The following is a 144,179-nucleotide window of genomic DNA, read 5'->3' on the forward strand; positions in this document are numbered from 1 at the left end:
AAAACCCATCACTGAAAGTGTATGTTGACAAGTGTATAAATGTTTTAGAAAACCGCACGTCAAAGATATACTTATAAGAGTCAGAATTACTGCAAGCACCGTTGTATTTTGTTTGTAAGCACACCTGACATAGTACACACTGATCCGATTAATGAAATTATTAGAAGGCAGGAGAGCCGCTGGTCGCCCACTCTTACGTTATACGGATGTATGCAAACGCGACATGAAGCTCTTCAAAATCGACACTAGCAGCTGGGAAAAAGTAGTAGGCCTACTGGATATATCTATATCTTAATATCTGTATATCTACTTTATGTCTAGAAATGAGTGAGTTTGAATTTATGATATGTCGAGAGCAGAATATTAAAAAAAGGCAGCTTCGGTTTATGGAGCCATTAAGGAGTACAAGGAAATTTGAAGAACCAACAGAAAAGCTTTTTTATAGATGTGTATAACATTCACTTAATCAATGTGGTCAACACTCTTTTTAAGAAATGCTTCTTGCGGCATTCTTGCCTAAAATGTTTGGTACAATGGAAATATTTTTTCGTTCTAAATTTATAGCCTTTCATCATCATCATCATCATCATCAAACTCCATTTGAGACGGAGGTCAGCATTAAGTCTGGGGCAGTCAAAAAGAATATGAGACACTGTTTCCTATTTCCGTGAGAAATATGAGCCAACAGGACAGTGGCCTGTTCTGCACTATGCAATAATAGCTTGCTCAGGCTTGGACAACCTCCACCACGGGGAAGTGCGGTCAGGGCGCCTCATGCGCTCCCAGACTCCAAGAGCTTTTTGGGACTTGAATTATAGTATTTAGAGGCGCAGCTTAAGATCTGTTGCCAGATGTCTTTTATTTTACCTATCATTGCTTTATTTTAATTTTTTAGGAGAAGATTTACTAGAAGGCCAAAGATACATTAAAGTAGGCTTACCTTTAAACTACTGAAAAAGTGGTGGCTAATCCAACTTTTTCTTTACCAAAAGCATAACACGTTCGACAATGAAACAGACGACACTTTCACATTAAAGAAAAGAAAAAAAAACATTGTAATAATTTACTTAAGGTTGCGTTGTTGCAAAATTGAACTACAGATAAATTGTAACAACTGAATTTTTAAATTTAATTGACACTCATTTTCTAGTTGTTTAACAATCAATGAATGTAGTTCAAAGTCTGTGTAGTATGGCTCAACAAACAAACAAAAAAAAAACACGAAACTTTTCGGATGGAGGGAGCGTGGGAGGGGGGTGTGTGACACCCTAAGTTGACTGCACCGGATGACACCCACCCTAGTGACGCCACTGCTACTAGACTTGATTACTAGATCTAGATCTAGATGATAGATCTATACTTATAATTATAGCATTAATTAATTAACGGTTAAATGTTGAAACAAAATTAGATTTATAAAGAATTCTGGATCTATGTAAAGTTCCTGGCGGTGGTTGCCCATTGTAGATGACTGATTTCTCGTAATATCATCTAGAATAATTTACATCAATATATTAACCATATTTAAAAATACAAAAACAAAACCTAATAAAATACTCAGAAAGACACAATATAATATACTAAAGGCACATTTCTGCTTTTTCTTTTTATTCATGCTATTAGAGCTAAAACTGAATAGCGCAAATTCTGAGGTTTCCTTTTAAAACTTGTGCTGATAAAGTCATTGGCAAAAAAACAAACCCCATTTAGGCAGCTGTTTGGGATAAACACCCTTTGTGTCATGATTCCATGATGGTAGATACAAGAACCAATATTACTCTTTTGAACCCCTAGTAACCATATCATTAAATAGAAACTATCGGATATAAACCTTTCACATGTACATTATGAATAAGACTGGTGACGGTTGTGCGAATGTACATTAGGGTTTTCTATAGTTATAGTGTTGTTGTTGTTTTTTTTTTTTGGTGCAATGCACAAATTGTAAACCAAATTTCCTTACGGATAATAAAGATTATTATTATTATTAAAAAAAAAAAAAAAAAAACTGTGTGCCGCGGCATACTAGTGTGCCGCCGAAGATTTGCAGATGTGCCGCGTGAGTTTTCAGAACGCCACACACGCAGCGTTACCCAGGTCTGCCTACTATTAAATGTTTTTTTTTTACGTTGCGATGACATCCCAACTTGCAATAGTTATGGATCGCTCCATATTGACAGAAAGGGGGTGTTAGCTATTGTGGAATTTTCCACTATAACAGTACTATAGTTCTTGAATTGGCAACAATAATAATAAGAGATGTGTTTCATGTAAATTGTTTAGGTGTATGCTAATTTTAACAAATTATTACTAAGCATTATTCATTGTTATCCATGGAGAAATACGTTAGCAAGAATGAAACTGCGAAAGCGTTAAATAAAAAGCAAGGAACCAGACGAAGATACAAATAAGATTACATCGGATATGGTTTCATATCTTCGGGACCTCAAGATGCTCCATTGCCATTCTGTCTGATCTGCAATGCAATTCTGTCGAATGAGGCGCTTGTTCCAAGCAAATTAAAGAGATACTTTAATACAAAACATACAGCTGTAAAAGCGCAACCGAAGGAATACTTTGAAAACATCAGGGCTCAATAAAATAGACAAGCTAAGAAACTTACGAAGTACCTAAAGCTGTCAGAAGAGGGATTGATTGCAAGTTATAAGGTTGCTCAGTTATTAGCAAAACGCAAGAAAGCACACCCAGAGGCTGAATCAGTCATTGCACCAGCTTTAGCAATAGTTGTTGAAACGATCCTTGGACCATATGCCGCCGAAAAAGTTAAAAAAAGTTCCTTTGTCAAATGATACTATCTCGCACATAATTGAAGACTTATCGTCAGATTTACAAGATCAAATACGCGAACACTTCGACGTGACTGACCATGAAGTGTCTCTGCTGTGGTCTCTTGAATCCACTGATGTTAGCGGCAAAGCTCAGCTTCTAGCTTTTATTCGGTTCATAAAGGATGAAAAATATGTCAACGAATTCTTATTTTGCAAAGACTTGCCCAACTACGACCAAAGGCGAAGATATTTTCAATGTGGTGAACGAAAACATTTTGCTCTTCAAACTTCAGTGGAAAAACTGTGTCAGCATTTGCACCGATGGCTGTCCTTCCATGCAGGGAAATAGAAAAGGATTCGTCACTCCTGTGCGTCAAGAAAATCCAAATAAATTAGTTGTTCACTGCATGATCCACAGTGAAGCTCTTGCCTTCAAATCTTTGCCGAAAGATTTGATGACTGTTCTGGATCAAGTGATTGAAGTTGTAAACTTCATCAAATCTCGACCGCTTGCATCCCGACTTTTCTCTCAGCTCTGTGAAGCAATGGATTCCGACTACAAATGCCTCCTGTATCACACCAACGTTCGTTGGCTCTCCAGGTGAAAAGTGTTAAAGCCTGTCGTCCAACTCAAGGCAGAGCTGATTTCATTCTTGGATGCTGAAAAAAAAAAAAGAATTTGATTTTCTTTTCATGACGAGATCTGGTGGGTTAAGGTGACATTTCTCTTTGATTTATTTGACAAATTAAATTAAGTGAATTTAAATCTTCAAGGATCTTCGGAAACAATCATCACTGCATCCTCAAAACTGAAGTCATTTAGTGAAAAAATGTCTTTGTGGCAAAGTAAGATCTCGAAAGGAGTCTTCAGCTGCTTTCTTACTTACAATGCTTCAAATAAAGAAATCACCCCCGAAAATCTGGACACTTTGACACACCAGCAGTCAGCATTGCAGCATTACTTTTCAACAGCTGGAAGAAATGAGTACGGATGGATCGGCTCTCCATTTGGAAACAATGAAGCTACAAATCTGACAACTGAAGAAGAAAAGCAGCTCGTTGATTTAAAAAAACGATGCAGTTCTTAAGTCAAGTTTTGCCGAGAAAAGCCTGGATGTGTTTTGGATTTCAATCAACAAGTTATACCCTGCAATCAGTTTGAAAGCAATCAAAATAATTCTTCCATTTGCATCTTCATGGTTTTGTGAGTTTGGATTTTCAACACCGACTGAAATCAAGTCTAAGAAAAGAAAGGGACTTCTCACAATAGATGATGAAATCCGAGTTTGTTTGTCGACTTTGGAGCCTCGATTAGATCGCATTTGCTCTCAAAAACAGGCACATCCTTCACAATGCAATACTTAGAAACAGGTCAAATCTTTTTTTGTTTTTATTATAAAAACAGCTGTTACTCTTCGTGGTGTGCCGCGAAATTTTTGTAGTTTTTTTTTTTACTGTGCCGGCAGACAAAAAAGTTTGAGAAACACTGCAATGTATTAGAGCATAAGATAATTCCATTGGTCCAAACAAATGGAAACTCAGTTTGACTACAATCTACTTCGGTCAGCATAAATACTATAGTCTATAGGCCTACTATAGAGATAGCAAGATTCTATGAGCGTAGCCAAAAGGGGTCTTGAGTTAAAAAAACAACAACAAACATCTAAAGGGCTTTATGCTAAGTTAAAACCCCCTCCAGAGTGTTTTGAGTTTAACTCCCCCCCCCCCTTTCAGCCGGGTCTGAAGCTAAAAGCCACATCTTTAATATAAAATGTAAGCGAACTACAGTCACAGAATTCTATGAGCGTAGCCACAAAAAAAAAAAGGGAGGGGGTGAGGGCTTTATATATGTATGTAATATGTATCATATATTTAAACGTTACAGAAAAAATGTGTAGACCTAGATATCTATATGTAAAATTAAATGCCTCATTTGCCACGCATTTTCACATTTCCATGTGAACCCAATTTGTATAAATCTATAAATAAATACTCAAAAACGGCAAGTGTAAAAAAAAAAATAAAAAAAATTAGTGTTAATAGAGCTTCTTAGACTTTGTATAAGTATTTTCGTGCGAATAGAAAATGTTAAAAATGAAAGTAGGCTACATGTAGTATAATCAACTCTTTTGTGTTTCTAGTGATTCTGTGATCTGGATAATCTGTAGCAAACTTTCACTTATCTCTAAAATCTAGATTATCATTATGGCGCTTCCAGCATACTGCGATTTTAACATTAAATGCCAAACACCAGAAAAACTGTTTGATTTAATCGAAGTTGCAACAGAATGTAAGTTTCAAATTCAATACTTTAAAAGTCGACTGTCACTTTTATTTTCTCATTCATTTTTGAAAATTTTTCTCATTACTCATTGATTTATTACTACTGTTACACTTTACTGACTTTAGTATTTATATATATTTAAATTAATATTTACAGTAACAGAGTTAGTGAGTAACACTACAGTTTAGTCACTTAGTATCTATCTAGTAGTATAATCATTATGATTATAATATTATTATAATATTATTATATTTATAGTGGTATACTAGTTAACTATCACAGTAAAACTTTCCATCGAAGGCCCCTAGTTTTTCAGGTCAATTATTTGGCAGCTGTCTATCCGCACGTATGATGGCGTACTGACGCCCGGTCACTGTCCCTCTCTCTCTCTCTCTCCCTCTCTCCTCTTTTAGTAAATCTTAGATCTATGTTACGTAATATAGATTTTAATTTTTTAAATATATTATTAATTAATTATACTTCTCTTTGCTAAAAGAGACAGATAGACAGCGCTGTGCTGCCACTTGCGTAACATTCTTCAAAAGGGTCCTTAGATGGAAAGTTTTACCGTATACATCTAGAATCTAGTATTATATATATTTCAATAATATTCTAGAGACTAGAATTTTAGTAGAATCTTTGAACTTTTATTAATTCTTCTTTTTCTTAGTAATCTTACTCAGATTCATTTTATTTGAACTCAAATTTGAGTTATTGACATATATCATATTTAAATTCTGCAGTTATAATAGTAAACATTTTAATGTTTTTTTTATTTAAATGCTTTGAAATATATATTTAATATATTTATATATTTAATAAATTAGTAAATTCTTGGCATTTAAAAAAAAATGGGGTTCTTTGAGATTTTGTTTTTATCCTGCTGCCTTCATGAGAGACCTCCATCTGTCTCGTTCTGAGGCTGCATGCATCCAGGTGCTCTCTTCTATGTCAGCTAAGGAAAGTTGACGCCTAAGCTGGTCTTTGAAGCTTTTCCATGGGGCGCCTCTGTTACATCAACCACCTTTCAGCTCACCAAAAAAGACTGCCTTTGGCATACATTCATCTCCCATATGGGATACGTGCCCTGCCCAGCGTAACTGTCCATACGGCGTTCGCAAGGACATCGCTGTTTGTAGTGCGGTCTTGCCACCATATGTCCATGATGGAGCGCAAACATCTTAGGTGAAAGCGCTCAAGTCTTAGTTGTTTTCTGTATAGTGTCCATGTCTCAGAGCCATATAGAAGGGTTGAGAGAACCAGCACCTGGTAGACATTGGTTTTTGTAGGCAGGCGGAGCGATTTGTTCTATATATAACAATATATATTGTTCGATATATATATATAATCTAGAATCTAGTTTCTAGAGTCTTGCAGTAATACTAGACTAGATTTACTGACTAGAAATAAGTAACTTACAAGACAAATCACAGTCACTCTCAATGCAACAACTACAATGAGTTTAATGTTTTTTGTCAAAAAAGGTTGAGCCAACTATGGGGATTATCATATCATATAAGTTCACTCAGTGGGAGCTGGGGCTTAGCTTAACTTAAAGCATTCTAAATTATGAGGTACAGAGATGAATTGTAAATGTATTTGAAAATGTTTAGTTTATCTGAGATATGTTTAGTTTTGTTCAATTTCAGTCCAAGGACCAGGATTCAATTTCAGGTCCATGCAACTGTAAAGCTCAGTGTCATCTCTTTTTGTTTGGTTTTATAAAGTAAATTTCATGCATCTTCTATTTTCACAGTGGGCTATGAGTCAGTCATAGTAAACAATAATCTGCAAAGCTTACAAGGAAGTAAAGAAAAAAAGAAAGATCAAAAGGTGTCATTGGAAAATGTGGATATTTGTCTTACTTCTTTAGCTGATACTACAAAGTTTAATTACCTTAGTGACATTCTAGTTACTATATTTTGAATGCATAATAATTTTAGAAATTTCTATATTTGCTAGATTAAAATCACACCGCCTTCAGAAATACTTCTGAATGAAAAAAGTATTGCATCACTTCAGGTAAAAGAAGTTGGTTGTATTGTTGTTGTTTTTTTATAACCATTATAGAAATTCTATGTAACTATGTAAAGATAAAACGCTGTACTGGTATATGCTTAATGATTAAATTTTAATAATTAATCTTCCTTTTTGGAATTTAATATTATTGTTATTTATATAACCATCTGAACCCTTTCATGTCTTACAATTGTTTCAAGAGCAGCATGCTCTACATAATCTATATAGCATTGCAATCTGTAGAATCGGTCATGATTTTATTTCCTTGCAGATTTTATGTGCAGGTTAAAAAAAAAATAAAGTATTAAGTAGATCTCGTTATATATATATTCTCAATGATTCTCTTAATTTCTTAACAGTCAAAAGGTAAAAAAATTCAACAGTTATCAAGAATCACAGCTGTGTTGCAAGATGATTCAAATACTCACAAATTGGTATTTTTAAAGCTATTTAATTTACATATTTCCAGACTATTTTTATTTTAAGAAAATCATTAAACTATTATTGAATAGATGATAATTATGAATAATCTGGAACTGTATAATGACAAATCTTGGACAAGAAAAATCGCTTGTAGTTGAAATACTAATAAATATATCTAAATCAATTAAAATTATCAAAAAATTTTTTTAAGTTGGCACTAAATGCTATAGTTTTATATATATATATATATATATATATATATATATATATATATACTAGACAGATATTACCCGCAGGTCTTAACTTGCATATTGCAGATATAGTCACTGATATAGTGCATTAGAAAAAAATAAAGAAAATAATAATGTTATTATTAAAGTAAAGCGAATGCATGAATTCATGAATAAAAAATATTACGCGATATCAAGAATAGAGTTGCACTAATGGCAAATGAATGTATGTAAAATGCTTTAGAAAAAATTTGAATGTTGATTTGATTAAAATATGAAATGAATGGACTATAATTAGTATGTTCATGTGTTTAATTATAAAACTATCTTTGAGAAGAGAAGTTCTATCATCTTAGAGTTGAATTAGAGTTTTAGACTTGGAAATAGAGAGATGTGTAACCTTTCGGGTAATGTCTAATGAAAGAATGTACGTCAGGAATTCTAAATCCAATTTGTTAAATAAATGGGATTATAAAGTATGTCAGGACTTCTAGATTTGCAGATATAAGGATCAAATTTATGTAAAATGCTTTTGAAACACAAATTTGAAGCTTAATTTTATTAAATAATGAAATCAATAGACTATATTTTGTAATTTTCATGTGTCAAAGTAAAAAACTATCTGTTCAAAGTGTAGTTCTTAAAATTAGATCTAGATCTAAATCCTTTTGATCTTTTCTAATGTCAACATGGTAAACATGACCTAGATTTATAAGATACTATACTTTCATAGAGTTGGGCAAATTTTTTTTTTTTTGAGTGTCTTAAGTTTGTTTTAGGGCTACAATACATAAACTACGGTCTACGTTAGTACCCAAGGAACATTTCTGCCAAGTTTTATCAAGATTGGTCAAACGGTGTTAGTACCCAAGGAACATTTCTGCCAAGTTTTATCAAGATTGGTCAAACGGTTTTGATTTCTGTTCAGGACATACATACATCCATACATCCATATATATATATATATATTATTTATATATATTATTTATATTTACGAAAACTAATCTGATTTTCTTTTAAATGTATATTTAATGTTATCTAGGGCAATGCAGATTTACAAATGTATGATATATTGGCTGTTCAACCAACAAGCAGTAAAACATTTCAGGTAATGTTTGAAAATATACTGGCTTGTTGAAATACTTATTTAAAAACTTTTATTAAAAAAGTTTAATTTTAAAATTAGTTATGAGGGTGCTCTATTGTTCAATCTTCTTTCAAAGCATGTAAGGAAATTGTTAAATGATTTTGAATCATCAATAAGGTTAGAAACTTTAAATGTAATCCCTAGAAAAAACTTTAACCACATGATTCATAAAAAAGAAATAATAGTAAAGTTCCCTTTTCAGACCTTGTGATCTGTAGGGCAGACGATGTTAAGGTCATCCATTTCTTTGGCCAATGGTTAACAAGGAGGGTGTTGTGTGGCCAGCACAATGACCCACTGCCTTTTCTTCCCTAACTAAAATCAGGTCCCCATTAGAGTTGGGTGGACTCATGGTCACCCTAAAAATTCTAAAATTCAAATACCAGTCTTCGTAGAGATTTGAACCCAGGACCCCAGGTTCGGAAATCATGTGCTTAACCACTCAGCCACCACACCCCCATTTAAAGAAAATAGGAATATTAAATTTTTCAATAACAGTTAACAGTGAAAAATAAGGTTTTGATTTAAAAATGGCATTGAAATAGTAAAAAATATATATATATATATAAATATTTTGTATTTTGCATAGTTTTCTTTATTTGTCTAATGATCATGCTGTTTTCTATCAAGTTGTTGCAACATCTCATTTTATTGTTCATTAAAATTAAGATATTAAAAAATTTTTAATGTCTTACAAATTGTTTTTTTCATAAATATTTTTATGTTATGTTATGTATTTATTTTCAATTATTCTCCAGAAAAAAAAATGTTTTAAAGGAACGTGTATTTAAGTATCAATAAACTTGCAATTGAATTGGGTTGACTAACAGTTTACTAAATAATAATTAGCTTTGACTCTATTTTAATTGTTTGTTGTGGTTGTTTCTGTACTGCAGTTGGCTTGTGAAACGTTAGAAGTTGATATAATATGCCTGGACCTGACAGAAACTATAGGATTTGTACTCAAAAGACAACTCCTTAGTCTAGTAAGTTGAATATTCTGATTCATGGACTGGTATTACACATTTGTTTGCCAATTTTGAAAAAAGAAGATCAAGGGTCATGATGGCTCGCATCAAACCAGAGTCTGGTCCAGTTAAGGTCTAGGCTAAGGATGGTATATTGAGTGTAAGGTTTTTTAGGATGCTGTATTGGAGATAGACTTTTGTTGGTAAAAGTCATGTTATTTTAATGTTGTTTTATGGTGGCCCTATATTATAAGAAATTATGTTAGATTTTCATCAACTTCCTTACAATAACACGAATCTTTCATCACTTTAAGACAGCATTTTTTTTAAGCTGACTTTGTTTAACTCTTTTCTTCAATTCAATACATTAAGTTACATGCATAAAAGGAACATTTCTAATTTATGTTACATTAACCAATTCAGATTTAACTATCTTTTATGTGTGTTATCAGGCAGCATCAAGAGGCATCCATTTTGAAATTCAATACGGTCCTGCTTTAACTAATAGCACTGTCAAAAGACAAGTTATATCAAATGCTTTGAATCTAGTTGCAGCAACATGTCAAAAGGTAAGATATGAGTATTTTTAGTATGCTAATTTAAATTAAATAACATAAATTAACCACACATACAAAACGCAAGTGCATCAATGTCATATCTTGTGTAGATTTCATTTGTTTATTGCTCATCATTTATATTGTAATTAAAGGCCTGTATTATATTATTGACATATGAATACTAAGAACAAAATTCTGTTTGCACTTTTGTGTAGTTTGTTTTATTGTAAGCTTGAACTTTATTTCAGAATATTCTAATCAGTAGTGGTGCTGAGAACGTAAGTAGTTTCATGTTCTGTATCTGTTGCTGTCATAGTTTAGTTTTAGTGTTGTTGTTTTTTTTAAATGAGATTTTTTGTATTTGAACTTTTTTTTTAAATAAAATATTTCAGCCTATTGATCTGAGAAGTCCATATGATGTCATCAATTTGTATCCTTTTGATAAAGTTATGACATTTTATTTTCTTATATGTTTTGTTAACTTGTTAAAGTCATACTAATTTTTTATTTTTTTTGATGAGCTGTTATAGTCATTGTCAATAATACATCATTATATTCAGTCATTTCATTCTTAATTCTGGATAGAGGAAGATTGTTTGGTTTAAATCACTCTCAAGCCAAAGACGCTGTGTGTAAAAACTGTAGAGCAGTTTTGATGCATGCCAGTAAGTATACTGATGAGTTTGTTTATAAGTTCTTGAGGTTGTCCATTTCATTGAAACACTTTCCTTAACTTTATAACTTATAAACTTGGTGCTCCATTTTCTTATATTACTATTCAAGTCATTTTCCTTTCTAAGAGATTTGCTTTTTTGTTTCCCAACATGTAGTCTAGTTTGTAAGTAAACACATTTATTTCTTCCTCTGACACAGAGTCTAGAAAGACCTGCAAATCTGTTGTTTTAGTCAAGAATATCTCAACATTAGAAAGTAAGAAAAGATGGCTGCTCAAAGCTTATTCTGATGAACTCTCTAACAGTGATGAAGACAGTCTGAAGGAAGGGGAGGAAGAGGATGAACCTGAAGCCAAAAAAATTAAGTTGGCCTCAAAAGACAATAAATAATGTTTCTGAACCACTAGGTTGTTGGTTTTTTTTTTTTTTTTTTGTTTTTTTTTAATATTGATAAATAGCTGTAAGAAAATTCTGTACGGCACTAAGCAACAAATGACAAAAGTAAAACAAGTGATGATAAGATAGTTTATTTTCAGAACCATTTATTTATTATAAGTTTGACACATGACATATGTGTATTGGATACACTCGAACTCTGCACAATTAGGGCACAGCTTTGTGTCTTGCACAAAGTGAAATAAAATTTGAATAGAAATCAAAGTTGGCAACAACAAACAAAATCCAATGAGAACCAGACGAAACCGTAAATGACTAAGTCGTCTGCCAAAAGTTATATACGGAACTATAGTCAAACAGCCCATCATCCCAACAAAAACGCCTCCAATAAAAGCAAATAAACTGATTAAATGTACAGTTCCAAGAAATAAAAACAAAGCTACCAAACATACAAGTTTGATGGCCTCCCACGACGGATGTTGCATAAATCTCCAAGCCTGAAACAGTTCTAACACAGCTACTCCGACGATTCCGCCAGCGCCACTGGTGGACCCAACTTGGGGTAGGTCAGGCTCAATGTTGCTTCCAATCTGTACAAATACAAATTATTATGCTTTGATTTAAAATAATGTACAGGGAGCCGTATACAGATCTATGCTCTACCGGTACTACTTTAAACGTAAAGTAAGGTCGAGTCTAGTTTGCACTGTAAGAATACGACAATGTCTTTGAAATAGGCCGCACGGGGGCATCAAACTTTCTCAGTAAAAACAACACATTTACATACATGAACAAACTACTGAATTTGAAATGTTAATTAGAAATCTATTAATTTTGCTACTTTGGTAATCCTCTATGTTCTTTCTTAAATTAAATGTAACCTGTAGACGAGCTTGAATCAAATGTACGGTAGGCCTACTGGGTACTAGATTTGTTTATATATCTGAAGGCAACGCACTTTTAAACGCCCACTTTTTTCTGAGGCACATGGTAAATGTTACTTCATTGCTCAGTACACTGGTTAAATCTAGATTTAGAACTTATAAATATACTTCTATATCTAGGTTATTGTCGCTTTTTTTTTTTCTCAATGAATTTTAGCTTCGGTCATTTTGAAAGAATTCACTGCTTCTTGAAAGTACATTTTAATGTACACTTTTTGTATTCAAATTATTTTTTTTTTAAATCACTTACTACTTCATTGTAATACTGTAATGTAAACAATATTATGGGCGTTACCAGTGGCGGTGTTGTTACCGGTCGTTGACTTATAGCACCAAATTGCTGGTAGATAACTAAACCGTTGTAGGCGTAATATATTTTAACTAATAAAACTTCAAATAACTTGAATAACTTTCTTTTGTGAAAAAAAAAACAACTAAATAACGTTTTATTTATAATATAAACAAAATCAACTTCTGATCAAATGAAATAAATGTAGTAGACTTTAGCAAATACCCGGTGGGCCGGTGCCTGAATGGACCACATCAAATGTCAGTGATAGGCTTTGTTTTACCTTTACTTAGTATGTCGAAATGGATTCGCTTATATCCCTATACCGTGCTTCTGTGATTTTAATCGTCTATAAACACTAAGATATTAACAAACAATATAAGATATATTTTTATAGTACTATAGCAAGGGTCGGCAACCTTTTGAGTCGGAACAGTCAAAAATTACAATTTACAAAATTTCAAAGTTTTTAAAGAGCCACAAAATTTTTACTTGCTAACAATAAATAGTAATTGCATAAATAAAGTTTTTTTTAAATTAAAAAAAAAAGCATCTATTTAGGCCTATTCATAAGAAAAAAATATCTATTTGTTTATAGCCTATACAAAAAGTAGTGTTTTTCACAACAAATTAGATAATAGGCCTATATCTATGGCATTATTAGATAACTACTTATTAGGCCTATATAAGTAAAGCATTATAAAAATTAAACATTTACATACAACACTCACTTGCATTTCAATAACATACATTTGAGTAGACAAATTCAATGGGAGCGATGGCTTTGCATGGTTTTAAAAAGTTTGGATACATTTGGCTCATAACTTGTTTTTAGCTTCCAACATGACACTAAATGTTCAATTGTTAGTTGGCTTCTTACTTTACTATAATTTATATCATGCAAGAGAACGCTTGCGCGCACAAATCTGTCGATCCGAAGATAGCACTCCAAATGCCAACTTCAGCGATCTGGAAGACTATTCCATGCGTAGAATATAAGTGCCTCAATTCGCGGCATTTCTTTTAAAGCTGTTCACTTTTGTTGCGTTACGCACATACATTTCTGGAGCTCCAACTTTTTCAACTTGATTTCCAACTCTGTAAATTTCCCACTCCACAAAGTTTTACTTTTTAAATCAATCAATTGCATGTCTAGAGATCCAGTATCAATTTCTAGTGGATCAATGGGGATATCGTTACTATTTGTGTTGAGATGGTTTACTATGAATGTTAGAATGGTTTTGTTGGTTTTGAATTGCTCAAATCTGTCAGAAAATTCATCTAGTTTTTTTTTATTTTATAACTGTGCTGAAGTAATGTCAACAGTTGCACTGGCTTTATTGCGATATTGCTTTTAAAATTGAAAACGAAGTAATTTACTGCTCGGAATATCTGCTGCAAATAGAATTAATTTTTCTTCAAAACAAACGAATTCTTCTACCAAAACACAAGCTGGGTTTCCCTTTCCTTGTAGTTTAGATTTAGCTCATTTCATTTCGCTGTTATATCCACCATAATGTAACAATTTATTTTATTGCAACCATTGGTCGTTCTCTAATTCAGGGCGATTAATGCCTTTTTCATTGAGGAATGTATTTATTTCTTTCAAGCACACAGCGAAACGTTTCCACCTTTGCAAAGCAATCGCACTTTATTGGGAAGAAGGAGCTCTATTTCCTTTAAGAATTCTTTAAACTGACGATGGTAGAGTGCTTTTAACAAGATGCTGTTAACAATCGTTGATTACCAAATTCATGTTCTCAACTATTTAGGTTTGGACACAAAGCGCTTTTTGGTGCAATGTAACATAAGAGTTTCGCGGTTTATTTTGCTTCAAAGAGTTGTTGCCCTTTTTATTTTTGCAGTCATACTTCTGGCTCCATCTGTTGCTATTAAAACAATTTTATTGAAATCGATCTTATTGCCTTCAATTTAATTTTGCACGGCATTCGCTCTATCTTCTCCTCTAGTTTGTCACGAGAGCGGTAACAATCATAGAAGTTGTTCTTTTAGACCTTAGAAAGACATATAGGACCTACCTGACAAAATGGGCAACTTGTGCCGTGTCTATAAAGCAAGTGATAAGAGATAGGAAATTTGAATATCTTCCACCTGCAAATATGTTAGGCTACATTTCAAGACATGGGGGAGGGCCGAGGGGTGCGCTGAAAAGCGAGTAGGCCTACAAGTGGCTAGACCTAGTTAGTTCTGAGTTCTAATGTTGAAATATTGCTAAGCATCATATGACACAAGAACACTAGCAGAGTTTCATGTTGAAGGCTGGTGATAAGGACGCTCAAAAGAAATAGTTTTGCATACAATCATAAACTTAAGCGAGTAATTTGTTGATAAGTAATTTGTTTTGTTTTACATGTTATGATTGTTAGGCCATACTTCAAAATAGCCCAAACACCCCACATTACGGCTGGGGGGTGGAAGGTGGGCGGTGGCAGAGTTCGAACCCAGGTCCACCGAGACGACACTGCAGAGCACATAATCACGAATAGGCAGCCATCATGTGTTATGATTTACTCTTTTAATTATATAAAAATTATGTAGCAGAGTATATGGACTAATTAAGATTGCGATTGAACTGTAGATTTTATTTTTACAAATTGAGATTTCCTATAACCCCTAGTCTGTTTACATGTAGAAATAGTAGAAATACCATACGTTATTAAAACCCACGTTTGTATACATTATAAAGTAATTATAAATTATAAAGTGTAAAACTTTATTTTTTTCTAATTCGATAGGCCTGGATCGAGTCAGATCTTTATCATCCGTTAATGTACAACTTTATAAAAAATGACAACAACAAAAACTTATAGCATAGAGTAAATATATATATATACACACACACACACGCAAAGGCAAACCATTAAGACAGACAACTTGGAGCCAAGCCTAAAGGCTACACTGTTGATAGGACGTGACCATCTCGTGACTTACTACTTCTCCTGCCACTGAACTGCAGCAGTAAAGAATCATAACTCGGTGCCAGCCAGCAGACGTCTCCAATGGTACCATCAGAAGCACCTCTACCAACAAGATGGCGGCGAAGTGCACAAAACCAAACGTGAGTGGGATGGCAGTAAGAAAGCGCCACCATTGCCATCGTGTGTCGGGACCAGGTAGCCAAGGGGCGCCTGCCTGTGGCACTACGTCACTGATGGATGGCATTAGCTTACAAATATCAATCAGGCAGTTTACCTGTTAATGTAAGAAATTGTGTTAATTTTTATTCAATAAGGTGACTAGATAGGACATCGCTTTCTTTTCTAGATCTATTTGAACAGCTTCCACTTTTGGAACAAATACGTTATTTTTCGACAGTGGGCATTGATAGACTTCTAATTTTAAATGTACTAGGTACATCTTAAACATCTGATTGAGTGAAGCGCAAAGAACTACTTTTTAAAAGCCTTACAGTTGCGCTTAATGTGTCTATGTTTCCTTGCAATTAAGTGATTACCAACAGGCTTCACCGACCTGTCACATTCTTAATTTGTCAAGTCTGAGACAGGCATACAGAACACAAGACGCTCTTCCCTCCGAGTCAAAGGTTGGCCTGCACCGTGCCAAATTAAAACCTAAACGTGTCAAATAAGACCAACTTCCCGATGGCTTGTCTCGATAGTTTGTTCCCTATTTTAATTTGATTAGCACGGGGGTAGGGGGCACACCGCCTCATTGTTGTATTTCGGTCGTTGGTTTGTCACTTTAGGCTAAAACGACGAAGGCGTATTATACTTTGAATGTATAATTTGAAAATAAACTTGAACAAACTTTTTTTAAAAAATAAAAACTCAACATTTAAAATTTTTTTTTTTATTATGCCAATTATTTAGTCATATGCTTTTTGTAAAATCTCGAGCAATTGCTGTGAGTCAGTTAAAAAAAAAGTTTCTTTCTGTAGAATTGTTTTGATCCTTTTGTGCGCCCCTTTTCAAAAGAAAAAGTCAAGTAACCCTTTTGAATTTCCTCAAGATTATACAACTGCAAACATTGCCAGCAGTTCTCCCCCCTAATGTTTAGATTCGGTTTTATGTTTACCTGAACACAGTGGTCGCAGTCGACGTGGAAGATCCCATTTAGAAAGAGACAGTGCTCATTGGATACCATCTGACACTCTCCATGGTAGCCAACACAGCAAGGCTTGATGATGTGTGCCACGCTGTTCAAAGAGGGGTTCCTATGACTACAGATAACACCCCTCGTCCATTGGCCAAGCTCTGTGCAGAGATGTCATTCCCATAAAACAGACAGTGAACACACAGTCTAGAAGAGCTACAGTGTTAACTTATTAGACGTAATGTGCAGACAAATTTAGAAGAGGTACAATGTACATAAAGGTGAATTAGAAAGATACAATGTACATAAAGGTGAATTAGAAATACACAATGTACATAAAGGTGAATTAGAAAGATACAATATACATAAAGGTGAATTAGAAATACACAATGTACATAAAGGTGAATTAGAAAGATACAATATACATAAAGGTGAATTAGAAAGATACAATGTACATAACTGGTGAATTAGAAAGATACAATGTATATAAAGGTGAATTAGAAAGATACATTGAATGTAAAGGTGAATTAGAAAGATACAATGAACAAAACTAATCAAACGAAGAGATTCAAAGAAAAAGAAAAAGACAGAAGGAGGTTAGAGAGAAAGAGAGAGAGAGAGACGGGTAAAGAAATAAAAGGATATTTAATTTTAACCCCCATGAGATCTGACAATTAAGAAAACAATTCTGATTGGCTAATTTAATTAGTGCTCACTTACTTGCCTAAATTTTAGAGTTGATGGGCGGGGAAGGGGAAAGTGCTTGTAAATCAGTAAAACCTTGCTATCTATGGAGCAGATGATGTAAAAGTCATCTGTTTTTGTGGCCCACAGTTGATGAGAGTCTCTCATCTCTGCCTGTGGTCCCTTCTGGGGCATAGAACACCAACCAACTTCCTCTAAGCGTCTCGGTTCTTGGAGAATTAACTATTGGTCATAAATTATTTTATTTGGTATATCGAACAATAGTAAGAAATTGTATTTGAATGATGTGGTGTTATAAGTTGAATTGAGTCTCCTTTATAATTTGTAGAGACATTAGACATTAGAGTTGGACATTAACAATAGATAACCATAAAACCTATTTTCATAAGCACTTCCCTGGTCCAGCGGTTAGTGTGTTGACTTGTGGAGGCTTTCGCCCTCGAGTTCGAATTTAGATCGTTCAACTATTTCTTTAGATATTTTTTTTTATTTGACAAAAGCATTTAAAATGCGATCACGGTGTAGTATTCACCCAAATACCTCTTTCTTTCACCCCCCCCCCACTCCTTTCCCCACGGCTCAGACAAGTGATAGGATCATAGCGTAGTAAAATAGCTGAAAGTAAGAAATTGCGCTAAACAAAAACAATTGGTAAAAATATTTATTATTATTAATCTAGATCAAATTACAAATTTAATCACCTGACTGATCCAAAGTAATTGACAGAACTAAGCTTAATAAAAACTTTTTTAAAAAGTATTTATTCAGTATTCTTCTTGTTAAATCAATACATTTTTTAAAATTTACTTTATACCAAAGAAAGTCTAAGAGAATATTTTATTACATCATAAATAGACCTTTCTTTACATATACCTACATGATATAGACTACATGTCATGATATAGACTACATGTCATGATATAGACTACATGTCATGATATAGACTACATGTCATGATATAGGCCTAGACTACAATTTAATTCGTTGAAGTTAAGCCAACTTTTTATAAATAAACAATTTCACCCTGTAAATGCCGGACTATCAAGGGTCAACTGTAGTTTAAAAAAAAAAAAAAAAGGAAATACATTGTACATTTAGGCCTACCATTTGTCATACTTATACATTCTGTAAGAGTTGTGGTTCCTGCAACATTCACCATGTGTGTTTTTCTTTCACAGCAGCCGAAATAATTGGAATTATTTATGGTCATAGGTTTGTAGCCTTTGAGATCTGTACTTTGATACAGGCGATAATCCTCTCTCATGCAGGAAGCTAGCACCGCCCCTGCAGCTGGACATGGTCATGACAGAGTTACACTTTAATTTTTTACATCTATAGGTTAATACTAGATCTAATAATAATAACGATGGTAAATATAGTGTACGTCATGGGCGTAGCCAGGATTTTGTTGGGGAGGGATTTTTGTTCTCCCCCCCCACCCGGCCAAATATTTATATATTTAAAATATGTGTTTGGGTGTGTGTGTATAATAGTGTAAATATATATATATAATTAATCTTCATAACATTCTGACTCTTCATTCTTTCGGAAGATGTTTCTTACTGGAGTTAGTGGAAAATTGTAGACTCCCCGCCCTTGCCAGCAAGGGGGTCTGGGGGAGCGCTGTGAGCTCCCCAAGCGGGGTTCCCCGCCGCCAAGCACTATTTCCGTTATTGAAAGCCAACAAAATGCATATTCTACAGTGCATTGTCCTGCTATTAAAAGTTTTTTTTCAAAAACCTAATGTGCTAAACTGACTGACTTAGATCCTCCCGCGCCTTTCGGCGCATTGGGCGGCAAGCTGTTTCCACAAACATCTGTCACTGGCAATGTCTGAAGCCTCTTCCCACCTGCTCTGAGGACCTCCATGAAAGTGTGGCGCCAAGTTGTACTAGGATGTCCCTGTTTGCGCTTTCCTCGTAATGGCCTCCATGTCAACGCAACTCTTATTATGCGTAATTCATTTTCTCGGAGAACATGTCCCGCAAACCTCATGCGACGCTCTGTCACAACCTTACTAAGGGGTCGACTCCCAGTTCGGCATAGGATTTCCTTGATTGAGACCCGATCTCTATAACTGACTCCTAAAATCCGTCTTAGCCATCTTTGTTGAGCCACATTTAGTGTTTTTCAATTTCGGCAGATGACCATTCACTGCACTTTATTAATGGAGCCCAGCCACTGGTAGAAATTTGTAATCTCTCTTCGCTACGCTCTTGGAATTAGGTGACTGTAGTTTGCTTAGATTTTATATCGAAAAGAGAAGTTTTATCGTCAAAATCATCTGTTTGGGGCTTTTAAACTAAAAAAATCTCTGGAGTTTTTTTTAAAACAAATTCAAAACCCCATTTAGCTACGCTCATAGAATTTGGTGACTATAGTTTGATTTAGACTAATATTGAAGAGGGGGTTTTCAACCTCAAAACTCTCTGTAGGGGGATTTTAAACTCAAAACCATCTGGAGGGGTTTTAAACTTTTTAAAAAAGCCATCAGGAAGAGGGGTTTTTTTTAGCTTCAAATCCCACTGGAGACACTGGCGGATCCAGGGGGGGGGGCGGTAGGGGCGATCGCTGACGAATTTTAGTATAGAATTCACACAATTTGTATACGAATTTATTACTTATGTTAATAATATATACTAATTATTTATATTTCAACCTATTTTTAGGTTATTTCGCCCCCGCCCCCCTTCTAGTATTTTGGCCGTTTTGGTAGGGTCGGGAGGGGGCGATGGCATCAATCCGCCCCCCCCCCCACCATAAACTTTCTAGTGAGGAGGGGGCGGTCCTATTCATTTGTAGAAATCACAGCTTGCTAACAGAATCAATTAAATATCTATATGATTAAAACGTTATTGGTATTTTAACTGGTCTTGATATTATGTCGTTCACCTGTTGGCCGATTGGAAGGGGAGGAGCAAATACCTCTACTGCCCTTCCCACCTTAACCCTTTGAGTGGGGGGGGGGCGGTCCTACTTTTATGGAGAAATCATAGTTTGTGAACAAAATTAGTCGAATATCTATATAATATAAACAGGTGGAAGTGCGATACATGCAATCACCTTCCCCCATCGGACAAATCAATAATTTTTTTTTTGTATTATAATTAAGAAATTACAAAATTAAAAAAATCTGTCACTAATATAATTTATACAGCTTTTCGATGTGTGAAGTTTTCCACAGATTTATCATACTGCCTTTTCCTTTGACTTTTGGCTGGAAAGATGCAACAACATCCATGTTTCCAGCCAACTTCTTTTCGCTGTCACAAGAAGAAACAACAGGAAGAAACTTAAAACGTTCATACACAACCACAAGCTCTTTCACATTAACCCTTATCTGAGAGATACCGATAACATCTGCTCGTTGTGACTTATGTCTGGAGTACAATCCAATATCAATGCATTCTTGATGTCTCGAAGGATAGAATTCACAACAGCATCAGCTACTACAGTAATAAGTTCGTTTTGAATCTTCTTTCCCAGGTAACGATCATGAATTTCTGCATTGGTAACACGTCGAAGTTGTTCCCCCATTACTGGATCAAACTTTGCAAGTAATTCTACTAGACCAGGAAATTCCCATTACTTGGCTCTTTAAGTCTTTCAATGGTCCCTCTGAAAGCTAAATTGCGCTTCGCTAGAAATCGTACAATTGCAACTAGTCCAACGTTTAGTTTCAGAATAAAGCATCTTCTGGTGAACTTTGTCAATGCCTGTTGTTTTTTTTACTAAGTCTTGCTTCAGCTTCACGTAACTGGTCATGGCGTCTAAATGCCTTTGCGATTTTTCATGCTCTGCTAGCCTTATGGTAAAGCTTTGCCACTGGTCAAATCCTCCATTTAAAAAGGAACTTTTTTGTTTTTCCAGTAGACGACAGTAGAAACAATAGATCTTGTCTGCTGACACAGAATATATCACCCAAGGACGCAAAACACTTTCACCATTACTCAGGTTTGGTTTGCAATGCACTTAAGTGAAATGTCTAAACTCCATATTTTTCGGAAAATTCTCCAAAGTAATCTCAGGTGGACCTTTTTGTAATAAATAGTCAATACAAGATTTTTCCATTTTTTTCTAGACACATGGAAGGATAATCCAGATTTCTCAATGAATCGACCACATTTAGCTCATTATCTATAACTACATGTTGATCAGTTATTACATTATTGCCTTCATTTCTTACAACAGTTGTTAGTGTTACATCATTTTCTTCTTCTCTTACGACATTCACCACTCCAGTTTTTGCATTCTTCATAGAATCTGTTTCAGCTGTCTCACTACAAGTGATTATGTTCTCATTTTCGGGTTTTTATCGTTTTAAAAACGTATTCTAGTTCTATTGGAACTTTCGTTTCGGTTAAAATTCGCACTATTATTAAATTTTTATTAAATATGAAAGCTGACAATGCTTTTTTTATTCGCGTAAGATTTGTGTTTTCCATATAGCAATTTTGTCTAATTTTCAGGAGATTTTAAAAATAATTTCCACGACTTTTTCGTATATTTTGCATCATTACGCAATTACAGATATACTTAGCGCGGGGCCTATGAAAGCGCGGGGCCCACTGCGGCCGCATAGGTTGCAGTGGCTTAAGACCGGCCCTGGTGGGGACCCACCATGATATTCTGGAACCCGGGCCCACGGGTAAGCTACCTTTCTACGCAACAGCGTAGCTCCTATATTCAAATTTGTGTTCAAATTTTACAAGAAAAAACTAAATGGAAACGCAGACTTATGGGTGGAAGACCTCTCCGAATCTCAAAGAACAGCCTGTGTTATGTAGACTGTGGAATAAAATGGAATGAAAGTTGACCAATGCCATACATTTACCATAGAACGCATGCGTTGGTGGTCCAAGCCAAGGGTTGGGTTCCTCAAGTCTCGAGTAGGTTTCTGTGCCGAGATAGGTGGGGACGTTTACACGGATGTACTTCAGTGTGCCAACACCCCTGAGACCGACACCATGTTTGAAGCACAACACCAACAAACAGCTGAACTGGAGCTGAGGAAAGGAAACATCACGTGACACTTTGTCTCAGCAGTGGCGGGTAGGTGTGTGTGTGTGGGGGGGGGAAGATGGGCAAGTACCCTCCTACAAACATACCTCAGTGGTCTGAAAACTTTTCTACTTAAGAATGGAATGTGTCTTTTTTTTTTTAACTTGATGTTTATTTTTTTATTTGATCTTCTTACAGATCAATGCATTTCTCCCAGCGATGCTCTCACCTTTCCAACCGCCTACAACCGGTCCAAACAGTTGGCCAATATAGCGTCGTTCTTCAACTAAATGTTGCGCTTGGAGGACGGAGATTTGCATAAGGATGCCATTACTGTAAACACTTATGTTATTGATTATAGTTTTTGAATACTATTTACTAAATAGTATTAAGCTTTTTTCTCAATAAATAGTCGTTTACAAAGGTGGTGGCATCATCATTACACTATGTTACTACATGTAAGGATTGTTTTTGTTGACACAGCTACGCCTATATGCTAACAGTTGAAGTGAAAGTAATAAGAAAATGATTGATGTGAAATCTTTTTAGACTCTAGTGAAGTCTAGTTCTATCTATAAGTTGGCCCAAGAAAGATCTGGGAGGAATCCCAGAAGTGTTAAAAACATTTAACTAAAATTTAAAAAATTTAATCGTAATTTCTTTTTCCCCTAGCTTCACCATTGGCCCATCTTATCATCGAGATTGTAAATAAAATATAAATAGGGTCTATAACACAATTTTGAAAATATTCGAATGAATATTTTTTTAATTGCAACTAAATTTATTGTTATCAATATTAATTGTACCCATACAAAAAAAAAAATAGCGCTATGTCGCTAATTCCGTTGTATTGCAATGAACAAAGAATGAGCATATCAAGTGATTCGAGTTAAGACTTCATTTCACTCAACCAATAAAATGACATCTTAGATGATCACTACGATAAGTTATTGAAAACTACAAACACGTCATGACTTTACCAATATGATCATGAAGCTAAAAAATGGCCAGTAGTCTGGTGTGGAAGACACGTGCATTCTGACGTCGGTATAGCTTTCATGTTTGGTCTCAGAGGAGAGTTCTTTCTTTAAAGTTTTCCACCGATGTAGATTGATCTCTGTTGGATCACTGTAGTAATCTAATCAGAGCAGAACGGTATTTAAAATTTAACAATCATCTAGTGACGTAGCTAAGGTAGCTGTTCTCGACAGAGTCACCCTAACCCTTTTTAGGGAAGACACAGATAGACTGATAGACTAATATGGACAAGAAACATTTCCTCCAATGTGTTCCCAAGGCTCATTATAGCGAAAAAAAGCATTGCAGGTGGAGAGGATGTAGGAAAGGCTCCACTAAATGTGCCGTTTCTCAAGGGGTCGTACGCGTGGTGGAGGCCCTTTCACGGCTGGTGGTGGTACGCTGAAGAAATACGGAGACCACAATCGTTGTTAATTTTATAATCAATCAATTCGGATACGCCAGAATTAACCAATTATTTTTCGGATCAGTACTTTATTATTTGAAATCAAAACATACAAGAAACATGCCGAATGATTGAATATAAACGTTGTAAAAAGATCATTGGTTGCCTCTAACTTGCCCATGTTTCTTAAGATGCAAAATTTTAACTTGATCCAAGAATGGGAAGTGGGAAAACAAAAAAAAACGTGCCAAAACGTAATAAGGGGGTTAAATCCATATATACATCTACATCTCTTATTAAGTAGTAGGCTATTTACTCCCCTTATTTCGATATTAAACAAAATAATTAATCATCAATATTCAATTAACTAATTATATATATTTTTTTAATTGATTAGTGTCTTGCCAAGTACAATGAATAAGTGTGCAAAGTTTCAACTTGATCCGAGAGTGGGAAAAACATGTTCAAACTTTTTACCAGATAGACAGACAGAAAAGTGAGTTTATATAAGCTTTGTAAAAAAGACAATGCCTCTTTTATAAAACTTGTAGGGCGATTATTTTGCTCTTAATAACTTACAAATGTTAGGTTGAACATTGGAACATTATTTATAGGGCCGGCCGTTTTAACCCATTGCTCCAAATTTTGGCCCCGCGCTTGGCAGGGGCCCTACAATTTCCATTTAACATGTCACTATCAGTCATGGCTATTGTCGCGGCTTTTTAAGAGGTAAGACTTAAAGGGTTAACATATTTAGTGTTTCGTACGATTGACGCCACTTAATTAAGGCACTGGCGAATATTGCGATTGAGTTGCTTCCTTTGCATGATATATAATAAATGTTGATATAATATAATTAATAGTAATAGTTGTTATTGTAAACAAAACAAAATAGAAGAGGAGCCTCGCAAGCATTTATCAAATTGGGCCCCGCAATTTGTAAGGTCGGTCCTGATTATTTACCACCCCTCCCCGGGAAAAAATCCTGGTTAAGCGAATGTAGAAATCTATAACACTTTATAATATTCTAATGATAGGAATTTAGATTCAGACATAGAAGAAGAGATGCACAAAATGTTCCTGAACATACTGTGACGTATTTCTGTATATTCTGGCTAAATGTACTAGTAGACACAAATAAAAACACTGCAAAGAACTAGACAACTCAACTTTCAGCTTCATATGACTTTATTTATTGACTATTAACTCTAGCAATTCATCACTGTAACATGTAGCGTAGAAGACTGTACAATATCTGGTAGTTTACAGTTAACTATACTTCGTTACATTTCATCTCTTCTCAACTTGCATCGAGCCGATTCCGTTCTACTTAGCTGTTCCGAGTCGTACTCAACTCTATCGAATCGGAGCCGTACACGTCTTACATCGACTGTAACTGCTCAAGTCTACTGTAGTTCTCTGTATAGACCAGTGATTCCCAAAGTGGTCTATATAGACCCCCAGGGGTCTACGACGACTTCCAAGGGGTCTACGAAAGTGAAAAAATAAATTGGGGGTCTATGAGATGTCCACGGGGGTCTACGATAATGGATTACATTTAAGCAGGTCGTGTCTTTAATTTTCACATTCCATTAATGTAATTATTTCATGATGCACTAATATATGATTTGTAGCTTTGTTTATCCTTTAAATTAGTATCATGCTAATCAAACGAAAAAATCATTGTATTTAAATTCAATACTTATTTGAATAGATTAATTCTGTCTACATGTAACTTATGTTTAACAAACAGAAATGTAGATTGTACAGCGTTGATTATTTAAAATTGGAATTCATTCCTTCCTTTTCAAACAAGCGTTTGCTTAAAACTTTCATTCAAACACTCAAAGATAAAGTTCAGAATAGACCCACAAAATTTCGACATCATGTAGAGAAGATGATGGGTTGTGAGCGTCTTACAGGATCTCTTTATTTATAGCAAAATACGGAAAATAGCATGGGTCAAACATTGATTTTACCAGCCGTTGTAGTTTAAAACTGTTTTACATAAACCTCCATCTGATATTATTACAATAGTTTTTTTAAGCAACAATACAGTTCAAGGCCAGAGCGGTGGCATGAGTGAGGCCTATAGAATGAAAAGCTTATAATGCTATTCTTTGCAAACGACATATATACAGTTTGGAATCAGAGGCGTCACAGGTCTGACAAAGTGTAGCACTGTGTGCTACAAACTGCCTAATGGTCGCTGTCTCCTGATTTTTCCTCAGGGTTGACCCTAGAATTCTTTTCCGTGTTTAGGTCTAGTTGCAAGGCAGCAGAGTTTTGAATTCAGTTTTCCTTCTGCTAGGTGGGTAGCCAAGGACTTCCTGCTCGAAGCTTATGGTTTAGGCTTTAGTTACTCGCCTTCGCCCCTTCTCCTGATAATGAATATAGTTCCTCAGATTCAATATTTGAGTCACACGTGAAAGATAAAGAAATAAACGAGAAACTGCCCTTTGCGAAAAACCTTTTACAATGATTTTTAAGGCAAATTAATTAATTAATTAATTAATATTTAATGTTGGAAGGACTACTTCATAGAACAACAAATTCCTATATGAAACATAATATCCATAGCAACGTAGGGTAAACCTGCAAAAAAAAAAACATTTCCAGTGTGTTTGTTGTTGATTCCAGTAATACACATTCATTGTTATTTTAATTGGTTTAAATTTAAATGTTATCAATAAAGAGAGAGATCTCTATAACGTACCAAGTAGTTTTAATTGACTTTTTCACTCTTAAACTCACTACAGTAAGAAATTTGTTTTAAAAAATGTTGATGAATTTGCCAAAATTTCCAAGTTAAGCAGGGGTCTACCAAACACCAGAAAACATGGCAAGGGGTCTACGAGACAAAAAAGTTTGGGAACCACTGGTATAGACTTTAACGACTGTACTCACTCCAGTTAATTCAACCCTAGTTAACTTGCATCGAGTTGTACACATCTCTCTTCTACTGTCTCGCACAGCAGACAACAGTACCGACGACTGTAATGACGACTGACTTTGCACATGAACTCTCAGGTTTATATAGAGTCCCTGATCGCTTCTCCAATGTTGCACAAACACTGCTTGTACCTTCTGGAACATCACGTGAGGACACGTCACATCCTGTCTTTGTTTATACGCTTAGATTCCAGAGAACACTCGCTGCTGGGTCATCTCGCCGGGGTCACACGTTGACCTCTACCAGTCACTGTACATTTGTTACAATACAATTATTAAACTCTTGAATGAAATAATGCACACGCTGCACATGCGGAAATACCTTAAGGCGTATAGTCCGTTCAAGGTAAATATTTTGTTCTCGAGCCAAATTTAAATTGAGTTCTTTTTACTTTCAGCAAGTATTACGGTCAAACTAGAATGTTCCAAGTGTTGCCAACGTGCTAGGAATTCTTTTCTCAGCGATTTACATCAACTCAGGGGCAGAAATCGGTGTCAAAATCGGTCCTGGCATTACCATACCTTCCTGTCCACAAATTGATTGCCATACCACCTACATATATTGTTACCTGCTCTCAAAATAATTTAGATTTGATAAAGCATCAAAAGAGGCGCGGTGTCTGGGCGGTAAAGCGCTTGGCTTCTGATCCAAGGGGGTCCCAGGTTCGAATTCTGGTGAAGACTGGGATTTTTTAATTTCGGGATCTTTGGGCGCCTCTGAGTTCACCTGACATTAGTTGGGGAAAAGTAAAGGCGCTTGGTCGTTGCGCTGGCTACATGACACCCTCGTTAACCGTAGGCCACAGAAACAGATGAACTTTACCTCATATGCCCTATAGACCACAAGGTCTGAAAGGTGAACTTTACATTACTTTTAAAGCCTCGAAAACTTAACGCAAGGATGCAAAAAATGGGTTTAGATTGGCCCCCTTTAACGTGCTGTATGTCTAAAACCAGATACCAGCTGGACTTTCAGGTTATAGAGCTATCTCATTGTGCACACTCTGTACAATTGCAACATTGATTAGTTTGAATAGAATAGTTGGAATAAATTACTTTAATAAATGATTTTGAGACGATTTGATATACTTAAAAGCGTGTAATACTTGAAAAATGGAGCAAGAAAAAGTTCTTGTTGCAATACATTAATTTGTTAAGGATAAAAAGGTCCCTCATCAACAAACATTTTCAAAAGCCTTAAAGATAAAACCTTGCAAGTGTTCTTGTGTCAAGTCAGCCTATTCTTGAAACATTTTAACGTGCCGAAACTTCTTTCACAAGTTACCTGCGTAAGCCCTAATTCAAAAGTCAAGCTAATGAGTACAACACATTCCCGTGTCAATCAATTGTACTTGATTCAAATTCAATAACAACCATTTGAACAGTTCTTACAAGACAACTGTCTTTGCTCTCACCTCCGTAGCTCACAATAGTCATTGACCTGTTCATATTTGTATCTTACGAACATTTCTATATCCCTAACGGAATAAAATTCGCGGCAGGGAAATGCCGGGATCTTGCCACGAACCACGACTGGACACGCTTTATAACACTTTATTTGAGTCCTTTGTAACAGGGAATGTGTAGATTACACTATACATTATCCCTTTTATAACCGGAAATTCGTTACTAATTTATAAGCTCAGCGTCTCGTTCTAGATTTCACCCGAATATGTTTAGACTTATGCCACTTCTACAGGACTATACAAAATATAAATCTTATCTTGTTTGTTAAAATCACTTAGTGTATATAGAGGATTGTACTTTAAATCACCAGTAGCATGGTATATGTTTATAGATCTAAGAGACGCCTATGATCTTAGTATTACACTGTACAGTTTGTAAAGTTCTTTTATGAAATGTAAAAGAATGCCAATCACAGTTACTGTACTTATTATCATTCATAGTGGTCCATTTGGCCCATGCCCACCCTGTTGCCAGTCCGCCCCTGCATCAACTGTTAAATTTCTAAGAAAATTTTCGAGATCCGTGCCCAGGTTCCACCCACGAAAAAACGAGTTGAATAGAATTCTTGTAAAAAATAAGATTAAGTCTACTATAAAACTGTTAAGTCGCAAACCTCTTGCTATTTTAACGATATCCATTAATGTTCTTTGTTTCCACTCGTACTTCTTCATTAGACTTTCCTTTTCCAGTTTAAGTCGGCTGATTTTCATCTTAGTCTCGGTCTGTTCAAGAAAATAGTAAAATATTTAAGGGCTGTTAATAAGTACATTATGACTTCTATGATCGTCAACGCTCAGTGACTAAACCGCACGAGCAGAACATGAGCTGGACTTGGTTCTTAGAGCTCATTTGAGACGCTTATCATTTAGGAGCATTTATACATCTTGAAGAGAAGCCATTCTAAACCTGAAAGCATCTTGTAGAAGAAACGTTTCAACTTAGTCAGATAAATGTGACAAAATATGTTGGTCGCAACTGGGTCTGCGCGAGACCAATCGTTATAAAAGGCCTGAACACGTTCTCAAGCTTTCTATAACGATTGGTCTCGGTCTGGCGTGGAATACTTCGGACTTGAAGACAATGTCTTAAACTTATTGAACTCCCATTTCAAAATCCTTCAGTCAACTATAAGTAAAACAAGGAGTGGATCTGTTTAGGTTTGGACTACTAAATGTGGCATCTCTTTCAAAAACGTATGCAACTAAGTAAATACCCAGTACCAAGTGTAATGTGCAGCGGTACTTTGTATAATGAAGCATGGACAACCAATAATCTTTTATTTCAATAAGCATGGACAACCAATGATCTTTTTTTTTTTAAGAAACACGGACAGCCAATGATCTTTTATTTTAAGAAACATGGACAAGCAATGGTCTTTTATTTTAAGAAACATGGAAACCAATGATCTTTTTCTTTTATCTTAAAAACATTGGCAACCAATGATTTTTTTACAAAGTTTATATTAAAACATTCAGCATGTTTCTTGTATGTTTAGATTTAAAATGATAAAGTAGGCCTACTCATCCACCACAGACTATTTAGCTGCCCAATACTTGTTTCTGGCGTATCCGAATTGATTGAGTATAAAATTACCAACGATTGAGTGGATACTTCAGGAACAAGTTGTATCCTTGAGAATTATTCTCTTCACCAAGTGTGACAGGTGGGGTAATGTGACGTGTGTTTGGCGCGTTAAATGTCTAGGGGATGATTATTTTTAAAGCTATCACACCCCAACCTATCAGCATATGAATCGGGAGCAGACACGCAACGAGACAAGCAATGAAAGATAGATACAAAAGTTAAAAATGAATAATATTTATTTACATAAATATACATATAAGAATAAAAAGGGGGAGGTTTGCATCTATCTCTAAATAATAATAGATTTAATCATCACTCTTGCACCTAATAAGAGTATGTCACTTTGTCCTCTGACTTAGCTGGTTGTCCTATTGATGTCGCAGCTGGCTGTGTCCTGGCTTGAGGTTCTCCAGCTGGAGGTGGCGCTCTAGCGGGTAGAGGGACGCCGATGATATAGTCCTTGTGGAGTCTCAATCCAAAGTTCTGATATCTGTAGTGGGCACAGTAGGGTGGGTGGCCCGGCTACCGTGGACACAAGGTTACTGCGGGCAGAGCTGATCTGCCGTGGGCAGCGTAGTTGTCAGGATATGTCCAGTGAGTTGCAGAGGGTTGGCGTAGCTATGACGTCTCACACAGATCTGAATCTATAGGGACGTCGCACCTAATAGCTTGACAGGTGGGCTGTCGAATAGGCGGGCAATGCCGATAGCGCCAAGTGGTAGAGTTGAGTAGATCTCAGTAGGCAAGTGCAGTGCTGAATAGCACTAAGCACAAACATAGGCAGGTCAGTGAGCCAGTGCAGTGCTGAATAGCACTAAGCACAAAGGTAGGTGATTCTTGATATCAAACAAATAGGCAAACACCTGAGGGAGGCACCAGGTATTCCTCGATGAAAAAGAATATATGAAGCAGTCCCGACTGCTCAGCTCGAATGAGAAAGAAGAGAGTCTGACTTGATTTAATTTACCTTATATACAAAGGCCTGGAAAATGTGGGCGGACACAGGAAATGTCCTAGGCTTAGAATTATCTTACACGTGGGTGAAGTCCGACAAGAGATGGGATTCGCACATTGGGAGGTCAATGGGTGGGTTTGTCCTGGTGGTCTCCTAGATCAAAGAGAGACATAGGAGAAAGGAGGGGGGGGAGGAGTGACTTGCATTCCACACAAGGTGGTGTCCACTGCGGCTGTCAGACATCCTGTCGGTAAGATCACAGAGAATGTGTGTTTACCTTTCCCCGATCAAGGGCAGATAAATGACAGGACGCGCCTTAGCTATCTCCAAGGAGGTCAACCAAGTCTAGCCTGGAGCGGAAAAGGTGGGGCGGGTGAATAATTTAGGGGTAGGATGGGGAAATAATTAAAATAAAATAAATAAATAATGAAAAATAATATTTAATGCTGTGATAAATTTTAGTGACTCTGACAGCGAGTTTTTGACTTGTCACACCAAGTTAGGCCTACAACTTATTTTATAACAGCAGCAAAGATTTCCATTGACTGCAAGCCACAATTGTTTGACGAAAAATAAATTATTTGCATCATTTTATTTGTATCTCTTTTTCTGTCTAGCCATGTTTTAGTTCTACCTCTCTCTTGATCTCACTCACCACTTTTTCATCTCCTCTATCGCTTCCTGTCCTCCCCCTCTTTTTAGATACATCGTTTCAGTCTTTTCCTCTCTCTCTCTCTCTCTCACACACACACACACACACTTTCTGCACGTGTTCTACCCACTCTCGGGTTACTTCTCTCTTTTATTTTACGTGCGCAATATTTAGAGGAATGTGGAGACGAACAGCGTCCACTTTGTAAACACTAACTTACCAAAGTTAAAAGTATGTAGTAACGGTACGCTGCCTTCCCGGTTAAGTAAAACATTTTCTCTTTCCGCTTCTGTAAGGAAAGTAAACGAGACAAAATTAAAATTGTTCTTTAAAATGTCTGTCAGTGAAGCGTAGAAAGTAATGTCCTCAACAAAAAAACAACAACTAACTTTCCCAAGAACTCTAAAAGCTTTATTCAGGAGTGAACTAGCCCTATAGACATTCGGGTAAGGGGCCGGTACGGTCGCCCCGGAAAACTCTGATTGAGCTTAAGGCGCTCCCCCAAACATCTTATCGGACCAGTTGAGTGGCGAACTTTTTTTTTGTACAGTGTTGAGAAACACATAGACTTAAGCCCCTCACGCGCCATTCGAAGCATAGGGCTGCAAGATCTCTCCACAGAAATCAGTCTTAGGCGACTTTCACAGCCACTTTCCTTCTCAAAAGTTGTGACGCCATGAAAAAAAGTGGACGGCTTTTTTTTTTTGCGTTCCTCTTTTCGGCTGATTTTGGTAAACGTGTTTCGTCTTGTCTAATGATAAGACGCACAAATGTCAATGCACCTCATTCACCAATCGTAAACAAACAACATTTAGTCACGTGATCTTATTGATAAAACAACGTAATAAACTGTCACGTGACAACCATCATGAATTAAACATGAGATCGTAAATTATATAGAAGAGATAAAGCACCACATGGCTAAATGTTGTTTGTTTACGATTGGTGAATGAGGTCCATTGACTTTCAGTCGCCTCTTCCCTTAGACGGCGAATGTCTGTGCGGGAGATGATTTCTCTATGGGTTACATTATCTCGGTATGTTATTCGTAGGATCCTTCTCAGCCATCACTTCTCAGCCATCACTGCTCAGCCTCTTTTCAACCTTCCACGTCTCGAAGTTAGGTGGCCATTGGAACAATGATTGTATTGTGTAGGTGGATTTTAATCTCCAGGCAGGGGCGGACTGACTATATGGGCATTCGGGCAAATGCCTGGTGGGCCGGTACCCTATTGGGCCGGTAGGGCCACCGATAGGGCCGCATGAGTGCCAGTAAATTGTTTTAAGATTTTATATTATTGTATTTAAAAGCAACACTTTGTGCGTCGTGATTTGAAAAAAAAACAACATCTTTTACACTTTAAAGTAAATTCCTTATACATACTAAACGAAAAACAAGAAACTTAAGGCCTTTATTTGTTTTAGACATCGACGTAAGTATAAATTTATTCGGATGAATCTATAAAGGGACCAACAACGACGTCCTTTAGATGACATGTCCAGTCACATACAAATTCTTTATTGGTACGGGGGAGTTGTCACTTGATCTCGAGTTGGCCCCGCTACGAAAACCTTCACAAATCAGAATAATTATCTTGAACAGTGTAGAAATGTATTGATTGGAATTGGAATGTAGCCTTTTAAATGAATTTCAATGACATCGTCCCTGGCTGCAAGAAAGAGAAGCGGGGATGAGATAAAGCCTAATCTAATATTCGTCTCGATGTTCCATCGTCTGTTGTGACACAACAGCTTGATTTGCTTTAGACATGTCGCTGAATCTGGACACATTGGGTTAGGGTTGCTATTTTCTAGAGTGATTCCGATGGACGTTATCACACTTTTTGTTTTCAAAATCTACAAAACTGCTCCACATCCTTTGTTGCTATTTTCTAGAGTGATTCCGATGGACGTTATCACACTTTTTGTTTTCAAAATCTACAAAACTGCTCCACATCCTTTGTTGCTATTTTCTAGAGTGATTCCGATGGACGTTATCACACTTTTTGTTTTCAAAATCTACAAAACTGCTCCACATCCTTTGTTGCTATTTTCTAGAGTGATTCCGATGGACGTTATCACACTTTTTGTTTTCAAAATCTACAAAACTGCTCCACATCCTTTGTTGCTATTTTCTAGAGTGATTCCGATGGACGTTATCACACTTTTTGTTTTCAAAATCTACAAAACTGCTCCACATCCTTTGTTGCTATTTTCTAGAGTGATTCCGATGGACGTTATCACACTTTTTGTTTTCAAAATCTACAAAACTGCTCCACATCCTTTGTTGCTATTTTCTAGAGTGATTCCGATGGACGTTATCACACTTTTTGTTTTCAAAATCTACAAAACTGCTCCACATCCTTTGTTGCTATTTTCTAGAGTGATTCCGATGGACGTTATCACACTTTTTGTTTTCAAAATCTACAAAACTGCTCCACATCCTTTGTTGCTATTTTCTAGAGTGATTCCGATGGACGTTATCACACTTTTTGTTTTCAAAATCTACAAAACTGCTCCACATCCTTTGTTGCTATTTTCTAGAGTGATTCCGATGGACGTTATCACACTTTTTGTTTTCAAAATCTACAAAACTGCTCCACATCCTTTGTTGCTATTTTCTAGAGTGATTCCGATGGACGTTATCACACTTTTTGTTTTCAAAATCTACAAAACTGCTCCACATCCTTTGTTGCTATTTTCTAGAGTGATTCCGATGGACGTTATCACACTTTTTGTTTTCAAAATCTACAAAACTGCTCCACATCCTTTGTTGCTATTTTCTAGAGTGATTCCGATGGACGTTATCACACTTTTTGTTTTCAAAATCTACAAAACTGCTCCACATCCTTTGTTGCTATTTTCTAGAGTGATTCCGATGGACGTTATCACACTTTTTGTTTTCAAAATCTACAAAACTGCTCCACATCCTTTGTTGCTATTTTCTAGAGTGATTCCGATGGACGTTATCACACTTTTTGTTTTCAAAATCTACAAAACTGCTCCACATCCTTTGTTGCTATTTTCTAGAGTGATTCCGATGGACGTTATCACACTTTTTGTTTTCAAAATCTACAAAACTGCTCCACATCCTTTGTTGCTATTTTCTAGAGTGATTCCGATGGACGTTATCACACTTTTTGTTTTCAAAATCTACAAAACTGCTCCACATCCTTTGTTGCTATTTTCTAGAGTGATTCCGATGGACGTTATCACACTTTTTGTTTTCAAAATCTACAAAACTGATCCACATCCTTTGTTGCTATTTTCTAGAGTGATTCCGATGGACGTTATCATACTTTTTGTTTTCAAAATCTACAAAACTGCTCCACATCCTTTGTTGCTATTTTCTAGAGTGATTCCGATGGACGTTATCACACTTTTTGTTTTCAAAATCTACAAAACTGATCCACATCCTTTGTTGCTAGTCCAGGCTCACATGTCTCACATAACGTAAACCTGTTCAGTGCTTGACGTTTTGGAAGCAGCTGAGAAACACTAGTATCATTTAAAACTTTTTCTTTTAAAAATCTGTAATAAACATGTTCAACTCAATGTTTCTCAAATCAATAATTGTACATTTTAAATTTATGTAATCACTTTTGATGAAATGTCAAAAACAACGACATTTTAAAATAGACTCAAAAATTGTTTTCGAATGTAACCAATCAATTAATTAGCTTACAGTTTTATTTTTCAACATAAAGGAAAGGAAATAAACAATATTTGTTGTTGTTTTTTTTTAAGGGAGAGATTTTTTTTACCTTGGGAGGGGGTGATACCCTGAGCTTACCGCACCGGGTAACACCGACCCCAGTGACGCCCTACTGCTTCGGAAGGTTTTGTTTGTTCAGTATTAATTTAGAAAAGTAGTCTAGAACAATTACTTAGATTGGACATCTCGATATTATACTAGTGAGTGTGCAGCTCACCTTTTTTTGTTGTATCAGATAATTGTGACTTGGGTTTCTCACGGCAGTAATCTTTTCAATCCCATTAGCGTCTTTGTAGGATGACTTTAACCAGTCTTTGGCTGCAATAAGATGATCTCTTCCTGACTCCAAACGAGCGCCTGAGAGAAGGGTTAAAAATGAGCAGTGCTGTTCATATGTTGCCCTCTTTTATTAAATTTATTTTTAAAAAAATTTCTACCTTGCGATCCATAGGGCAGATGATGTAGCTGTGGCGTAGCTAGGGGATATGATGATCTAAAGGCAGAAGTTGTAGCTGTGGCGTAGCTAGGGGATATGATGATCTAAAGGCAGAAGTTGTAGCTGTGGCGTAGCTAGGGGATATGATGATCTATAAGGCAGAAGTTGTAGCTGTGGCGTAGCTAGGGGATATGATGATCTATAAGGCAGAAGTTGTAGCTGTGGCGTAGCTAGGGGATATGATGATCTATAAGGCAGAAGTTGTAGCTGTGGCGTAGCTAGGGGATATGATGATCTATAAGGCAGAAGTTGTAGCTGTGGCGTAGCTAGGGGATAGGATGATCTATAAGGCAGAAGTTGTAGCTGTGGCGTAGCTAGGGGATATGATGATCTATAAGGCAGAAGTTGTAGCTGTGGCGTAGCTAGGGGATATGATGATCTATAAGGCAGAAGTTGTAGCTGTGGCGTAGCTAGAGGATAGGATGATCTAAAGGCAGAAGTTGTAGCTGTGGCGTAGCTAGGGGATAGGATGATCTATAAGGCAGAAGTTGTAGCTGTGGCGTAGCTAGGGGATAGGATGATCTATAAGGCAGATGATGTAGCTGTGGCGTAGCTAGGGGATAGGATGATCTATAAGGCAGAAGTTGTAGCTGTGGCGTAGCTAGGGTAGGTTGTTTTTTCAAAGTATTCATTGTTAAAGTATATTACTAATTCGCAAAAAATCAAGTTTACGAAATGATAGTTACTAGGCTACAAATGCATCATGTGCTTTCTTGCTGATAAAACTATCAATTATTTTTTATACAAATCATTTTTCCCCAGCTCTTGTTAATTGGACCAAGTTTCAAAATTAAGAAGTGGTAAATCTGTCATCGTTGATCGCAATTATTTCACAAAAACTAGAAAAGATAATTTTTAAAAAGCCACCATCTTGGTATTTTAGATCTTTCAAATTTATGATGCAACGGCTTTTTTTTTTCTGAAAGCGATATATTAAATTTAAAAAAATAAATATGCAAGCAGTTTTCATAAAAATACACCATTTTTACAACTATTCACTATTAATTCACTATTAATAGTAAAAAAACAAACAAGGGAGACTATAATAGTGCGTAACAAAATAGCCATGCATATTTTTTTAGATATTTCTGTCAACGGAGATGCTGTGGCTGAGTGGTAAATCGTTTGGCTTCCGAACCGGGAGGTTTCGAAGATAGGGATTCTTAATTTCGTGATCCTTAGGGGGGCTTATGAGTACCTGACATTAGTTGGGGAAATAAAAGGCTGTTGGTCGTTGTACAGGTCACATTATACCCTCGTTAACCGTGGACAACATAATCAAATTACCTTTACATCATCTGCCCTATACATCACAAGGTTTGAAAGAGGAACATGCCGTCAATGACTCACTTCATTTTTAACACTCGGTTAGCTCGTTGAGATGTCCAAAAAGGTTCGAGATAAATCCCTTTAAGAACCTTTGACAAGGGAAAGGATTTTATCCTGTGGCCGGGTTGAAGGTTGGCTCACCACCGACTCTTCTGTCTGAAGGCCCCCACCGACTAGATGATCATTTAATCACATCTTTATGTGCATGTATCACTATCCCTTGAGCCAACGCAATGGGTTCCCCCATCCAATGCGAGGCAGGAGACGAGCCCACGTGGGGACACTTCATATTCCGATAATGTACCATTGCGATCCATGGGGGTGGGGAGGGGCATATATGGACCCCGCTGGGGAATGGTGCAGTGGATTGGTTCGGCGCCTTCGATATGGGTCACGGATTGGTTAGCAAGCCTTTCTTCCACCCTCACCACGTGAAAGTACACTCGCTTGAGCATAACTGACGATAACTGAGGTAGCCCACTGCGGCGGCACCTTTGATACAGGTCACGGAGATCACGATTGGGGCCATGTTTGCTCTCGTTCTTGGCCTTTCCGCTTTCCCGGGCGGACGTGTCCACAGAGGCGCCACGCTAAGGCGAAAGGAGCTGGTATCCTCCGCTTGGTTAGCTCAGTCGATACAGCATCGGACTTTAGATCTAAAGGTCAGTTGTTGAACTGTCTAATCGCACGATAGGAAATTGGTGGACTCTGTGGCGCAACGGTAGCGCGTCTGACTCCAGATCAGAAGGTTGCGTGTTCAAATCACGTCAGGGTCATCTAGTTTTTTTTAAAGTCTAATTATATGAAAACATTTTGTTTTGTTTTTTAAATCTGTATATTTACGTCTACGGTTATCTTCAAAAAAAATGTTTTGAAATTTTAGACTTTAATACTACTAAATTAAGTGATTTCTGTTATACAATCTAATTGTATTTAAAATATTTTTTTTTTTTGCTTTAAAGTACTTACATAGTACATACCACTACTTACAGACATTGTTCCTATATTTACATACATTGTCACTATGCTTAGATAAATTACCTAGACTCATTACTTGCTTACACACATCCAATGTTTACATATCTTGGCCTTCTACTTACATGCACCCACTACTTACATACATACATACATCTACTAGTTGCATACATCGATTTTTTATATAATAAACATATATCCACTATATACATACTCTTCTACTTACATACATACATCCACTACTTACATAAATACATCTACTACTTACATAAATACATCTACTACTTATATACATACATACATACATACATCAATTACATACATACATACATACATACATACATACATACATACATACATACATACATACATACATACATACATACATACATACATACATACATACATACATGCATACCTGATACATACATACATACATACATACATACATACATACATACATACATACATACATACATACATACATACATACATACATACAAATAGTAACTAATTACATTTACACACATCCATTATTGACATGTATTGTCAAAGACTTACTGTCATATTCATTGAACATAACATCATAGTGTGGCTCAGGGGGCAGGTTGATCCTCTCCAGACCCAGCCTACGTTGTATAGTTTCAATTGGATTTGGAGGGCCGCTCCTAGGGGTAAAGGCGATGTTAAACTTGAGCGTTTCCAAATAGTCCAACATGTCCGTCATTCTAGAAGTCTCCCCTCGCTTCAGTCTCGTTCTCTGGGCTATATCTGTGCTCACCATTTTGGTTTTAGCCACAGGTTTCTCGATAGACACAGGCGTATCGTCGATAATGATGGCCTTCCTCAACTTGTCACTCACTTTGTTAACAAATTTCGTAACGGATGGCCGCCTGACTGCGTTCGCTCTTCTGGTTAGCAGCGCCATATGCCTGTTGTTCAGCAGACAGTCTGGGACGTTGCAGTTTTCAACCGGGCATCGGCGCATGACTTGGGGCAGGTCCACACTGTCCACTGAGCTTCCTTCATACTGAAACGAGTTGTGATGACTGTTTACATCCAGTAGATTGCCGCTTACTTTTGGAAGATGTAAGTGTTTCTTGTCTAAGCCCTGATAGTCGCTAGAGACACTAACATCTCTAGAGGGGAAGTGCCAAATGTCCTCGTCACTCGTTAAATCCCTATGGATCGAGGGTTTGAATTCAAAAGTTTTGGACAAAGTCACATTCTCGTTTATAGCATCAAGATCATCATTCAGAGAACTTTCCTGAAGAAACATATCCTCCTGAGACGGTTCGCCTTTTTGATCGAGAGATTCAGGCCAACTTGAGCTACGCTTTTTTAAAACTGGGACTTTATCGTCGATGGACATTTCACTGAGGCTTGCTTTAGGTTTGTATTCAGTGACATTCACATGTCTGCTGGCCACAGATTCAAGGGGAGAATAGTATGTGTCTAGCATCCGAGGGAGAGCATCATCCAGAGGATAACCAAACTCATCGGTTACCGGCCCCTTGTTCTCGTTCAGGTTCCCATCGTTCTTCGAGACATACACTTTGACAGAGTTGTGTCTTGGCGACGGTCGACCACGTGACTTGTCAGATTGACAGATGTTGTTCATTGATACATCATCTCGTACAATCTCTACTTGCTGCTCTAGTGAGGTCTTAGAGTTTAAGTCTTGTTTCGAGAAGTGGTCAATAAAAGACTCTAGTTCCCATAATATATTTGACGTCGTGTTTCTCCACCATCTTAGCCTAACTCCAACCCGGCCTTCCTGTAGAGAGATTTACACATATTACATACAGTTCATAAAGATCAAAAAAATAAGTAGGCCTAACAGGCTATTTTTTAAATCAAGAAACAATTATAAACAATCATAGAATTATGTAATTCCTCACACAGAAATTATTTTGTTTATAATGTTAACATGTACTTTTAGAATGCTTTAGCATTTCCATTTTTATTACAAAGCTTCTATTAACTCACTCTGTCTGCCTGTCTGTCCGTCTGGTAAATCGTTGTACACGTTATTTCTCCCATACCAATTCGCGGATCAAGTTGAAATTTCGCACAATAGACAAGACAGAATAAATTTAAAAAATTACCAATTAGTCAATTATTTAGTGGTAATTAATTATTTGTTTGATACTAACAATGGAAATTAATACTTCAATATTCACAGGTACGGCTAAATATGTAGAGTTTTGTCCCCTTAGATAATTGAACTCCTTATTTCTCCCATACTCATTTTCGGATCAAGTTGAGACTATAAACAATTATTTATTGTACCTAAGAAAGCAAGAATCAATTGAAAATTAACCAAATAGTCAATAAATTATTGGTAATAAATTGTTTGATATCGAATAAGGGAATTAACGTCTACATTATTGAAATATAGAGTTGAAAGTGTCTTTTTTTTTAAATATATATTTTTAAAAATATTTGGCTTGTTTTCCCTTTTATTTCTGAGAATTGCAATCTCAACGCAGGTATAGTCATTACAAATAAAACCTAGAGTCGATGCTTTCAACTTTCAAAGTAAAAACACCGCCAATTCGGTAATTCAAGATACATTAATTACTCATGTGATGAAGTTCTCGACAGAAAATCTATTACGGATTACATATAACGATATCATATTGCATATAGTGGAAAGAAGTAATCAGCACATAATCGGTCATCTCCAAATCATGTTCCCACTGTCCGTCAGTACAATGTTCACACTGCCCGTCAGTACAATGTTCACACTGCCCGTCAGTACAGTCCTCCCACTGTACTCTTCAAATTACTTTATTTGTAAAGCAATTTTTATTTTTTTTAAATCTCATGACATGAAACGGCGATTTAAATATTAAGTAAGAAAACGATGAATAAACAATAAAATAAAACAAGGTTACACAGACAGTTTGTGAGGAAACACAAACTCAAAATCGGCCCCCGAAGTGGTCCACCCAGGCAGGTAAAAAGGCAGGTTTTAGTATTTTCAGAAAGGACATCAGAATGAAATTCTATCAAAGACAAATGACATAGAAAAATGGAGAAAAAGGGTTGACATCTTGTGTGGTGCCGCATCGGTTCAGCAGACCAAACGATAGGTGAAAGTGAATGTGAAGTTAGATGTGAACTTGGCCTAACTGATGTCTTATAATAAATATCTAATTGATCTAATTGTTTTGTAAAGAGTCAATCTCTTATTCAAATCCTCAAGAAAAAAAACATTTCCATAAAAAAAAAATCCCCTTGGTTGAGTGTTCTATATCTATATTGAACCAGTGCAGTTCACGCGATAATGTGAAAAACTACTTATCAATTGTTGTTTTAAATTCTATCCAACTCAGGGGGGGAAGGGGTTTGGGGGTTCAAACCTCCCCTCCCCCCGAAATAAAATCCCCCCCCCCCGGAGGGGGAAGTCGGAATTTAGTGACTGATTTTTTGCTTTGTTTTTGTTTATTTTAGTTGAGATTTTAATACCAAACCATCACTTGCCCCAGCACAACCAAAGGGGTTTTGAGTTTAAAACCCCCTACCAGGGAGTTTCGAGTTAAAAAAAAACCTACCAGGGGGGGGGGGGGGGGGGGGTTCGAGTTTAAAACCCCTACCAGAGGGGTTCGAGTTTGAGGACAAAAAATACATCTTCAGTGTAAGAAAAAAAAAAGCAAATTATGCACTCAAAATGTTATGAGCGTTGCCAAAAGGGGTTTTGAGTTTAAACCCCCATTCAGAGGGGTTTGATGCAAATTACACACTAAAATTATTTGAACGTAGCCAATCCAATCGGGGTTTTGAGTTTAAACCCCTCTTCTACAGATGGCTTTTTTTTAAAGTTTAAACCCCCTCCAGATGGTTATGAGTTTAAGATCCCCCTAAAGAGCATTTTGAGGTGGAAAACCCACAACAGATGATTTTGACGATAAAACTTCTCTTTTCGATATAAAATCTAAAGCAAACTACAGTCACTTAATTCCAAGAGCGTATTCAAGAGAGGTTACACATTTTTACCAGTGGCTGGGCTCCATTAATAAACTGCAGTCAATAGTCATCTGCCGAAATTGAAAAACACTAAATGTGGCTCAACAAAGATGGCTAAGACAGATTTTAGGAGTCAGTTATAGAGATCAGGTCTAAATCAAGGAAATCATATGCCGAACTGGGAGTCGACCCCTTAATAAGATTGTGCGAGAGCGACGCATGAGGTTTGCTGGACATGTTCTCCGACAAAATGAATTGTGCATAAGAAGAGTTGCAATGATATCCTAGTACAATTTAGCGCCACACTTTCATGGAGGTCTTCAGAGCAGGTGGGAAGAGGCTTCAGACATTGCCAGTGACAGATTTTTGTGGAAACATCTTGCCGCCAAATCCGCCGAACGGCGCGGGAGGGTCTAAGTCAGTAAGAATAGCAGATTAGGTTTTTGAAATAGCTGGATAATACACTGTAGATACCTCAGAATATGCATTTTGTCAGCTTTCAATACAGGAAATAGTGCTTGGCGGCGGGGCTATGCCCCGCGCTCGGGGAGCTCCCTGCGCTCCCCAGACCCTCTTGCTAGCAAGCACGGGGAGTTTACAATTTTTTCACTAACTCCAGAAAGTACCTATTTTAGAGTAGAAAGAATGAAGTGTATGACGCCACTCATTCATGGAGGTCCCCATGGCGGGTGGGATGAGGCCTCAGACATTACCAGTGACAAATTTTTATGGAAACAGCTTGACATCAAATGCTCCGAACGGCGCGGGAGGATCTAAGTCAGTAAGAATAGCACATTAGGTTTTTGAAATAAAACATTTTAATAGCAGGAAAATGCAGTGTAGATACCTCAGAATATGCATTTTGTTGGCTTTCAATACCAGAAATAGTGCTCGGCGGCGGGGCTTCGCCTCGCGTTGGGGGAGCTCCTAGCGCTCTCCCAGACCCCTTGCTAGTAATGGCGGGGAATCTACAATTTTATGGAAACAGCTTAACAGCAAATGCGCCGAACGGCGCGGGAGGGTGTAAATCAGTAAGAATAGCACATTAGGTTTTTGAAATATAACTTTTTAATAGCAGGAAAATGCACTGTAGATACCTCAGAATATGCATTTTGTTGGTTTTCAATATCAGAAATAGTGCTTGGCGGCGGGGCTTCGCCCCGCGCTGGGGGAGCTCCTAGCGCTCCCCCAGACCGCATGGGCGTAGCCAGGGGGCGGATTTGGGGGTTCAACCCCCCCCCCCCCGAAATGAAATCCCCCCTAGAGGGGGGGGAGACGGACTAGTGACTGATTTTTTGCTTTAATTTTCTTTATTTTAGGTGAGATTTTAATACTAAACCATCACTTGCCCCAGCGCAGCCAAAGGGGTTTTGAGTTTAAAACCCCCCTGACAGGGGGTTTTGAGTTTGAAACCCCCTACCACGGGGGGGGGGGGGAAACGCACTTTAGTGACATGTTTTTTTGCTTTGATTTTGTTAATTTTAGGTGAGATTATAATACTAAACCATCACTTGACCCATCTCAGCCAAAGGGGTTTTGAGTTTAAAACCCCTACCATGTGGTTTTGAGTTTGAAACCCCCTACCACGGGGGGGGGGGGTGGGGGGGGGAAGACGTACTAAACCATCACTTGCCCCAGCACAGCTAAAGGGGTTTTGAGTTTAAAACTCCTACCAGGGGATTTTGAGTTTAAAATTCCTAACATGGGGGTTTTGAGTTTAAAGCCCCCTACCAGGGGTTTTTGTAGTTAAATCCCCCTTTTCTATAAAACAAAACACACAAAAAATGCAAACGATAATCCCCAAATTCCAAGTGCACAGTTAAGGAAGATTTTGATTTAAAAAACCCTTCCAAAATTTACGATAGACCCCCTCTTCGATATGAAAAAAAAGCAAATTATGCACTCAAAATGTTATATCTTACCTTATCTTATATAATACAGACGTTACTTCAAAAAAGAAGATGATTACGTCCTACGAGGGTTACGTCCTATGAGCGTAGCTAAATGGGTTTTGACTCAGTTTTAAGTTTAAACTCCCCTCCAGTGGAGTTTGAAGCAAAAAATACATCTTCAATAAAAAAAAAAAAAGCAAATTACACACTCTTAAATCTAAGAGCGTAGCCATATGGGTTTTGAGTGTAAACCCCCGCCAGCGGGGTTTGAAGTTAAAAAATACATCTTCAATGTAAAAAAAAAAAAAGCAATTACGCACTAAGATGCTATGAGCGTTGCCAAAAGGGGTTTTTAGTTTATATCCCCCTTCACAAGGGTTTGATGCTAAAAAAATAGCTCTTCAATATAAAAGAAAACGCAAATTACACACTAAAATTATTTGAGCGTAGCCAAGCGAATAGGGGGTTTTGAGTTTAAACTCCTTTCCTCCAGATGGTTTTAAGTTTTAAAATCCCCCTACAGAGCGTTTTGAGGTGGAAAACCTCTATCTTCAATATTACTCTAAAGCAAACTACAGTTACCAAATTCTATGATCGTAGCTAAATGCGGTTTTGAATTTAAAAAACAACAACAAAGTCCTGAGATTTTTAGTTTAAAACCTCTAACAGATGATTTTGACGATAAAACTTCACTTTTCGATATAATATCTAAAGCAAACTACAGTCACCCAATTCCAAGAGCGTATCCAAGAGAGGTTACACATTTCTACCAGTGGCGGGGCTCCATTAATAATGTGCAGTGAATAGTCATCTGCCGAAATTGAAAAACACTAAATGTGGCTCAACAAAGATGACTAAGAGAGGTTTTAGGAGTTAGTTATTGAGATCGGGTCTAAATCAAGGAAATCCTATGACAAACTGGAGTCGAACCCTTAGTAAAATTGTGACAGAGCGTTGCATGAGGTTTGCGGGACATGTTCTCCGACTAAATAAATTACGCATAATAAGAGTTTCGATGACATCCTAGTACAACTTGGCGCCACACATTCATGGAGGTCCTCGGAGTAGGTGGGAAGAGGCTTCAGACATTACCAGTGACAGATTTTTGTGGAAACAGCTTGACGACTAATGCGCCGAACGGCGCTGCAGGGTCTTAGTCAGTAAAAATAGCACATATATTTTTGAAATAAGACTTTTTAATAGCTGGAAAATGCACTGTAGATACCTCAGAATATGCATTTTGTTGGCATTCTATGCCAGAAATAGTGCTTGGCGGCGGGGCTCCGCCCCGCGCTAGGGTGAGCTCCTAGAGCTCCCCCAGAGCCCCTTGCTGGCAATGGCGGGGAGTCAACAATTTTTTCACTAACTACAGGAAGAACCTATTCTAGGGCACAATAAACGTGTTCCAAAAGAATGAAGGGTCAGAATGTAATAAAGATTATGAACACACACACACACATACATATATACAAATTTTTTTTTTCGCGAGGGGGGGGGGGCGGTGGTTATCACCCCCCTAAACCCCCCCGAAAAAAAATCCTGGCTACGCCCATGCCTGACCCCCTTGCTAGTAATGGCGGGGAATCTACAATTTTATGGAAACAGCTTAACAGCAAATGCGCCGAACGGCGCGGGAGGGTGTAAATCAGTAAGAATAGCACATTAGGGGAATCTACAATTTTTCCACTAACTCATGTAAGAATCTATTCTGGGGCACAATAAACGTCTTCCGAAAGAATGAAGGGTCAGACACACATATAAATACACATAATTTTTTTTCCGCGGGGGGGGGGGGGGGGGTCGAGGTGGGGGGGGGGGGGAGAGAAAAAAAATCCCCCCCCAACCCCCCCCCCCCTCGAAAAAAAATCCTGGCTACGCCCATGAAACTTATATGCATACTAAATAGATTAACATTTTTTTGTGTAAATGTAGTAATAGTATGACAGAACTTATCCAACTTAGCAATACAAATGTAAAAAAAATATTTATTGACAAAAAATCTAAAACCGTTTGCATAAATGTGTTAAAAATATGGTACATGGGAATCTCCCGTACTAAAGAGACATCCGTGTTTGTTACTATTAATAGTGAATAGTTGTAAAAGTGGTGTATTTTTATGAAAAATCTCATTGCATAGATAATTTTTAAAATAAGATGGTTCACTTTCAGAAAAGAAAAAAAAATAGCCGTTGCATCAGAACTTTGAATGATCTAAAATATCATGATGTTCGATTTTAATTTTCTCTTCTAGTTTCTAATATCTAAACGGGACGGACGGACAGAAAAGGCCACAAAAAACAAATAGCGTCTTTTCCCATTTCGGGGGCCGCTAAAAAAAGCATATCTTGATAATCCATGTCCAAAGTTTCCTGCAAACTAAGTGACAGATACACCCCATCTCATCATTAAATTTTTACATGAATGCTATTTTTAATATCTAGTTCCTTTATGTATCATAACTAATAAAACTGTATTATAACTAATAAAACTGATCTATTTTATTAAATTATTGGCGTCTACCCATTGTCCTCCTTACACCTCTACATCATGCACACACACACACATTTTGTTTTAAATAAGTGGCAAAACGCTAAATAAACGCTGCTAAATTTGCAGTGGCGTAGAGTAGTATAAACTCACGAGGATTCTCCTTTCAAACACTGACTTCCACCAGTGGCTTGCATCTTCTGTTGCGCCCACGTACTCTAAAAAGACGTACCAAACAGTATGGAGAAACTGTAGAGTGTCAACACTAAGATTTGGTAGATACAATCTGGACTTCTCTTTCATTCCCTGAAACACGTGTGCAAAGAGGAATAACTATCAAAATCTTAACTTACAGTTTACAAACGTTTCTTAAGAACAAGGTTACAAAGATAGTTTGTGTTTAAACACAAACTCAAAATCGGCCACAGAAATAATAAAGTCAGGTAAAAAGGCAGGTTTTACGAGTAAGTTTCGAAAGTCTTTCCGATACTATTGTTTTGTTAGTCCGACATGATACCACAGGATACGAAGATTCATTAATGTTATCATTTTTACATTGTTAATATTCATATTTATTCAATACACTTATAGTTATGAAGATATGAATCAACGTGAACCTGACCAAACTGATGTTATTAAATGATTATTTAATTGATGTTAATTGTTTTGTAAAGGGCCAATCTCTCAGTCAAGACGTCAAGGAAGAACCTTTTTCCTTTTGGTTAAATGTCTAAGTGTATTCCATGCATTATGGTCTACATTGTACTGAACTTAAATTACGAAACACTGCTTATTAATTTTTTCGACATACTAAAAGCATTCTTTCTCTTTTAAAACAAAAGTAAAAACTTTAATTAAAATGTTGGCCTTAGTTGCTTGTAAGATTCTTATCCATTTGTCAATCTATTTGTGATGATAAAAGTAGATAAAAAAAGGTTATCCTGACAAATCCAAGAAACTTGATTCATACTTGAAAAGAATAAGAAAATGTAGAATAAAGAAATTGAACTATTTGTTTATATTGTAGCTGAATACTACAATTAATGTGTAGAGCCATATTTCATTATTTGTAAGTCATTTGCAGAAAGAGAGCCTAATGCTTTGGCGGTTAACTAACTGAATAATGACAGCTTTGCAGTAATGTTAGAGGAGCGGATGGATCATTTGTCATTTTTAGCGGCCCCCGAAAGGGGAAAAGACGCTATTAATTTTGTGTGAAATGTCTGTCCGTCTGTCCGTCCGTCCCGTTTAGATCTCGTAAACTAGAAAAGATATTGAAAATCCGACATCACAATATTTTAGACCATTCAAAGTTCTGATGCAACGGCTACTTTTTTTTTCCCTGAAAGCGAAAATTCTACTTTTTTAAAATCAGTTATGCAAGCAGTTTTTTTTTAAAAAGCTAATTAGTATGCATTATAAGTTAGACCTAATTTAAAATGAATAGTAATCTTGTAAACTCCATTTTCGTAAACATTTATCATAATATAGTAGAAATTTTTTTTTTTTTTTTTTTTTTTTTTTTTAGGATTCTATTATAAGATTGAGCCTGTTCGTAACAATTACATTATTTATTCCGAACCAAGGGTCCCGGGTTCGAATCCTGGTGAAGACTAGGATTTTCAACTTGTGAGTCTACCCAGCTCTAATGGGTACCTGTCATTAGTTGGGGAAAAGTAAAGGCGGTTGGTCGTTGTGCTGGCTACATGACACCCTCGTTGGGGCAATACACAAGATCTGTTAGCCTTTTTTCTCCATTCTTATCTCTCATTTGTCTTTGATATAATTTCATTCGGATGTTCTTTCTGAAAATATTGAAGCCTGCCTGGATGGACCACTGGTCGTGCGGTTTGCGCACTGGACTGTCGTTCGGATTTATCGACGGTCGAAGGTTCAAACCCTGACTGCTCCCATCCCCCGTCGTCCTGCGGGATGTTTGGACTAGGAAGTAAACTATCTTCAACTCTGAAGGAACATCCGAATTATGTAAAACATTTTACTTCGGGGGCCGATTTTGAGTTTGTATTTCCACACAAACTGTCTTTTGTAACCTTGTTCATTTTGTAATTATCTATCTATCTATCTAGAATTGATAATAATAGATAGGCTTTTAATGCCGATACAAACCTTGTGATTTTCCATTACACCTAGATTTACTAGAATCTAGCATCTAGTACCCAATACTTATCTTGTAGACAACCAATGCAACGATTTTTTAAAAAAAACTTGGTTTTAAACTAACCAATGATTAAAAGTAGTGTAATTAGAATTCTCTAAATTATGAAATAAAAACAAATTCAATTTATTTTCTTTAAAACGGTGTCTTACCAAAAAACAAAAGAAATTCCCAATTATGTGTGCATTTTTTATTGCCCTGATAGTTCCATGGTTAGTAGACATCGGGAATATTTATCCAGCCATGTTATTTAGAAGTATCTTAAAAGTAGGGCGTACGTAGTCCAACTCTTTTAAAAAGTATTTTAAAAAAAAAAGAGAATTGTCTTAGTAGGCCTAACATTGACTATTTAGTTCTCGTCTGTTCCAAACATTGTTCGGCAGTCTGACAAAGGATGCACTGGCCTTAGCGATACGCAAGTCACCACAAAAACAAAGCTAGGGGTCTATCGAGCTTTCTTCTTCCCCACATTGCTTTATGCCTCAGAAACGTGGACAGTATACAGAAAACATGCACACAAAAAAGAGCCACTTCCACATGATCTGTCTCAGAAAAATACTGATTGTTAAATGGCAAGAAAAAATACCAGATACTGAAGTCCTTCGAAGAGTGGACCTGCAAAGCATCCACACAATCCTGATGCAGTCCGTCCCAGCTGCGATGGGCAGGCCATATCTGCAGATGGAAGACTCCAACATCCCTAAACGGCTTCTGTATGGCCAATTAAGGGAAGGGAAGCACTCACGAGGTTGAAAAAGAAAATGCTTCATAGACACCCTTACAGTTTCTCGGAAAGCTTTCAGCATTGGCCCTGCGCTGTGAAAACTGCAGAGGACAAGAGGACACCGCTGGCAGAAGAAAAGCGTCAAAGAAAAAAAAAGCAAGGCCAATGACACTAGCTCCAGCTGGAATAACCATCCCAGTGTGCAGCCGAACATTCCGGACTCACATACGTCTCCCCAACCACACGAGGAGGCACAAAACCCCAGTGCAAAGCCCTCAGACCCACCCCCCTTTGATGACAAAAGTGGTAATCATTGAACCACGATGGACGAACTATATATAAATATATATATATATATATAAATATAAGATAAACTCTCCAATCCAAAACAGTCCTAACTGACCAAATTTCGAATGCGTTTGACCTAAAATTCTAAATCAACGTCATTCTTTTTAAGAGTATCGTGGTGAGAAGGACATAAATTATAAATTGATTTTTTTTTTGTTCCACGGCAGTTTCAAAACTTCACATTTTAATTAGGAACTAATGTTGCACTGTCTTTCAAAAACAAAGATCAGGTCAAAGTGCATCTGAGCAATACACCACGAAGACCTACTAACGCAGATGAAGCCGTTGCCTGCCAAAAAGGAGGTGAATTCGTATTCGATGACATTAGGTTCAGTGAGAAAAAAATATCAAATTTTTGAATCATGTGTATTTGATGTTACTGTACAGTGAGGGTATTGAAAAATGTTCTAAGTTTTAGACGTCTTAAATTTGCTTTCAATTTCCACATCAAAGTATTAAAATAAGTATTGTACGTTTCAACCACTTCACAAGAAATAGCTTCACCTTTCAGCAAAGGAAAATGATAAAGCCTGTTTTCACTTTCTTGCCTGGAGAAATGGGATCGCTTTGTTTGAAAAGATGCACATACACGTGCAAACAACAAATAGTAATAATGTCGATGTCAAACATGAAGTCTATCTTTTACTCCTACAGAAATATCAGAAACAAAGTCACAATCAACATCCTTCAACATCCTTCATGGAACATAACAATTTCTTCCTTGAGATTCCTTATTCTTCTCAATACCTTTTCCATGCTAAACCACGCCGATACTATTTTGTTACCGATTATCAGAATTTTTTGTTTCCCAATCTTAAAGTACTTTTCGTAATTGCCACTGCCTGTGATTAAGACCCCTAGTTCTGATGAGTTTGATCCCTGAGATAATTGGGTCAATAACATATTTGATATTCAATGAAGCTTATTGTAAATTTGGGATAGTGTTCTTTAATTTTATTAACAAACCTATTTTTTTTGCAAAGCAAAGCACGGACACCATCAGTTGTTGCACTTGCCACATTCTTCCTTGCCAACTGTACTCTTTCAACACAGTTCTTCATACTATTGCTGGCCTGAGTTTGCGTCTTTGAATGTTCGACATATTGCCAATTAGAATAATCTTCGTTTACTTTCAACGTTTTATAATGACATGTAGGGTCAATGTTTTTTAGAATCTTCGTCATAAAAATCTGAAGTTTCAATAGTTTATATAGATATTTAAAATTTTATATATATATATATATATATATTTATAATCTGAAGGCAAATCTAATATTTGTGTGTGTTCGCGGGCCGCATAGAACGCTCCGCCCCGCCGTCCGTAATTTGCCCACCCCTGTTCTATAGTCATGATGTGCTTCTCTATCTCACCCAGGGCCGGTCCTACAGATTGCGGGGCCCTATGCGAAACGAATTGCGCGGGGCCCAGTCTGGGTAGGGATAAGGATAATAAGTGAAAATTAAAATTTTGTATTTGAAAAACAAATCGTCTTTGCATTTTATTCATACTTTAGTAAGTACAAAATTAACTTTACTAGCCATCTACAGTAGATAGTAGTTCTCTAACAAAACCCCATAAACATTCAGATCTGCTTTTAGATTTACTATCGACTAGCACAGGGGTGAGCAACCTTTTCCTATCGAGGGCCGCATTACAAAAAAAAATAATTGGGAATGGGGGGCCGCATTATATATATATATATATATATATATATATATATATATATATATATATATATATATATATATATATATATATATATATATATATATATACTTACAACTTTAAAAGATACGCTAAAAAGCTGTTTATAATGTCTTTTAATTCACATTTACACTGTGATATGGAATTAGCGATTTCTGAAACTAATTTTACTTTTTTTTTTTTTTGATTTTGTTATCGTCTGTTTACATCTCACAATGTCACCATAAATGAACAGTTGTACTTAATTTGAAGTGTTGAACTGTTTAGACTCGTGCTTAATGTTCCAGAATTGTGGAACTAGCTTACTAGTTATCTTTATGACTGCTGTCAAATTACAGTCAGTCGGCATCGATCTGTTCCTACACTTGTTTATTTTCAAACAGAAAAGAAATGTTTGTTTAGTGATGTATGTGCACAAACTAATGTGAAAGTGTAGCAGCAAAGTTTTTTAAAGTGTGGAAATATAGTCTCTGGCACTCATGAAACTTCTGTGGAATAATTGAATGGATCTTCTCTTTCAGTTCATAATTTGCTTGGAGGTATGTTCTCTAGAGCTGATTCAGCTTCTGCACTAAATGGTGAGCTGAGTGTATTGAAAACTGATTCTTGACGTCTTAAAATTAGCTTTCAAATTCCACATTCAAAGAATTCAAATAAGTCTTGTACTTTTCAACCTTTTCACTTGAAATAGTTTCACCTTTCAACAAAGGAAAATGACAATGCCCGTTTTCACTTGATTGCCTGGAGAAATGGGAAAGCTTTGTTTGAAATGATTTAACATGCACATAAATTTCATGTGCAATACTTCCGATGAAAACATGAAGTCTGTCTTCAACTCTTCATTAGAAATAGAAAGTCACAGTTAATGTCCTTCAAGGAAAATAACAATTTCTTCCTCGAGATTCCATTTCTTCTCACTACCTTGCCCATGCTAAGCTAGCGGAATGTTTTGTTTCCTAATCTTCAAGTACTCATTGGAACTGTCTGTGGTTAAGATCCCTAGCAGTGATAAGTTACATTACTGGGAGTATTTGACCAATAATATACTATATATTCAATTCAGCTTGAGCAAACTTTCCCGTTTAAAGTTTATGGTTGAGATATCTTCTTTAATTTATTAAAAACCTGCTTTTCTGTCAAAACACGGGCTCCATCAGTTGTTACACTTGCCATCTTGTTTCAAGCTAGCTCAAGACTTTCATCGCTGTTCTTCAATGCATTGAATAAAATAGTGGCCTGAGTTTCAATCTTTAACTGAATTTGTCAAAATATTGCAAATAAAAATAATCTTCGTTTACTTAAAAACTTTTTTAGAATGACATATAAAGACAATGTTTCTTTCGCCTCAGAAATTGCAATAATTTATATAGATATTTCAAATTAGCTTTTTTTTTTTAAATATTTGTATTGTTTTATATGTATAAACTGTGGGCACACCTGATTTCTGTAGGTGTCCACGGGCCGCATAAAACAGTCCGGCGTGCCTCATGTGGCCCACGGGTCGTAATTTGCCCACCCTTGGACTAGCAAAATATCGCTTTTGTTGTTTTTCTTAAAGAGGTCTTGATAGATTTAGATCTATATTTGTATGCCAGTGACTATTAAAGTATTTGAACTTCTTGTTTCGGTTAAAATTCGCATTATTTATTAGCCATTTTTATTTAATGAACGCTAACAATGCCTTTAAAAAAAAAAATCGCGAGTAGGATTGAAGTGGTCCATATAGAATGGGAGCCCCAAAAAAATGCCAATTTTGTCTATTTGTAAGGAGATTAGCATGAGTTTTTATAAGATTTTAATAATTTCAGGACATGTTCATGACTTTTGCGTAAATTTTGCAATTTCATGAGAATTCCAGGAACATTAGAAATCCAGATGTAGACTAGATCTATATGATTTTAAAAGTAGCCTTATCTATCTATCGAACATTTTTATCAATCGAAATTAGAACTAGATCTAGTAGTATGAGAACCGCTGATAAAAGTAAACAGTTTAACACACTTTGTACTTTAACCTTAACCTTTGACATCTTAACAAGATGGATGCCTACTTACTGGAAGAAAAAAGTTTATAAAAGTACATTGTAAATTAGTAGAATGGGAGAACAGTTACTTATAGCCGCTTTATCGTTTCTTTTTCTACCTGTTATTATAGTAGTTGCTCTTGTCATTATTCTAGCAACGTGTGGTACATCAATTGGAATACGAAAAGCTTATGTGAAGCTTATGCTGAAAGTTTTTGAGGTTGGTGAATTGAAATTGTTGAGAATGAGAGTATTGAGAGGCTCACTGACTGAGTCTGACTCAGAAAGTTGAGCCTCCGCCGCCTCAGAAAGCTGTTTTGTCTAGATTTAGTCTACTCTAGAAGTAGAATTAGTCGAATGACTAGATATCTAGATGATTCTAGATCTAGAGTCTATATAATAATAATAATATATATAGATCTAGATAAATTAGATAGAACTATCTATATAAATTATAATCTAGATAGTAGATCTATAAATCTATAGCTAGAGTCTAGTTAGATCTAGTAATCTAGTAGATCTATATAGTAAATTCTAGTAGATTGTAGATCTAGATCTATATCTCAAAATTATCTGGATTCTGTCTAGATAGTAGTATAGTGCCCTATACACAAAAAGTGGTTTCATTGCATAAATATATATGATCATATTATAAGTAAATAACTATTTTATCACTGAACGCCCTTCTAGTAGTGTAGTAGATCTACTACTATGATCTAGATCTAATTATAATCTAATGTTCAAGTTAATAGATGATTAGATCTAATCTGTAAGTTAAGTGTAGTAGTGTAGACAGTAGTGTCAGACATTATTCTAATATCATGATCATAGTAATCATACTCATACGATTCTACTAGATCTATGTAGATCTAAATGACAAAAAGAATTTTTGAAAATTGAATAATTAGTTCAAAATAATCAAAAGTTATTAATTTTTTAGTTAATTATTTTGACCTCTTCTTTGTCTTTGTATTTTCCTTTTTTTTTTGTCCTACTTTTGGCTGTCTTGTCGTACATTGTCACTTTGAATTTTTAAAAATCTATATAGATCTAAATTATTCTAAATATTATTTAGCTTTTAAATATATATATTAACATTTTAAGATACATTAAAACTAATATTCCTGTGATTATTTTATGTTATTGAACTGTTAATTAACATTATGAAATAATATGTTCAAGGCATTCATGGCCACTCCACCCCCCATCAAAGTTGCATTCGACAGAAACAATGCAAATGAGAACTTTGGAGGCATCACCAGGAAACAATAAAAGAATGTTTTTTTGCTGTTGAAAACTGAACTTATAAGAAGTTGCTTGTTGGCGATGGGTGTACAGCTTACATTTTTCACAATTATATCCAAAAAGATGTTGAGTTGAAGCTATTGTTCTAAAACTGTTCAACTATTATTTTTTAAATTTATACTGTGTAAATGAAAGCTCTGAAATATTTCTGTCCATCTGTGGTTATTAATTATCAACAGTTACTAAACCAAAGCAAAACTGGATCCATAGCTCAACTTATAACTGGCAATTGATAGGATGCTCAAGCTATTCCCAATATTGAAAGTGTTCATCCTAAACTAAAAGAACAATTTGTCAGAAGTTTATTTGTGCTTTTTTTTTTGCATTTGTTAATGTTAGTGTTTCCTGTAAAAAAATTTAACCATTAAAGAGGAAGAAAAGTCTCTAGAGGTTTGCAGTACCTTACATTTTATAAAGCAAATTCTGCAAAACTGGAAAAGTGTAAGTTTTCTTTGATTGAAGATGAAAGAACTTAAGAAGACTACAAAGACAAACGCCAAACATTTGTGACACACACTCAATCTATATACAAAGGAAGCTTTGAATATTTAACAAAATGGATGGGAGTCTCAATAATTTCCAGTACTTTCATTGGATGTTTCCAAATACCTTAAAACATTCAATGATATATTGCCAGGCATACAGTACTCAAAGGAAAGAGGTACACGATGTTCAATTGCTTGATCAATTTGAAAGTATTTGCAGGACAGAAAGATACTTTTTTTTTTATATGCTTTTTCATGAATAGTGCTGTGTGTATATACAAAGTTTTTAAGCCTTTACCTTTACAGTTGACATGTAGTCTAGATCTACAATCATATAACTTTGACTTTGCCGATTTTTCATTAGTTTTCTAGACGGATAAATAAATAATAGAGTGCTGCAAAGGGTAACATATTATTAGTACACTTATTTTTTGAGGACAGTTTAAACTTTGTATCTAATAAATATCCACATATTTGTGACATTGGATGGCTAGTTGGATGGCTAGTTGAGTTAATCCATCCACCATTTTGGTCTCATTTAGGCTTGCAAACACAAAGTACCAGTGCCTAGCCCTGGTGAGCAAGACAATGATACTGAAGAAGAAAATGAGATCAAACAAGACAATACACTGTCAGATGCCAAACAGGATAATGAAGGTATCTTACATATTTATTTTGAATAAATACTTTTCATTGGTAAATTATCAAACTTTCAGAAAAGCAGATCCTTTTTTCTTTAATAAAATCTACTGTAACATATCTATATATGGTATTTTATAATTTATAAATCAGAGCCTCTAAATCTTAACATCTACAAATAATTGTGTCTACATTATTATTTCTAACTACAATAATTAAACATTACTCGGAAAATGACTACACTTTTTAACAGATTACATGAAAAATATTATTTCAGTGTAATACTGACAGATTTAAATCATATTCTTTTAGCAAAGACCTATCAAAATTAATCTACTACAATTATGAAAAAAATATAGTAAGCATTTGAAACAGCTTAGAGTTTTTTAAGTAACTACATTTTTCAATGATCACAATTTTAAAGTAGACACATTTAAATCATAGATTGATTTTGAAAGTAACATTGTTTCAAATCTTGCCATATAATTAAGAATTAAGAATATCTGGAAACTTGGTATTTTGAACAAAGGAAATAGATTATTAGAAACTACAAAATATTTAATTTATTTAAATGTTTATCTATAGTTATTAAACCCCATTTCTTTTGATTATTTCATCATTACACAGATCAGGCGGATAAGAGTTCTAGTTCACCTTCAGTTAAAGGCTTGGAACAGTTGGATTTTGGAATGTCTAAGAAAGAATTTGAACTCTCTGATGTTATGACTTTTGCTAAATTTGGAATGGAGGTTTTTAATTTCAACTTGTATCTTAAGTGTTTTCATTTTATAAATGATTGTCAATAACGGAGCATTACAAATAGAACTTGGACACAAAAAAATGTATTGATTTAACAAAAATCTTTTCTTTCTTGTGTTATTTTAAGGCTATTATAGATGATACTGTGACCAAAAGGTTTTCAGCTGAAGGTAAATTGTTTTCTCTTTATTGAGGCTTGTTTATAGAGGTTTAATACCCAAACTATTCACATTTCATCCTTTAGTTTAATGCTAATAATTAGAATTATTAATGAGTTTAACTAGTTAGTTAAATTTTAATTTATATGACTAAAGTGGTCCATAAGACATGATGTTTTATGGTCATACCTAAACTTAATATATTCAAATAGTCCTGGCAGTGAAGGTGTTTGTATTATTTCCTCAACACGATTGTTACCAATAGTTTGAAGAAAATATTTTGAAATACATCTTATTTACTAAATAGCACTAGTGCTTGTGATTTATGCTAAAATATTGCAACATAATTAAATTTATTTATATGATTATAAAGATTTTAGAATAACTGGTAATTTGTACATTCTATTGCTTTTACATTTTTACGTAAATCTTTTCTGTACAAATTAACTTTGGTTGTTATAGTTATTCTAATATGTTTTGCATGGTTTGACAGAGTTACCTTCTTGGAATCTTTTAACTAGAACACAAAAAGATCATCAGTTTATGAGGTAGATATTTTAGAATTGGATTGAAAACTTTAAAACAAAGATTACAGTTATTAAAAAAAAAAAATTATATAGGAATATCTGAAGGTCTAGTATTATTATTAAATCATTTTTTTTTACCAGCATACGACTAACTGCACTTTGGTGTGTTGGCTGCTTTGTTCGTTATGCTATTCTTCTTCCATTTAGGTAAGAATATAGTTTTTTACTTGTTTGGTACATTTTCTTCTTTGGTTTTAAATTCATTAAAGACATTTTTATTATGGTATTTTTCTTTTTTAGTTCTATACAGTTTTGAATAGACCTTATAATTTAATACATAAAATTTAGTTATATTTAAAAAAATAATGTACTCATCATCAACAATTTTGATAAAAGATGGTATAAATAATCCTTCAACTATATTGCTACAAAATAGGGTATACCTAGATTTATTTATTGGTTTTTGTCAAATTAACTCCATTACGTAACCTTGGTTTTAGCAGGTTAGTTTTAGATCTGAATAAAGAAAAAGTTTAAGGAGTATTTATCAATCAAATCATCACCATTTCATAAACTTTGATAAAATTTGAAACTAGGCAGATTATTATTTAGTATTCCTTAAATAAAATTAAAGGAATAGGTTGTTTTTTTTTATAAGCTTTGCTAATCCTTTTAGAATAGACCAGGCACCATCATGTTTCAGCTGTGTGGCATTTTACGTCTCAAGAGACAATCTTTTCACTTTGCAACATTTTGTGTGACTAAAGAGGCCAATCCTTGATACACAGCTGCGGTCACAGGTTGAGCATATGTAATCACCAGGCGCCGTTGCATTTTCACTCTTCTTTCTGCTGCTGTTGTGTATGGCATCTGTTTCAGCTACTATAATATAATATGTACAACTCTTATAATCAATGTACTGTACTGTATAAGTCAGCAAATTGGGTAACATTAACAACTTATGCTTTTATTTTTCTTCAGAATAACTATTGCCTTTATTGGAGTGATGTGGCTAATTATATCAACAGCTTTCATTGGATACTTAAGGGAAAGCAGGTGATTATTATGTACATATTCAAACCTGTTTAGACTTCATGGCACAGCTATTATGAGCTGTATAATTGTTATTTTTAAGGGATTAATTTTTAATTGAAAAGATGCAAAGTAACCAAATACATTTTATATTTATAAATATTTTTTTTCTCAGCTTTAAAAGGAAATTGAATGAATTCTTCAGTTTAATGAGTTTTAGAATTTTGTGCAGAGCATTTTCAGGAGTTATCACCTTTCATAACAGGTAGTTACAAGACTTACTATGTACCTATTACATTTGTTAAGTAATTACAATGGCAATGTCTTCAATTTCGAAGCTTAAGGATGAGTGCCATGTTTCACATGACTACGTTAACTCAGTTGCCACCTGCTTATTTTCCCACATCTCATGCCGACAAAGCCAGTGTTTATTAATACAGCATCTGTTATTGCTGTAAATATAAGAAATTGAAATGACCATTATTTCAATATTTGTGCATTTTCTCACACTTCTGGTGTGTGTTTTGTCTCACAATTAGTGTGTGTTAAAAGCTTTTATTTATATATATATATATATATATATATATATATATATATATATATATATATATATATATATATATATATATATATATATATATATATATATATATATATATATATGCAGGACTCCTGTTCTAGTTTAGATTGTTATTTAAAACATTAAAATATCATGTGTCTATACTAAATTTAATTTACAATCATTTTATTATAGAACTCATTATGTTACATGAGTTAGTGATCCATGAATTGCTGAACCTGTTGATTAAGCTGACTCTAGCTTTTAGCTAAATAATTTTGGGAAGAATCTAAGGATTTTTTAATACAATGTTCTTTTTAGTTTTTCTTATTCAATTTAACTATCAAGAGATTTTTTAAAATTAAATACAAACATTAAATATTTAAACATAGCCAACTTTTAAAATATAATTTAATATTTATCATAAACTTCTGTTGGGACCTAACCCAATATACTATAGCATAGTTATTAAATAAATTAATTTTTAATTTGTTTTCCCAATGTCAAGATAAATGAAATCTCATAGATCACATTTTCTTGGCTCAAGTATCAATCAACACATTATTAAGTTCCTTGTAATTATAAGTAGACACTTTCTTTTATACATGTACTTACAATTTATTTTTTATTGTTGTTGTTGCTGATTTGGTAATTCAATTAGACATTATTTTTACAGTTTTTATACATATGAATGAATTTTTATTGATTTTATTTTATTTGATCATGTTTTACAACTCTTTTTGTAAGGGAAAATATGGCTAAAAATGGAATCTGTGTTGCCAACCACACATCCCCTGTTGACGTAATCATTTTGTCCTGTGACAACTGCTATGCTATGGTGAGAATTTTTTTCTTCCCTACAAATATTTACATTGATTAAAAAACAAAACATTTAGGGCTTCATTTAAATGTTGCTGTTTCACTTGGTTGCAGATTGGACAGTCACATGGTGGATTTTTAGGTGTGATACAAAGATCTCTGGCTCGTGCTACTGCTCATATTTGGTTTGAAAGATCTGAAGCTAAAGACAGAGGCTTGGTAGCCAGAAGGTAAAGTTACAGACCAGATAATTTAAAAAATATAAAAAATGTATTTTTAAACAAAGTTTTTGTGTACATGCCTCTGGCTTAAAGAAGAAAAAAAAAAGAAAATACTTTAAGAAAATGTTTTAGGTCTAATATTTCTCTGGAGAAAATTCAAATTGTATGATTCTGGGCATGAGGCTTAATGAAGGTTGAAACATTCCTCTCATTTCTAGTTTGTATGAGTCTATACTACAAACATTTAGAACTTGACTTCCTTACCTCTGCTTACCTTACCAAACAGCTGGAAGTTACTAGAATAAATTAACCGTCACAAAATCAATTTTTCAAATGTCAATAGGGAAAATCTCATGCTCCCTAAGTAAGATAGGCTTACTTTTTCTCAGTCAGTCTTATGCTATCAAAATCAAAGGGTGAGATCAACTGAAACCTGTCTGTGGGATGATTGATGATTGGATTGAAACAGTTGTTCACAAGTCTGTCATCCATGTTTTCAATAAAATAAGTTCTCTACAGACCATATGTAGGCTTAGTTTGTTCCATGTTGGAATAATGTCTGACTCTAAATTGTCAGGAAGTTTCTCTTGTCCATCTTGGCAAACTATGATAGAATTGTATTTCCATGCTACACATTTTATTCCAAAGATTGTGGAGCTTATGTGGACTATTGCATATGCACGACATGGCCTAAAATTGTGCCATAAAATCTAAATCTTACATAACTTTTTCAAGTTACTGACATAAAAAATATCTCCCTTTATCTAAAATGATTATCTAAAATGTTAATATATTGGTAAAACCAAACTCAAATCTTGTTTATTGTTTGTTTGTGGATTTGGTGAAACTGCATTTAACAAGTAAGGGATGATGTTATGAGAATTGTATTCAAAAGTTCAACTGCTTGATCAGACAGACAAGTACATGTTAAAATTTTATGTTTACATGTATCTTGCATGTTTAGTTTTAAAAATGTTCTGATTGAATTTTATTATTTCTTGTTCATAGTTTCCATATTTTTTCCCCAGATTAAAATCACACATTGAAGATAAAAATAAACTTCCAGTTCTTATTTTTCCAGAAGGTGATTTGATTTCTTTTCACTGTATTTCTATTGACATTGTAACCTAAATTTTATTTGTGTTTTTTACTTAGACAAAATTGGTGAGAATTCATTTTCACTGTACAAAATAAAATGTTTTGAGTGTTGTACAAGTTGTAAATTTCAAAATGACTCTGTACAAATAATAAAGGAACATATTTATACTTCTGAAATAGTCAGGTCATTGATTACGTTAAGTTATCCAAAGTTAAAGTTAAAAGAAAAGTAGAAAAAAAGAAATGCGCCTCATGCGCTCCCAGACTCCACTGGCTTTTTGGGACTTGTCCCAGCACTCAAACCACTTTTCCATTTCTGTTTTTTGAATTATAGCCAGAGCATGATGAAAACTTAAATTGCAAAAAGAAATAAAAATAATTTCTTCTTCTACCTTAAGCATATATTAATATTGCTTGATGCCCACTAATGTATTTATAATGTCCACGAATATGTTTATGATGCCCGCTGATATGTTTATACCCACTGGTATCTTCATGATGTTTGCTGATTATGGGATTATGTATGTTAGTTATTTATCTTTTGTGTGTACCAAAAAGTTTTGGCAACCATTTCTAATTTGTCTGCTTGTTGTCTCCTCTCACAGGGACGTGCATCAACAATACATCTGTCATGATGTTTAAAAAAGGAAGTTTTGAAGTGAGCTCAGTCATTTATCCAGTAGCTATCAAAGTAAGTGCTCAAATTCTTTCTCCTGTCTCTTTTGATTGTAGCCATTTATGTGTCATTTACCTCCTGGTCAAGCTAGACTATGGGGGAGGAGTAAGCTTTTCAACTGTAAAATAGATGGTCACCTCCTAGTCAAGCTAAACATGGATGAGGAGTAAGGTTTTCAACTGAATAATAGATGGTCACCTCCTGGTCAAGCTATAAAGTGTGAGGAGTAAGCTTTTCAACTGAATAATAGATGATCATCTCCTGGTCAAGCTATAACATGTGTGAGATGTAAGCTTTTCAACTGAATAAATAGATGTGGTCACTTACCTCCTGGTCAAGCTAAACATGGGTGAGGAGTAAGCTTTTTAACTGAATAATAGATGGTCACCTCCTGGTCAAGCTAGACCATGGGTGAGGAGTAAGCTTTTCATCTGAATAATAGATGGTCACCTCCTGGTCAAGCTAGACCATGGGTGAGGAGTAAGCTTTTCATCTGAATAATAGATGGTTTTAAGTTGAAATCCTGGTGAAGGCTCAGATTTTTACCTAGGACTTAAAATGTAAAATGTTTTACATGTTTTTGATGTTCCTTCAGAGTTGAAGACAATTTACTTCCTAGTCCAAACTTTCCCAGGACAACGGGGCATGGAAGCGGGCAGATTTTGAACCCGGGACCATCGATACGTCTGAATGACAGTCCAGCGCGCAGCCATCTTTCCTGACACATAACTCCAATTGGTACCTGACTTTTGTTGCTATCACTTTCTGTTGAACAAGAGTGATATGTATCCAGCACAATATCCAACTGACTTTACTGTCCCTCATTGAGTCTCAAGGGTTTAGTAGAGCTGAGAGAACATAAAAAATATTGTGACATGCAGAAGGAAAAAAAAAATTTCCAGTACAATTAATCTCAGGACCCTCAGTCCAACAACCTCGATCTCAGTCTGATAATGAATAGAAATATTTTTTTTGATCCTCATTTAATCACTTTGTTTTTTCACATTTAATCACTTGTTTTTAAATCAATACTAGTTGAACTATATTTTAAACATGCATATAGTTATTTATAAAAAGTTTTAAATTTACATTTGGAAGCTTGCATCATATTTCACAGCATCTCTATACTATCAAAAAGTCAAGGTGTGTGTATAATTTTGGAATACTTTCATGCCAAATTATAAAACATATAGCTTAATTGGAGTTAGTATTCTGTACATCTTTTTTTTTTTAAATAATTGTTTCAGTATGATCCAAGATTTGGGGACGCATTTTGGAACAGCAGTAAACATAATTGGACTCAACATTTACTACAGATAATGTCCAGTTGGGCATTAGTTTGTGATGTATGGTATCTGCCCCCAATGACTAAACTTGTAAGTACCACTGGTCTTTTAGTTTGTGTTGTGTGCTACCTGCCTTTTGAATATCTTATCTTATAAAATACAGACATCAGATCTATAACAGCTTGGGGTTAGAGCATGGAGATGAAAGGCCCAAGAGAGATCTGAATGGAGGGATGTGTTGAAGCAGGCCAGAGCCCTCCATGGGCTGTAGCGCCACTGGGATAGATGGATGGATGATAAAATACAGACATAGCTTAAAAAAATAAGATGATTACATCCTATGAGTGTCCCTTGGTCAATCTGGTCATGCTTGTTAATCAGTGACTTAAACTCTGCCATTTTGTTGATTTTCTTGGCTAATTTTGGCAACCCTTTCCATCCTCTAATAGCACTAAGGAATAAAATGCTAACAGATGTGTATGTAATATCACATACTAAACAAAGAGCATGAAGAATGCGAGTACAATTGTAATTAACAATTTGATTTCAAATAAGAAAAATGAGAAAATCTGCTGTATATGTCACCTAGGGGAAAAAAGAGATGCAATCTTTCTTGCTTGCAAAGATAACTTCACGATTGTCTGATTATAATAAGTATTTCTATTTAATGTCTATAATGAAATCATTACAACTATTAAATGATTTGTAAAGTTTATAAAAAAAACACCTCTTTTTGTTGAAATGTATACAAAATATAAAAAAAATGACTAATGAACTTAAGAAAGGAACCATTGAAGTAGTTTGTAAGATTGTGATGCCTGCCTCAAAGAGTCAAACGTAACCTATGGCCTGATAATATTTCAAATCTATATTGACAATGTTTAGCACTAAAAAATGTAATAATTTTTTAATGATTAAAATTTTGAATGTTTGCTTTTTGTTTTTTAAAGGAGAATGAAGATGCTGTTGCTTTTGCTAATCGTGTGAAATCAGAAATAGCTAAAAAAGGTGGACTTGTTGATCTTGATTGGTAGGTTACATTTTTTTTAAACTCAGGATTGTCACTGATGGATTGCTCCCACCTCCTCCCTTCTTGGTGGATATATTCTCTGTTTTGTACAAGCAGTGAAATCATTTCCTACCCTACCCAAACTAGAGAAAAGTCTTAAGCTGTGTTGACAACAATACCAATTAGGCTTGGGGGGGGGGGGGGGGGGGGGGGTTAATTTTTTTAAAAACTTAAAGTTGGAAATATCCTATTTGTTGTTCTAACCTGTCATGACAGTCTAGTGCTTCTAACTTTATCTAGATAAATAAATGCTACTATGCTATTGATGTATAATAAAAAAATTACTGGCTTTCAGAGATTTGTTTATATGATTGAATTTTGCATTCTTCAGGGATGGAGGTTTGAAACGAGAAAATGTCAAAGAATCAATGAAAGAGGTGCCACAGGAACTATACAGTAAAATGTTAAAAGTGGATTAGTGATAATTTGTTGCTCATTATTATAATATCATTGTATATTTGCCTATGATAAACATAAAGAAAAGTTCATCTAAAACTATGATACCACATCCATAGAAACAAAACATATCCTTATAAATAACATAAGCTTATTCATTGTAAAGTTGGTGCTTTGTTTTAAAAAATGATGGTTCTGTATGTTTTTTTTTTGTTAAAGCACTTAACGTAAGTCCATCTCCATTTACAATTGAAGTTGGCAGCCTGACTTCTGCTGCTTGCTTGATCTTATATTCTCACTTTGAAAGAATTTGTTCCTTTTAGGTTTAGTTGTTTACAATTATTTCCATTTGTTTGTTATTTTATCATCTAAGTTATTGATTCCATTACTAAAACATGGCAGGCTGATTGATGATGATTGGTGAGAATAATGTATTTGTGATTGTGTATAACTTCATGAGTTAAATCTAAAAAATAACAACACATTTCTTTTCAGCTTTTAGTTTAAAATTTTTCTCCGCAGTATTTGATTTAGTCTGTGCAATAGATTGGGAGCTACAGTTGCTCATTGATCCTTCTACACTTTATGTTGAGAGACATTTTTTTTTGTGCTTGTCTTAGTCAAATAATTTGTTTTTACTTCTGAATTTTAATTTATTTATGCATGACTTGATTGTTTCAGGAGCTACATTGTTCCAAAAATTTTAGTTTAAATTTTAATCCAAATAAGACTTGCTTAAAAAAACAACAGTAGTGTAAAGGAAATTTTAAAACAGAACTTTATAAGAATTTTCTTTATAAAAAAAGCATTTTATTTCTACTACTGTACCTAAAATAAATAAGATTCACAGAACTTGGGCAACTACTAGTAAATTTCAGTTTACTAAAATTTAGAGAACTCATGAGCTTTAGAATTTGTTTTACTAGGATTTACAAAACATACTATACGGTAGTTGTTTTTTCCACAAGGCTTTTTGTCTTCCAAAATAAAATAGTAAGATATTTTGTTCTTATAAAATGTTAAGAGAATTAAAACACTTCATTACATTATATTTTTAAGAAGTTATCCGCCAATGCGCCACAATGACAAGGGAACTAGGGTGTATAGAGTTATCGGCATTTAGAAATAAAGCTACACAATAATACAAAATGATAAATCTTAGTTTCTGAAATTAAAACTTAGTAATAGTTACTAAGCACACACAAAATAAATTTTAAAGAAATTTGTTGAATTTAAGTGTAAATTAACTAGATAATAGTATTGATATTGGGGCCCTATGACATCATTTAGTTAAGCTGAAAATCCACTTTAGTTAAGTTTAAATAAAGATAATTACAAACATTGATTGTTGATAAGCTCCAGACATTAGGGTAAACTTATGATTCTATTTCTTATGTCTTGTGTAAAAAAAAATACCTGGTTAAATCTTTGCTAAGGTCATAATTATGTACTCTTTGTCAAATGTTACAAATCCACAACTTCAATTATATTTATAATATTAACTCTTTCTCTCCTAATCGACGATACCATTGTTGATTTTTACTTCATTAAATTAAATTAATATTTTTTTTTTTTTTAACTTGACTTTGAATTTTATAAAAAGAGCATGCATTCCCCTTTATTTCAATACCAAATACATTTTCTGATAACAAACAACAAAGCTATTGAAGCCCAATCATAACAGGGGTAGTGAAATAGTCATGAGCAAAATGAGGAATTCCTTCAAAGCATGGAAAAATAATTACGGAGAGAAAGAGTTAAAGCTGTCATACATTATTTTGATATGATTTGATCATACTGTTGTTAAAGTGCTAGTCCTAGTGCTTCATTGAATAAACTGATATGGTCAGTCAGTCCAAGTGGTAATGTTTCTGACAATGCCAGTCCCAATATTTCAGCGATATTGAAATGAAAGTAATGATCTTCATTGCATTAATTATTAATAATTTGTAACCATTACATAAATTTGCCAAGAACGTCATCCTTTTAGTGTTGTACTTATAATTAATATTTTGTCTTATTTTTGTATTTCAATCATCAAGCTATTAAGCATTTGATCATAGTGTCTAATGTATGTGAAGAATAAATGAAATTATTCTAGAATATCTGATCTTATCTTGACATGAATTTCAACTGGACATTCAGCTACAGAATTGTTTATGAAACATTTATTTAAGGAATGTGTAGTAGAATGTGTAGACTGCTAGTAAAAAACTTGTTTTTTTCTATATCACCATTTTCACAAGTACATTTTTAAAAAAAGGAGTATATATTAATTTCTGAAAAGTCATCAGTTGGAAGCTGTGTATCAAATTACTCTATTAGTATTTGTATACATGCTGTCTCATGATTGCTAAATAAAGATTGTTCTGATATTTATTTAACAAGTCTTGATTTCTTAAGACTTTTGGTTGCTTGAGGTTTCCGACACTTATCTAAGTTATGTAAAACACTTCAGCTGATGAAACATTGACAAAGATGTACATCATCAAGTGCTTATAGAAACATTTCAAGACATGTTGGCCTGGTATTCTATAGCTCAAGCTACTAAATAACTCCTCCCCCCAACAGTCCTTAGCAACATCTCACATCTTTAGTACCCATAACTACTAGACCTGATGTGCCAGAGTTGAGTTGAAAATAGATTATGAGCTTTTTTCAAAAACCACTGGAATGGAATGTGGCCATCTGATTCAGTTAACTTTCTCAGAAGACACATTCCTAACACTGGTTTAGGTATTTCTCAACATTTGTGTCCCTAGAAGAACAAATGGTACTCTTGCAGATGGATGTGACTTACAATTATCTTAAGTGAATTGTGACTAACTGATGAACCATTTGATAGTGAGTTGATATAACCAGCTACTGTCAACTGATCATCTGTGAACCATTAGTCTAGAACAAAGTTGCAGACAGATGTAAGAGAATATCACATTGCAAGGCTAAATATTAAGAGTGGGAACTAAAAAAATAACCGGTACTGGAAAAATCAAGTGGCAAATGCAAGGTAGTGCACATTTTGTTTGTCAGTAGACTATGGACACATGTTTATTCAGTGATATATTTATAATATTAACTCTTCTAAAAGATAGTGAGGGATTCTATATGAAAGGAAAAGTATAGCTAATTTTGAGAGGAGCAGATGAATAGCTGAATGCTTAATATAAGTAGTTTAAGATTGGGCAAAAGGAGGCAACATAAATAGCAAGCATAGAAAAGGCCACCTGAGTTGGAATGAAGTTAGTATGGTTATGTAATTTTCAGTAAAAAAAAAAAAGCCTTTTTGTTTTTACAGCAGCCAATTGAAGCAAGTTATTTTGTTTTTTAAATCCTCTTTGGATAAATATATAATGTAGAGCAAGTATCTTGAGAAGGAAGAAAATAAAACAACATTGATATTTTACAGTTTATTGTTCTTTATATCACATTATTTGGACAAACTGCTATAATCATAAAATGCCCAGTAAAAAAAAATAGATAGGCCTACGGTTAATTTAAAAAAAAAAAAGTCTTAACATTTAACATCTAATTTTAATTCAACATTATTTGTGAAAAAATGTACAAAAGTTTTCAGCAATACAATTATCAGAAAAACAAAAACACAATAAATATGATAAAAAAAAAAGAATGATGCATGATGTATGGTCAGAAAACATGAAACAGTGGAAATAATACATTTTGTTAATGTAAATCTGGTTCTTGAACAATGAAAACACTCTACACATTCATACTTAACTATTTACTATATCATACATGCAGATCATACTGTTCTAATCACACCCACAATGTTAATAATCTTCTTGTTTACACTTTGTTTTAAAGCCAATCTTCTTCTCACTTTAATTTTTGTCTTCTTTCTTCACTTTAATTTTTGTCTTCTTTCTTGTCCTCACTGCTGGTATTAGAATTGGAGCTACCACTTGAGCCTTCTCTGTCTGCAGCCATCTACACAAGTACACAGAAACATAAGTAATGGAAACATGAGTAATGAACTTTTATTTCATACATTAAAAACAAAATTTGAATGTAACAAATTGTAGTAATAAACTAAAAAATAAATATATACAAAAATCCTACTCATGTCCCCCGAACCCTTTTATTTATTTATTTTTAACCTAAATTGATTTTGTCACAGTTCATAATGTTATATTAACTAAAACACTAAGCATTGCTTATTATGCTATAGCAGCAAAATCAATAAAATGATTTAATTGAGCTCAGGAACAAATATCACCACTTTACATTTCATGTAATGCTGATGACGAAAAATAAGCATCACTGCCCATTTGCTGAACTATTTAATACTTTATTATTTTAGAAGCTAAAAATACTATTGCCTCTACAAGATGGGTATTTCCTGAGATCAAACATACACTGATATACCTTTTTGTATGCCATTTCAAATAATTTCAGGGAAGCCTGTTGCAAGTCAGATGTTTCTTTCTTGATTTCTTCTGGTGTTTTGCTCTCTTTGTTGGCAATGATTTCTTTCACAGTGGCTATCTTCTGCTTCAGTTTATCACACTGGAGATTCAAACATTTGAAATGAAATCAATATATCATTAATTGTAAGAAAGTATGGATTAAATTAATAGAATTTAAATCTGTAAAGTTACCTCTTCTTTAGGTAGCTGGTCTTTATATTCTTCCATTTTACTTTCAGTATCATGAATGATTCCATCAGCTTGATTCAGTACCTCTATCATTTCCTGAAGTCAAAATAAATTATATTCTATGTATAAAAATAGTTATCGTACACTAGTAGTGTGTATAGCTGGGTTGAAAAGAGTGTGTATAAATAGGTTACAATAGAAGCTTGTATTAAGTAAGGAAGAGCTTTGACTTATCCACTCAACTTTTAGAAACTTACTTTTTTCTTCTTGTCTTCTTCAGCATGGAGCTCAGCATTTCTAACCATGTTTTCTATTTCATCCTTTGACAATCCTCCAGATGACTGGATGACAACTGCAAAGATACAAATAGATAGTGTGTAATGTTATAGAATGCTAAGTATTCACTGTTAACTCAGGTGTACTTAGCTGAAGGTGAAATAAGGAAGAATTTAATTAGTAAGAAAGGCTTTTAGCCATCTCTGAAGTTAGGAGTTGGACAAACACTCTAAGATTTGCTTTTGAGAAGCATGATTGTGGCTTGTAAGAGACAGTTGATATTTATTTCTGATTAATATATTGTTCCTAACAATTGTGATGACATTATTAGAGTTTATTCCTATATATTATCAAAAGCTTTCTAATTTTATCATGCGCACTCAACAATAAACCTTACAGAAATGTCCATGAATATCTATCCTGTTTATTTCAGTATGACATTAAATTATTCCTAAGTACACTAGGTCACCAGCAGTTTAGTTTGTATAATTTGGTACAAAAAAAAAAAAAGAGCATTTAAATAGTTTTCAATTAAATGTGCTGATGTCTAAGTGTATACAGAGAAACAAGTTCTTCAAGGGCATGGGGTATTGTTCTGTTCCGGAGTTATTGAACATGTACATTTATAAAATGGAATATATTGTTCTCATCTACATTTTTTGTTTCAGAAAAGAAAAAAAAGGATTCTATTTTTTTTTTTAAAGCCTCTTTTCTTTTCAAGATTCAAGTTGATTTTATAAAACCAGTGAATAGAAGCTAAAGGGAAGATGGTAAAGAAAATATTAACATGTTATAAAGAAAAACTGTACTTTGTTGTTCTTTTCCAGTTCCCTTGTCTCTGGCTGACACATTCACGATACCATTAGCATCGATATCAAAGGTAACCTCAATCTGTGGAACACCTCTGGGTGCAGGTGGAATGCCAACCTGGAAAGTTAAAGAATTGTCAGCATGATTTGCTTTTTAAAACAGAATTAGAAAAGTGCCCATTAGTCTTTACAAGAGCCAAACTTACCAATGTGAACTGTCCCAAGAGTTTGTTATCAGCTGCCATTTCTCTTTCGCCCTGGTGAACTTTGATCTCAACTTGAGTTTGACCATCTGCAGCCGTAGAAAAGACCTACACAAATGAAAGGAAAATACAAGAAAAGAAACAAAAAAGCTTGGTTTAGCTGAGCTAAATGTACAAAAAAAAAGGCATGTCACAAGGTGGAATAGTTTAAAATAAAAAAATAGTGCTAAACTTCAGTCTCCAAAAAAATGTTTAGCTTTTTTTCCCTAATCATTATTACAGACCTGCCTACCGTTACGCAAAATGCGTATTCGTTACGCAAAATCTCCCAAAAATGACCACCAGTACGCAAATACGCTTTTAACCCGTCGCGTTACGCATTTCGTATCCTTTTTTTTTTCCTCTCTAGACTAGCTTACAAGCTTCAAGGAGGTCACGCTAAGCCCACCTGTGGGGAGAGAGGGGAAACAGAAAAGGTGGGGTGAACACAATGTGCCCAGATCTATACGTTGATTGGTTCTAAATAGCCATTAGATGTCTAGAAATGAAGAACGCGAGAGTGAGGGAGTAGCGGGTTGGTACCAGGTTGGTACCGTCAGTTAGCTGAAACACCAACGTGACTTTTTTTTTTTTTTGTAAGTTCATTAGTAGAAATTAGTTTTAGTATGATTTAAAATTTAGATTGACTAGATCTAGATCGATAACTACCATATAGTCTAGATCTAGGCTAGATTCTTAGTCTTAGTATAGAATAGACCTACGGTCTACGTTTGTAGCGGATCCACGGCATCGGTAACACTCTTGAGCCTAGATCTAGAGTAGATTATATTCATTATACAGACATAGTTCCAGATCTAGTCTAGATATCATCTCTAATGATCTAGATTTAGATTGTAGATCTAATCATGACATGTAATATTATATATATATATATATATATATGACAAAATAGTGGATTGCGTAAGTGTTACGCATTCTGGTGCCAAAATACGCATTTTGACCGTAAGTGTTACGCATTTGGACTTTTTTTGGTAGGCAGGTCTGTTATTAACAATCAGTATATCTAGTTTTCTCTGTTCTAAAAATAAAGATATACATATATCAAGAATCAGTTAATATCAAACATTTAGTGGAACCAATCAATCACTAACAATAACACTATGAAATGTTAAGATAAATATGTGGATATGTTTCTAGACAAAACATTGTTACCTGACTTTTCTTTGTTGGAATAGTTGTATTTCTATTAATCAGTTTGGTAAAAACACCACCAAGTGTCTCAATGCCAAGAGAAAGTGGAGTCACATCTAAAAGTAAAACATCAGTAACATCTCCAGCCAACACACCTCCCTGGAAAAAAAAAGTACAGTAATGCAAAAACTTCCAGTAACAGTTGGCTATGTACATTTTAAATAACATCACAATACAGGTGTAAAGTATTGATCCATATATCATACCTGAATGGCTGCACCTATAGCAACAGCTTCATCTGGATTAACTGATTTACTAGGTGTACGCCCAAATAATTCTTGAACAGTAGTTTGTACCTAGAATAGAATCAATTTTTTTCTGTTGCTAGCAATCATTCAACCAAAATAAAATTTAATGTGTTAAATTGAGCAGAATTTATTCTAAAGTAACAAAATGTATCAATGAATGTGCAACTGAGCTCAGGATAAAATATCACCATGTCACATTATATGTAATACTGATGACGAAAAATTAACATCATTGCCAGTTTGCAAAGGATTTCATATTTAATTTTTTACCTTGGGCATACGTGTCATGCCACCAACAAGGATAACTTCACCAATATCAGTTTTCTTGACATCAGCATCTTGCAGAGCTTTCTGGCAAGGACCAATAGTTCGCTTCACTAGGTTTTCCACAATAGATTCAAATTTGGAGCGTGTTAATTTCAGATTCATGTGTTTAGGGCCAGAGGAATCCATTGTTAAATAAGGAAGATTTATCTCTGTCTGCAAAAGAAACAAGAGCTTATGAAGAACTAAATCCCTAAGCTGTGCTAAGATAAACAAATTCATTGCCTTTAAGCTCAGAGTGTAAGTATCATCATTTTAAGATAATAGTGATGACGAAAAATTGAGCATCATTGCTTGAAAATAAAAAAATATTGTCAAAAGTCCTTCCAATACCTGCATTGAAGATGAGAGTTCACATTTAGCTTTCTCTGATGCCTCTCTCAACCTCTGCATTGCCATAGAATCTTTTGTTATATCAATGCCTTGCTGTTGATAGATAGGGTCAACCTTTTATTTAGTAAATAACATTCAACTTTATAGATTATTGTTTTATTAAAAACATTTAAAAAATATTCCTAATGAGAACAATTTATAGCACTGACCTCTTTCTTAAACTCAGTAGTTAAGAAATTCACCAAAGCATTATCAAAATCTTCACCTCCCAGGAAAGTATCTCCATTTGTTGACTTCACTTCAAAGACACCTTTCTGTATTTCCAATATGGAAATATCAAAAGTTCCACCACCCAAGTCATAAACAGCAATTCTAAAGCAATACAAAAAAATTGGTGAGTGAACATTTCACAAAGTAAGATTTTTTTTTTTTTTTTTTCATTGATTCTGAAAATACATTTTTAAAGAAAAAATCATTCTTTACATACATTTTATCTTCAGTTTTGTCCATTCCATAGGCAAGTGCAGCAGCTGTTGGCTCATTAATAACTCGAAGAACATTTAACCCAGCTATTTGACCAGCATCTTTGGTGGCCTGGATTAACAATACAAAGTCATAAGATTAACATATAGGTCGAAATAGTACATGACAAAATAGTACATGATAGTGAGATTCACAATTATGTTGACAAATTATAAGGCAGAAAGTTTATATAACTAACAAGACAAAAAAATTAATCCATATAATAAATACATACTTTTGATTATAGTGAATGATGTAATAACTTGAATACGAAAAACTAGGATCAAACAAGCTTTTTTTTTAACAACTAAAAACTCATAAGCGCACCTGTCTCTGTGAATCATTAAAGTATGCTGGAACTGTTACAACAGCATTCTTGACTTTAGTGCCTAAGTAATTTTCTGGAAATAAATACAGGTCCCAATTAGTATGTTGCACATTTTTCTCATTCTCCTAAACAAAATTCATGCTTATTATTATTATTAAGGTGTAATGATAACTTACCAGCAGTCTCTTTCATTTTGGTCAAGACAAATGCACCAATCTGACTAGGTGAATATAACTTTCCTTGAGCTTCCACCCATGCATCCCCATTGGAAGCTTTTACTATTTTGTAGGGCACTGTTTTTCTATGGGAAATATTTTTTTTTATGTTTCATAAAATTATTTCTGCACTCAATATAGAATTATAAAGTAAAAAATATTATTTAGATGACTGTAAAACATTTCATTAAACTAGCATTGGCTAATGCAGATTAGCAGCAAAATATTTTTTTAAAATTTCTTACATATCCTTTTGCACTTCAGGGTCGTCAAATCTACGACCAATCAGGCGCTTGGTTGCATGCAATGTGTTTTGAGAGTTGGTCACAGCTTGACGTTTAGCTGGCATCCCAACAAGTCTTTCTCCATCTTTAGTGAATGCTACTACAGATGGTGTGGTTCTGGAACCTTCTGAATTCTCTAAGACTTTTGCTTGTTTACCTTCCATCACAGCCACACAGCTGTTTGTGGTTCCCAAATCTATTCCAATTACATGTCCTTTCACTTTATCTGACCTATTAAGCATTAAAGATTTGTAATAAAGTATTATGTTTTAACTGCTTAGTACAGCTAAATTATTTTCTAATGAATAAAAACATTGTGATTACATTATCTACTGTTAATACTTACTTAAACCTCTTTTGAAACCAACATCTTCTAAAGGCACCATTAAAAATGATAACCTGTACAAGTTAAAAAAAGAATTGCTTATAATACAAGTAAGAGAAGTTTAAACAAAAACACTTAATGATAAAAATCTATAAGGATTCTATTTATTTTGCTACTTCAGCAGATCTAGAGAGTGAAAATTCATAGATTGGAGAAATGTTGCAATTAAAAATCAAAATGGTGAGATTAAAATTATTGCTAGGAGACTGGTTTCTAGCTCTAAAATAGCACCTAAATCTTATATCTTTAACAGCTGCTGACATCCCAGATTTATTCACTGGTTGCATAAACATGTTTTTGTTTGCTAAATCTTTTATATATTGTAGAGCTGTGATATTAGTTTCGCACTAAGTCCATTTGTTTGCATTTCTCTGTCATGTCGCTTTTGCTTTCATTGACATGACAAGATTTTTTCCTTGACAAAGTTTGCTGGTGCACAACTACATGGGGTTCTCAGGTTACAATGTTGATCTGTTTCTATGTCGTGTTGTAAACTGATTTTTAGCACAAGTCAGAACATGCATACATACTGTATGTAACGTAAATACTGTAAGCACTCACCCACAGTACCCTGCATGATTGTCAAAAACACATTAAGGCAATATTTAATTTGTTTTAATAATGAAATGAAACCGTTATAAAAAAATAAGTCTTATTGAAAGTAGGAAGCTGCAGAAAGAGCTAAAGATGCACAGACAGGTGAATCTGGATATGCAGAACTTGCAGAAGATGCTAGAGATATTGGGATGAAGCGTTAAGTCCATAGCTGTGTCACAGTGTATAAAAATATGGATCTATATATTAGTATATATATATAGACTTGCCAGCTAAAAGTATCCAGATGCATTTTTTAGAGTTTACTCTAAATCTAGATTGTCTAGATGATTAGATGATAGTCTACCCAGCACACTTCCATCGCCCTTGGGTTAGAGTTTAATAAGAGTTAGGGCATTCTAGACTGATTCTTAGTCTTTATCATTCATGATCATGTCACTCATGTCATTAATAAACATTTTTGATTTTATTTAATGTTACTCATTACTAATAGTAATACTGGACATGAAATTGAATGGTTTGATTTTGAACTTGAAGTTATTAAAAAAAAAAAAAAAGAAACAAAAAGAAGACAAGAGAGTCTTCCACACTCCACAGTAGACCACAGTGCCACAGTGAAGACAGTTTGAGTTACAGTTACAGTGACTTAAAACGAAATTGAATGAAATGTTGAAACAAAATCAATTTATTAGATCTAGTGAGTTTAAGTGAGTATTAGCCTGCCTTAGGTTTTAGTTTTAAATAAATTTTGAAATTACATAATCTACGACTGTACAGTAACTGTAGAGTCTAGATCTAGATTTGTCTAGTCTAGTAGTACTGTATGTAGTGTAGTGTAGTGTAGTCTAACATTAACCATAACTAGACTATAACACAGTAACAGTTACATTATGATTATCATGTCGATTAGATAAATAATTTAATCTACTATTGGATCTAATCATTAATAATATAAATTACTTACATTTTTTGAAACTGAAGTCATTTTAAATACTTGATAGATCTAGATCTAGATCTTAAACACGAAAGCGAATGAGATCTGACTAGCCTGTTATCCGCACGTGTAGACCTTTAACAGTACAAATCGCAAGGTCAGTCAGAGCTTGCATCAGAGAATACTTCCGGTGCATCAAGAATATTCTAATATGATCTCGATCAGCGGTTCTCACATTTGGAAACTATATATATCAATTAGATTTATAATTTTAGAGCAACGTGTACTTGAATTGTATATAGAATTGGAAGAAAGTTAGGTGACAATGTGCTTTTATCAAAAACATACACTCAACTTCCAATTTAGATCGATATCGACTAATGGTAACATGGGCGTAGCCAAGATTTTTTTCGGGGGAAAAATCCCCCCCCCCCCCGCAAAAAATATATATGTGTGTGTGTACGTAATTAATCTTTATTACATTCTGACCCTTCATTCTATCGGAGGTCGCTTATTGTTCTCTAGAATAGGTTCTTCATGGAGTTAGTGGAAAACTTTGTAGACTCCCGCCATTGCCTGCAAAGGGGTCATTGGCAATGCCAGAAGCCTCTTCCCACCTGCTCTGAGGACCTCCATGAAAATGTGGCGCCAAGTTGTACTAGGATGTCACTGTTTGCGCTTTCCTCATAATGGCTTCCATGCCATCGCAACTCTTATTATGCGTAATTCATTTTGTTTGAGAATATGTCCCCCAAACCTCATGCGACACTCCGTCACAACTTTACTAAGGGGTCGGCTCCCAGTTCGGCATAGGATTTCCTTGATTGAGACCCAATCTCTATAACTGACTCCTAAAATCCATCTTTGTTGAGCCACATTTAGTCTTTTTCAATTTCGGTAGATGACTATTCACTGTACTTTATTAATGGAGCCCAGCCACTGGTAGAAATTTGTAACCTCTCTTGGCTATACGCTCTTGGAGTTAGGTGACTGTAGTTTGATTTAGACTTTATATCGAAAAGGGAAGTTTTATCGTCAAAATCCTTTTTTTTTTGGGGGGGGGGGGGGATTAACTAAAAAATCTGTGGAGTTGTTTTTTTTTACTTTAAAACCCCTTTAGCTACCCTCATATAATTTGGTGACTATAGTTTGCTTTAGAAGAGATATTCGAGAGGTTCTCAACATCAAAACTCTCTGTCTTTTTGTCTCGTAGACCCCTTGCCATGTTTTCTGGTTTTCCGTAGACCCCTTGCTTAAGTTATATTGAATTTTTGAAAATTCATCAATTTAAATTACACATTTTGTTTAAAATAATTTCTAACCAGTGACACGAGAAGTGAAAACGTAATTTAAAACTACATTTTAAGTTGAATTAATTTAAAAAAATAAATGTATTAACAAAAATCAAATTTAAACCTATTACAGAACAGTTAATCCGTATAGCATACAATCAATAAACCCATTGGAAACTTTTTGTTTTTAAAGGTTTGTAAGCTCACCATCCGTTGCTATAGAGATTAGTTTTCATATAGGGATTTGTTGGTTTATGAAGTAGTTCTTCAAAACATTAAATATTAAAGTTCCTTAAGCTTCACAGTAAAAGTTTTCACAAAGAGCAGTTTTTCGTGGATTTCTTGAGTCATAATAATTTGAATAAAAAAATACATCATTACCAGTCAAGGTTGACTCAGCCAGCTGTACAGAGAAATATGTTGTTTGCAGAAATATGTCATTTGCAAAGACTTACACAAGAAGAAAGAAAAATTTGACTATATTCCAACAGAGCTCGAAAATTTGGTAAACTCTTCTACAAATCCATTGCCCTAACACCCTATGGGTCACTAGCTCCACGCCAAACCCTCCTCCTTTCTCACCCGGGCTTGGGACCGGCTATTAGGCCAATAATAAAATATACTCTGTTTGGGGCCCCTTAACTAAAGAAAACATTTAGAAACTGGAACAGACACAAAATAGAGCAGAGAGATTCATAACAAACGAATATTCACATTTGATTAGAGCATGGAACTATACTGGGCAATTAGTACAATCACTAAATTTAGAAAGCTTTTAGGACAAGTAAAGTAGCAACCATACATAAAACACTGAACCATAATCTTCAAATACAAAACCTAATAAAATACTCAGAAAGGCACAAAGATAAAGGCACATTTCTAGTTCCATATGCTAGGATAGATTTGTACAAATGCTCCTTTTTCCCTAGTGCTATTAGAGCATGGAATGGGTTGCATAAGCCAGCCAGGAAAACCAGTGACTTGGCAGAATTTAAGTCATTGGTTAACATGCATGACGCGTAGGACGTAGTCATCTTCTTTTTTTGAAGTAACGTCCGTATTTTTTATAAGAAAAGAAGAAGATAAGATAAGCTAGGACCAGTGATGGCAAACTTTTTTTAAGGACGGGGCCAAACACTGAAAGGAAAAAAATGGCGCTCCATATTGTTTTGTAACTGAGGTTATCATCCGTCACTCTACTTCTGACACAATTTTCTAAGTTTCATTATTGAAAAGAAAGCTACTCACTGATATATGAAGATTCAAACATCGCACAAATTCTCTTAGCATCAAACGTAACATTATTGACTGCACTTGTGCAAGTTTCAACTTCAAGTCGGATGATGAAGCAACAAGCAACAAGCAGTAAATCATAGATGAATTCAAATATGCGATGTTATATATATATATTCAATGATTTTAAACTTTTTTTTTTTTACATTGTGGGGCAAATTATTTTTACGAAACATGTGGCGGGCCGGATAGGCCTATTAGCTTTCTGCGGTCCGGGGTTGGTCGCGGCCGTATTTTAGTTTATTGATCAATATTCATTTTTAAACAATAGGCTCTTATAACTATATTGCAAATAGAATTGCTTTTTTTTTTTTGTTTGTCCCTAGAAAAAAGATAGGCTACATTCAACAACCCCCTATTTTGCAACACCGTTAGCAAAATGCGCCCCACAGGTAGAATAAAATTTATTATTTATGTTACCCTACTATAAGAGGGCTCTAAGGGTTGCCCGCGAAAATAAATGTATCTCTCCCTCTCTTTAGATCTATTTAACAAAAAAATAAAAATAAAAATAATTTTCACACTAAAACTTGATCACAGTAAACTGCTCGCCGTTTTTTTAATCGCATTTACGTTCTCTAAGCAAAAAGAAAAAGAAGATTTATATGAAGAAATGTGGTGATCTAATGGAACTTAGTAAATTACAAAAGGAAGACTTGGAGAGATTTTGAAATAAATAGACAAAATAGACAATGTCAAGCAAGGCCGGCCTTAGGCCAATGCAACCTATTCGTTCGCAGTGGGCCCCGCACTTTCGAAGGCCCCGAGCTAATTGTAGGTTTAAATTATTAAATTTAACCATTATAATTTTTTTGGCACCCTTATTTTCCAGTACCTCCAGGAAATCTCATGAAATTGCAAAATATACAAAAAAGTCCTTGAAATATCCTGAAAACTCATAAAAACCTTCTGACAAAATTGTCATTTTGAGGTGCCAATCCTACGCCCGATAATAAAAATTGCAATGTGAGCTTTCATTTAAAAATATTTATTGCAAAGAGGAATGTATTTTCAAATTTAAAAAAATCTTAATTTTGACATTATGCTTATTCCTACCCAGACTGGGCCCCGCGCAATCCGTTTGTATAGGGCCGGCGGGGGCCATGGGCGTAGCCAGGGTGGGTTTGGGGGGGTTCAACCCCCCCCCCGAAATGAAATCCCCCCCTGCGGGGAGGGGGGATCTGAATTTAGCGTCTGTTTTTGGCTTTGATTTTGTTTATTTTAGGTGAGATTTTAATACTAAACCATCACTTGCCCCAGCACAACAAAGAGGGTTTTGAGTTTAAAATCCCCTGCCCGGGAGGTTTTGAGTTTAAAACACCCTACCAGGGGTGGTCGAGTTTAAAACCCCCTACCAGGGGGGGTTCGAGTTTATAATCCCCTACCAGGGGGGGTTCGATTTTAAAACCTCCTACCGGGGGCTTTGAGTTTAAAACCCCATACCAGGGGTTTTTGCAGTTAAATCCCCCTCTTCTATAAAACAAATTTTAATAAATGCAAACGACAATCCCAGAATTCCAAGAGCACAGTTAAGGAAGATTTTGATTTTAAACACCCCTCCAAAATTTACGATAAACCCCCTCTTAAATATATAAAAAAAAGCAAAATTACACACTCAAAATTCTATGAACGTAGCCAAAGGGGTTTTGAGTTTAAACCCCCCGCCAGTGGGGTTTGAAGCTAAAAAACACATCTTCAGTGTAACAAAAAAATCAAATTACGCACTCAAAATGCTATAATGCTATGAGCGTTGCCAAAAGGGGTTTTAAGTTTAAACCCCCCTTCAGAGGGGCTTGATGCTAAAAAATACCTCTTCAATATAAAAAAGCAAATTACACACTAAAATTATTTGAGAATAGCCAATCCTATTGGGGTTTTTAGGTTTAAACCCCTTTCCTACAGATGGCTTTTTTTAAAAGTTTAAAACCTCTCCAGATGGTCTTGAGTTTAAAATTCCCCTACACAGTGTTTTGAGCTTGAAAACGTCTATCTTCAATATTATTCTAATGCAAACTACAGTTACTAAATTCTATTGCCGTAGCTAAATGGGGTTTTGAATAATAATAATAAAAAAAACAACTCCAGAGATTTTTTAGTTTAAATCCACCAACAGATGATTTTGACGATAAAACTTCCCTTTTCGATATAAAATCTAAAGCAAATTAAAGTCACTTAATTCCAAGAGCGTATTCGAGATAGGTTACACATTTCTACCAGTGGCGGGGCTCCATTAATAAAGTGCAATGAATAGTCATCTGCCGAAATTGAAAAACACTAAATGTGGCTCAACAAAGATGGCTAAGACATACTTTAGGAGTCAGTTATAGAGATCGGGTCTAAATCAAGGAAATCCTATGCCGAAGTGGGAGTCGACCCCTTAGTAAGATTGTGATAGAGCGTCGCATGAGGTTTGCGGGGCATGTTCTCCGACAAAATGAATTACGCATAAGAAGAGTTGCGATGACATCCTAGTACAACTTGGCGCCACATTTTCATGGAGGTCCTCGGGGCAGGTGGTAAGAGGCTTCAGACATTACCAGTAAACAGATTTTTATGGAAAAAGCTTGATGGCAAATGCGCAGAACGGCGCGGGAGGGTCTAAGTCAGTAAGAATAGCACATTAGGTTTTTGAAATAAAACTTTTTTAATAGCAGGAAAATGCAGTGTAGATACCTCAGAATATGCATTTTGTTGGCTTTCAATACCAGAAATAGTGCTTGGCGGCGGGGCTAAGCTCCTTGTGCTCCCCCAGACCCCCTTGCTGGCAATCACAGGGAATCTACAATTTTTTTCACTAACTCCAGGAAGAACCTATTCTAGGGCACAATAAACGTCTTCCGAAAGAATGGTCAGAATCTAATAAAGATGATGTACACACACACACATAAATCAATATTTTTTTTCGAGGGGGGGGGGGTCGGGGGGCCCGAAAAAAAATCCTGGCTACGCCCATGGGCCGGCCCTGATGTCAAGCGGGTGTCATACTGAAATATTGCAATTAGATAATAAACATTTCGAAATATCTTTGAAACTGTGACTATATAATTTCGTCTGCATTTATAGTTTATCGTGGTTTATTATATTATTAAAATTTTTCACTTATCAATACCTATTTTTACGTATTTTGTATTCTACACCGGGTCATAGACTATATATAATATATGGTCTATGACCGGGTACACACAAAAACACACACACACCACCTTGACCTTACTATTTATAGATTAGCCTGTATGTATGAAAATCTATGAATATTTTAATTCAGTGAGTGATTTAGAACATTCACTCATTTTTTTGCAAACCATTTACTCTAGAATACTCTAGATTCTAGATCTAGATCTAAAATAGAAGTTCTATTATTAGCAACATATAACTCAATAATATAAATGTACCAATCTAGGTATCTGTGTGAACTGTGTGTAGGTCTAGATCTAGTACTTAAAATTTAGAATTAGACTCGAGTCTAGAGTCTAGATCTGTCTACTTATTGAACTTATTCTACTAGATCTAGATCTAGAATCTAGATCTTTATTCTAGAATCTAGATACTTTTTTTTTTACTAGATCTAGATCTAGATCTACAAGTAACAAGACAGTCAGTTACAAGTAGATCTAGCATCTACAAAAAGAAAAATGTTGTTTCAGTGATGAGTGAAGTCTAGCTAGATCTAGAATAGATAATATATATCTATATGTAGATCTAGATTGACTAGATTCTAGACTGCTGCTAGACAGATCGAGTTGCTAGACTCACTGCTAGAGTTAAGAGTAGCCTAGAGCCTAGAGACTGTCATTGTCACTAGACTAGAAGAACTAGAGTGTGACTAGAGACTACACGTAGACCTGACTAGAGTAAGAGTACTAAACTAAGTTAACTTAGATCTAGAGTCTAGATAAGTCTAAGACTCAAGCAAGTCACTCACTACTATAAGTATACTATAATAATAAGTTACTAGAGTAGAGTAATCAAGAGTCTAGATCTATCTAGAATCTAGAGTTGAGTTACTTAAGATACTCAGTTAGACTTAGATCTAGACTACTTTAGTACTTAGAGTTTAGAAGTATAGATAGTACTGATAGTAGATTGATACTAGAGTCTAGGGCAGGTCTAATCACTAATCAAGTAGCAGATCCATGTCCATGTAGAAAAATGCGAATAACAGTCTTTCAAAATGGTACAAATAGTAATGGAAAGGTATGTAAATCATGAATGATTTATTATAAATATTATATAAATGATATTAATATTAAATGTAGATTAGTTTAATTTTAGAATTTAGATCTCTAATTCTTATTATGTCTTATAAGTGCCAATACAGCTTGGGTCAGCAGTGCGACAGTGTTGCAGGACTGTATTGTCTAGAATCTAGATCTATCAAATCTATGTTAAAGGGGCCTTCGATGGGAAGTTTTATCGTTTAATTAGATCTATATAGATCTATAATTGGTCTATAATTATATAGATCTAGATTTAATAGAATTTAGATCTATTACAGTTTGCTGCAAACTGCCTAAGGGTCACCAGTTCCTGATTTTTCCTTAGTAGGTACTTTGAGAAAAATTCCAAAATAAATACATTGGCACCTTGAGAAGTGAGCTACTCTACATACGAGTAATTCAAGATACGAGCAGCATCGAGAGCGAAATTTCTATTCATTTTATGAGCGACAATTTGAGTTACGAGTTGAGTTTAAGAGCTAAGACCTATCAACAATGATCATGGGAAATCGGATCCTTCTGTTCTCACTTGGAATAGAAACCATAATTGTTAGCATGGGAAAATGGGGAGAATTTGCCTCAGCTCAGCCACTACGTGGATAAAAACAGCAGAGAATGTACACCAAAAAAGGCAAGAACCGATGATCAGTGCTAGCTTACGCACGCAAAGTTAGAACCAAATAATTGGGTTTACTCAATTTTATATGGGAAAATTTTTTCGAGATACGAGTAGATCAACTTACGAGCTCAGGTCTGGAACGAATTGAACTCGTATCTCTATAACAAAAGAAACTATCTAAATCTAGAATCTAGTTATGTAGAGCTTGCTGAGAAACAAGTTTATCTTTCTGTTATAGAATTTAGATAGGAGCAAAGCTAGATGCCATTTTATGTGTATGTGACAAGTCAAAAGCTTGCTGTCAGAGTCACTCATACTTATCACAGAATTAATTATATTTTATCATTATTTATTTATTTTATTTTAATTATTTCCCCGTCCTATCCCCAATTTCTTCACCCGACCCACCTTTTCCTAGTCTCACTAGACTGAGTCCACCACCTTGGCGTCCTTTCATTTATCTTCCCTTGACCGGGGTAAAGATAAACACATTCTCTTTGATCGTACCGGCCAGATGTCTGACGGGCGCAGTTGACACCACCTTGTGTGGAATGCAAGTCACTCTTCCCCCCCCCCCCCCCATCACCCCCACTTGTCCCACGACTCTCTTTGATCTAGGAGATTACTCGAGTCAAACTCTCGACGCTCCAAGGTGCGACTCCCATCTCAAGTCTAATTCACCCACGTGTAGGATAATTCTTAGCCTAGGACATTTCCTGTTTCCGCCCACATTTTCCAGGCCTATATATAAGGTAGATTAAATCAACCAGACCCAGACATTTCCTGTTTCCGCCCACATTTTCCAGGCCTATATATAAGGTAGATTAAATCAACCAGACCCGCTTATTTCTCTATCGCTGTCAATCGAGTCTGGACTTCATACATTCTTACTCCTAGAGGAATACCTGGTGGTAAGCCGAACTTAATCACAAGTTCCATCTTAATTACTTTGCGCATATTTCTCACTGGAGATCATCATGTGTATTTTATTACTTCACTTATATTTAATTAGTGCATTGTGTATTTCTCACTGTCGTAAGTAGAAAACATAAACATGTCCCATGTATGTATTTAAGTATTGCATTAATCTATTAATGCTGCGTTGCTCAATTGATTGTTGAATCAACCATGTATATATTTGTACATCTTATTTTATTTCCTTTATCTCGGCTGTCCGCCTTGATAATTTTACTAGCGCACTGATACTGCGTTTAGAAGAGAAGATATATGTATTATCTCCCCTTTACTCATTTTACTATAACGAGAGTTGCGCCCCTTGAACAGACACCCTCTCCATTCAAGCGCGCTCCATTGTTCTCGGCCGGCGGTCATATGTAAACAAACCGTCATGGTCGCTGACCACCGCCCATTCCCCCCCCCCCCTTCTCTTCCAACTTGTGTTGATTGAGATTATTATTTCCCATTTTATGTACATTTTTATATTGCTACTATCAGCAATCTATTTTTCCATATCCCATTTGTCATCATCTCCCCATTGTGCTCTAAAGCAATTTCACCAATCTGACGAATGCACCTCAGTCGAGGGCATTGATAAGATGCATGAGAGACATGTCCTAACTTGTCTTTATTTATCTGCAGCCTCCCTCAGGTGTCTGCCTATGTGCTTAGTGCTATTCAGCACTGCACTTGCCTATTTATTTGGCATTATCTGCCTATTTATCGGATCACTTGTCTACTTGCTATTGAGTATCATCTACTGCCTACGTGGATCTACTAAACTCTACTACTTGGCGCTATTGGCCTTGCCCGCCTATTTGACAGCCCACCTGTCAATTTATTAGGTGCGACGTCCCTATAGACCCAGATCTGTGCGAGATGTCATAGCTACGCCAACCCTCTGCAACTCACTGGACATATCCTGCTCATTACGCTGCCCACGGCAGATCAGCTCTGCCCGCAGTAACCTTGTGCCCACAGTAGCCGGCCACCCGCCCTACTGTGCCCACTACAGATATTAGAACTTTGGATTGAGACTCCACAAGAACTATATCACCTGCGTCCCTCTACCCGCTATAGCGCCACCTCCAGCTGCAGAACCTCAAGCCAGGATCACAGCCAGCTGCGACATCAACAGGACAACCAGCTAAGTTCAGAAGACAAAGTGACATACTCTCTTATTAAGTACAAGAGTGATGATTAGACATAGTATTCACTAGTGATAGATGCAAACCCTCCCCCTTTTTATTCTTTTATGTAAATAAATATTCTTCATTTTAACTTTGTATCTTTCTTTCATTGCTTGTCTCATTGCGTGCCTGCTCCCGATTTATATGGTGATGGGTTGGTGTGTGATAGCTTTAAAAAATAATCATCCCCTAGACATTAAACGTGCCAAACACATGTCACTTTCCCCAACCTGTCACAGTGTATAAAAATGGACTATAGAAAATTATGTCAGATAAACTGTGATTGATGTGTAGCACATCATAACTTTATAACCATGATAGATGGAAGCTTGAAATTTGGAACAAGTATACCCAATTATATGCTTTTTAATTTCAATGCTTCATCTTGCATGCAGCTATAATTCATTCACAGCTAATCCTATCTTTTGTAAAAGACTTTTATCCTTTTTCTAGAATGCCGTTTGGTAGAAACTTCCTCAGCTTTATATATTCATATATATATAATGCAAAATAACACCTTGATAGCATTATCTCCATTAGGTTGAACAAAGATAATCCTTAAAACAATGCATTATACTTGATGATATCAACAAGAATTTCTAATGTCTGGCGCTGTAGGTCGCTGCGTCATGGATTAGCCCAAACTTGCCTTAATGAACAGAATTATTTTTTTTAAACACAACTTTATGATGGAAATATTGATTTTAATATTAAAGTCATAGATTGTTATAGAAGTTACAATTTCTCCACTTAGCCATTTTGAAAAATTGCCTAAGTTGGCATCATTTATAACTGATAATACAGCATGTTGGGGTATTTTTTTTTTTTTAATTTTGGAGGACAAAATTGCATTAATAAATAAAAAAATAGCAATTTTAATCATTCTTACCTAAGACTATACTGTAAATTTTCTAAATAAGCATGACTTTTCATTTGTTGACAATGTGGTATCATTGAAAAGCTTAGGAATCCTCCTTTAAGATTATCACAAGCGTTTTTTCAAAATTGAAGCAAATGTAACAAAAACAATCAGTCATCTATCCACACTGTTTCAAAACTATATAGCAGCTAATGTAGCAGTTTATAGGACAGTACAGTAAGAATGTCAAAGTATCTTGTAGGGTTGACTCCCGAAGCCTTTCCCATGTTTGGGTATACGGTATAGCTGCAAGGCAGCAGAGGTTTGAATTAAGAGTTTTCCTTCTCCTTGGTGGAAAGTCAGCCAACGTTAGCTACCGCCTCCTGCCCAAAGCTTACTGGTTTGTGCACCAGTTACTTGCCTTTGCAATGATGTAGCATCCATGGGGTTCACTGAACCTGGGCCCATGACAAATAGGGGCCCATAAGGCAAATTATAAATTAAAAACAAAAAGGTGTTGAATGTAATAATTCAAATTGATTAAATTCTTAATTTTACTTATCATCAGTGGCGTAGCATCCATGGCACGAAGGTGTTCAATGAACCCGAGGTCACGACCATTAGGGGCCCACAGCCAGTGACGTAGAAACATATGGGGGGGCTCATTGCGTTTGGACCCATAGTTTGTGCCCAATTGGTGCCCACACTTGGGGATGACACTTGGAACTTTTGTAAAAGCCGATTTAAAACTACTCACATTGGAATGTTTTTTGGTCAATATATAGACTACTCGATTTTTTTTCTGTTAATTAATTTTTCTAAATTAGTTTTATTTAAGGGGGGGGAGGCCCAACAATTTCTTTTTTAACCCATGCCCACGGGTAACTTGCTATGCTACTGCTAATCATTCATTCATCATGTTATTTATTAAATTTATTATTAAAATAAAATATAATTAACCTTTTTAAAGTAAGAGACATCGTTTCATTTGTCTGCTACTATTTCAACAAAAAACTTTTTGAAGAAGACGTTTCAAAATGTCTTTGTTTTCGTGATTCTTTGCTTTTTTCTTGTATCAGAATGGTCGAAATTCTCCATCTTTATATTGACAACTTTTGTGTAAAAAAAAGAAGGTTCGTGAGACCACGGCAATTACTGTCTCCATCATAAATGAACAGACCAATGGCTATAGGGGATTATTTCAACCAATATGCGCTATATGTTTACTGTATAATACACAAATAAAAAAAGCAATAGGTACTGTACCGCAGGTTGATGAGTTCTATGACTTTGTGCGAAATTTGCATGTGTTTTTTGCTCACAGTATACTAAAATGGTCGCTTCTGCAAGTCAATAAGGAGTGTATAATTTACAGGACAATTAACATTGTGTCATACATGGTGGTCATCAAAGTACTGAGAACTCAAAGCCATGTGATTTACATATTTAAATGTGCTTAAAGGGTTAACACAAATAATTTTCTCCAAAGGGACAAAAATATAAAGTACAATTTATCAAGGAATAGTTATAAAAACTCGATACATGGTTCTGTTTATTGGCAAGTTCAAAAGTGTGAAAGCAATCAAAGTTAGTTTTTTTTCATTTACTTACTTAGCTACTCTGATAAGGGAATATATATTAAAACATTTGTTTGTTAATATTAAACACCCAAAGTTACTTTTAAGAAGTGATATAAGCCTATAGTGTAATGATACATTTTAATTAGGCCTACGTCTAATAAGTGTTAAATGAACTGAGAGTAATTACACCATTACTTCCAGAAGGTAGTAGGCCTACCCAAATTGATTTAAAATGTACTGGTGCATATCTTATATAATACAGACATTACTTCAAAAAAGAAGATGATTACGTCCTACGCGTCATGCATCTAGTCAATGCATGTTAACCAATGACTTAAATTCTGCCAAGTCACTGGTTTTCCTGACTAGCTCAGGCAACCCATTCCATGCTCTAATAGCACTAGGGAAGAAGGAGTATTTGTACAAATTTGTCCTAGCATATGGGATGAGGAATGTGCCTTTATCTTTGTGTCTTTCAGAGTATTTTATTAAATTTTGTTTTTGTATTTGAAGATTATGGTTCAGTGTTTTATGTATAATTGCTACTTTACTTTTGAGTCTTCTGTCCTGAAGGCTTTCTAAATTTAGTGATTTTACTAAAGGTGTTACTCTAGTTAAGTGTGAATATTTGTTTGTTATGAATCTCACTGCTCTATTTTGTGTCTGTTCCAGTTTCTTAATGTTATCTTGAGTTGAGGGGTCCCAAACGCAGGATGCATATTCTATTATTGGCCTAACCAAGGTTAAAAAACATTTTAGATTTATGTTCTTATTTGATTTATAGAAATTTCTTTTAATAAATCCTAATGCTTTGTTTGATTTTTTTATAGCCACATCAATATGTGGATTCCATGACAGTTTTTCATTTATTATAACACCTAGGTATTTTGCGTTTTTAGTCTGTGTTACTGGTTTGCCATGAATAAGATAAGTGGAATTAATTTGTTTTAGTTTTTTTGTTACTCTTAACAACTGACATTTTTCTGGGTGGAAAGACATGCTCCAATTTGATTCCCATTTCTGTAATTCATCTAATTCTCTTTGTAAAATATCTGTGTCTTGTGTTGTTTTTTATTGTTCTATATATTATGCAATCGTCTGCAAATATTCTGACTTTTGTTCCTGAGGTAATGCAATTTGGTAAATCGTTTATCTAAATTAAGAAAAGTAGTGGACCTAAGACAGTTCCTTGAGGTACACCTGAGTTTACTGTTATCAGTGTTGATTTAGAGCCATTTATTATTACAGTTTGTTCTCTCCCTATCAGAAAATCTTTAATCCACTGATGCAATGGACCATTAATGCTGAAACCTTTTAATTTTTTAAGCAAACTATACGTGATTACTAGATTAGTTTTGTCATAATCTTGGGGATAGGGCCCACCAAGCATTTTATAGATAGTGAAGTACTCATTTCCATGGCTGCTTTTGGCAGTGAGAACCTTATGGAACCTTGCAATAATAATACATCTAAATTTATAATTTATATAGATCTAGATTAGACTAGATCTGTGTCTAATTTTGATAAAAAGTCTACCTTTATTCGTAGACATATGACAAGGATAGATGGTTTAAACTTAAATTAATGTACATTCATGTCAAAGTTAACTTGAAGATCTAGATTGAGTCATGTTTGGCACTATAGGATTATTTTACTCTATTTAATGAAAGTACTGTACAATATTTAGAGACATCCCTTTTCATCCTCATTTAGAAAGCTGCTTCTGGTTATTTAGACTACAATAAATGTATTATTAAATCCAATCAGGTGTTAGCTGTTGGAAGCTGTTTGGAAACATTGTTTGCAGACATCAGACGTAAACTTAGTTTGAATGTGACCATATTATATAATCATCTAGGTGGTGAAATTGATGATATTACTTTAATAAGGTAAACATATCTTTTTTTGCTCTTTTCATCTGTTCTTTAGTAGCACTTCTAAATCCCCCAGCTTCAGCAAGCATCAGTTAACATTGAGGTATTCTTGATACTTTGCCCTTCTCTAATATCCAGACAACTGTACAACTGTAAAGTTCCCCTTTCAAACTTTGCGATCTATAGGACAGATGATGTAAAGGTTGAGGGTATCGTGTGGCTAGTATAACAACCAACTTCTCAGAGGCGCCCTAAAGATCCAAAAATTAAAAAGCCCAGTCTTCACCAGGATTCGAACCTCAGTTGAGGAGCCAATTGATTTACCACTCAGCCACCATTCCTCCTCAGACAGCAGTAGTCTGATTAATTTATTAAAACAAACCAAAAAACTCAAATGGTTTGTCATTTATATGAAACTGATTGCATTGCTTTAGGTAGGGATGAAAGAATACCTCATCTGTCTGTCACTAAACACAGTGCTCTCATAGGGGTCATTTTTCCAATGGCATATCCCACACAGTAGGGATGGTAAATAGAAGGAAAATAAGATGGTCACCTGGGGTGCTTTGCCTTTGGCATCATTATCCAGCCCTTGGAAAAAACAAGTGTGACAAAAATCTCATTTTGTCTAAAAGATTGCTCTCATCCAGGATAATTATATTGTGGGGAGCCATATCATTGACCTACAGTCCCCAAATATGTGGCCTTGACTCTCGTTGTGACAAATAGCTTGTAAGAATGACAAATGAATTCCTTAACCCTTCCCTGGGAACTCTTATTTTCTCTTATTTTCTCTCGCCTTCTTACTCTTACTTTCATGAGACCCATTATGTATGTTTACCAGGGTCACCTTGATCAACTTTCCCTTCCCCCATATCTAGAAGGAAGAATCTATAAGAAATATTTTTTTTTATTATACTCCTTTTCTATGTTCACCTGCACACAAGCATTTTCCAATGTCCTCATCCTACCTACATCACTTCCCCCCCCCCCCTTTCTATGCAAACCTCTTCTCTAGAACAAAGACATTTTATACATTGATGCTAACTGGTGAAGTGGACAACTTGTATTTATGAGACATAATTCAGTTGTTAGGATATTTTTAAAAAACCAAATTATCCATCACTTCCACATATTTGGCGTGATAGGATAGGATTTTCGTGATCAGGCTTAATATATAATGCATAATTTGTGAAGAAATGTAAAAAGATTCCGAAATTTTACAAAGAGAATAAGATAAATTATTGAAATGGGTATCAAATTAGAGCATGTCTTTCCACCCAGAAAAATGTCAATTGTTAAGACTAACAAAAAACATAAAAAAAAACAAATAAATGTTACCTACATATCTTATTTATGGTAAATCAGTTACACAGACAAAAAACTCATAATATATAATGTTATAATAAATGAAAAACTGTCATGGAATCCCCATATTGATGAAATAATTAAAAATCAAACAAAGCTTTATGGTTTATTAAAAGAAATTTTTACAAACAAGAAGATAAAACTAAAATGTTATTTATCATTGGTTATATAGGCCAATATTAGAATATAAGCATTTTCTGATTGGGACCCCTCAACCCAAGAAAACATAAAGAAACTAGAACATCCGCAAAATAGAGCAGTGAGATTTATAACAAATGAAAATTCACATTTGATTAGAGTAACACCTTTAGTAAAATCACTAAATTTTAGAGACCCTTCAGAATAGAAGACTAAAGTAAAGAAGCAATAATAAATAAAACACTGAATTATAATCTACAAATGCAAAAACAAAACCTAATAAAAATACACAGAAAGACACAAAGATAAAGGCACATTTCTTATTCAATATGCTAGGACAAATTTGTACCAATGCTCCTTCTTTCCTAATGCTATTAGAGCATAGAATGGGTTGCCTGAATCAGACAGGAAAACCAACGACTTGGCAGAGTTTAAGTGACTGATTAACTTGCATGACTAGATTGACAGAGGGACACACATAAGACATAATCATCTTCTTTTTTGAAGTATGTAATGTCTGTAACTTATAAGAAGAGAGGAGGAAGCTGCCGAAGATGTCACTGAGGTCATGCCGTCTTTCTCTGTCCAGAGCCGCATCACTGCATATTCTTCTCTGTTTACACCAACTATTTCCTGCACAAGAAGTTCGCAAAACTACTTAAGTCGAAACAAGGCTTTGGCATATGGGAGATGTTTTGTGTTAGGACAACATACATTGCAACTGGGGACTGACGTAACCCAAGGACCAACTGTATACTAATAAATACTTTTTACTCCTCTCCATGCTGATCTTAAAACAAGGCCTCTTCATTTTTAGTTTAGTAAATATGTTGTAAACAAGGCCTCTACACTTTTAGTTTAGTAAATATGTTGTAAATAAGGCCCCTATACTTTTAGTTTAGTAAATATGTTGTAAACAAGGCCTCTATACTTTAAGTTTAGTAAATATGTTGTAAACAAGGCCTCTACACTTTTAGTTTAGTAAATATGTTGTAAACAAGGCCTCTATACTTTTAGTTTAGTAAATATGTTGTAAACAAGGCCTCTATACTTTTAGTTTAGTAAATACGTTGTAAACAAGGCCTCTATACTTTTAGTTTAGTAAATATGTTGTAAACAAGGCCTCTATACTTTTAGTTTAGTAAATATGTTGTAAACAAGGCCTCTATACTTTTAGTTTAGTAAATATGTTGTAAGCAAGGCCTCTATGCTTTAAGTTTAGTAAATATGTTGCCTGATTACAGAGATGATGATGTGCTGTATGCTTCTGAGGGAGAACCCTTCACTTGTAAGTTTTTATTTTTAGATATTTTAACTTGATGAGTAATTTATATTTTTAGATTGTATCTTTCATATTTTTTTATAAACTGAGGGTGAAGCTTTATGAATTTTTGTTTCTCCATATCCTACTATTAGCTTACACTTTCTTCATAGATCACTAAACATAGGGACACTTCAGGACAGAAGACTAAAAAGTAAAGTCGCTATAATACATAAAACACTGAATCATCATTTGCAAATAGAAAATCAAGACCTAATGAAATACTCAGAAAGACACAAAGATAGAGGCACATTTCTTATTCCATACGCTAGAACAAAGTCGTACAAGTGTTCCTTCTTCCCTAGTGCCATTAGAGAATGGAATGAGTTGTCTGAATCAGCCAGGAAAACCAACGACTTAGAAGAGCTTAAGTCATTGATTAACATGCATGACTAGATTGACATAAAAGAATGTAATTATCTTCTTTTTTTTATCAAAAGATACTAGTGCAGGGAATGTTGAATGGTGCTAATGTGTGTATTGAATGTTAAAAGACACTAGTGCTGAGAATGTAGAAGGTTGCTAATGTGTGTATTGAATGTTAAAAGACACTAGTGGTAGGAATGTAGAAGGGTGCTAATGTGTGTATTGAATGTTAAAAGACACTAGTGGTAGGAATGTAGAAGGTTGCTAATGCTTGTATTGAATATCAAAAGACACAAGTGGTGGGAATTTAGAATGGTACAAAAATGTATGTATTGAATGGAGCAAAAAACTGGAGCAAAAAATCAAATCATTTAGTTCAAGCCAAAATGTACATAGTAGTATAGCTGTTTATCTAATAATGCAGATGTTATGGGCTCTCTTTATTTTCAATGAAAAAATATAAATGATTAGTTGACTATATTATTTAAACATAGTGTAGGAATTGATATATTTGTGTTACTTGTTATTGCAACAATTGATAATTATAGTGATTGCCATACTGTTGTCCTTGGCAACAGAAAATAGCAATCTCTACTTCCTCACCCCTGACTTTTGCAAGGTGTCTGAAAAAAAAAGACTATTTTTACTTTAACTTGAACCTACAGTACAGGCCTGATGCTTACTTTAAACTATCATATTCAAATCCAGCAAAACATGCCATGGAAAATGTTGACCTTGACATTAAAACCTGCATATGTTTCAAGAAGTGCATTCGAGACACTGGACTCAATTTAACTCTGTCAATGATAAACTCTATAAAAAGTTATTTGTTCTTTGTTCTATCCTTTGTTTCAGTTCAAAACAAAGAAGGTAGCATCTTGTTAGTAAAGATAATTATAAAAATAATTTTTTAAACATTTCTAATTTAGTATGTTCAACCTCATAGATATCAGTAGAGTGTATGTGCCTAGGAGCAATATCCTTGAGAAAGAATCAAATGTAGTTCCACGAGCAGGCTCGGACTGGATCAGAATTAATATAGGAGGAAAACTTTTTACAACTACCAGGTACACTTTCATTCTTTAAAAATGTTTACTTTTGTGTATGGAATATGGCAGTTGAGTTAAAGAGCATCAAGTTGAAAGCCAATTAGATTTATCAAACAAGGTTTTAGGTTGTTTTTTGAGTAGCTCTAGTAATATCATTTGATTAAGTATTTACATTTGATCAAACTGTTTTCTTTCAACTGCTCTTTATAGACCTTTGAATTTTTCATTTGATTGGTGATTTTAATGGAAACAAAATGGTACATGAATAATAATTTCTCTAATTTTGTTGTTGCAGAAGTACTTTGACAAGAACTGATGGTGACAGTATGCTGGCAAGAATGTTTAGTACTGACAGTGGTGAGAATAGAACATAGTTCTGTCAAAGTCATGCATGTTTCAATGAGTGATTATAAAATAAGTGATCTTAAAATTAAATGAGTTTAACATAGTCTTAAAAGATAACCATATGTAAGTTGAATTGTATTTCCGCAATATGAAAATTTGAGGATGGTCATTTTATTTGGCTAAAATGGAAAACTTATAAGTTTGGTAAAGAAAAAATAAAGTAATAAAAAGAAGAAATTGTTTGGCATGAATGTAATGGTTGTAGAAACTAGTCAAATGTAGTCTAATTGTGGTGAGTTTACCTTTGTTTTTTGTTTTTTACCTTCTTTACAAAAAAACCCCCTGAAGTGCAAATCAATTACAATAGTAAAAGTAAAGTGTAAAAGAAAAAAGCTGTGTTGAAATGAAGAGGTAGGGAATACATTTCTAAAATAGCTTGAATGTATAGATTGATAACTACAAATTAAATATTCATTTTGCAGACATTGAGTGGAATAGCAAAGTGGATGAAACAGGCGCTTATCTGATTGACCGCAGTCCCCTGTATTTTGAACCAATTTTAAATTATTTGAGACATGGACGACTCATTTTAGATAAATTTGTTAATCCCGAGGGTAAGGTCTATTTGTTTAATGTTGTTAGTACATGCACATATTTTAAAATTATTTTGAAGTTACATTTGTACTGTTTGTAAAAATAATGCTTTCTTTGGCATTTTTAATACAGGTGTTTTAGAAGAAGCCAAATTTTTTGGCCTTTCATCCTTGATAGAAAATTTAGAAGAGCTCATAGAGGTGAGTTTATCTCTTGGACTTTATAGTAGTTCAATTAGTTGGCCTGCTATCAATATTTCATACAAGTCTGATACCATTTTATACAAAATAATGTCATCAGAGGAAAACAAAAAAGACAAGTCTTGCAAATCTCTTCATTGTTAAGAAAGATTTATATTTGGAATGCCATATACAATCTTTAATATCTCTTTCTCTTCATCCCCCCCCCCTCCCCCCCACCTCTTTCTAGGTTTGATTTCTGATTTCTGAAAAGCAAAAAAGAAAATTTGAACATATTTTTATTGGAGTGTTTCAAAATAACAATGTATTTTTTTTTTCACAAAACGTTGCATTTTGTGATATTTTAAAAAATTTAAATAAAAGGGAAAGTAAAATTAAACATTTAATATCAAAATCTCAAAATATTTTTAAAAAAAAACACATTTGATTTTTTTTCTAAAATTTACATTAACTTTAGCCTATTTATTTATTTTTTAAATTAAAATGTTTTCAGAAATTTGTTTCAATAGCACAAAGTGTTATCCATTTCCTTTTAAAAATAGAATTTTAAGACAAAGATAGTCCCTCTAGTTCACCAAACACTACCTGTGTTTACTTCCATACTCTATTTAAAGACAATGAAAAGTTGACTTTTTAAGGACTCCTTATATTGTACCTTTCTAACTAAGAGGAAAATGAGACAACATAATGATAAATATATATGTACTTATTGTATTTTAGTGGGCTAGCCATTAAACTGAATACATGAATCATAGTCATAGATTTGGTTAATAAATATCAGAAACCTGAAGTGCTTCTCTTTTACCAACAATTTAGCAAGAACAACTTCCAGATGACAATACGCCCATTACAAGGAGAGATTTGGTGTTACGACTGCTCTCTACACCCACAAATCAAGAACTGAGATGTCAGGTTTGAAAATAAAAATATACTTGGAATATTATCAAATATTGCTGTACAGCAGTGATGCCTAAACTACCCATTGAGAGGAATGCAGCTGTAAAGGATTGGTTCCATTTTAGATTTTTTAAAATGATACGTCCCATGACAGAAATATTAATTAGCTGCTCTACAGTTCAAACTTGAGATAATGAACAGAAAAGGTTTTTGGTACTTAACTAAAGACACACATTAATTGTGGCCATTTTTTATTATTATTGAAATTATTACATATATTTTTTGAACAATTTTCTAATTATATATAAATTCTTAAGGTAATTTAAATTTATTACATATTTACCTAACATGTCCAAAGGAATCTTAATTTTCCTAAAGGCATCTCAGTCGTATTACTATGGCCATAGATTACCTGCCCAGCACAACAGTCTATCATAAGTAGTTCATTGATCTTATTGAGTTCACAAATTGATACATTAACTAAACTTTTTTTTTTCTTCACTTAGGGTATGAACTTTACAGGTTCTAACCTCTCCAAACTGGACTTGAGATATATTAATTTCAAATATGCCATTCTAAAAAATGCTAATTTATCTGGTGCCAACTTGTCTTTCTGTAACTTTGAAAGAGCAGATTTGTGTAAAGCTACAATTGATGTAAGTTTGTTTATATTACAATGTTTATATTACAAGTCACTTCATAACATTATTTATAAAACTAGATGTCACTGATCCAGCCAAGCAAACCATTGCATCTGGTCTAAGTCTAATTTCACTTCTAACAAAAACAAAAATTCCCATTCTTTTGAATGAAATTTCTGTAGGTGCTATTATGGTATTAGGAATAAAACACTAATAATATAATAATATTATAGCTTTTATATACAGCTACTTTCATGCTTATAGCATGCTCAGAGTGCTATGGTCCAATCTCATTTGTGGACCAGTGGGGGGAGGGGGTATCTGGGAGAAGGTTTTTCTGTGCTGCATTTCGGTGCTTATTAAACACAACTCGAGTCAGGTGTTGAACCTCTAGCCCCCTTCATAGGTAGCCAAGTTCAAGCGTACTTAGCCCATTGACCATGCTTCCCACTAGAGGCATTATGATCATAAAATCATTGCTAAGTGATAAGAAGGGCATCATTATAACGGTTCCCTGACATCTCATCCTACGAGACATTTCATCATTGCAACATTTCATCACCATAACATTTCATCACCATAACATTTCATCACCATAGCATTTCATCATTGCATAAAGTGTATTTTGCAAACATAAATACATGTAGGTGTAATTAAGTAATTAACATACTCAGCAAGTTAACCCTAACTCTAACCCTAACCCTAAATGATGAATTGCAATAATGAAATGTCTCGTATGATGAGGCGTCTGGTCACCCATTATAACATATTCTGCAAAAGTCAATGACAAAGAATAAAGAGCAAACATTTTGACAAATGTAGTGAATGTCTTTTATAACTTAATGCTGCGAAATGTTTTAGGTTTGCTCCTCCTTAACTAGAGAGTATAACCTCTTTTACCATAGAGTAGAGTATGAGTTATTTTACTGTACAGTATTAGCACCTTCCTCAGAAAAATATGACCATTCTCATCAACAAACCTTTACCACTAATATGAAAGGTAGTATGAATACAGCACACAAACCAAAAAGCAGGAAATCTAAATTCTTTAGAAGACTCTGTTAAAAACAGTTCCAGTTGAATGCTTAAGTCTTTCTTAAGTCTTTCTTTAAGTTCATTTGTATTTATTATATTTGTCCTGTTCTTTCTAGTCTGCAAATCTTCTTGGTGTGAAAATGTTGTGTGCTAACCTTGAAGGCACATCCATGAGGGGCTGTTACTTTGAGGATCCTGCAGGGAGCCGAGCTAATATGGAAGGTAGGTCCGATCATTTGAATTGTATAGTGGCCTTTTCAAAAAGTGCATACAAAATTTCTCCCTGTATGCTTAAATTGCCATAAAATTCTTGAACTCTATCTATTGAATGTAAAATAAATTTTAAAGAAATTTAGTTTTAATTACCAAGTCCATAACAGAATGTTTTATCATTTAATTAAGAAAAATAACATTAAAAAATAGGGGAAGGGGTGTAAAGTGGTTGATAAGGGGTTTTAATTTTCAGTCTATTTTTTTTTGCTTTTTATTAAAATACTTTTATCCTCCATGAAATGTAAATAAAGTTTGCCTTTAAAACATGTTTGTAAACAAAAATTATACAAAAATATAGTATTTATGCACATTTAATTTTTTTGTTTGTATATTCATTCCTCATATAAGAAAATGGCTTGTAGCTATTAATTATATTTGCTAATTATTTGAATGTCAGCGTTTTCTTTTTTTTTTTCTTTTGTCATTGTTAAATTATTCCATTTTCTTGTAACTAAATCTTAACTTTTTTTTTCAAAATCATTTCTTTTTTTTCCTTTGAAGTCTTTTATATTTTAGAAATTGTCATAAAAGCTAAAAATCTGGTCACTATTCAACATCTCTTTATTTGTTTGACATTTTTATATGCAAAAAAATTTGTTTCAATTCCAGGAGCACATATGAAAAATGTGGATCTGGAAGGCAGTCATATGGCTGGAGTTAATCTTCGAGTAGCTACTTTAAAAAATGCAAATTTGCAGAACTGTGATCTTCGTGGTGCTGTCCTGGCCGGTGCTGATTTAGAGGTAAGCTTTCATTGGCTTATGTTGGTTGCTGTTCAGTAGTTAATAAAAGTGGTTCAATTCCTTTGAAGACCAGGGATAACATTTTCTCTGTTGTCAATGTTATTTATTAAGGGTTTTGTTTTGTTGGTTTATCTTATAAAATTTGTTACTAGACCTTGCCTATTTTTTTATCACCATAATCAAATTCTAATTGCATTTTCTGATTTTCACATCTGATTGTGATTTATTATAAATTATAAAGCAACTGGTACAGAAAGTCATTGTTTCTTTTAAACTTGCACTGGTTTAGCTGTTTATGTTAATTATGCCTCCTCATGTGGCTGGTGAGACCTCAGTGCAAAGCCCTCAGCCCCCTGGATGACAAAGTGGTCATTGTTGAATTGTAGTTTTAAATTTTATAATATACAAAGCTATTTAAAACATAAGATCTAATTATAAAATATGCAAGAGACTTGACCTCAGATGTTACTTCAGAAATAAAAATCTTGGACCATCAAGAGAGCAGGCTTTTCACATGACCAGACAGCCATTAATGAAGTCCATAGAAAGATTTCTCCCCAAAAAACTTTGAAATGAAACTTTGTATGTAATTGTACACTATGTTTGTATGTAATTGTACACTATGTTTGTATGTAATTGTACACTATGTTTGTATATAATTGTACACTATGTTTGTATGTAATTGTACACTATATTTGTATGTAATTGTACACTATGTTTGTATGTAATTGTGCACTATTTGTTTGTAATTGTACACAATGTTTGTATGTAATTGTACACTATGTTTGTATGAAACTGTACACGATGTTTGTATGTAATTGTACACAATGTTTGTATGTAATTGTACACAATGTTTGTATGTAATTGTACACAATGTTTGTATGTAATTGTACACTATGTTTGTATGTAATTGTACACAATGTTTGTATGTAATTGTACACAATGTTTGTATGTAATTGTACACTATGTTTGTATGTAATTGTACACAATGTTTGTATGTAATTGTACACTATGTTTTTGGCTTTCAAAACTACATTTGAAATCAAATTGTCCTCTATCTCTAGAACTGTGATTTGACTGGCTGTGATCTTCAAGAAGCTAACTTACGTGGAGCTAACTTGAAGGGAGCCACTTTTGAATTAATGTTACATCCACTTCATATGGCACAAGCTGTAAGATGAGAGACTGTGTCAAGAGCTTCAACTGACCAGTATCTTGGAGGAAACTGGAGGAAACTGAAATACTCACAGAATTTTAATACCACTGACTGTTACTTTTGTGATATTGTTCTGTTTCTATTTTTGCTAATTTAATAGGCTATTTTACTAAAATCACTTTTTTTTTCAAGCAGATGGCATTTTTGTCATCAAAATAAAGGGCCAAGATTTAACAAATGTACACCTTTTTTTTTAATAAAAAAAATAAATTGTATTCTATGTAGTAACACATTTTTTCCCTGTTGATATGAAGATGATTTTAATTATAACTCCACTCTCATTCTCAAATGTCTTCTTTAACTCTGCAGTGTTCAACAGTGTACAAATAATAGACAGATAACCAATATCAACAATCTTAAACATTTGAACTATTTGTTTGTCTGCATTGACACTTTTGGTAACCGGTAGACATTGTTAATGCTTTCACAATATGATATGTTACATTTTTGGGGGGTTAGTAATTTAGAATTGTTTTCCATTAAAGTAACTAGGTTTCTTGTGTATTTCAAATTAGTTTTGCTTAAAAATAGTGAAATTAATTGAAACATTTTTTTTAAGCATTTGTTTATGGATATCTCTGCAATAGAGTTTTAAAATATCAGTAAAATGTTATAAATTAATGAAATGAAATTCACAGGTCTAAACTTAAAAATATTTAAAGCAAAAAAAACAAACAACACAATATCAAACAGAACCCTGAATACAAAAACTTAAACGAAAAAAATTAAACAGCAGACATAGGTCTGTGAACCTATTGACACCTGCTTATCTAGAATAAATTTATTTCTTGAAAACATTCTGGTCTAAAATATAAATAATGTTTTTACTTGGTAGATATTGTTTTAAATTATCTTAGAATTCATTAATATTTAATACTGACTGAATTCCATACAAGCCTTTTCATATGCAATACTCTAAAAAGATAATTTGATGAAAATAGTGGAAAAAAAAATATTATGAAAACACTGTGTTTTTCTTTATGTGCAATATGTCTTGATCCAGGGTCAACTATTTGTTGATTAACAAATTTTGGTTGTAATGTATCTGTAAATGTTTATGATGTGTACTAGATATAGAGTCAAGAGCTAGTCAAGCCCAGACAAAGTTGACAAAACATTCATGTTCATTAAAATGAAAACATTGTTAGACAGAGTTGTTGTTTTCAAACATTTATTTTGTTCATCTGAATTTGTGATTTATTTTTGTTGACTTGCATTTGGACAAGATTTCAAAGTCTGCAATGTTTTTTTTCCTTGTTTGTAAACTGTCTGATGATGGCCCATCACAGGACTGACAAACTAGAGATAAACAAACTGATTTAAAAAAAACAACTAATCTTAGGATGGCTAGGAGGCGTTTTTTGTGAACCTATGGGTTTGGGCTTGAGAGATTGTGACATAAAATCTTTTTATAGTAAACGTTTTTCACTGCACTGTACTATACTATTGTATATATATATATAGTATACATCCCCCACTCCCCGATGGCTGCCTGGTCATATGGTTATGGGATGATCGTCTAGGGCAGTGATGCCAAACCTAATTCGACCTGTGGGCCATTTTAATTTCCGACACTCGTGTCGCGGGCCACATGGCCGAAAATGTATTAAAAAAAACGAAATAAAAAAGACCTGAAAAAATTTTATTAGAAACTTTTGGATCTAGTAGGACTGCTTACATTAATTAATGGGATATTAGAATTTATCTTTTTTTTTTTAAACGTCAGAAAGCTGCTTCATTTCTCTAATTGAAATATGAGCAACATTGTAGCTAGCTTTACTTACTATTAAATTTTTGTCTCTTTTAGGTAAATATTCCTATCGATCCTCCTATCTATAAACCTAGTTTTAACAATATTTTATTCGCTGTTCAAACCAAAATGCCGCCATATTTTGGTTTATAATGCCGTTTATATGTTGTTTTCTAAACAGTCCAATTTCTTGTTTATAAAATAAAACAAACTCGTTGGCTTATTATCATGTTCCACAATCAAGTAAAGATCCGTTCACTTTTCCTGGTAGATTCTAAATTCAGAGTCCACTTGTAGTTTCTTCAGCTCTCCCATCTCCCAGTACGTAAACGTTCAAATATTTAATGGCATGGTACCAATTAATCAGAGAAAATGTTAGGGCCCTAACGTAGGTAAGATACATTCCCACTTTGTGCTGATGTTTCGGCGGGCCGGATGTGGCCCGCGGGCCGTATTTTGGGCATCACTGGTCTAGGGTTTGAACCCTGCGGGCTGAAATCCTCTGCTACACATGTTATTAATAAATATCATAAATCCCAAATCTAATAGACAAAAATAACTATTATTCTTTACATTAAAAAATAAGTTTAAACACAAGCACACACACAAAACGTAAATATGTCTCATTCTCTGTAAGGGCAAAATGCACATATATTAGGATATAATGTAACTGAAACATTTTTCACCAAAACGGCTTAACACAAAACGACCATCACCCCGAAACTACCAGCTTTGTCATAGGATGAAACTTTAAATTAAAAACCACATTGTGTTGTGAAAGATTATCTTTACTTTTAAATGATTACAAAAAGAAAAAAAAATGCTTTTATGCTTTTTACTGATGAACCAAAACTATGTCTTTGTCATTACAATCTTTCTTAGTAAGCACTTAGCAAGACAAAACATATTGAAGCAAAGATCATTTTTTCTAAGTGTTTAATTTTAGGTCAAACATGTACATGACATCATGCAATGATACCAAAGCAAATCTTTTTTGTCCTAATGTCCTAATCCTATCATCTGTCCCTTGATTTTCGTCCATAGTGGTGATGTGAGTGCTGTGACCAAATCCCTCCACGTTTCCCGGTCAGCAGCTGTTGTTAACTGTTGGAGAGACTCGCCCAGAACCGAGATGTCTGAAGGAAGCTGGTTGGTGGCCTATGCCCCAGAAGGGACCACAGGCAGAGATGAGATGAAAACATTATTCAAAAGTTTCTTGAAGATGAGATATTTTTGAGCGTTTAACCATCGTTCTGTTGATGTCTTATGCTGAACAAAACAAGCCTACTACAAGAGGTCTCACTTAACATGAAGATAATATTACGATAAATACGCCTAATAACATGAAGATAATATTACGATAAATACGCCTAATAACATGAAGATAATATTACGATAAATACGCCTAATAACATGAAGAGAATATTACGATAAATACACCTAATAAAGATATACTTACGCCTCGATGTCAGTCACACTTCAGGATTGTCCCCATGTCTTTACCATCTGCTTCCAAATCGCGGCGCCATGTATTCCGGGGCCGTCCCCTCTTCCTCTTTCCTTGGGGGTTCCAGGTTAGGGCTTGCCTTGTTATGTTGGATGCAGGCTTGCGAAGGGTGTGACCTTTCCATCTCCAGCATCTCTGAAGGATATCTACTTCAATGGGCTTCTGCTTTGTTCTTTGCCACAGTTCCTCATTCGAGATCTTGTCTGGCCAGCGAATCATAAGAATCTTCCTCAGGGGAGGTATTGATGAATACCTGGATTTTTTTCATGGTGGTGATGGTAGTTCTCCAGGTCTTAGCTCCAAATAGTAGTTTTGAATAATGTTTTACTTGAAAAATATTCTTATATGAATATTCCAATATGAATTTATAGGCCCTTACTACATTACAAATACAACCAATTTGTTTCTTTAAAAGATAAGATACACAGATTTAAATTAAAGATTTGAGGATCGCCCCCCCCCCCCCCAAATGTATTCGAAAAATAATATTTAAAAAAAAAGGGCTCATTTCTAAGTGATACATTTTGTTCACTAGGCCTATTTGTAACTTCATTTTGTTACAGAACTAGAATTCAAAGCTCAAGTTCAAAACAAAAAAATTCGGAAGAGGGAAGAGAAATTTAGTGGACCCATTAGGATTTACTCATATTAATATACTCTTAAATTTGTTGCATATTTAGGATTCCATCATAAATTGTGAGATTGAGCAAAGGTTGGAAAAGGCGACTAGGAAAAATTATTTGGGTTCAGAACTCCAATCTCAATTGTTACTATTATACTGACAAATTTCTTATGAATTCTAAATTTTCCAAAACAAAGTCTTTATTAAAATAATTTTGATAAATTCATGTGCAATTACATACAATACAAATGAAAATGTATTGGTTTGTCCGATGGGCGCATGGCAATTGCATGTATCGCCCCTCCCACCTGGTAAAACCCTTTTTCATTTTATATTTACTAATGATAAAATTTGAGATATGAGAGTGGTGCGAAATAATATACAAATGGCTTCAAATATCAATAGGTAGCTTATATTATATATTCAACTAATTTTGTTCACAAACTATGATTTCTCCACAAAAATAGGACCGCCCCCCTCTCAAAGGGCTAGTGTGGGGAGGGTAGTAGATGCTACCCCCCCCCCTTGCCACCGAATTGGCCAAGATACCAGTGGAAAGCGACATAATATAAAATAGGACCATCCCCCCCCCCCACTCAAAGGTTTTAGGTGCGAAGGGTAGTAGAAATTATTCGCACCCACCCCACCCAATCGGCCAACATGGGAACAACATAATATAAAGATTGGTTAAAAAAAGTTTATGGTGGGGGGGGGCGGGATTGATGCCATCGACCCCTCCCCACCCCACCAAATCGGCCAACGTAGGCCTACTAGAGGGGGGCGAAATAATCTAAAAATACGTTGAAATATAAATAATTAGTATATATTTTTAACATAAGTAATAAATTTGTATACAAATTGTGTGATTTCGTCACTAAAATTCGTCCGCCCCCCTACCCCCCCCCCCGGTTCCGCCAGTGCACTTAATATATTTATGTAAAGCAAAATTTTCCCAAGTTCGGTGAGCCATCATCCTTACGTTACAAACCAGATACTCAACACTTGATGAATTTTTTGTATTCATTCTGATTCAGCCATAGAAACATCTTCACCACATTCAGATTTTTACCTTTTAGAAATAAAGTCATCATAAAAAAATGTCTGAAGTTCATTGTGAACTGTGAAAGGGTTTTGAATGCCAGCAGTGTATCTGTCAGCTGTACTTGTCTTTAACGTTTCAGACGCTCCTTCAGACTTGAAGATAATTTCATCCAAATCTCTCACGGGACGACCGGGTGTGGCAGTGGGTTGGGTATGAACCCGTGACTTTCTGGATACAGCCAGGCAACCATCTTCTATAGATCATACTATCCTGGACTTTTTAATGTTCTTTTTAAAACGGTGTGATTATTTGAACAAAATTTGCATATTTCAACAAAAGGATTCGCTTACGAAAGACAAAATGTAGACTTTGTATGCATTTATATCATGCCACAGAATGAAGGGAAATCAGACTTTCAATAGGCCTATCGTTTGAAGTATTTCAGAGTTCAACATGACTGACGGACTTCCTCATCCCCCCCCCCCCCCCCCAACCCTGATCTTAAGTATGGTGCTGGAAGTATTTACAGCATTGGTGGGGGCATGGAGATGATAGATGCCGTCGCCCCCTCACCATTTGACTGGCCCTGAATTGGCCGCTTGGAATGACACTAAGGTCCATAATGGGCCCATATTGCACCGTAAAAAATGTATACTATTCTTTTATAAAGGAGGCCAAAGAAGCGTTATGATTGGCTATCGCCTTACCTTTTTTTTTTTTAAAGATCTTCAACTGATTGTAAAGTAGCCGCTACAATACAGTCCCCGTAACAAATGCAATATCTTTGACCTAAGTCCCGTGCTTCTGGTGAGCTTCGTGGTAGTGTGAACATACACGGATGTATCTAGGACAATATCCTGATGGGGTAGTGGATACAGTAGTCTATGTTCCAGTGTTAACAATGTTGATTCACAGAAGGTGTGTCCAGTCACAAGTGCCTATATTATTAGGTTGGTCTCATGATGTCGGGATTTCCTTGCTAAGAAGTCATTCATCCTAGTAATTTTAAACAGTTGAATATGTGAGCGGTCAAAGATGGCGGTCAAAGTGCAAGAGAATCGGGAAAAACAATAGGCCTACACAGAAAGGAGAAAAAGAAAAAGCAACAAGCAAAATAGAATAAAAATAACAAACAAACAAAGCTTATCTAAGGGGAATAACGTCGCATTTACAACTATATCTTCCAATAATGAAAATGTTATTTCCCTTATTCGATATCAAAGAAAGTAATTAATTGACTTATTGGTTAATTTTTTTGTTGATGAAAGTTTTGTTAAGGTACAATAAAAAAATTGTTTAAAGTCTCAACCATAGCTAAAACAGCACATAAGAAACTTCGTAAACAAAATCTGTTGATGGAATGTTACGCCCCTTTGAATAACTCACGTAATATTGTAGATTACCTCCCTCCCTATTAGACAAATTGTGTTACTAGGAAGAGGTAGGCCCATTCATAGGGGACACCATTTTGTGAGCCAAGATGGCTGATTAAAAAAGCTACTTTTTTGTTTATATTATGAAAGTGTCATTTCATTTCAAGAATCAATCAACTCATAACGACACACTGTCACACATTTGAGGGATCTGGAATTAATTTTGAAATGATTTATTTTTATATGACACACATCAGCAATGAGTTGAATTTCAACAGGCGGTGTCAGGAGCAGCCTTTAGAATTTAGAAGAATAAAGTTTTATAATATCCAAGTGGCATTACATTTCTTGAAAAGTGTGAGAACCTTTGGTGCATATGACATATCACAGAGCTGTACAATGCACACATTTTTTTCTTAGTTTGTTCTAACAATCCGGTTTGGCAAGTAGAAGTAGTGTATACCTACCGTCTTATTTAACATAGGCCTACCTCCTTTGTCTTTGTCTCTTTTTTAAATTCAACATATAGGCTATGTGAAAATTAAACCCAGTGGCGTAGCTAGGGTCTACATGCCCAGTGCTATAGGCCTATCTCATTTTTAGTCATTGTTAAAGACTTAAAGTATCGTTATTTTTAAAAAGTCAATTTAACAAACATACTACAAACACGTGCTTTGTTGCTCGCAAAATTATTCATAATTTTATCGAAATCTATTTTTTCTATCGATTGGCAAATTAGTGAGTCGCAAATTTTTCATCGTTGATCACAATTAATTCTTGATGAACTCAAGTCTGAAAAACTTTGCTCACATCTAGCCACACTCAACATTATTGTCAGAAACATGCAAATAAAGACACTATTTTGAACTGAATAATCTAGCCAATATAGGGTGCGGTGGCTGAGTGGTTAAGCGTTTGGCTTCGGAACCCAGGGTTCGAATCTCGGTGATTTTGAATTTCGGGAATTTCAGGGCGCCCCTGAGTCCACCCAACTCTATTGGGTACCTGATTTTAGTTGTGGTAAGTAAAGGCCGTTGGTCGTTGTGCTGGAAACATGACACCCTGCTCGTTAACCGTTGGTCAAAGAAATAGATGCCCTAAATTACATCTGCCCTATAGTCGTAAGATTTGAAAGGTTAAACTTTTTACTTTTATATCTAGTCGTAATTTTTTTTTTCATAAGACTCAAGTTCTCAAGCAGGTCTTTCTTTTAGAAGGTCAAAGGCTTCCGAAGAAACTGTGACAAACCACTGATGCTTCTTTCGCTCCAGACAAAATTCGTTTTTGTCAATGTCGCTATGAGCATTATCGAGATTGATCTCGATCTGAGGATTTAATACTTGGGATGGGGACAAAAATTCATGTTTACCTACCACATTATGATATTGCTCATATCGGGGGAATGAACTATTCTATCCAAGGAAGATAAAAATTTCCATCCGTAGCTTTTTTGTGTGTTTATACAGAATCTTCATCCTTTTTGCCTGACACCCTTTTTGCCTGACATCCTTTTTGCCTGACATCCTTTTTGCCTGACATCCTTTTCTTGTGGCCAATATGTCTTTAAGGTCCTGCACTAATCAACAGATCTGAGCACAGTGGCTTCAGCGATGTCGACTCGACTAAAGAATGTATTTAATGTTTTCGTATGAATGCGCAGTCTCTAATTGACAATCTATTGTTTTTAAGGTAGTGTGATGTTGCTTGTTCAGGCTGTCTTGAGGTCAACTATAGATGACTGTTGAATTTCAACCAATTACTCTGCAAGCGTTTGAGTTTTATTGTTCGGGTGTATTCAGTGTAGTTGATCAACAATCCAGACAAAACAAGACATCTATTTTAACAAGTAAAGAGATGTAGTCAACGCTGATGAACAACTTCACATATATTTATTCTAAGAAAAGGCCACAGTAAAAGTCTCTGTCAACTAAACACGTCGTTACCCTAGAGGATTATATCGCTAACTGATTTTCCGGTCTCTAACCCAATATATCCCAAACGTCACTAGTCCCGTTCTATGGTGCGTCGCTAAATAACTAAACTATAAATAAGGTGTCTAACAGATTCCTCTTAATACAGGGACTCAAAAAACTAATGTAGGTGAGAAAATTAAGACTACATAGCAACTAACAATCTGCATGCTACAGATTTAGTAGAAGGGTTTTCCTCTCTACTATTCAATGTCTCTAGAGTTTCCATGATTTATGACAATTAATACGTAACCATCGTGGTGGCTTTTCCTTTGATGCTCCAGTGGGTTTCAATCAAGCGGTTAAGGTTAGTTCCGGTTATTTTGGTGAGGACGTCCTAGCGGTGTGTTGAAGTTGAGAACAAGTTGTGACTTCCTGCCAAACTCAGAGAATGGTTCGAGCAGACAATTAATTAAGATGATGTCCATTATAGAATGTGTAGCCCATTATCTATGACAACGTAACCTTAACATTTGGGAAGATTGATCCTGTTTTGAGATGCCCGGTGTTCTGTCAAAATAATAGAGAAATATTTGGCTCGTTATCACCCAATATTACAATAAATGTATTTTGCATTTGTGGGGACATGTATGTACGTATTTTGTCTGGAACTGGCTTGGTTCGGAGCACATGTTCTCTCAGGAGTGGATCGTACTAGGATAGTCATTTCAAAAACTCATAGAAATTACCTAGAATTTGTCTTTGCGATTCTTCTTCAACTTGTTCGCGATGCCTATTGAGTTCCAGATTCTACTTTGAAAGAAAAGCAATGATATCCAAGATTCTTTTCAGGTAGCACTGTCAGATTTGGACCCTTTGGACCTACCGTTAGCCATTTGAATCAGAGTTGGCAAGTTCTCAGTCTGAGCGAGCACTATGCGCTCCAAACGGACTTTTCAGCCTTGAGAAATGCCCATAATATTGTTTACAATAAAGTATTACAATTAAATAGTTTGTAATGAAAAAAAAAGAAGATAATTTGAATATAAAATATTGATATAACTCTCACTGCTCAGTGGTCATTAAAATGTACAAGAAGCACTGAATATGTTTTTGAATGACTGAACCTAAAAAGAATCATAGTAAACTACGTCAATTATCTAGATATAAAGTCTAGAGGTAGGCCTAGATTTATAAGCTCTAGAAGATCTAGACGATTCTTTCATTATTAGAAGATGGATCTGGACCCTGGGGGGGGGGGGGGATTAAATGTGAACATTTTTTAGCATCCCTTCTACCAAGTTTAAAATACAATACTCTTAAAAACAAAGTTTTTGGGAAAAAATGGTTTTGGAACTCAGAGGAGTCAAGACCTTTTACCTACCTAACCCAACCCAGGTCTACGGCGCTACGCTCCTGAACACATGGGATTCGTATTCTTTAAGAAACACTAAAAGGTTACTGGGCTAGTTCCGGTAATAAGAGATGTGCGCATTACTTGAAGTGAACAAGAGTGAGATGATATCAATACCAGTGACTCAAGCGTGTCATAATGGGGTCGTCCAAGCATAGCCATGTCAAATTCATATATTGTGTAATACTGAAGATAAATATCTAGATCCAGTAAGATTGAAATGTTATGTAGGTCAACAAATGGTTAAAAAAAACAGGAGAAAGTTGATCTCGAAATCTTTTCAACAGGACTGCAAGCATTTGTCAGTTCACCTGTTGTATGTCAAGCATTTGTCAGTTCACCTGTTGTATGTCAAGCATTTGTCAGTTCACCTGTTGTATGTCAAGCATTTGTCAGTTCACCTGTTGTATGTCAAGCATTTGTCAGTTCACCTGTTGTATGTCAAGCATTTGTCAGTTCACCTGTTGTATGTCAAGCATTTGTCAGTTCACCTGTTGTATGTCAAGCATTTGTCAGTTCACCTGTTGTATGTCAAGCATTTGTCAGTTCACCTGTTGTATGTCAAGCATTTGTCAGTTCACCTGTTGTATGTCAAGCATTTGTCAGTTCACCTGTTGTATGTCAAGCATTTGTCAGTTCACCTGTTGTATGTCAAGCATTTGTCAGTTCACCTGTTGTATGTCAAGCATTTGTCAGTTCACCTGTTTTATGTCAAGCATTTGTCAGTTCACCTGTTTTATGTCAAGCATTTGTCAGTTCACCTGTTTTATGTCAAGCATTTGTCAGTTAACCTGTTGTATGTCAAGCATTTGTCAGTTCACCTGTTGTATGTCAAGCATTTGTCAGTTCACCTGTTTTATGTCAAGCATTTGTCAGTTAACCTGTTGTATGTCAAGCATTTGTCAGTTCACCTGTTGTATGTCAAGCATTTGTCAGTTCACCTGTTGTATGTCAAGCATTTGTTAGTTCACCTGTTGTATGTCAAGCATTTGTCAGTTCACCTGTTGTATGTCAAGCATTTGTCAGTTCACCTGTTGTATGTCAAGCATTTGTCAGTTCACCTGTTGTATGTCAAGCATTTGTTAGTTCACCTGTTGTATGTCAAGCATTTGTCAGTTCACCTGTTGTATGTCAAGCATTTGTTAGTTCACCTGTTGTATGTCAAGCATTTGTCAGTTCACCTGTTGTATGTCAAGCATTTGTCAGTTCACCTGTTGTATGTCAAGCATTTGTCAGTTCACCTGTTGTATGTCAAGCATTTGTTAGTTCACCTGTTGTATGTCAAGCATTTGTCAGTTCACCTGTTGTATGTCAAGCATTTGTCAGTTCACCTGTTGTATGTCAAGCATTTGTTAGTTCACCTGTTGTATGTCAAGCATTTGTCAGTTCACCTGTTGTATGTCAAGCATTTGTCAGTTCACCTGTTGTATGTCAAGCATTTGTCAGTTCACCTGTTGTATGTCAAGCATTTGTTAGTTCACCTGTTGTATGTCAAGCATTTGTCAGTTCACCTGTTGTATGTCAAGCATTTCTCAGTTCACCTGTTGTATGTCAAGCATTTGTCAGTTCACCTGTTGTATGTCAAGCATTTGTCAGTTCACCTGTTGTATGTCAAGCATTTGTCAGTTCACCTGTTGTATGTCAATCATTTGTCAGTTCACCTGTTGTATGTCAAGCATTTGTCAGTTCACCTGTTGTATGTCAAGCATTTGTCAGTTCACCTGTTGTATGTCAAGCATTTGTTAGTTCACCTGTTGTATGTCAAGCATTTGTCAGTTCACCTGTTGTATGTCAAGCATTTGTCAGTTCACCTGTTGTATGTCGAGCATTTGTCAGTTCACCTGTTGTATGTCAAGCATTTGTCAGTTCACCTGTTGTATGTCAAGCATTTGTCAGTTCACCTGTTGTATGTCAAGCATTTGTCAGTTCACCTGTTGTATGTCAAGCATTTGTTAGTTCACCTGTTGTATGTCAAGCATTTGTCAGTTCACCTGTTGTATGTCAAGCATTTGTCAGTTCACCTGTTGTATGTCAAGCATTTGTCAGTTCACCTGTTGTATGTCAAGCATTTGTCAGTTCACCTGTTGTATGTCAAGCATTTGTCAGTTCACCTGTTGTATGTCAAGCATTTGTCAGTTCACCTGTTGTATGTCAAGCATTTGTCAGTTCACCTGTTGTATGTCAAGCATTTGTCAGTTCACCTGTTGTATGTCAAGCATTTGTCAGTTCACCTGTTGTATGTCAAGCATTTGTCAGTTCACCTGTTGTATGTCAAGCATTTGTCAGTTCACCTGTTGTATGTCAAGCATTTGTCAGTTCACCTGTTGTATGTCAAGCATTTGTCAGTTCACCTGTTGTATGTCAAGCATTTGTCAGTTCACCTGTTGTATGTCAAGCATTTGTCAGTTCACCTGTTGTATGTCAAGCATTTGTCAGTTCACCTGTTGTATGTCAAGCATTTGTCAGTTCACCTTTTGTATGTCAAGCATTTGTCAGTTCACCTGTTGTATGTCAAGCATTTGTCAGTTCACCTGTTGTATGTCAAGCATTTGTTAGTTAACCTGTTGTATGTCAAGCATTTGTTAGTTAACTTATTATATGTGAAGTATTTGACAGCTAGCCACTCATGAGATGTTTGTCAGTGAACCTGTTGTATCACTTGTGTGTCAAGCATTAACTAACCAGCACGGCTGCATGAACGTGTGCAATGGGCACTAGGCTGTCGACTCGATAGTCCCAGATTCAAACCCCTGTCCACCGCCATCCCCCGCCGTCCAGCGGAAGGTTTGGGCCAGGATGTAATACTCTTTACTTCTGAAGGAACATCCGAAACATATCAAACAAACAGAATAAAGCTTAGTTATAGGTGAACCATGGTCAACCAGTCCAGTTTTATTGAAAAGAAACCATTTGTATGTTAAATAGTTGAAGGTCTATGTGTACCACAGTAATCTTCTCTTTGTTCAGAAATCTGATTTTTTTTTATTTGATGTAGAGGTTATCAATATTTTCGAATTTTGTACTCGGGATACACCTTGTTATTTATGGATTTGCCTCGAATTTTTGAAAATCTTAAATAAATAAATATAGAAAGAACTTCCATTTAGCCCAACTATTTCTAAAAAATATTTTTTTGTATTGGATTTTAATGTTTTTACGATGAACTTGATTTTATAGATGATCAAAAGCATTTAACGAACACATGAATACATTCTATAGGAATTTAATCACAGTTTAAAAAAATATAACAAATATACAAAAATATGTTCAACTATTTTTAAAATTATACAAAAACATGTCAACCATAATTATCAACTACACTTTAATCTTGCAAATACTTCTATTAAATAGTAATTACTTACACCATTACAATGGTATTCCCATTTCCTGATTATTTAAAAGTAACTATACTTACACAATGCTGTATGAGTGTAGATCAGGTTACGAGTAACTAGGTTACTAAACATGTTAATTACATCTCACTACTGGCAAAGAAACACAAATCGCTGTCTGTGATCCTGACTTGAATGTGACTTTTCAGCTCAAAAGAATAACTGTTTAAACTATTCATTTCAGTTGACTGCATTTTGGTAAAGTGTAAAAATGAGCTACTGCATTGCAACTAATAGCTTGTACACAATTCTAATAACTCACACACAATTCTAATAATTCTAATAACTTGTACACAATTCTAATAACTTGTACACAAATTTAACAACTGGTACACAATTCTAATAACTTTCACATGTACACAAGAACCAGAAGTTCATTCTCAAAAGCAATCTCTTCCGTTTATAGAATCAACACTCTCCAGCTTGAAAACAAATTGGCTTTAAGTATAATAACATGATGTGTATTAGATTCACATTCAAATTTCATTCGGCTTATAAACCAGTGTAAAAAAAAAAAAAGGAAGAGTATTGACGTCAGTAACAAAATGTCACCAGTGTCAAACTTAAACATTTAAATCTGTATTGGATTAGATTTATATAATAGGAAAGAATATGTTTGTAATGTTATTTTTACCCATATTGCTTTTGCTTTAAACATTTCAAACATAAACATAATTGTTCATAATTGTTCCTAGAAAACGAGTTTATAGATGTACTCTTAATGTACACATAAATAACGTCTATTTACACGGAATAGTTTGGAACAGTAGTCAACATAAAATATAGAGAAATAAATTGCTTACATACAACACAAAGAAACATATATTTTTTTTAAATATCAACCAAACTAACATTTATATGGAATATTGAAAGATGTTTGCCTGACATAACATATCTTGGAATCCCTTGGACATTGGTTGAGTCGATATCTGTGACGGATGGACAGCCATGGATCACTATCGTACTCTTCCACAAGAGCTTTCTCGTCTCGAGCCACAATCAATGGACGCAGTGTGGATATGAAACTGTCCCACTCTTCTTGAGAACAAAAGTCCTTCAGCAAAGGGTTTTCGGCATCTACAATTCTCTTGGCGCGATGCAGGAATGGTTCATTGTTTTCTCGTGGGAGATTATCCACGTCAGACAACTGCGCGATCAGCTCAGAAATGGCAGCTTCGTCAATCTTGAGCAGAGCTTTGTAGAGGCTTCGGCGTAGATATTCAAGATGCCTAGTGATGCAGCCTTCATAGTACATGGTGTCTAGTCGGACAAGAAGATTGACTCCACGACCCCTGATGGAATTGGCAGCCTCATCCCTCCTTGCTAGAATGATAGGGATGTTTTCTTCTGTGTAAGGGCCATGCATACCTGTTTCGCTGTCCATAAATCGAAGAACTTGGGCTCCCCCGATGCCAATGCCATCTACTCCAGCATAGACTGCATGTTGGATCTCATCAAACTTAAACCCGGCTGAGAAGTATGTAACCAGACCTTTGAGATGTGCTTCATGGACAATGGTCAAAGCATCTTCAAAAGAAAGCTGATACATGATGCACTTGGAAGGGTAGGTATCACTGGCACCGTCCCAAGTTATCTTATCAAACCCACCAAGGGAAGTAATCATGACAGCTTTAATGGCAATATCTTTTCGCTTTGATAAGACCTCTATTTCCTCAACTTCATAGTCATTCACCAATTCCTGGTTTAAGTTCCAGGCAGCAGAGAGAAACTGTTTTCTGGATCTCTGTACTTGAGCTCGCAGTGCGCGCATATACTTCAATGCCTGGGAAGTGGACAATCGCTCCATGGCTATTTTCACTTCTGCTGCACCCATAAAAAACGCGGCGGAGGCAGCTGCGGCTGTAATGTTGACTATTTTGAGAAAATCTTCTTCGAAATTTCCAGAATCTTTAACTGGTCTTCCAAGAAAATAAGTCGTTGGAGCAGATGGTCCCACATGGAGACGCACTCTAGAGAAGTCCAGAACTGAGGGCACTCTATAAGACTCAATGTGTTCTCTGTTTAGATGCCTGGGGCGTTCTAAATGCTCGACATGGACTATGGCACCCTCCATCCATTCCGCAAACCTAGTGGTTCCCATCATGTGACCCTCACCTGGGTCAGTTAAAGACATATACGTCTGGGTGTGGGGTCTGAAGCCTGGGGTTCCAAGACACCTTGCAGTTTCTTGCCTTGCCCACTTGCCACTTTGGATTTCGCAGTACGCAATGTGCTGAGCCAGGTACTCTTCTGGTGTAGGCTGTCTACGTTCATCTCTTAAGCGTCTCAGTGTTCGGGAGACAGCCATGATAAGCTCATCCCCAAGAGTTTCCTTGTCCCACATGATGAAAGTTTTCTTGGTCAGTTCATCACTGTCCACTGAAAAGTAGCTGTTTTTGGCATTTTTTGGTATGACGCCAACAAAGAGTTCATCGTCCACTTGCCACTCTTTGATTACTGACCAACTTTCCTCGTAGAACTTAGTCAGGTTACAAAGAACGCACTTGGCGCTAGTGGCTTTCACTATGTTCTGCGCAAACTCAGCAAACTTGGCAGCGTGCTCGTCATTGATGTCTTGAAAGATGTATTCTAATCTTTCTTTTACTTTTGGCAGAATGTCTTCTGCATTGGCAATAGTGAAAGCTGGCAACTCTGTGCTGGACTTGAAAGGCTTCTCTTTGCAAATCACCTTTATGTGAACATTGTATAAGTTTTTCAAACCATCTTGCAAACAAGAGATGCCAACTCTCCTCAGTTTAGCGACTCCGATATTGCAACTCATTGTAGCTGTTGGGAAACAAATTCATATATAAATAATATTAGTAAAAAAAAAATACAACTAATGAATAATGCATTTTTTTTAAAGAAAACAAATTAATACTTTTGATTACGATGAGAGGAAAAAAAAAGGTGAACAGCTAAAGTAGATCTAGCTATGATAACGAACACTAGTGTGTATTGAAAACAAAAAGTAAGCAACTAAAGTAGATCTAGATCTGATCACGAACACTAGTGTGTATTGAACAAAAAAACACAAAAACTAAAGTAGTAGTAGTAGTAATAAACGATACCATCCTTGATTTGACCCATTAAATTAAATTAATTTTTGGTTTTGGAAAGTATAACTTGTGTTAGATAAAAAGAGCATGCATTGTCCTACCATTCTATACCAAAAGTAACGTTTTCTGATTACAAAACAAAAATGTATTGAAGTTTAATTATAACAGGGTAGAATATACAAATGTGAAAAATAAACAATTCTGTCAGAAGGTGGAAAAATAATTACGGAGATAAAGAGCTAGATCTTACTACAAAACAGTAGAGTGTCTGTTGACAAAATAAAAGAAACAACAATATTTTCAAAAGTGTATTTCTCAAGTCATCTGATGTACATCCGGGTTAGACTTGCCATATGGTTAAATCGCTGCTCTAATTGTGAAAAATATAATGGGATGTGTGGCTCAGTGGCATCAACTGTTAGACTATCAAGGGAGCTCGAGTTCGAATTCCTATTCGAACTGCGTTGTGTTTACTGAGAGCCTGAAGGCAGGACGGAAACTTTCTACCCCTCAACAGATCCCCAAAAGTACTACCAAGTCAAAATGTTCTTACTTTTAGTCCCGTTTCTACAACCATGTGTGTGTGTGTGTGTGTGTTTCTTCTCTATTGTATTAGTACTAGCCTCTTACACATAGGCTGCCTAACTTCTTTTCACCTTTTCAAATGTGTTGAATTACTATTGAATTATTTCAGTATTTAAGAATGATACGCATGAATAGGTCTACAATGAAAAAAAAAAAACGCATGACCTAGACGGCGCGCCAATAATTATACTATCATTAAAACAATTGTCTCGCTTGTATTCTGATCTAAATGATTGCTAGACCTCCATTTATTGAATGAAGTATGCTAAGGATCTGAACTATAAATAAATCTTAGAGAGTGTAGGCTAGAATTGACTGTTTCTTTATACGTGAAGCATTTCTGTAATAGAAACCCCGCAACCACTTTTATAAATATTAGGCTATTAGACTTATAATTCTATAATGAATCCGCATTAAATACCTATATCATGGAGTTAAATATTACCCCAAAAATGTTTTGCTAATAAATAGAACAAAAAACATTTCTTTTAACAAAAATATCTACTTCAAATAAAATAAAACCTATGTCTAAAAAAACAACATCCACTAGGTAAATGAATTAACTAAAGTAGGCCTATAGAATAGACAAAAAAAAAATAAAATAATCCCACTAAGTTATTAAATTAACTGAAAATTTTGATCTACAAAATGAAAAAAAAATACCACGAAAAATTAAAACAGCTTACAATAAAAATTAAAACCTTCTAATTGAAAAAAAAAATTACCAGTAAATGTTCAGCTCACGTATAGAAAAAAAAAAGTTTACAATTATTTCTGACTTAGTTGCTGTTCTCAGTTGCCTTCTCAGACTGTTCGTTCCTAGCCTGCCCTCGCCTGTCTTTATATAGAGATCTAGATCTAGTCTACCACTGGGCGAGCACTTCTAATATTGGCATCCAGGATATAAAATTAGACCCTGACCCGAAATTTCCCCTACGCTAAAAAAAAACCCCCTTCAGCTGACGCGATGATTCCGTGAACGATGTAGACTTAGTGGGCCCTACACGACCAGGATGCGGAATTCGTTTTGTTCCAGGACTGTTTAGGAGAGCAATACTGACTAAGCTGTAGGCATAATACATAATGTATCTATGGATTAGGATTGGACAGGTTTTGTTTGTATTGAGAAGAGGGTGGGGATAAGCTTGCGTGTTGAGTTTTAAGATTTTATGGTGAAACCTAATGCTTGACAACGGAGCCATTAATGGACACAAATCACAAGGTACTTCTAGGAGAAGAGAAACAGTTTTTGGAAACATTTTTTTACTATTTAATGAAGGAGCCATTTTTTTTAAAGTATCGTCAACGTTTTACCATTTAAGATCAGAATAACTTCAGTTCGTAAAAATATAATAATAATAATAGTAATAATAATAATAATTATTATTATTATTATCATTATTATTATTTTTGTTATCCATGACGAAATGGATCTTACAATGTGTGTATTCCACAAAACAAAACATTCTAACTGTAGAGAACGAACGTTCACCCCAGCTTCTCTTACACATTGCATGGGAAATGTTTCTATCAGATAGTTGGATTGGATTGAAGGATTGGATTTCCAGGGAAACAAAAGAGTATTTTTTTTTTTGTAATCGATATCTTGTTATCTCCTTTGTGATGGTAAACAAGGAGTTTCCGAAAGTCAACTATTCACCCTCCGACAAAAACTTGTTAGCCTACATAAATTAAAATATAATCGAAATATTTATTTGGCCCTTAATGAACTTTTGAACTATTCCTTTAATGAAGTCAATGTCTTCTATATGTCAACTACTGGGTAGTGCTTCACATGAAACCATTAGGTTGCTGTACCACTAAACTACTTGATGCTTAGGTGTACATTTCCGCGATTCACTTGACACAGCTAGTAGCCTAAGACACATAGAAAGCTGTCCTTAGAAACAAGACAAGTAGAAGCTTAGAAATAAATGCAAAGAAGACACTTGAGTGTACACACACAAACACAAATTGAGAAATAGAGAGAGGGAGAGAGAGAGTGTGTGTGTGTGAAAGAAGAGAGAGAGAAATGTATTATTACATCCGTAACTTGTAATTTCAAAAGAAGCGTCTAGATATAACAATATGTCGAAATGAAGGTCTAGCCTGCATGGATGCAATACATTCTAGAACAACAAAAATGAACTCCACAGTTTCTCCCTACTTCCTAGACGCATTCTAAACACTGTGTCCAATGTGTTGATGCTTAGTGCAATATCCTTGAACTAGATTGTATTTGCTTTGAATACTTTGAAGTGAATATATCCGTAATGGTAGTCTGTCTCTTTTTGTGAGTCAGTGTCCTTCACCTCTAAGTCATCTATCTCCCAGCTCATTTATCGCTCTATATCATATCGTCATTATCTTTAACCCTCCCCCTTGTCACCCAATTCTCTACTCTATCTACACGAGCATATCCTTTATCTCCCAACATTACCTCCTTTCTCGTACTTCTTTAATTCACCCCCCTCCACTCTCCCTCAACTCGTTCTCATTCTACCCCAGCGCCTTCTCTCTCTCTTTCTCGCTATCTCTCTCTCAACTCTTTTCTCATTCTACCCCAGCGCCTTCTCTCTCTCTCTTTCTCTCTACCTCTCTCTCAACTCGTTTCTCATTCTACCCCAGCGCCTTCTCTCTCTCTCTCTTTCTCTCTACCTCTCTCTCAACTCGTTTCTCATTCTACCCCAGCGCCTTCTCTCTCTCTCTCTTTCTCTCTACCTCTCTCTCAACTCGTTTCTCATTCTACCCCAGCGCCTTCTCTCTCTCTCTTTCTCTCTACCTCTCTCTCAACTCGTTTCTCATTCTACCCCAGCGCCTTCTCTCTCTCTTTCTCTCTTTCTCTCTATCTCTCTCTCAACTCTTTTCTCATTCTACCCCAGCGCCTTCTCTCTCTCTCTCTCTCTCTCTCTCTCTCTCTCCAGAGACGGCCTAAGCTGTGCGAAGGGCTCTGAGCGAGTGTCATTTCAGGGCCACGAATATCTGTACGAAGCTCCTATCCCCCTTTCTATTATTTCCTCTTCCTTTCTTCTCTTTTCTTGTAACCACTGCATATTTGTTGGCATCAATCGTACCCCATGGATGAGGCTAACATTACCACTACCAACATAGCAATAGATTCAGGTTTACATGACAACAACAACAGCAGAAAGTTCCTTTGTTTTGATGGCGTTCCACATTCAATCCTAGCGACTACTGACTCAGACCCTACACGCTGAAGGAATAGCTTACGTTTTCGTGTTGAAAGCCTGTTCCTAAGAATCGGTATTGAGATATAGACATGAAAGTGTTTCAATTCTACTTGCTAGGAAATAAATCATTGACTGAAGAAGCAAAGTCTGAAGTGTAAAGATGCTTGTTCGTCACTCACACTATAAGATGTTGCGAGTATTGGCGTAGAACCTACACGAATAGTGTGAAACATAAGGTCTTTCTAGTTAACGTCTGCCGCCAGCTTTAGAAGCTTGTTAAGTGACAAACTTATACCTTGTTTGACGAGCTTATTATTACTAACTAGTCGACCGGCGGCGTAGCATACGCCGCTATTTTGCAGGGCCGGCCTTAGGCCACTGCAACCTATGCGACCGCAGTGGGCCCGCACTTTCATAGGACCCGCACTAATTCTAGGTGTATAAATTATTAAATTAAACCATTTTATAACTTATAACAGATTTCCGCGGCCTCCTGTGGATTTAACAGAAGCTCCTGGAAATTTCCTGAAATTGCAAAATATACGAAAAAGTCCTGGAAATATCCGGAAACTATTAAAATCTTTTGAAAAATCATACAAATCTCCTGAAATATATAGACAAAAATTGTCATTTTGGGGTGTCATTCAATATGGAAAACACCAATCCTACGCGCGATAAAAAAGGGCATTATGCAATATCCGTAATTGTGGAGTCTAGCGAAAGAAGCTATGTAGGAAACAGAATTCTTATGATATACTGTATAACTTCGTGTAGTGTAGGCTCGTGTAGTAATTCTTTGCGTAGTAAAGAATGAATAAAATGCAAAGACGAATATATTTTCTAATACGAACTCCTAATTTTCACTTATTATCCGTATACCTACCCAAACTGGGCCCCATGAAATCCGTTTCGCATTGGGCCCCACAATGGTTTAGTCTGGCCCTGCTATTTAGTGACGAGTGAATACAGGATAGATTACTTTTTCTCTTTCCCTGACTTCTTAGCCACAATGGTTAAGTCCGGAACTGCTATTTAGTGACGGCTGAATACTACCCCGTTTTTTTTTTTTTGCATCTAAAATTACATGGGGTATCTCTAGTCCGTCAGACTTGCAGAAATAAAAGAGTGATCTTTCCATTACTTGGTGTCCAAACTCTTGAGCTATGAAGAGAATTATATATATATATATATATATATATATATATATATATATATATATATATATATAGTATTCTGACCCTTTCTGTGAGTTCCCTCAACGCCATTTTGGGAACTCGTGTTTTATATAATGCAATAAATATCACTGTTTTTATAGCTTCATAATATGAATGAGTTCAGCCTGTCAAAAAAGTAAAAGTTCCCCTTTCAGACCTTGTGATCTATAGGGAAGATGATGTAAAGGTCATCTGTCATCTACGGTTAACAAGGGTGTCATGTGGCCAGCACAACGACCAACCGCCTTTACTTTTCCCTAACTAATGTCAGGTACCCATTAGAGCTGGGTGGACTCAGAGGCGCCCGAAGATCCCGAAATTAAAAATCCCAGTCTTTACCAGGATTCGAACCCAGGTCCCCGGTTCGGAAGCCAAGCGCTTTACCGCTCATCCTCTGCGCCTCCCCCAGAAGGCAGTCAATTCAATGACATTTAGCGTAGCGTCTCTTAACCTCTTATCTTTCAACTGACAAGCGAGTGCTATCGTAGGGACCACACTCACTTGCTACCTCAACCTTGCTATTTATATTGATTTATTGTACGTTCTGATCAGGAATAGTTGGATTGGTGAGTCAAGAGGGTCTGTCTAAGGAGGAATAGTTGGATTGGTGAGATAAGAGGGTCTGTCTAAGGAGGAATAGTTGGATTGGTGAGATAAGAGGGTCTGTCTAAGGAGGAATAGTTGGATTGGTGAGATAAGAGGGTCTGTCTAAGGAGAAATAGTTATATTGGATTGGTGAGACAAGAGGGTCTGTTTAGGGAGGAATAGTTATATTGGATTGGTGAGACAAGAGGGTATGTTTAGGGAGGAATAGTTGGATTGGTGAGACAAGAGGGTCTGTTTAGGGAGGAATAGTTGGATTGGTGAGACAAGAGGGTATGTTTAAGGAGGAATAGTTGGATTGGTGAGACAAGAGGGTCTGTTTAGGGAGGAATAGTTATATGGGATTGGTGAGACAAGAGGGTCTGTCTAAGGAGGAATAGTTATATTGGATTGGTGAGACAAGAGGGTCTGTTTAGGGAGGAATAGTTGGATTGGTGAGATAAGAGGGTCTGTCTAAGGAGGAATAGTTGGATTGGTGAGATAAGAGGGTCTGTTTAGGGAGGAATAGTTATATGGGATTGGTGAGACAAGAGGGTCTGTCTAAGGAGGAATAGTTATATTGGATTGGTGAGACAAGAGGGTCTGTTTAGGGAGGAATAGTTGGATTGGTGAGATAAGAGGGTCTGTCTAAGGAGGAATAGTTGGATTGGTGAGATAAGAGGGTCTGTTTAGGGAGGAATAGTTATATGGGATTGGTGAGACAAGAGGGTCTGTCTAAGGAGGAATAGTTATATTGGATTGGTGAGACAAGAGGGTCTGTTTAGGGAGGAATAGTTGGATTGGTGAGACAAGAGGGTATGTTTAGGGAGGAATAGTTGGATTGGTGAGACAAGAGGGTATGTTTAGGGAGGAATAGTTGGATTGGTGAGACAAGAGGGTGTGTTTAGGGAGGAATAGTTGGATTGGTGAGACAAGAGGGTATGTTTAGGGAGGAATAGTTGGATTGGTGAGACAAGAGGGTATGTTTAGGGAGGAATAGTTGGATTGGTGAGATAAGAGGGTGTGTTTAGGGAGGAATAGTTGGATTGGTGAGACAAGAGGGTATGTATAGGGAGGAATAGTTATATTGGATTGGTGAGACAAGAGGGTCTGTTTAGGGAGGAATAGTTATACTGGACTGATAAGAGGGTCTGTCTAAGGAGGAATTGTTATAATAGATTGATATTAAAATGATTGGTCTTGCAAGAAATAAAGACATTCAAAAGAAGTTTTGTATTTTAATTCGATGGAAATTGCAAGCATTTTATCCGGTTGGATATTTTGTTTACACAGCGGGGGAAGAAGTCGATGATTAGTGGGCGTGGTCATTTCTTTATATAGTTTTATTATACAATTATTATAGGCTTACTATAAACTTGGACTCCACAGACTCCTAAGTTCTAATATACCTCACGAGTCATTTATCCACATTAACACCTTTTTTTTTCGAAGGGCAAAGTGAATTAGTTTCATAGTGACAACTTCTCGATATTCATTTCACCATGAAATTCTATGGATCAAAGGGAAATACATTGTCCCTCTACAGCATTCTACTTAAATAGAAAGTAGCGTGTACATTTGAGCAAGATGTTATACAGAAGACCCAAACTATGTAGATGACAGCTAGGACTGCGTAGCCAGGTGAAATACTTCACTTCTTTTTAATCTTCCGACTCCAAGACAAGTTTTATTTTTCAGAAGAATGAGATTCACAATATCTCACGAGTCAAGTAAGTCTAATGAATTGGTGAGAGGGTTAATAATATCCTGTTTTCTAAGTATTAGGTACGGCTACAAATTATATGTATCACATTAATAATTCTCGCTATGTAAGGACGCCAATGTATGCATAAATTATAAATTTGAATGTTACTTTACAGGCGTATGAATACATTTATCAAACATTTTTTTAACGAAGTCTGGAAGTCAATGACGTATTTCAGCTGACATGAGCGTAAAAACCCAGAATGTCAAATTTAGTACCACATATGTTAATGTCACAGGGCACAGACACACCCAGTGATAGACAGAGAGCAAGAGAGAGAGAGAGAGAGAGAGAGAGATCTCAAGTTTTTTACAAATTGAATTGCTAAAGTACGTTCGTCATTGGATGAATAAGTTTGATTATGGCATTATTGTAATTGTGGCCCCGCTCAATGAAGATCTATTAATAAATCTGACACCAACTGCAGAGCAATGATGTATACATTGAATACGTTTCTACAAGTGTAACAAGAGCAGTGGTTCCTAACAAAAGCAGTGGTTCCTAACAAGAGCAGTGGTTCCTAACAAAAGCAGTGGTTCCTAACAAGAGCAGTGGTTCCTAACAAGAGCAGTGGTTCCTAACAAAAGCAGTGGTTCCTAACAAGAGCAGTGGTTCCTAACAAGAGCAGTGGTTCCTAACAAAAGCAGTGGTTCCTAACAAGAGCAGTGGTTCCTAACAAAAGCAGTGGTTCCTAACAAGAGCAGTGGTTCCTAACAAGAGCAGTGGTTCCAAACAAACAAGAGCAGTGGTTCCTAACAAGAGCAGTGGTTCCTAACAAGAGCAGTGGTTCCCTAAAATAAATTGAGTTACGATCGATGTATGCTTGACTTACTTGCCTTTAGACTCCCAGTAGAGCCGCAACAGTACGCAATCGGACTATTTGGACTATCCCCCTCACTTGGCCCATGGCAATCCTGCCAACTGAGCTTCTTGGTCAACCAATATCTTCGATGTTTGGTTTGGTCTCCTGCACTTTCCCTCTAGAGCCTGTTCTGCAATGTTTTCTGCTCTTCTTCAAGCGGAATACCCAATCCAGCCCATATAACGTCGTTTGATTTATAAAAACAACTCAATACTGTCTAAAAAAATATACTTTCGATATATGACCACAGAATACCCAATAAAAGGATTCACACATGAGAAGCCCACATAAGATACAGACAGTTGACCACCAAACAACACATAAAAAGTTGGCGCACACATAACATATAGAGCAGTTGTTCCTAACAAGAGCTGCTCACACAGGAGACACAAACAGTTGGCCACCATACAACACACAGACACAGTTGGCCCACACGTGAGACACAGACAGCTAGCCCTAAACCTAACCCACACGAGACACAGACTGTAGACCCACACACAGAAAGTTGGCCAACACATAAGACACAGACAGTTAGCTAACCCTAAACCTAACCCACACGAGACACAGACTGTAGACCCACACACAGAAAGTTGGCCAACACATGAGACACAGGCAGTTGACACATACAGTTGGCCCACACATGAGACACAAACAGTTAACCCAAACATGAGATACGAGACACAGTCAGTTGGCACACACGTAACACTGAGACAGTTGACCCACACATAACATACAGACAGTTGATCCCCACATGAGACACAACGGTGAATGAAAAGCTTAACATGAGTTCCAAATTTTTTTAAACATTTCAATTTATCTGTAAAAAACCTGTGAGAGTCATACAAGAAACTAATAGAGTAAAAGATATTTATTCACCTACACTGGCGGACCCAGGAGGGGGGGGCGGTAGGGGCGATCGCCCCCCCCCCCCCACTCGGCCGACCCCCCCGGGGGGGCGAATTTTATTATAGAATTTACACAATTTGTATACGAATTTATCACTTATGTGAAAATATATACTAATTATTTATATTTCAACCTATTTTAAGATTATTTCGCCCCCCCCCCTCTAGTATCTTGGCCGATTTGGTGGGGTCGGGAGGGGGCGATGGTATCATTGCCGCCCCCCCATACACTTTCGAGTGGGGGGGGCGGTCCAATTTATTTGTAGAAATCACAGCTTGCTAACAGAATCAATTAAATATCTATATGATTAAAACTTGTTATTGATATTTTAACCGATCTTTATATTATGTCGTTCCCTGTTTGCCAATTGATGGGGGGGGGGATACCACTACTGCCCTTCCCACCTAAACCCTTTGAGTTTTTATGGAAAAATCATAGTTTGTGAAAAAAATTAGTTGAATTAATATATAATTTTTATATTATGTCGCTCCCTTTCTGGTATTTTGGCCGATTCGGTGGGGTTGGGGGGAGGGCGATTGCATGTACTGCCCTCCCCACTCTAGCCCTCTGAGTGCTGGGGGGGGCGGTCCTATTTTTGTGGAGAATCATAGTTTGTGAACAAAATTAGTTAAATATCTATATAATATGTGACCCATTGTATATTATGTCGTACAACACTCTAATCTCAAATTGTATCATTATTAAATTTAAATGAAAAGGGTTGTACCAGGTGGGAGGGGCGATACATGCAATCGCATTTCCCCCATCGGACAAATCAATACATTTTCTTTTTGTATTATAGTTAAGAAATTACAAAATTTAAAAAATCTGTCACTAATATAATTTATATATACTATAAATTAAATTCTTATATCGAGTCGCCCCACCCCTATTATTTAATGCTAAATGCAATCTTTAGCAGAAATTATTAAGGGAGCGAGGATTAATCGTTTTCACTCTACCGTCCCTCCCATTTCCAGACAGAGTTTATGTAATTTCACATGAACTTATCATAATTATTTTAAGAAAGACTTTGCATTGGAAAAGTTAGAATTCAAACGAAATTTTTAAGTATAAGAGTCGTGATTGAGATGAGTTCTAAACTCAAATAGTATTTTCAAAGACGCCTTTTCCCAACCTGTACTCAATCTGATATTTTTCTAGTTAAATAAATTTGGGACTATAACTCACAATTTATACTTCAATTTTCTTGAATACTATTTATTGAATTTTTTTTTTTCGGCGGCGATCCTCAAAACCAAAATCTAAATATGTGGGGTATCTTATCTTTTCAAGGAACAAATCGGTTTTATTTGCAATCTATTTAGGGCCTATAAATTCATATTGGAATATTTTTCAAGTACATTATTCAAAAGATCCTTTTTTAATAGTATGAATAATGAGCTTTAGGTCAGGAGAATGCGTTTCTGCATTGAAGAATGCAAGAAAACGCTTTTGGCGTCGGGGCTTCGCCCCGAACTCCATTGATGAATAATGAGCTGTAGATGTCAGGAGAATGCGTTTCTGCAATGAAGAATGCAAGAAAACGCTTTTGGCGTCGGGGCTTCGCCTCGAACCCCACTTGGGAACCTTATAGCGCTGCCCCAGTTGTTTTGTTTTTCGCCGAAGGTTGAGAAATACTGCTTTTTTTATTCTCATATATATATATATATATATATATATATATATATATATATATATATATATATATATATATATGTGTGTGTGTGTGTGTGTGTGTACGCACGTTTATGCATAGGGTTAGGGTTAGGATTTGAAAAAAAATCGCCCCCCCCCCCACTCCAAAGTTCTGGATCCGCTAGTGCCTTTGAGCCACCAACAACTTCCTTTCTCTTCTTCGCCCGTGTAAGAATGAAGTACAAAAAAAAAAGATTCCATTAGTTTCAAACTACTTTGAAATGTCGATTCAAAATGGGTAGAGACCCGAAGACTACGAATTGAGAGGAGCCTATTAGTGTCCCATACTTGCGGTGAGGTTCAAGCGAAACCTCTCGGCATTTAAGCACAAGAGCAGTGATGAGCCTAGATGTACGTATTACTATTTAAAAATGTGATTGAACTGAAAGTTCGAACTGTAACTGTTTTGGAGCTTACATGCACTATACATAATAAAGGCAGCGGGACAAGAGTCGCCAATGATCCTGTTTTCAGCTCGCACGGTGTGAGTTTCTCCTGAGAAACAACATTTTTTTTTTGGATTTTCCTAGTTGAAGTTGGCACACACAATGCTCATTTCACACATGGCAACAACTTGACGTAAAAACAACAGCATACTTTCCAATGCTTCCTCTCTAGGTTTATCTTTCTTTCAATGGTTTGGCCATTCATATAATTATACTAATGAATCATAAACAATTACAAAATACATTTGAGTGATGGCTTCATGGGCTCTGGCCCATCCTTTAAAAAGCCATAGATTAAAAAAAAATACTGGCTACAAACTAAGTAAGTAACCATTAAAAAAAAAAATCAAGTGCTTTAAATGACTAGTCGAATCTGGTGTTGAAGAGTTGGCAGCATGTAGTACTAAGAACCACCTTTTTTCTTCTCCCCCTGAACTCTGCACAATTAATTCAGATCATTTCCATTAAAGTGTTCAAAAAATAAATGTATGGGGCCTTCACCAAAGCCCTTCAAAGAGACTTTTGAAGTCCGGCACTAACTGGGTAGTCTTCAAGAAAAGGCGACTTGCTCCCAATGTCTTTCTGTGATCTTTCAGGATTTGATCCCCAACTCCCCAAGCATTTTTTTTTCTTACAATCTTTGAATGGTCGTGGTCAAAGTTACCAAATAACCATAGTCCATAGCTTAGCTTCGATAGTTTTGACTTACAAGTACCCTTATTATGGCTTATACTTCAAGGTGTTTGGGCATTGCATTCCATTATTGTTATCTGATTACAAGCATTAGACCTTGTTGTATATTTTTATAGATATAACATTTTCTAGTGCTAAACTATTCTATTAATATTAAAGAAGTCAAATAAATAAAATAAGTCCGCCTACTTTACTAGCTCATCTAAGCTATTGGACATATCCATGTTGACAACTTTATTAGCTAACCTTTAGGACATGTTCATGTTGACTTCTTTTAGCTCAGCTATGGAATATGTCCAGTTGACTACTTTATAAGCTCAGCTATGGAATATGTCCATGTTGATACCTTTTAAGCTCAGCTATGGGACATGTCCATGTTGACTACTTAATAAGCTCAGCTATGGAATATGTCCATGTTGACTACTTTTAGCTCAGCTATGGGACATGTCAATGTTGTTCAAGATAAAGAAGTTCTAAATGTATTCTGACTCTATAGCTCCAAGTCGACTAGCTCTTCTTGACCAATCTTCTTTTAAGGCAACAAAATACGTGACATAGAAAAAGAAGTGAAAGCGATATGGTGAATTGGGGGAGGGGGAGATAAGAGAACATAAAGCAAAACGTTAAGAACATGAAAAGGATTGGGAAAGATATTGAACTAAATAGAGCAGCCAAGCAATGTCAAGGAAAGGAAGCTACATTGTAATCATCTTCTTTTTTGAAGTAACGTCTGTATTATATAAGATAAGATACATTCAAAGATCACTGTTTTCTGGGTTGACCATAAGTCTTCGCATGAGCGAAGTTTTAATACCGCTTGTTTAGTTGCCGATTTGTTTTAAACCATGTCTTCCATAGTAGTGTTAAACCATGTCTTCCATAGTAGTTTTAAACCATGTCTTCCATGGTAGTTTTAAAACATGTCTTCCATAGTAGTTTTATTTTGTGCTCGAAACGGAAGCGTTGAAGAAACTTGTTTCTGCTGAACTAAACTCAAGTGCACACAAATTATCCTAAATCTTTTAACATATAAAAGGCTTATCAGCCCTTCCTTTATTCTCTACACAAGATACACACCCAAAAAAAGGCCTGTTATTTATAGTTATCACCAAAGATAACTTTCCCTTCACTATGAAGACTTTTTTTCTAATTTGCCTTGCAATCATAACTCTTCACTTCACGGAGAACATAATTTAGAGTAGGGTCGGGGAGAGCTTATTGTTTAGAAATAAAGTCTAAATTGTTCAATGGTACACGTGTTTCCTGAGTCTAAAAGAATGTAATGAGCGCCAATTCATATAACTTAATGTCAAGACGCGGATACAGGCATAGAGATATAGGGACCTGAGATAGTGTTAGCAATCTAAGGCACAAACTACAGGACTAGGGCGGAGAGTAGAAGCTAGAAGTTTAGAATCTTCATAGCAAAGTATCCATAAAATCGATATCAATGGACCAACTCGATTTTGTACCCGGATGGGCAAAATTGTAAATCAAAAACTAGAACGGATATCTCTAGCTGGTGTTTTTTATGAAGCTTAAAATGTCCGTATTTCTATTACTTGATTGATTTGAAAATCAATGGATGGTTGCCTAGCCGTGCGGTTTGCGCTCTGGACTGTTGTTTGGATTTAACGATGGTCCCGGGTTCAAACCCTGCCCGCTCCCATTCCCCGCCGTCCTGCGAGAGGTTTGGACTAGGAAGTAAACTATCTTCAATTCTGAAGGAACATCCGAAACATGTAAAACATTTTACAAACAAGCAAACATTTTACAAAACAATAATTTTGCATGGCATCTGTAATGTCTTCTGTCTGTTATGTTTTCTCTCTGTAATGTCCTCTGTCTGTCATGTTTTCTCTCTGTAATGTCCTCTGTCTGTCATGTTCTCTCTCTGCAATGTCCTCTGTCTGTCATATTTTCTCTCTGTAATGTCCTCTGTCTGTCATGTTTTCTCTCTGTAATGTCCTCTGTCTGTCATGTTTTCTCTCTGTAATGTCCTCTGTCTGTCATGTTCTCTCTCTGCAATGTCCTCTGTCTGTCATGTTTTCTCTCTGTAATGTCCTCTGTCTGTCATATTTTCTCTCTGTAATGTCCTCTGTCTGTCATGTTTTCTCTCTGTAATGTCCTCTGTCTGTCATGTTCTCTCTCTGTAAAGTCTCTGTCACGTTCTCTCTCTCTCTGTAATGTTCTCTCTCTGTCATGTTCTCTCTCTGTCATGTTCTCTTTTTATGTTATGTTCTCTCCCTCTCCCTGTCACGTTCTTTCTCTCTCTCTCTCTCTCTCTGTCATGTTTTCTCTCTGTAATGTTATCACTCTCTGTCATGTTCTCTCTCTGTCATGTTCTCTCTCTGTCATATTCTCTCTCTGTCATGTTCTCTCTCTGTCATGTTCTCTCTCTGTGTAATGTTCTCTCTCTGTCATGTTTTTTCTCTGTAATGTTTTCTCTCTATGTAATGTTCCCTTTATCTCTCTCTCTGTAATGTTCTCTCTCTGTAATGTTCTTTCTCTGTCACGTTCTCTCTTTCTCTGTCATGTTCTCTCTCTGTCAATTTCTCTCTCTGTCATGTTCTCTCTCTCTGTCATGTTCTCTCTCTGTCACGTTCTCTCTCTCTCTCTGTAATGTTCTCTCTCTGTCATGTTCTCTCTCTGTAATGTTATCACTCTCTGTCATGTTCTCTCTCTGTCATGTTCTCTCTCTGTCATGTTCTCTCTCTGTGTAATGTTCTCTCTCTGTCATGTTTTTTCTCTGTAATGTTTTCTCTCTATGTAATGTTCCCTTTATCTCTCTCTCTGTAATGTTCTCTCTCTGTAATGTTCTTTCTCTGTCACGTTCTCTCTCTGTCATGTTCTCTCTCTCTGTCATGTTCTCTTTCTGTCACGTTCTCTCTCTCTCTCTCTGTCATGTTCTCTCTCTGTCATGTTCTCTCTCTCTGTCATGTTCTCTCTCTCTGTCATGTTCTCTCTCTGTCACGTTCTCTCTCTCTCTGTCATGTTCTCTCTCTGTCATGTTCTCTCTCTGTCATATCTGTCTTGTTCTCTGTTAGTCATGTTCTCAGTCAAGCTCTCTGTCATGTTCTTTATCTGACATGCTTTCTGACTGTCATTTTCTCTGAATTTCTTGTTCTCTGCCTGCCATGTTCTCTGTGGTGTTCTCTGTCATATATAAATCTGTCATATTCTCTCTCTCTGTAATGTTCTCTCCGTGTCATGTTCTCTCTATCTCTCTTTGCAATTTTCTCTCTCTGTAATGATCTCTCTCTGTCATGTTCTCTCTCTCTGTCATGTTCTCTCTCTGTCACGTTCTCTCTCTCTGTCATGTTCTCTCCCTGTCACGTTCTCTCTCCGTCATGTTCTCTCTCTGTCATGTTCTCTCTCTGTCATGTTCTCTCTCTGTCACGTTCATTCTCTGTCATGTTCTCTCTGTGTCATGTTCTCTCCCTGTCACGTTCATTCTCTGTCATGTTCTCTCTCTGTGATGTTCTCTCTCTCTGTCATATTCTCTCTCTGTCAATTTCTCTCTCTGTCATGTTCTCTCTCTGTCAATTTCTCTCTCTGTCATCTTCTCTCTCTGTCATGTTCTCTCTCTGTCTCTGTCATGTTCTCAGTCAAGCTTTCTGTCATGTTCTTTATCTGACATGCTTTCTGACTGTCATTTTCTCTGTCTTTCTTGTTCTCTGCCTGCCATGTTCTCTGTCATATATAAATCTGTCATATTCTCTGTCAGACATGTTCTCAGTATGTCATGTTCTCTGTCTGCCATGTTCTTATTCTTACTTACCCCTGCCAATCTATTTACCGTAAAGACAAAAAGTTGGAAGTTAAACAACGAATGAACTTTAAAAATGTGTTGGCCCAATAAAGACTTAGAGTGAAATAAATGAACTCGATTACAATAAAGACTTTGAGTGAAATAAATGAACTCGATTACAATAAAGACGTTAAGTGACATAAATAAACTCGATTACAATAAGGACTTTTGAATGAAAGGAACTCGATTACACTAACGCATCTTACATCAGTATCAGAGATCATCATACAAATTTATCTCTATGCATTCATTTTCTAGTCTGATTTCTAGATTGATATTTCCTTCTAAATTATTCCCGTTAAATTTGAAACGAATTAGGGACTACTTGAATCAAGAAATCAATGAATTGGGGAAAGTTTGACTCGTATGATTTAACATTGTTCTATTGTAGTTTAGCGAAATCAAGTGAATCAGCAAATGATATTTTCATAGATGTAAATAAAAAAGATAATAAAGATGGAGAAATGTAGGGACAAGAGGAAGATATGAGAGAATAAAAAACGAGATAGAGAGAGAGAGAGAGAGAGAGAGAAAGAAAGAAAGAGAGAAAGAAAGAGAGAGTGAGAAAGAGAGAGAGACCTATTCTGAATTTTTAATATGTAAAAGATTTTCATAAATGGAGATAAATCTATAGAAACAAAATTTCTCTTTCATCCGGTATACAAAATACATAATTATTGATCAGCAATATATCATAGAAATCAAATAATATATATATATATATAACAAAAAAGAAATGATCTCTGAGAAAATCCCGAAAAAGATAAAATAATATCAGCTTAAAAAGAAATGTATGTACACATTTGTCAAACAGGAAACGGGAAATACCCAGAAGAAAATAAATCTACAGAGATTAGAATGAAAGTTGGAAATGATGTCTACGAGAAAAGATAACGCTTTTTGAAATTAACATATTTCTTTTAATAGATGAAAGGTGCAGTTGAAAAGGGAGATCAATTAAATTTTCAAATAAACATTTGGCAAAGTTGATGTATACCAAATGTCAAGAAGGATCTGGCTTACTACATCAGCGAATCAAGGATTATGAGATTAACTTACAGGTAGAGGACTGGTTGCAATCATCAGCGAGTCTAAATCCACACCATTAACTGGCGACTCAGGTATATACATTGTGTAGTGTATTGATTCCACTACTAACCTCTTATATTATGTAACATTTTGAGTGGCCAAACCTGCTTAGACTCATCCTTCCCCCCTCCCCTGTGATTGTCCTTCATGGGTCAGTCAAGACGTCATCTCTAACAGCTTTAGTTACCCCTCTGTTGGTCAGGAGGAAATCAACCTTTCTGTATGATATGGTATTAATCACATGTAAATTTGTCTTATATGGATTTTTATGTTGTTGTTTTTTTAAGTGCTGAAATCCTTAAGAATAGAGAGTAAGGCCGAAGGTCGAAAACCACTGGGAGACAATTTCATTTGTGTTCTATATAAACCAACAGTGGAGAGGGGGCTCGCCATTGAGAACACGATCTCTTCTAGGAACGGTGTGTTGACAAAATTGATTAGATTTTATTTCATACCCGACAAGTGTTATGAACTCGGTTCTATACGACAGTCCTCCATGGTCCATTTTGTTTCTCTATTAATGGAAAAGATACAAAACATCACAGGAAGAGGTAAAAGAGAAAATCTCTAGTGTTTCTATAAAATTGAACAAATCTTCTTAGGAAATAAAGAGCAATCACGTAACGTTTGAATTCATTCTGAAAACTATTTTAGTCAAACCTAGTATTAAATTAGCGACTAGAAACATAACAAACATTTAGGAAAGCTTGGCGTCAAAGGAAAATGGTTGCCACGAATGTGGGCCTAACCTTTCAAATCCAATCTTCTGTAGGCTAATAGACCTCTATTTCAAATGTGATAATTGGATTAAAGAAATGACCTGGGGGTGGGGGGGGGGGGGGTGAGCAGCATTCACTTTGATTCCTTTTACAGCGTTTTATTTGCTACTTCGCCCTTTCTCTCCCCCCTGCGTGTTTCTAGTCAGTGACAGACATTGAAATGTGACATCTTGGAAGTATCAGGGAAAAAATATCAACCCTTTTTCTTAGAAACAAAAATAATTCAAAACATTGTTTTTCAATTGACTCTCACGCCAGCCACTACAAAAGAAATGAAACCAAAACTAAAAAGGAAGGTGGTGGACATGTAGAGTTTCACTAACCAGACTTCACACTATTAGAGTTCACAATGTTAGACTACACTTATAGCCTATTCTATTTTGTTTAAAGAATAAGTCTGTTTGTCTTGAATACATAAGTCCAACATTTCTCTTTTTCACTCACTCACAGTGGCGTAGCTAGAGATTTGGGGGCTTAACCTCTTTTGGGGCCCCTGCATTCTGACATTTGACATCATGACAGAGAAAATGGCGTAATATTTAATGTAAAAACTAATTTCGGACACTCATTTTGGGCCCTCCTTCAAGCCAATGGGCTTTTCAAATTTGGACCCTTCCCCATAGCTACGCCACTGCACAGAAAAGCAACACTTCGAAATTATTCCAAAGTGTCGGTACATCATAATTCATAAGATAACTCTGTATTTATGGCAACCCATTTTCAAAGTATCTCGTTTTTAAGGGGAATCCCCAATTCTCAAAATAACTTGAGACGGTTGGGTGGACGTATTCTCAGTGTTCTGAAACGCGCATGTTTCTTTGTCTGCATGGCAACAGTCCAACATAGTTCATGTTTATTTGTGTCATAGATGATTATACATGCAGACAGACAGATAAACAAACAGATAGATAGATTGCACGCCTCTTGGATCATGAAGAACTAGTATTACCCACCGGCTACGTCCGTTGATTTGTTCCTATGCTACAAAGATGCAAAAAAATGTCTCTGGATTAGTTTGTTGTAAAAGTAAATTGCAGTGATGTGACAGACCGGTATCGAAAGTGTTTGAGCACTAACTTGAAGTAATGTGCTACTGCTCACAAGCAGAAGTGAAGTGCGCTCTCTCTCCGCTTTGACAGTAAATTTCTGCCTGCTGTCTTTGATCATTGTCGTGCAGCGCCCTTGAGACGGTCAACTTTTTTTTATCTGGTTTATGTGGTTTATTCAGATAATACTTTCAATTACACTAACACACAAGACAAACTGGTTAACGCATCCACGTCCAGACCTTATACTACTGTTGACCAATCAAGGTTATTGAGAAATTGTATATAGTTCATGATCATTGACACGGTTCATTGTAATATACCCGCTGGAGTTCATCAATGATAAATTCATAGATTTTGTTTTTTGAAACCATCAGGTCCATTTTGTCATAACAATAAAGGTGAACATCGTCCAGACATTGTGCAAACGTGACGATCATTGGGTTGACTATTGTCTTTTGTTGTAGACACAATCGAAGTCCTTGATATTGTTTCGAAAGGAATTGTCTTTAGTTGCTATGGAAGCTCAAAGGTTCTAAGAAATATATTCGTGCGTTTGCCAGACGACAAGCATGAATTCGTATTGCAACAGGTTTTATGTACAACAAAGTGTACTGGGCTAATCAACGCAGAAAATGTTCCTGTACATCACTCAGTCATTATCACATTGTGTATAAGTCATGTGTCTGGCGCCATTGTATATAGACTGAACGGTCCAAAGGAACTTCATTACTATGACCGCTTTTTCCAAATCACTAGTATAGAAACCTTCAGAAGTTGACAGACCGGCACCGGTTTCCAGATGTTAACTTGCCATCAAACCAAGATTGAGGCTAAACAGCATTGCAGTGAGCTCATGAGGAATTTAGAGGACTAGATATAATCTAAGTTGATTAGGCTTTTTAGTATGTATGGTCTGGCGATAATTTTTTCCCCAATGAAGTCCCGCCTATTCGGTGTAATGTCATCCCATTGTATTTATATAGACAAAGTAAAAACAAAGTAGAGATAATTTTCCAAGACTTTGAATACTTCTCCGAAAAGATGGTAAATGATTAGAAAATTCTAGATCCTATCTCTAAGAGTGGGTCAATGCTTATAGCCACGATATGTTCTTGGTTTCGAGAGCCTATTGCGTCTCTGACTTTAATATAAAGCGCACTTTCTTTTTAATAGATTCAGCTTAAGTCTATTTCTAAGTTATCTGTCAATGGCTTGACATCTCCGTTATTGATTTATTTTTCATCATATTTTACCTTTTTATTTTATTCCGTGGCTTTTATTTAGGATTTAGTTTATTTCAAGTTACCAACAAAAACTAAGGAACTAAAAGCAATATTAGCGATCTAGACTATGAATAGGTAGATCTAGACTAGGACTAGGTAGATGTAGACTATGACTAGGTAGATCTAGACTATGACTAGGTAAATGTAGACTATGACTAGGTAGATGTAGACTATGACTAGGTAGATGTAGACTATGACTAGGTAGATGTAGACTATGACTAGGTAGATGTAGACTATGACTAGGTAGATCTAGACTATGACTAGGTAGATCTAGACTATGACTAGGTAGATGTAGACTATGACTAGGTAGATGTAGACTATGACTAGGTAGATGTAGACTATGACTAGGTAGATGTAGACTATGACTAGGTAGATGTAGACTATGACTAGGTAGATGTAGACTATGACTAGGTAGATGTAGACTTTGACTAGGTAGATGTAGACTATGACTAGGTAGATGTAGACAATGACTAGGTAGATGTAGACTATGACTAGGTAGATGTAGAATATGACTAGGTAGATCTAGACTATGACTAGGTAGATGTAGACTATGACTAGGTAGATGTAGACTATGACTAGGTAGATGTAGACTATGACTAGGTAGATGTAGACTATGACTAGGTAGATGTAGACTATGACTAGGTAGATGTAGACTATGACTAGGTAGATGTAGACTATGACTAGGTAGATGTAGACTATGACTAGGTAGATGTAGACTATGACTAGGTAGATGTAGACTATGACTAGGTAGATGTAGACTATGACTAGGTAGATGTAGACTATGACTAGGTAGATGTAGACTATGACTAGGTAGATGTAGACTATGACTAGGTAGATGTAGACTATGACTAGGTAGATGTAGACTATGACTAGGTAGATGTAGACTATGACTAGGTAGATGTAGACTATGACTAGGTAGATGTAGACTATGACTAGGTAGATGTAGACTATGACTAGGTAGATGTAGACTATGACTAGGTAGATGTAGACTATGATAGGTAGATGTAGACTATGATAGGTAGATCTAGATCAATACAGTCTAATGGCCAAGTTCAATAAGGGTAAAGGATAATCACCCAACAATCGATGTCAAGCCTAAGGCTGTAGAAGGAAGTATATTATGATAAGTTTGTACGTAAAAAACAGCAACATTGGCTTGGATTATGGTAATAAATTCTTGCTCATATTAAGAAAGACATAAAAGGACGCCTAGTTCCGGGTGGCGTCACAGAATGCCAGGATCTACACCATGCAGAAAAAAACAACAACCTCTGACAGCTCTGTCTCTCTCTCTCCCGGATGTCTTGGAATCAAATGTTCACGGGATGACACCCAAGAGTTGCACTTCTTAGAACGGGGTCTAGACCCGATGTTTATTCAGCCTTGACCTTGATTATGCCCAGTTTATTCCTTTCAGCCTTGATTTTGTTTCTCTTACCTTTAAGTAAACACTCATTTTAAAGTCAATATTTTCTTTTCCAATGAAACTGTCTATGTGTGACTTTAAACTGTCTATGTGTGACATTAAACTGTCAATGTATGACATATAGAGATGTACTAGACGTTTGTCCTGGATTTGACTTCTGGTCAAAAAAAAACCCACAAATTAATGAGTACATAATGTTTGGACTCAAAGCAAGGCGATAAACTTGTAAGCAATACATTTATAAACCATGTGACATTGATCTATGACATAGACTTATGACATTGACCACTGACATAGACAGTGACATTGATCACTGGCATAGACCAATGACATAGACAGTGACATTGGCTTGTGACATAGACTAGTGACATAGACCTGGGACATAGACCTGTGGCACTTACCAGTGACATAGACTTGTGACAGTGACATTGACCAGTAACATAAACTTGTGACATTATTGACTAGTGACATAGACAGTGACATTGACAGGGGCGGACTGGATGTCATAATAGGACCGGGCATTTCTAAACAACCCGGGCCACAAATTGTTTGCCATATGATGGTCATCAAATAATATCTCTTAATGTGAAAAAAATCATGTTACCATCAATGAACATTAGTTTATGTTTATGATTCCTCAGGCATATGGACTTCAATTTACAAATACAACTCTTCATCCTTCATTACTGCCCATCTCACAAGTTCATAGGGGTGCAGTGGCAGATTGGTTAAGCGCTTGGCTTCCGAACCTGGGTTCCTGGGTTCGAATCTCGGTTAAGACTCTAGAGGGCACATGACTATAGTTGGGGAAAGTGAAGGCGGTTGGTCATTGTACTGGCCACATGACACCCTGCTCGTTAACCGTTGGTCAAAGAAACAGATGACCTTAACATCAACAACATTATAGATAGCAATGTCTGAAAGGGAAACTTTACTCACAGGGTCATAAAGTATGATATAGATCTACTACTTTCTCAATAACTTGGAAACCTTTTTTGACTGCATCCTCATATTTAAGCAAAGCCTTTTAGTATTCCGATGTAAGTCTATTATGTTTGTCGTGTTTCTTATGGCGTTGAGCATGTTCAGTCATAACTCATCAGGTTGGGGAATCTCTGGTGCTTGCGAGAAGACATTAATAATTAATTTACTTTTTTTCCCAGCTATAGTTGCTTTTTATCATACTTATTTTTTGCTTCTTCTTTCTCGATTATTTTGCGTTTTTATTCCAAGCAACACACTGCTACACTGTTCAATATAATAATTGTGATTTCTGAAGGACTTCTCAGCGGGGCCAACTCGAGGTCATGCGACAACTCCAACAAACCAATATGGATTCGTATGTGACTGGACATGTCATCTATAGCACTTGGAACGTTGTTGTTGGTCACTTTAAAGATTCATCCGAATATATTCACTATATATACACTAACGTCGACCACTATAAGAAATTATGGCCTTAAGTTTCCTGTTTATCGTTTAGATTTTTAGAATGTATAAGGAATTGATGTCTACTTGAAGCTCTTGATGTGGATGTAGGGTATTTACGACAATGCTTTACATTAGTATTAGACTTTAAAGTGTATTAAGATTTTTTTTGTTTTTAAATCACGACGCTCAACGTGTTGCTTTTAAAGAGAACATTATACAATGTTAATATTCCATTTACTGGCATTCATGCGGCCCTTTCGATGGCCCTACCGGCTCGTGTACCGCCCATCTGGCATTTGCACGAATCCCCATATAGCCAGTCCCCCCTTGGACATTGACCAGTGACACAGACTTGTGACATAGTCCAGTGACACAGATTTGTGAAATATACAGTGACATTGACCAGTGACATAGACTTGCGACAGACATATGACGTAACCTAGGCAATATTTATCTAGTTTCTAATGTTTATCCTACACAATTTGGGCTGCAGGTACTTCACAAAAAGACTGGGGGGATTTTATCTATGTGTTTTCATATAGATTTATGTAATCAGTATTCTTTATACACTAAGAAAGAGAGGGAGAGAGAGAGAGAGAGATATTTAACAATGAAAAACCTACTAGAGCAACTCCTATTTGTCAAGATTAATATTTTTTTGTCTTTTCACCTCCCCTTTCCCACCTCTTTGTTGTATCTTTATATCCTATTGCTTATTACAAATACGAAGATGAATATTTTCTTTCATTGAAATGTTTTGAGACACTAATGTTCATATCAAAGAGGTAAGGGAGGGGGTACCTTAGCTCCCGTCAGCTACGTCATTGATAAAAGCCCAATGGTGGAGTAACTCCGGTGTTTACGGACACAATAAAATCCGCGTTCCTCCTGAGCAACTGTAAATATTGGATGTGGAAGACAATGTGGACTACCACCTTTTGTTTTCATCTCGCCAGGTATCCGGTAGTTGGTGTGTATGAAGGTGGGTGTTCATAGGTGTGGTTAATGTTTCAGGTTAAGGTTAGTAGGTTGGGACAGGTAGATATTGCTTGGAGGTGTGGAAGGCGTTGATGTGGGAAGAGGAAATTAATGTAATCACTCACATCTTTATATTCAGTGGAGTTCGTCATTTATTTTGCACAGTTGAGACTAGAATCAATAAAAAACAAGGTTACAAAGACAGTTTGTGTGGAAACACAAACTCAAAATCGGCTCTCGAAGTGATCCACCCAGGCAGGTAAAAAGGCAGGTTTCAATATTTTCAGAAAGAACATCAGAATGAAATTATATTAAAGACAAATGACAGAGAAGAATGGAGAAAGAAGGTTGACAGATCTTGTGTGGTGCCCGAGCTGTCCAGCAAACCAAAGGATAGGTGAAAGTGAATGTGAAGTAAAATGTGAACCTGGCCTAACTGATGTCTTATAATGAATATCTCATTGATCTAATTGCTTTGTAGATGTCAATCTCTAATTCCTCTAAATATAAGCACTGTGGTTGTGTTTTACATTGGTGTCGTCCAAAAAATTACTTATCAATTGTTGTTTTAAATTTTGTCCAACTTATATGTATACTAAATAAATTTTTTCTCTTTAAAAAAATAGCAAACATTTTTTTTCGTGTAAATGTAGTAAATAGTATGACAGAACTTACTTAACTTAGTAATACAAATGTAAAAAAATATTTTGACAAAAATTTTTTTAAAAAGTTTGCATAAATGTGTCAAAAATATGGGAATTTCTTTTCTCCCCTACTAATGCGTCTCCAGTGTTTGTTGCTATTAATAGTGAATAGCTGTAAAAGTGGTGTGTATTTTTATGAAAAAACTGCTTGCATAAGAGATTTAAAAAATTAGATTTTTCGCTTTTAGAAAAGGAAAAAGTAGCCATTGCATCAGAACTTTGAATGGACTAAAATATTATGATGTCGGATTTTCACTACTTTTTCTAGTTTACGAGATCTAAACGGGAAGGACAGACGGACAGACATTTCACACAAAACTAATAGCGTCTTTTCCCCTTTCGGGGGCCGCTAAAAGCACTTGGAAATGAAGTAAAGAGATTTTTCTCTTTGGTTTAGTGACGTAACGAGGGTGCCAAAGCCTGTCGCTCATTCCTACATCCCAACAATGTATTTAATATAATGTAATCCATATTTACTTAAGAACAGTCACCAGTACGCTATGTATAGAACATTTTTATTTTTTACATCATCAAAAAATGACTCCTATAAATAAAAATGTATAAAGGTTATCAGAGGTATAAGCATATACAGTTATGGATCTACTATGGTACCTACACTGCTGACGATTACATTCAAGGTACAGGCTAGTCACTTGCATGTTCAGAATGTTGCCTACATTTTAGTGTCCTGGCAGGGCTTTAAATATCTGCGGCTTCAATTACCTTGCAGACGTATAATGATACATGTTGTCACGAGTTTTCAAGGACATGGAGGAAAAAATGAAACTTAACCCTGACAAGTCCTCCCCATAACCAACACATTTTACAAGAAAAATTTGAGCTCCTTTTTGAATGAACGAGGGCTGGCCGTAGGTAGAGATCTAATTCTCTGCAACGAGAAATGTTAGACAGGGCGGGCGGGATGTACTTCTAGAGTCACAGACGTCCCTATTTTTTTTTTTTTAGAAAATTGTTTTTTTCAGATATTTAAACATTTTTTTAATGAAAATGGTTACATATATTTTTTCAGATATTTAAACATTTTAAATTAAATTGTTACATATTTTTTTCAGATATTTAAACATTTTAAATTAAATTGTTACTTATTTTTTTCAGATATTTAAAAATTTTAGATTAAATTGTTACTTATTTTTCAGAAATTAAACATTTTAAATTAAAACAGCTCAAAGAAAAAACATGATATTAATAATAAATTAATTTTAAAAAATCTGCTCTAATTATTGGCCTCTCAAAACGTTAAATGAAATGGAGGATAGTATCAAATGAATTTATTGGGGAATGAAGAATTAATTTTTTGTCAGCTTTTTGTTATAAGATCTACATGAATTTTAAAATTTATTTTTCATTTGTTTATAGTCTTAAAGACCACTCATTTAACAACTAATTTTTTTCTCATATTCTGTGTGTTATGGGCAGTTATGGCACTTTTAGGAATTTGGTGCAAATGTTATTTGTTTCATAGAAAGGGAACGTTTTTCTTCGAGAATGTGACGAGACTATTATAAACAAGACTAGCGCAATGTAAACAGTAGACTGCTGGCCGCTCTAGAGTAAGGTCTGCTTTAGTTTCTGTAGTAGATATATAGATAACACGACATTCGAACCTTTATTAAGTAGTAAACGTCTTGTTCGACATTGTTCATCAGCTTCGAGTACCTTTATAGTGTTGGCCTTTCGATTGTGTTTCTTCATTAGTTGAGTATTACTTCCGTTTAGACGTATTTGCACAAGACACAGCGCGGAAGCCATTGGCGCCACTAGGATGATGCGGTCCGCCCAACTGGGAAAAATTGTATCTTGGCAAAAGCTGACACACCAAAAAAAAAAAAAATCTCTAGATACACCTAAACATGCTCAGGCACATCTACTATAGTAATCTATCTATATATATATATATATATATATATATATATATATTGTTGTAACCCCGCTCCCGCGCTACACTAATTGTGCGCATCTGAGCACTACTGAACACGACTAGTGAAAGACATACAGAGACAGGAAGAAGGACTGTTGTGAGCCGGCTAAAAAGTCATGGGAGTCTGAACAGTCTGGTCCTGAGTGATGTCCTGTGTGATACTAGGAAACTGTGTGGGAGACCTGGAGCGACACTGGGAAGTGTGTCAGTGGTCTGTTCTGTGTTCTGGTATGAAGTAGGACTCTTAGAACTTAAGACATATTACTCCCTGTGACTTTATAGCAGAAGTCCAAGTCTAACTAGTAACTATTACTATTTGTTGATGCTTCTACTAGTTAAACTAAATAAATACATCATTTACTCTTGTCAACCTGTCTTACGTTGAGTGCCTGCCTTAGAGAGTGCCTTGCACGTTACGTATTAGTTTGTCCATAGAATGGACAACTTCCTATGTGCACAAGTTCATCAGCTGCAGGGTTCTTCTGACCACCTTCAAGGCCTCTCTCGCTGGTGAAAACAGAAGTATCGAAGTCCACTGGTTTCAGACCCTGTTGATGGGTTTCTCGACATTTGCACTCCCTTCGTGAAGCACCGCATGTACAGTTGTTGCTTACCGCCTGAATGCAACAATCAAAATTCAAGTTCTCCTCGTAGGTAGATCGACAGGGGTCCTTAAGGTCCAAAGTGACAGGCTCTAACGCAGGCTCAAAGTTGTCCTGCTCTGTCCGGGTCGTTGTGGCACTCAAAGCTGGTACAGCAAAAGTTTCAGTCGCGTAGCAGACTTCTTCTATTGCTTCAACTGTCTCTTTCTGTTCATCTTCGTTTTTCTTGTTAACATTGACGCATTCTTTGTAACTATCAGTACAGCCACAGTCTTGAATGAGTAACGGTTCATTGTTGTTGAGACTCCCATGACTTTTTAGCCGGCTCACAACAGTCCTTCTTCCTGTCTCTATATGTCTTTCACTAGTCGTGTTCAGTAGTGCTCAGATGCGCACCATTAGTGTAGCGCGGGAGCGGGGTTACAACAATATATATATATATATATATATATATATATATATATATATATATATATATATATATATATATATATATATATATTAGGCCTTGTATTTCTTTTGTTGTTGGTACAGAAGTCTAACCCGTTACCTACGTGCTTACAAGAGGAATGCAGAAGTATTTTCATTGTATTTTTTAAAATATATATTTAATATTAATCAGGTGAACATTTAAAAAAACAAATTATTAAGAAATTAAATGTTTAATTTAAGGGACGTCTTTTCATCTTCTAAGCAGAACCTTTTGACTTGAGCAACTTGATTAAATAGTAACTAGTTTAACGCCTCTTCACCAACATAATTCTGTAATCTATCTTCTTGCTAAAGTAAAACGGAGTGGGACTTTCCGATGATAAAGTATTTTCTTGGAATCTGAGCGCAATATATGTAAAAAACGGACCAATTTCTCCTTTTTTTTTTTGCCCGCCACATGACGCCTTGCTAAACACAAGGATGATCTTAGGACACGCCCATTACAAAGGGCATGATGTACCGCAGCTTTTCTCAAGCTGTGGGGGACACCCCATGGGGGTGGGGGTGCGAAGTTCAGTTATAAGGGGGGGCGCGACGTTCTGACCATTGGGGAGGGAGCGAAGCCGTTCAAATAATTTATAAGGGTAAAAATTTTAAAAAATTCATTGTAGTGATCAATCAACGTTTGAATATTAACCCAGTAAAATGACATTAATAACAATGTTTACAAATTGAGAATGTTGTTATTGAAAGACTTTGTATCGTGTTCTATTAAGGAACTTTTAAAATGTCCACTTCGCGAGAGGCGTTAGCAACACTATTGATTCAAAACTCGGAGACATGTCAAAACGTCTCCACTTAACGCGAGTCTACTCGAATGGTCAGAATTCTTTC

The 144,179-nt window shown here is 35.5% G+C and overlaps 7 protein-coding genes and 1 non-coding gene across 12 annotated transcripts; 5 read left to right on the forward strand and 3 right to left on the reverse strand.

Moving 5' to 3' along the window:
* Window positions 1-4,895: 4,895 nt before the first annotated feature.
* LOC106080182 (ribonuclease P protein subunit p30-like) lies at window positions 4,896-11,498 on the forward strand. The gene is made up of 11 exons (XM_013241508.2): window positions 4,896-5,079; window positions 6,830-6,906; window positions 7,036-7,095; window positions 7,452-7,526; window positions 8,788-8,853; window positions 9,789-9,878; window positions 10,313-10,429; window positions 10,666-10,695; window positions 10,810-10,847; window positions 11,003-11,082; window positions 11,291-11,498. The coding sequence occupies exons 1-11, from the start codon at window positions 4,995-4,997 to the stop codon at window positions 11,479-11,481; spliced, it is 909 nt and encodes a 302-aa protein (XP_013096962.2). The 5' UTR covers window positions 4,896-4,994; the 3' UTR covers window positions 11,482-11,498.
* A 100-nt stretch (window positions 11,499-11,598) lies between these two features.
* Window positions 11,599-49,623, reverse strand: LOC106051650 (uncharacterized). 2 transcript variants are annotated; one of them, XM_056037904.1, is made up of 12 exons: window positions 48,527-49,623; window positions 46,553-46,705; window positions 38,610-39,825; window positions 35,466-35,605; window positions 31,754-31,822; window positions 28,956-29,064; window positions 23,481-23,638; window positions 22,334-22,505; window positions 18,604-18,789; window positions 16,777-16,955; window positions 15,673-15,933; window positions 11,599-12,077 (listed from the first exon to the last, which is right to left on the reverse strand). In XM_056037904.1, the coding sequence occupies exons 1-12, from the start codon at window positions 48,539-48,541 to the stop codon at window positions 11,634-11,636; spliced, it is 3,102 nt and encodes a 1,033-aa protein (XP_055893879.1). In that variant the 5' UTR covers window positions 48,542-49,623; the 3' UTR covers window positions 11,599-11,633. The 2 variants fall into 2 exon arrangements, with proteins under 2 accessions (XP_055893879.1, XP_055893885.1); XM_056037910.1 differs by lacking the exon at window positions 15,673-15,933.
* On the forward strand, window positions 37,778-37,849 carry Trnaw-cca (transfer RNA tryptophan (anticodon CCA)). The gene has a single exon. It is a non-coding gene; the product is annotated as a tRNA-Trp (tRNA).
* A 199-nt stretch (window positions 49,624-49,822) lies between the features above and the next one.
* Window positions 49,823-66,783, forward strand: LOC106051657 (glycerol-3-phosphate acyltransferase 4-like). Of its 2 annotated transcripts, none has more exons than XM_013206862.2 (15): window positions 49,823-49,950; window positions 55,708-55,822; window positions 56,432-56,553; window positions 56,691-56,733; window positions 57,215-57,269; window positions 57,390-57,455; window positions 58,230-58,304; window positions 58,456-58,545; window positions 59,587-59,677; window positions 59,773-59,888; window positions 60,908-60,963; window positions 61,583-61,668; window positions 62,901-63,029; window positions 63,890-63,969; window positions 64,340-66,783. In XM_013206862.2, exons 1-15 carry the CDS (start codon window positions 49,924-49,926, stop codon window positions 64,425-64,427), a joined length of 1,239 nt encoding a protein of 412 aa, XP_013062316.2. In that variant the 5' UTR covers window positions 49,823-49,923; the 3' UTR covers window positions 64,428-66,783. The 2 variants fall into 2 exon arrangements, with proteins under 2 accessions (XP_013062316.2, XP_013062315.1); XM_013206861.2 differs by lacking the exon at window positions 49,823-49,950 and adding an exon at window positions 53,352-53,595.
* Window positions 66,784-67,796: 1,013 nt separating this feature from the next.
* Window positions 67,797-75,868, reverse strand: LOC106051651 (stress-70 protein, mitochondrial-like). Its single transcript, XM_013206852.2, has 17 exons — window positions 75,715-75,868; window positions 74,157-74,209; window positions 73,772-74,041; window positions 73,488-73,612; window positions 73,311-73,384; window positions 72,949-73,055; window positions 72,671-72,833; window positions 72,462-72,554; window positions 72,075-72,284; window positions 71,763-71,852; window positions 71,518-71,655; window positions 70,309-70,413; window positions 70,103-70,220; window positions 69,275-69,369; window positions 69,021-69,113; window positions 68,788-68,928; window positions 67,797-68,349 (listed from the first exon to the last, which is right to left on the reverse strand). Exons 1-17 carry the CDS (start codon window positions 75,733-75,735, stop codon window positions 68,269-68,271), a joined length of 1,977 nt encoding a protein of 658 aa, XP_013062306.2. The 5' UTR covers window positions 75,736-75,868; the 3' UTR covers window positions 67,797-68,268.
* A 6,162-nt stretch (window positions 75,869-82,030) lies between these two features.
* On the forward strand, window positions 82,031-100,904 carry LOC106051659 (BTB/POZ domain-containing protein KCTD9-like). Of its 3 annotated transcripts, XM_056037966.1 has the most exons (13): window positions 82,031-82,120; window positions 82,415-82,463; window positions 89,459-89,580; window positions 92,316-92,359; window positions 93,705-93,825; window positions 94,103-94,164; window positions 94,635-94,766; window positions 94,879-94,946; window positions 95,763-95,858; window positions 96,350-96,499; window positions 97,636-97,741; window positions 98,402-98,535; window positions 99,600-100,904. In XM_056037966.1, exons 2-13 carry the CDS (start codon window positions 82,419-82,421, stop codon window positions 99,714-99,716), a joined length of 1,197 nt encoding a protein of 398 aa, XP_055893941.1. In that variant the 5' UTR covers window positions 82,031-82,120; window positions 82,415-82,418; the 3' UTR covers window positions 99,717-100,904. The 3 variants fall into 3 exon arrangements, with proteins under 3 accessions (XP_055893941.1, XP_013062318.1, XP_055893950.1); XM_013206864.2 differs by lacking the exon at window positions 82,031-82,120 and having other exon boundaries at window positions 82,289-82,463; XM_056037975.1 differs by lacking the exons at window positions 82,031-82,120; window positions 89,459-89,580 and having other exon boundaries at window positions 82,309-82,463.
* Window positions 100,905-109,440: 8,536 nt separating this feature from the next.
* On the forward strand, window positions 109,441-111,929 carry LOC129924608 (keratin-associated protein 16-1-like). The gene is made up of 3 exons (XM_056020653.1): window positions 109,441-109,468; window positions 109,657-110,154; window positions 110,266-111,929. Exons 1-3 carry the CDS (start codon window positions 109,441-109,443, stop codon window positions 111,927-111,929), a joined length of 2,190 nt encoding a protein of 729 aa, XP_055876628.1.
* Window positions 111,930-112,576: 647 nt separating this feature from the next.
* On the reverse strand, window positions 112,577-117,288 carry LOC106051655 (uncharacterized). Its single transcript, XM_013206859.2, has 2 exons — window positions 117,131-117,288; window positions 112,577-115,548 (listed from the first exon to the last, which is right to left on the reverse strand). Exon 2 carries the CDS (start codon window positions 115,541-115,543, stop codon window positions 113,609-113,611), a length of 1,935 nt encoding a protein of 644 aa, XP_013062313.1. The 5' UTR covers window positions 115,544-115,548; window positions 117,131-117,288; the 3' UTR covers window positions 112,577-113,608.
* Window positions 117,289-144,179: the final 26,891 nt, after the last annotated feature.

The sequence above is a fragment of the Biomphalaria glabrata genome, chromosome 1 (genome assembly GCF_947242115.1).
Source record: "Biomphalaria glabrata chromosome 1, xgBioGlab47.1, whole genome shotgun sequence".
Classification (NCBI taxonomy): domain Eukaryota; kingdom Metazoa; phylum Mollusca; class Gastropoda; family Planorbidae; genus Biomphalaria; species Biomphalaria glabrata.

Excerpts from the sequence above, each read along its gene's own strand:
- LOC106080182 (XM_013241508.2), top strand. The coding sequence starts at position 4,995 with ATGGCGCTTCCAGCATACTGCGATTTTAACATTAAATGCCAAACACCA. Across the intron at positions 5,080-6,829 it reads AATCGAAGTTGCAACAGAAT|TGGGCTATGAGTCAGTCATA; the intron begins GTAAGTTTCAAA and ends CTATTTTCACAG. Across the intron at positions 7,096-7,451 it reads AAAGTATTGCATCACTTCAG|TCAAAAGGTAAAAAAATTCA; the intron begins GTAAAAGAAGTT and ends ATTTCTTAACAG.
- LOC106051650 (XM_056037904.1), bottom strand. Across the intron at positions 35,606-38,609 it reads TATGTTCAATGAATATGACA|GCGCTCGTTTGGAGTCAGGA; the intron begins GTAAGTCTTTGA and ends CCCTTCTCTCAG. Across the intron at positions 31,823-35,465 it reads ATCTGATACAACAAAAAAAG|AAGCGGAAAGAGAAAATGTT; the intron begins GTGAGCTGCACA and ends CTTTCCTTACAG.
- LOC106051657 (XM_013206861.2), top strand. The coding sequence starts at position 53,449 with ATGGGAGAACAGTTACTTATAGCCGCTTTATCGTTTCTTTTTCTACCT. Across the intron at positions 55,823-56,431 it reads TGCCAAACAGGATAATGAAG|ATCAGGCGGATAAGAGTTCT; the intron begins GTATCTTACATA and ends ATCATTACACAG. Across the intron at positions 59,889-60,907 it reads AGAGGCTTGGTAGCCAGAAG|ATTAAAATCACACATTGAAG; the intron begins GTAAAGTTACAG and ends TTTTTTCCCCAG.
- LOC106051651 (XM_013206852.2), bottom strand. The coding sequence starts at position 75,735 with ATGACTTCAGTTTCAAAAAAT. Across the intron at positions 73,613-73,771 it reads CCTGAAGTGCAAAAGGATAT|AAAAACAGTGCCCTACAAAA; the intron begins GTAAGAAATTTT and ends TATTTCCCATAG. Across the intron at positions 72,834-72,948 it reads GACAAAACTGAAGATAAAAT|AATTGCTGTTTATGACTTGG; the intron begins GTATGTAAAGAA and ends GTATTGCTTTAG.
- LOC106051659 (XM_056037966.1), top strand. The coding sequence starts at position 82,419 with ATGCGAATAACAGTCTTTCAAAATGGTACAAATAGTAATGGAAAG. Across the intron at positions 89,581-92,315 it reads GATGATATTACTTTAATAAG|AGATGATGATGTGCTGTATG; the intron begins GTAAACATATCT and ends GCCTGATTACAG. Across the intron at positions 94,767-94,878 it reads TAAATTTGTTAATCCCGAGG|GTGTTTTAGAAGAAGCCAAA; the intron begins GTAAGGTCTATT and ends TTTTTAATACAG.
- LOC129924608 (XM_056020653.1), top strand. The coding sequence starts at position 109,441 with ATGTGCGCATTACTTGAAGTGAACAAGA. Across the intron at positions 109,469-109,656 it reads ATTACTTGAAGTGAACAAGA|GACTGCAAGCATTTGTCAGT; the intron begins GTGAGATGATAT and ends TCTTTTCAACAG. Across the intron at positions 110,155-110,265 it reads TTTATGTCAAGCATTTGTCA|CATTTGTCAGTTCACCTGTT; the intron begins GTTAACCTGTTG and ends TTGTATGTCAAG.
- LOC106051655 (XM_013206859.2), bottom strand. The coding sequence starts at position 115,543 with ATGAGTTGCAATATCGGAGTCGCTAAACTGAGGAGAGTTGGCATCTCT.